General features: G+C 42.4%; 4 protein-coding genes across 4 annotated transcripts; 2 read left to right on the top strand and 2 right to left on the bottom strand.

Annotated features, from left to right (window-relative positions):
• Window positions 1-2,614: 2,614 nt before the first annotated feature.
• Window positions 2,615-20,078, bottom strand: ZNF488 (zinc finger protein 488). Its single transcript, XM_041461488.1, has 4 exons — window positions 19,980-20,078; window positions 10,062-10,284; window positions 5,926-6,154; window positions 2,615-3,956 (listed from the first exon to the last, which is right to left on the bottom strand). The coding sequence occupies exons 2-4, from the start codon at window positions 10,275-10,277 to the stop codon at window positions 2,782-2,784; spliced, it is 1,620 nt and encodes a 539-aa protein (XP_041317422.1). The 5' UTR covers window positions 10,278-10,284; window positions 19,980-20,078; the 3' UTR covers window positions 2,615-2,781.
• A 3,615-nt stretch (window positions 20,079-23,693) lies between these two features.
• Window positions 23,694-80,144, top strand: ANTXRL (ANTXR like). Its single transcript, XM_041461419.1, has 19 exons — window positions 23,694-24,373; window positions 35,681-35,752; window positions 35,882-35,953; window positions 38,047-38,128; window positions 38,230-38,263; window positions 40,270-40,349; window positions 40,476-40,544; window positions 40,743-40,823; window positions 40,927-40,987; window positions 46,833-46,931; window positions 49,236-49,305; window positions 50,400-50,496; window positions 51,165-51,182; window positions 51,652-51,674; window positions 53,883-53,982; window positions 57,072-57,170; window positions 58,182-58,349; window positions 59,475-59,555; window positions 75,056-80,144. Exons 1-19 carry the CDS (start codon window positions 24,213-24,215, stop codon window positions 75,284-75,286), a joined length of 1,698 nt encoding a protein of 565 aa, XP_041317353.1. The 5' UTR covers window positions 23,694-24,212; the 3' UTR covers window positions 75,287-80,144.
• Window positions 80,145-88,893: 8,749 nt separating this feature from the next.
• ANXA8L1 (annexin A8 like 1) lies at window positions 88,894-101,677 on the top strand. The gene is made up of 13 exons (XM_041461242.1): window positions 88,894-89,018; window positions 89,130-89,176; window positions 92,464-92,554; window positions 92,818-92,912; window positions 93,998-94,111; window positions 94,849-94,939; window positions 95,534-95,613; window positions 96,218-96,277; window positions 96,777-96,870; window positions 98,637-98,732; window positions 98,975-99,033; window positions 99,865-99,987; window positions 101,306-101,677. The coding sequence occupies exons 2-13, from the start codon at window positions 89,156-89,158 to the stop codon at window positions 101,360-101,362; spliced, it is 981 nt and encodes a 326-aa protein (XP_041317176.1). The 5' UTR covers window positions 88,894-89,018; window positions 89,130-89,155; the 3' UTR covers window positions 101,363-101,677.
• A 22,133-nt stretch (window positions 101,678-123,810) lies between these two features.
• On the bottom strand, window positions 123,811-133,454 carry NPY4R2 (neuropeptide Y receptor Y4-2). Its single transcript, XM_041461329.1, has 2 exons — window positions 133,358-133,454; window positions 123,811-127,737 (listed from the first exon to the last, which is right to left on the bottom strand). Exon 2 carries the CDS (start codon window positions 127,619-127,621, stop codon window positions 126,488-126,490), a length of 1,134 nt encoding a protein of 377 aa, XP_041317263.1. The 5' UTR covers window positions 127,622-127,737; window positions 133,358-133,454; the 3' UTR covers window positions 123,811-126,487.
• Between the last annotated feature and the right edge of the window lie 10,138 nt (window positions 133,455-143,592).

Here is a 143,592-nt window from a genome sequence, read left to right on the forward strand (position 1 = left end):
CTCTCTGCGCACAGAAGGCATTTCTACATTGCTTGGCATCACAGTATACGAACTGCTGTGGCTGAGATATGCCCACAAGGAAACTGGGTAAGAGTTCTTACCTTTTCTTTTTTTCCCAAAGAAAACAACTCCATGACATACAGGGGAGCTATTTCATTTCTCCCTGTAACCTTGCTGCCTGCTTAAGCCTCATAGCATAAGCAAAGTGAAGAAGTTGGATTGTTGGTGAGAACTCTCCGGCTGTAAGTCTAACACACTATTTGAAGAGTTTTGAGACTCAGCATCTGTTTTTCAGCGGTTGATTTTTTACACTTTGTCCAACACAAAATCAGTGAAACCACATGACCAGTAAGATTTGGTACTGTTTCACTCTGATCTAAATTACACACCAGGTGTAGTGCACTGGAAAAACAGGCATTTGGAGCAGGGCAATGTTGAAGTGATGTGCCAAAATAATACTGGGGAGCATTATACAGCTAGTCCTGTCTTTTTCCAGCAGAAATCTGAAGCTACATTTCTAATCATAAAACTGTTAAGAAAACATGGCATCTTTCAGTAAGTACAGAAAAGAACATTTTGCAGTAACGGTACCAAAAAATCTTTAGTCTTATTTATACTGGGACAGACTAATCTTAAAGTAATTAATATAAATCAGGAGTAGCAACATGGAATTATTCTGGATTTTCACTGGAATAAATGAGATCACAATCTGGCCTAAACTACTAATGGGAAATATAACCCTGACCACATATGAATGCAGTTACACCAGAGTCCTTCATTACACTTTATGGACACTGACTTCACAGTAAACTGGCTGGCACCCAGGTGGAGTGAAATTTGGCCCATTAAACTTTGCCATAAATATATTCCTTACACAGCAAATGTTATTGGACACAAAATAGAGATGGAAAGATTACAAGAAAACCACACCATCCCCTGCTCAATGCAAGGTTGTTCCCTGTGCTCCATGTTTCGAAGTCTTTGTTCACTTTGTGTTTTAATGGTTCAAGTGAAAGAGCTTCCACCACTGACCTTGAAAAGTTGTGTTACAATCCAACCAGGACTGTCTCCTGAACTCAAAGGCATAATGTAATAGTTTCAAAAATAAAGCCTGCAATAAGAAAAATGTTTATATTAATAGGAAACAGCCATGTATTAATGTTCAACAGCAATATATTGGGAAGAATACAATCTCCTGACTCACAGAAATCTCCCAAGAGGCAACAGTGAGTGGGTTATGTTGGTTCCAGCTGGCAGCCTAAGACTGTCAGTCTCTCTTTTTCATTCAGATGTATTTACTTGCTGATACTTGAATTATCAGGCTAGGCATTGTCATGGTAACTCAAAACTCTGTCCAGAAACCACTGGAGTATATCATCAGTGTGGTGGAATATATAGAACATATTGAAATGTCCTTTACCCTCAGCTGGGAAATGAATGGTTTCTGATCATTCTCTGACTGAAGGGGAATAATAGCCCTTGATGAGGCAGGTGAGGCTCAAAGGCAGGCCACAAAAACATCAGACAACCTGAAAAAATATTACACAAGAGCAGGAGAAATGATTGCTTGAAGAACATAGTGTAATAAACTATCAAGATCAAGCCCCTAAATGGATTTAAAAAGTAATGAAAGGCTAATTAGATGGGGCTGCAGTAACAATAGACAGTGTTTCCTCCCACTCTGAGCAGTATAAATTTATCTGCTGCTGAGATTCAGCAATGCTCAAAAAAAAAAGGAGACAAAAGGAAAGTGTCTCTTGGACAGGCAAGAGAAAGAATATGCCACTCTCTTTTTTAAAAAAGTTGGAATTGGCCCAATGCAGTGCAATTCATTTACACCTGTATCATTTTGTTTCTGTTCTAGCAGTTATCAGAACAGAGCCTATCATCCACAATTAAAGTGTGCACATTCTATCTATCAGTAGCTAATTGTAACTCAGATACCCTAACTTCTTCCTTTGGTATATCCAAAACCTGAAAACCACAGGCTGAACTCTACTCCCATCAGATCTGTATGCCTACTAAAGTCACACAGGTCTTAGAATCTTTGACAACAGCTCACATTTTGATACAGACCCATGTTGATTTCACTCTGTAAAAGACATTTCAAAAGCAGCAGAGCCTAGAATGGAACTTGGATATTCTGCTTTACAAGTTCCAACCACTTTGGCAGGGTGCTGGTCAGTTGTTGACAATCAGATTTCAAACAGTCTTAAATTCAGGTCCCTTTCAAAGCCAAGGAGATGGTAAGGTTTCAGTTTTTAACTTAAAAATTTGGTAAGAGACCTGATTCAGCTACTATAAAAGAGTAAGAGTCCACCAATGCTGCTAGAAATAGTAACTTATCTTCTTTTCACGCATAAGCTCTGATTTTTCTAATGCTTAAAGGTTCCTCATTCAATGAGGTGGTTGTTATTTCTGTATTTACATTGTACTGCACAGACACCAGCAAATCAAATATAAGCAAAGACAACTCTGTTTTCAAATCTATAATTTTGTCCCTACTCTGCAAATTAACACTGCATATGGATTCATTTCACTGTTTTATTTCCTCAAAAATAGGTTGACAAGGGCTAGGTTGAGTTTTCAAAACTTAAAACCCACTCAGACTCTTGTAAACATTTAATTTTTTTTTTCACAAAGCATCTATTATAAATTATTGTAAACAGTGATTTTCTGAAAGAAATTAATGTAAACTCAAAAAGAAATGGATTTAATTGACTATCATTCCCTTCTTCACCCAGCCTGCCCAGTCACTTGGTGACATCTGTCTGCATAGCTCTAATTATGAGAAGTCATGTGCCGGGATAAATGATGGCGTTCTCGGAAGTACTCGTGGCAAATGGGACACGTCAGCTTCTCCTCTCGTCTCCTCTTGCACTGGGATTCACTGGAGGAGTATTCCTTTTTGTGATGTGACCGCATGTGGAAGACTAAATCAGACGTCATGCGAAAGGACAGGTTGCATTTGGCACACCAGTTCTGGGCAGCCACTCCAAAGGATGTGAAAGTGGGGGGAAGAAGAGTCAAGGAAGAGGAGGAAGAGGAGGAGGAGGAGGAAGTGGTGGTGGTGTTTTGTAACTGTCCTCCTGCTTGCTTGAGCCACGGTTCTGAGGTATATGGGAAAACATTGCTCCGAGTGATGCTTGTCTGCAGCATCTGAGCATTACACAAATCACTGACAAAGAACTTGGAATTGAGAAGACTGCTGCAGCACATGATGTCTGCGGTGGCAATGAAGCCAGACAGCTCCCCCAGGCTCTTTGTTGACTCACTCATGGGATGAGAAGAATTTACTGCAGCTCTTTCTGTTACACACTTACTGGGCTTGCTGAAAGCACTCTTCTGTTCTCCTCGACCTCTGGCAGGCCAAACAAAGGAGAATGCACTACCAGAGGAGTTCAGCAACACTTCCTTTGACACCTGCTCTTTACCAAGCGGGACCGTGCCATCCTCCTGCTCTGGCTCCTGCAGTCTCTCATTCCTCAGCTTCTCTTTCATCCTCCTGACCTCAGTGAAAGCACTCTGCTTCTGCTCTAAAGCATCCTTCCTAGCTGACTGCCTCCCTGAAGCAAGCTTCCTGAAAGAACCAGCCAATGCATGCTCTCCCCCAACCTCTTCCTTGCCCCCAAAGTTACGTTCCTCAGTCAAATTATTGGTTTTCTCCAACAGCACTGTTTTCCTGCTCCTGTTGTTCTCAGCCTCTTCAGATTTTGCTCTCCTTTCTCCAATAAGGCCATGTGCATCATCTTTACAAGCTGACATTTTGACTTCCAGGTCCCTTGCCAGACTGTGGAAATTCGTGGTCTGCTCAGCTAGGCTGCTCTTTTCAGTTTTAGGGCTCTGGAAGTTTCTCCATAGCAGAGCGCTCTTCTCTGGGACACAGAGGAAGCGGACATGGGACAGATAGGAATGCTCACATTTAAAGACTCGGTCACACTCTTGGCATTTCAGCTCTGCAGAAACAGACAACAAGTGATGAGTTTTGCAAAGGTTGAATCATGGGTGGATGCAGATCCTGATCCTGTCATTGGCACAAAAAACCAGAAACACCTCTTGTGTCATACAAGGTTACACATGGTAAAACTAATGCCAGGGCAGAATCGGGTCCCTTCCTGCTATGCAAAATGGTTCATTCTCATTTGCTTCCATGCTTCCGTGCTACTGCAGAAATATTCCATTTAGACTCTCAAGCCTAAATTTTATTACATAAAATGTAATTATGTTACATAAAAGTACATAAAATGGCCAGTACACCATGATCTAGATAAAACCATTTAGACTTTATAATGATTTGAAGTCTAAATCTAGATTTGGGTCTACATTTCTTAACTAAGTCACTGGCATTTATTCAGGATGAAGGTTAAATACTATGTATCCAAGCAATAATGAGTTTTAGACCAGGATTCAAAGATCTTTACATGACTCTCTATTTTTAGGATACTCTGGAAGTTTAATACTGCTCAATAATTATATGACCTTAATGCCTGAAGCCCTTACTCATGCTCATTTGCAAGCTGTTATATGCCTTAAGGCACAAATGTCTATGGCACAGAAATTATGTTCAAATTGAAACAATGCCAGTGATGTTCAGGAGGAATAAGGAACACTCTTTCCTTGTGATCTTCAGACCTACTGCACCTCTGGTTCATTGGGATGATTGACTGCCCATGAACAGATGGTACAAAATTCAGCAATCAACACAAATATGGTACATCTTAACCCTTGTAAACTATATCCATGTTACGTTATTTCACCACACAGCAGTTTTACAATGCAAGTGATGCCAGCCAGCACCTGAGGCCTAGGATACATAGGAAAGTTCATAAATTGGTTGGGTAGAATTAAAAATTCCTAATTTGGGACTCAGCACAGCTTATATCACTTTACAAACTACAGAAGCTGAACTTTTTATAAGAAAATAAGGCTGCTGAAATGGATGGAAAGTCTATGAGTTAAAGTCTTGAGTCTAGATATAGTGTTTCTTGTGCAAGTAACACTTTTCCCTGGTAAATCCAAAGGGCTGGCAGTGTGTGTCTACCCAGAAACCAATGGAATACACTCAAACCAGCTGGAATGATTTAGTCGGCTCCTGTTATGAATGTGTCTGAATTAATTTAATACTGATTTACAGACAAGCACATTACCATATAAATTTGCTAACGCATATCTTTACCAACCTATACCTTTACTAACCAGTCTATATAAGCTTTATTTACCTCAACTAAAGGGAAGGTAGAAAGGGGTTTTGTTCCAGTCTAGGTAAAATTTAGAGCAAATGACAGCTGGAGTCAGACTTGGTATGCACCTGACTAAGTTGCTTGGTGTCTCTGTAATCTGGAGAGTAATCTGGAGTTTTTAGTTTTGTAACAACATCCAGGTCAGTTTCTTTTGGAGCAATGAATTTCCAGGAACATCTCAGAAACTGAAGCCTGCTCTTTTCCTCATTTCCACTGTGTCCCACACTAAATACGCAGAGTGTGCTGCATGCAATACTGTTAGGTTTGTTATTGTATTGTTATTGTATTTTTAAAGATCTGTTCATTTACAAGATTAAAGCTGAATACTAGCCTATACCTGATTTGTCAATGAGCTAAAAAAGGCCTATTTCCAACTGACACTTCAGACTTTTAGGATTCTAAGTTATCGAAGTGCATAGATTTCCATTGCATAGCTCAAAAATTTCAGCATGAATCCCTCGTGCACCATCCTCTGCTAGAAAGTACCAATGAGAATGGCATTAAGAACTGCAAATCGTTTCTTGCTCTGTGCCTCCAGCTCAAACCTCAAAGCAGATCTTTTCTCTTAGCAGACCAGCTAAGGATTTACACATGTTTTGTATTATTACAGGACAATCAGATCCTAAAGAAGATGCAGACTCCCTTCAGTCCTCAGTGACCCTGCAATCAGCAATTCAGCACTTACCATTCTGGGGCCTCTGAGCTTTTATCTCATTGAAACCCAAGAGGCTGGAAAGCTCCTCATCGTACCAGACAAGCAGCTCCTCATTTCTGCTGATTCTCCTGGTGGAGCGATAGTATAACTGACTGTTTTCTAAGTAAGCTTCCAAGTTCTGCTCCTTGCTATTGGCAGCTGCCTGTACGAGTCTCATCCACGGCAGTCCTGTGGGGCTGTGCACAGATGTAACATCCACCTGTGAGACAGGACACAAAGAAGGGAAGTTACAGGTCTTGAGGCCCAAAGCAAGATTTTCACCCAATCCAAGAACAAAGCCTGGTTTCTGCCTTGCACTGAGCCCATATGACAAAGCTGTGAGCCCAGTGTCACCAAATCTGCCAGAAATCCAAATCCAAAGGCATCACAGGGAGAAGGCTTCCCGAGTGTGGGGGCTGAGACCTCTGGAATACAGCTGTGTAGGAGGGAGGAGGAGACACCAAGGTTCATGTGTAACCTCCCATGGCAAAGCCAGGGCTGCTGTGTTGATGAGTCTTCAGCCCTGTCCTGTGCAGACCATCCCATGGCACTGTGCCAGGTGTGCATCACAGAGGTACAGGAGCTGTGATCCTCTCTTAAGAAAGGGTCTCAATCCTTGGGGTATGAAAGTGGAATATGAGTCAGGAGATGTGCCAGTGCTGTGACTTGGGCACTGAGAGATGTGCAGACCCCTGGACCAGTGCAGTGTGAAACTGGGAATGAACTTAACTCGGGACAGTTGCATGTGGAGTTTTTCACTGACACAAGAGGATATGGATCAGTGGGTGTAGGAAAAGTCACGGTTATTTGATTCAATATCCCAAGTAAACATCTGCATGGCTGTTTGGCTAGCTTACATAAAATACAGATTTTAATATATACAACTATAAGAAGCACTTATATGATCTCTTTCCTTTTTTTCAGAGATAAAATTATATTTTACCTTTGCTAGATTGATTAAATTAATTTCAAGGTATCTAAACAGATAAACCTCATCATATCAATATGTTTTGTTAAATAATTTCTGAGAGTTGCAAGGGGTTGATTTACTTTCAATTTTTGTACATGCAGATATACCAAACAAATTAAGTTTAAAAACATTTCTCAGGTTGCGCAGGACAGCACTAAAAAGTAAAAAATAATATTAAGTCTATTGCTCAAATTAAATTTCTGTTTTATGTGTATATTACAGCATAGTCCTAAACCACATATAATTTTTACTCCACAGGACTCCCGAGTCATTTAGTCACAGGTTGACAAGTAAATAATGTAAGTACAAAACATTTGGCATTGTCTTCCTCACGCAGTGTGTGACTCCAATCTTAGTTATTTTATTACATTGAATAGGGAATGATTGATTTCTTTATAGGTTTTTCCTTGGTGTTTACCACAGCAGGTCTGTGCCCTCTGCAACATTTGAAAGGGAATATTTTCATAGCTTGAAGGTTAAAACACAGGGTGATCAAAGGCAACATTTATATGCATAAAAACTAATTTTTGAAGCACTAATCATTGTTTAAAAAGGAAGAATTTTGCAAATGAAAAATGTCTAATGACAAGTATTCTAAATTTCACCCCAAGCAATGTATAGCTCTTTGTTTTCCACTAATTGCAGGGTAGCCATTCTTTCGTGTTTGGTATCAGAAACAATATTTTGGCTAATTATTTCTCTGGTTTTAACTGACTATTACCTACCATGAAAAGTTTGATCACATTAGTAGCTGGGATACAAGAATGAAACATTAAGAGACCATTAGGATGAGAGTTATTTAGTGTAAGAGAGAAAATAAATTAGCATGCCCTGAAACTAGTTCTCTCTAAATGCCATGGTAATTAACAATGATTGAGAAATACAAGTGCCTGACAGCAACACAGGAACACCCACCCACACACAGTGGCTGTAACTAATAGCTATGACAGAGGCTGTCATATTTTAGTTGCTGTGTTTCAGAAATACTGAGCAGCCACCCGGTGCTCTAAGCAAAGTCAAAGGGAGCACAGCTCCACCAGGACTCCAGGGAAAGAGCTCAGTGCGCTTCAAGTAGGTGAGGAGGAGTACCAGATGTAAGATAAGATCTGGGTGCTGCCAACTCACGAACCAGCTTTAGTTTTCCATGTGTTCAGAGACTATAAACCTGACAAATCCACCCTCTCCTGGAGGTGTCAATCCCCCAGATGGACCCTTGGCACCCACACATGAGGTAAGGCCTCCACAGCCCAGCATCTCAGTCAGAGATGGGCTGTGTAGGAATATGCCTCCCTTGGGAGATGCTGGAAGAGAAGGGAGAAAATAAGGCTTTTCCTTGAAATCCGCAAGAAGCTGTAAGGGGCAGAGGAATCAGCTGGAAAGAGCTACCTGTGCCAATGGCTGCCAATGCATCTTCTTTGCCCAAGTCTACAAACTGGGCCAAGGAGCTCAAATTAATGTCACCAAGAAAATGAGGGAAAAAAGATTATGAAGTTCTCCTTTGGTCTAAAGAAAAAAGCCCAAGATGATGAAACCCTTGTTAGAAATAACATTCCCCAAATTTCAGGAGTGCTGATGAACGATGATGAACAGAAACCTCAGTTGCAACAAATCCACCTTGCCAATTCATTTTTGTGTGTATTCTGTTTGCACTATACCCAGCAAAGCAAAACACATTTTTTCTTCAGTGCCATGATGACAACATAGCATCATGATTGAATTTTTAATTACTACACACAGTTAGGAGTCTGATGGTAGTTCCTGATTTCTGGGAGGTTTACTTTTAATTATGAGTAGTTAACAGGATATGGGACTACCAATTGCATCTGAAACAGCTACTTGCACAGAATTTCATGTATTTACTGCCAAAAGACAGAGATCTGAGCCAACTCAGGCATCCAATTTCATTGCTGCATAGCAATTACTTAGCTCAAGTGTAGGAAAACACTAAAGCCATCCCTCTAGAGGGCTCTTCCAATGTAGAAAACCTTTGAGGCTCTCTCTACAGTAATTCAAAACTCCCAGGAGAAATACAGAAATATTCAAAAATTTAAAGCCTTATTTCAGGGCAGGTCTCTCTCCAAAGAGTTTGTTGGACTCCTGGAGTACTAATAACACTGTCCAAGAAAGCAAACTTGTGCCACAGACTCAAAGCAGTCAGATAAACCCTGAAACCTCTTCTTCTCTCTCATAATTTGTTTAAAGCAGAAGTGTAGAACAGGTTATCTCTCAACATCTGTATCTTCCATATTCCACATATGCCTTGGGATTTCCCTCCTCCAGAGCTCAGGAATCTTAGGCAAACCTGGATCTTTCTCAGATCCATCCATCCCATAGAATGTGGGAAACTGGCTTTCCTCACACTGTAAAACACCTCCCTGTCTTCATCTAGACCAACAGTCTGAACAACTGAAAGGCACTCCATGACCCAGAAAGCCAGGGTAAGTGGTCAGCATGATAAACAGTGACTATGAAACAAAACAAAAAAAAATTGGGGAACTAGAGCTTGAGAGTTAACAGTCCATTACAATCCTGGGGTTTCTGCCTTCCCTACAGTGATTGAAAAGAGCAGCTGTAACACAGACATACAGACCTAAGGTGACTTTAGGAAGTCCATGTACTAACAGCAGTTAAGTTGTGGCAGCCCAAAGTGTGTGTGGAGTTGCCTGTCTGCCATTGTGGTTTCGCTTTTAAGGATAACTGAACACACTGGGGTAGCAGTTGCCTAGATCTGTAAATAAATGCTGTGAATGTACCCCTTGCATGAATCAGTGAAATGCCACAGTCTTCCCTCTCTGTTCTCACAGGACTGGCACGCCTTCTTTGGTGTGATAAACCTCCTTTGTCCTGTCAGAAGCTGAACTAGAAGTTACTAAACTATTTGTCCCTCTTCCCTCCTGTTCCAAGTCAGATCTGAAGCAGGTCATCAATCATCAGCATAAAAGTGGGACTTTGTATTCTTTCTGCAAAGGATAGAGTTTTCCTTAGGTCCTTCAAGTCTACAGTTCATAAATCAGAAATGCACTGGCCTTTTCTCTCTGAAGGAGCTGTTACTTGTGCTGAACAAAACAAAAACCTACCCCTTGCAAAGTTACCTTCTCAGGGATGGTGTAACTCTTTTTGATCGTTCTAACATTAAACATTCATATTTTTCTCATACCTTAAATACATAGTGGATGTTCCGTCTGTCAGAACACTTGAGAGCAATGAAAGCTACAGTGTCCAGCAGGGTGTTCTGGAGCATGCATGGTCCAAAAACAACTTCTTCAGGGATGTCTTGTGTGGTATGAACAGTAGCCAGTATGTCTGGAAAATGGTGATGCAGAAGCTTGTTGTCACTTGTCCAAAGGAATTTAGGCAAAGATGTAAGTTCCATTATAAATCTGTAAAAAACACAAGAAATCACATTTGGCACAGAGATAGAAGTAGAATGTGGCATCACTACTTGAAATACGAAGAATTCCAGGATCTGTAGGTGAATTGTAAGAGTATGCCAGGACATTGTTAGTTACAGAGTTTACAGCTTTATTAATATCCAGTTCAGAATGAGAAAGATTACTTTTCACTAAACCAAAATCTTAGGTTTGTAAACAAGTGAATTACTCTTCCTGGAATAGGCAGACAGTCCAAGAGTTCAACCGCTGCTCTCTACAGACAGGAATAAGAAGATTTGGGAAAAATAAGCAAAATTTTCAGTGGGTAGAACTCAGCATATTCTTAAGCATATTCTCAGATATCCTTCTTATTATTAATAGTTTGTAGAAGCGTGAAGAAAGGTAGAGAAGGAGAACAGAAACAAAATAAAGCAAGACTTTTTGAAACACATTTTGAAAAAGCTGTGCTTTTTTTGCTTGAGTGCAACATCAGTCTAATTTCTGGTTAAGCTGCTACAAAACCAGGAATAACCTAAGTCCTGAGTCTGTCCAACCAGAATGCACAAAATTTGTGGAAATTCCAGAAAATAATTTTATTCATCCTGCCTCAAAGTATATGTTGTCAGCTGTTGTTGAGAAAATCAAATCAGATTATGACTCTTTTCATAGTGATACTCCTAACACAATGTTAGTAGAGATTCCTGTCTTTAGTGGATAAATTTTCCAGCACTGAATGTAGAATAATATATTTGTCATTGCAGATGCAGCTTCTGCAATATGAGCCACAATCTGAGAACTCAGTATGCAATGAGGAGAAGACAGGCTTGAGTTATTTGTCATTCTAAGCCTCTCTAGGTTTCTAATAAAGATATTGCCATCTCCAGCTCCCAGCTGGAGGTCATGGAAAACCCCTCATTTACGCCATCAAGAGCTGGATCAGGTCCATTAGGCAGAGAAAATTAAAGAGAACAGCAACAAGCCCTGAAGAGGCCTTAGCCTAATAAATACTGAGATAGATGGGCTGAAAATCTAGTCTAATCTTTCTCACTCTCTGCCAACAGAATTGATTTGTTATTCACTGACTCATGACTTAAACTGAAGTGGTACAAAGTGCTCAGGAGAGTTGCACTGATTTAACTACATCAGTTTCTAAATCAGTGTAGTTAAATCAGTATAATTTATACCTTGTAGGCAAGGTCTAACACCATACCCTAAAAATATTAAAATACACAGTCAGACATTCAGTATGTAGTAAACATCAGAAGGATGAAGGCCTAAACCAGACAACCAAGGCAAAGAGTGGGATAACATATGCCCTCTATCCAACCTCAAGCATCCCTTGAACCCAATATGACATTAAAGTTTGCTTGTTCCTAAATTACTTGTTAACTTAATATGTGATCAGACAAAAAAAAAAAACCCCAGCCTACATGCCAAAGTCCCAAAGTGGCACTCTGGCAGCTGTGGGAGCACGGAATTTGACTCTTGCACGGAAGGGTCACTTTTGTGAAAAGCTGTGAGAAGGATGCACTGTGATTACACAGCAGATGGGACAGTGACCGTCGGCCTTGCGCCAAAGGCACTGGGAAGCTGCATCTTTTCCAAGGACGGGGCGAATGCACCATCTAGTGTCACAGCTCAGCATAACACAGCGCCCCTGAGCAAGCGAAGCAGGACATCCCCAGGCTCTGTCCGTGCATCTACGGCCTCCGGTTCTGAGCACCCTGTCAGGCAGGAATCGTTACTCTACATGTTTTTCATCTGATTATAATCTAAAGCCAAAATTTCAGCCACAGTCAAGATGCTTAGAGTTTTTTTTTTTTTTTGTTTTTTTTTTTTTTAATAAAACCTCCCTTAAGTTTTCAGGAACTTCAGACTTGAGCCTGAATGAGAATTCTACACCAAACCATGAACCCAGTACTTGAGCCCTTGTTTACTTATAAAATCTGGTTTCAATGCAAATCTCACACTTTTGCCAACAGTCTTCATAGTCAAAGGAAATTCATTAAGAACTTGCAAATGAAGTCATAATGAGAAATGGAGACGGTATACTAGAATGCCTGCCATTTTAATTTGACAGGCTGAAGTAGGTGAATCACTCACATTCTTCCCAGTGAGTGAAGAAGAGAGAAAATTCTCATAACAGAGAATGACTGCTCCCCATGACCTCACCCAACTGATTACTCTTGTCTTCATGCCATTGATCTCCTCATTTTGGCTACCTCCTTCGTTGAGCAATAAATCTGCTGTGCCTTCATTTCTTACAGATTCACTAGCTGTTGTACATATGACTTCATTCGCTCTTCTCCTAGTGTGTAGCAAAGTTTACAGAACTCTACCACAGGCTTCATTGTGAAGGTCAGATCTTCAGCTCTACATCATGCAGGCAGTGATATGCTTGTCCCAAACTGCCAGTGCCGGGAGTGCCATTGCTTCCCAGGATCCCCCTCCACAACATGATCTTGCTGTTGCCACTCAGGTTCTGCATGAGCAGCTCCTATCCCTCTGGAATCACTCACAGACATCTCTGAGAGGCTGAAATAAAATGAATATTTATAGTGCTTCAGTAGCACATTGGACTCAGATCACCTGTTAGGGGTACTCTCCATATTCTATCTGTCACAGATGTGAATTCTTCATATGGATGAGTTTAGGGACTTGCTGTTTAATGGACTCTTCATCCCCCAGACAGTATCTGATACACATATACCATGTCCCTGAGTGATGGATTTTGCATCTTGATTTCTGAGAAGTGTGACAGATCTGTCAAAGAACAAGGACCTATGGGCAGGCAACTCCCTATGGATTATGCAATTCTGGATGTTCCATTGAAAAGCACATGAAATAGATGATGCTTGCAGCAAATGTTCCCAGCCTGCTTGCCTACAGAGCAGCACACAAATTGTTAGTCAACTTTTGGTTTCCTGAGTGTTCTTCCAAGGTGGAACTCTAAAGATAGCCTTCTCCTAGTCTCTCCCCATTTCCTAGCACTTGTATAGCGTCCCATTAACTAATTAGGTTTACAACTTCTACCTTCCTGAAATATGTTTATATAGCTCCTGCACCTCGTGAGAAAAACATGTTACCAGAGAGGAAAAGAAAGGAATTTTCACATCCCTGGTTTTCTACTTCATGGCCTTCAGATGTCACTGCAAGCCCTCCTAAGAAATGTCTGAAAATTCCCAAATGTAGAAGCACTGATTTGAGCAAGGACTCCCCTGAATTCTGTTTTCAGAGGACTTGACCCCATTCTTCTTGCCACAGTAACCACATTGAACTGTGGCATCGTTTGCAGCTTCTTAGTGGCCCGAAAGGCACCCTGCTTAGAATTATGATCAGCTATGCAAGTGGGAAGAAAACAAATTACATTTGCAAGAGAGGAACCATTTCAGCCAGAACTTATTTAGCCAGTTCAGCTCTTCACAATCAAAAACAGAAGCAGGTAATAAAAACTGTTTCTCTAAAATTAATTGGATTTTCAAAATTGTCAATAACTACTTCTATTTCACCTTTACTTCTATTTTAACTGCAGATTAATTTGCATATAGTTATATCACTTTCAAAGCAATTATCCTAGCTGGAAAAAAAAAATAGCACAGAATGTAATCTCAAAAAATAATTAAAAGTATTTAATCCTGGAAAGCATCTTCCCAACCATTTTTGTATTTACTCCAGACTTTCTCCAGAGCAGAGGTTAATGTAAACACTGTAGCTCTGCATTTCCCAAATCAACAAAACTGAAAGAAAAAAATAAACAGAAATATTAAATACTGGAGCCATCATTTCCTTCACCTTTTAACTTACTCCTTTCTGCTCCAAAGTGTGATGGCATTTTCCCTGAAGCACATAACCTGTGACTGTGCCAGTGCAGTCCTGTGGCTGCTGCCAAAACTGCCTTTGATTTCACTAGCAGGTCTGTCGGTCTGAGGAATCCACGATCAGACGTGCAGTGTCATGCACAATAAACTGCAGATAATAAAGGAATTGAGCTGATGCAGACAGAGTGGTTCTGTCTGCAGCATTTACTATTTTCTGTTGTTATAAGGAACTGAGGATTCTTAACACATGAAGGAAATTTTAAGGGAATATGAAATAGAAAAGCGAGAAAATCTATTCTTGGGTTTTATACAGTTGCTTTTCTTCTAGGCCAGGTTTTCTTCTCCCTTTATTTAAGTTGTGAACTGCAAAGGAGAAAAATCAAAACTAAAACTGAAGGAAACTGGCTGGGAATCAAGTAAAAGAATTGAGAATTCTTGCTTTAAAAAATAATCCCAGAACTCAAGAAATAAATCCTGAAACTAAACCCTGTTTCCTAAATTCAATCACAAGCTGAGAAGTCCTTTAAAGCATGAAAAGTCTAAACAAGTAATTTCTTTTAGTTCACTGCTAATGTTTATGTGCTTCAGCTTGGGTGCAAGTTAGGTCTTTCTGAGCACAAAATTTTTTCTTTGCACTTTCACTGCTGAAAATCCCACACACATGAAGAAAATTGTACAGAAACACTTGGAGATACAGGGATGTGTTGCCATTCCCAGCCTTTCTGGAATGAAGAAAGCCATCTGGGGGTGGGTTTGCTACCCCTCAGACAGATATTACACCCCTAGCAGAGTATACAAAGATCTTTGATTACCTTGGAAATAATTTCTCTGGAATTTAAGAAAAACTACTCATATGTCACTCATTTCTGAGTCTCAGGTTTAGCAACCTGTCCATCTTTGAGATGGACATAAGACAATACACCCTGAATTTCTGAGCTTTGACTATGCTCTTTCATCTTCCCATTTTTACTGGTCACAAATTTGGATCCCAGCAGTGATCCTGCAGAGAAGCAAGAAGGCGGCTGACCCAGAGGCCCCTTTCCTGCCAGTGAGCCACGTCACATCTATGCATTAAGAACAGCCCAATTAGCACTGATGAGGTAAATGACAGAACAATAATTAAACCTGTGGAGACTGGAATTTTTACCTTTTTTTTTGCAGCCCAGGGCTACAGTTGAGGCATATTTTGATTACCTCTCTTCTCAGTTCCTCACAGTTCTTAATGTACTGCTCATCTAACATATCCCCTGTTCTCCTGGCATGATTGAGTCACACTTGCCTGATGTGCTTACCTGAGCTAGACATCTGGGAAGAAGTAGAAGGAAATACAACTATGCATCAAGGAGGAATTTATTGACTGCAGAGATTGACAGAATCTGAAGGAGTGGAATAAAATTGGGACTGAACTAGCCTGATGCATGGACATGGTCTTCCTTGGCATTCCAGGCTTCCCCAGCTTTCTTTCTTCACACTTCTCTGTACAGCAGCTGCACAACTCTAACCTGACAAGTACCTAAAAATAATGAGTAGAAATAGGGAAACTCACTGCCTAGATTCCTCTGGAATGATCAGGAAACAGCTTGGGGTGTGGAGTTTGGTGTCTAGTTTGAGCTTTTAGAAAGTGGGCCCTTATGAAGGTTTTATTGTGAATTAGAGACCTTTAAGTTTATGGGGTGCTCACGACTTTGTTATTGTATTATCCTGATACCTTCAGGGAGCAGTTCTTCAGTTCTTACTATTTTAAGGCTGTGTGGTCTTCAGATTGTCTTCCATCATCTGAAATCCCCAGTACATGCAATGTAAGCTGACAGCTTTTGATGAACCATCATTATATCTTGGCTGGATACCTAGCCTAGTGAATCATGAAACTGCCAAACCTTTTTATTATAAACAAACTCTCAAACTTCTGTGGGAATAATGAAGACAGAGATAAAATCCCTGCTTGGAAATTAACAAATACCTCAAGCTCTACATTTGCTTTCAACAAGTCTTGTGACACACAGGAACAATTTGGAAGCAGAAACTAAAAGAAAAGCTTACAGGTTTCTTCTTATTTTCTTAGAGAATAGGGAAGTTGAAGTGGCCTCTCTCCTGATGCATAGCAGCTCCCACACAGACATGCAGACCTCCCTCTCCAAAGCAGATGAAGATTACATCACGTCTCCAAGATCACCACAAGGATGCAATTTCCAGTCTTTACCTGATGCCCAGGAACAAAATGCCTGGGATTGAGCATCACATTTAGTTTGATGAGAAAATAACTGAGATTTGAACAAGTCCCAACAGAGTCACGTACTCTCACACCACTGGCTCTCAAATGGCAGCCCAGCACCAAACTTCCCTATGGTTTTTGAGATTTCCACACTGAACCCCTATTTCTTCTTCCACTCTCTTCTATGGCCAGAAATGTGGTAGGTAGGGAAGGAATGGGCTATCCCACACAGCTGGAAAGCCTCGTTAATACTCCCTTGTTGGGATGTGTGATGTAACAGTATCTGCACAGTTCCACATGAAGCCTCCTTGGATTTAGCTGGAGGTTTTGAATCTGGCAGAAAATGAACAACAGGGCCACTGAGGTCTCTGTTCCATCTCTTCCAGCTCTCGACTACAAGAAATGCAGTGCAGGCACTGGGAGAACTCTTGATACTTCAAACTGGACAATAAGCAAGAGTAATACCATGCTGCATCCATTGCAAAGGATGAAGTACATTTATTTTTTGCAATCCTGGTGGTTCAAACAGACTAGGTCTAGGAATTTGGCTTTATGATGCATAAAATGTCAATATTCCTTTCCAGCTGGGTTGGTCTCAAGGACAGAATGAATGCTTCTGTCTGGCACTGTGTCTGATCTAATGGACCCTGTTGGATGGTACTGGGCTGTACAAGTCACTCTTAAATCAGACAATCCACCTGTGCATAAAGAGGAGATGACTACAGCTCCGTAGTCTACTGGTTTTCAAAGACTTTATTTTTGTGTGAAGGGCTGACTCTTCACTGGCTTACAGCTGCTCTATTTAATGAAGCAGTGCATTTATCCACTACTTCACTCTTGTGGTTTCATGACCTAAGACCTAAAAAACAGGGTTTCTGTAGGATAAATGAAAAAACTGGGTTTCTGTAGGATAAAGGGAGCATGTTTTAATTTTTCAGCCAGGACTGGGGATTATCAAACTGTTATTAACTGTGAATGTTATGAATACGTAATTTCAACTGCTTATACAGCTGTACATGCCATACACGCTATGGATACATTTCAGTTCAGAGCTCACAGTATCTCATATCCAGGCCTGAATTGGGCTGGTGATCACCTCAGAGACTTGGTCTGGTTTTGCACCTGCTGCTCTGGCTTTGTTCACCACTCAGCAATTGACATAATGCTCCAAAACATCACAGGAAGTTTGAATTTTACAGGGACATCCAAAAAGAGCAGAAAGCAAATGTTATTCCATGAGAGGGGAAACAAAGAAGGCAACCATTCATCTGTCACACAGTCTAGGAAAGTTACTTGTCACACAGACGTGTGTGCCTGCTTTCAGCAAAATCCTTGATTCACACAAACAGCAGCCCTGACCACAGTAATCTGTGCTAACACATTTGTTCTCATAAAGATCTGTGCATTTGTTCCTTCACCGAGGCATCCATGCAGACAAAAACACCAGTCCCTGTATGTAGCCACAGAAAATGGAGAAACAACAGCCAACCAAACAACATGATCCAAACACAGGCTGAACCAAAATGTGTAACTTGTGAAAACAGTCATAAATATTTGTCTTCCCTCTTGATACAATTCACATTGATGTCTCTCTTCAGAAATTTTTTAAAGTTACATTATCTGATTGAATGTAAAGACATATTAAGATATGCTCCTATTTAAGAGTCCTGCTATTGATTTTGGCAGCTTAAAAAAAAAAGGAGTATGTGTTCAAATGTTTCTTTCTGACAGAAAAACATATACATGTGGTGTGTAAGCACATACATAAAGATGGAAACACATATGCACACATACATGCGTTCACAGCCAGACATACACCTGTTTATTTTTTGTGATTTTGCATGTTCATCATTTGTATCTGAAAAGAAATATTTTTAAACAAAGATCAGTTACTTCCACATGGCTGATGCTGAAGATTTCTTCCATGGTACTAAGTGGCATTAACTTACATTAATCTTACTTACATTTGTGCTAAACTTACTACAAGATGTCATCTCCAATAAGAGCAAGTGACAGGGCTGAAGGACACTATGCAAGGTGAAATTGTGGGAAGCAACATAAATAAATTATTTTTCGCTACAATTAAACCTTTTAATTGAAAGTGATTTTGTCAATTAAAATAGGTCTTACCTAAAATAGTTTGTTTTCCAAGAAAATATTTTGTTCTTTGACCTGGTGTTTATCAATAGCAATTGCAGGCAACATAAGACTGTGTTTCAGGAAAATTATATTAACAGAATCACAGCATTACAGACATGGAAATATCCATCTGTAAATACTAGGATTTAGCCAACTAATTTATTTTCCAAAATCTCTGGTGCACTCTCTAATTCTTACACATAATTTATTTTTGTACTTTCTCATCTGGTTATATTACACTGAGCTAACAGGATCTAAATATTTTGACTTTACATTAGCATTTCTATTGCTACAAAACTATTTTCTCTATAAAATGATAAATGTAGAGTTCCATAAAGCAGCTTTACTTTGCTTTGAAATGCTGAAAAATGGTTAAATACAAAAAAAGAATTGCATTTTCAAATTACAGCTTATTCTTTGGTGTAGTTTTATACATTAAAAAACATAAATTTAATCACCCTACTGCCAAAAGAAATTCCTCTAGTCTCTCTCTAGTAGCAGTTATTCTTAATACATAGTAACAAAAGCTGTCAATTGCTACATTTTGCATTTTTAAAAGCCAAAAATAAGGGAAAACTCCTGAGACATAGTTTATTATTAAATTCTGAATTTCATGCATGACTGCAACTGCTTTTTATTTGAAAGCAACTATACTAAAAATACAAAACTATTAAAAATATGATCTTCCATCAAGTTTCTATTGACATTTCTTTCAACTGGTAGCTGTCAGTTCTCAGAAAAGTCGTTAAAATGCTTCAAACATTTTCAGTGGACTGAATTCCTACAGAAACCTTTAAATGTAAAGATTCGCAAATTTAAAGATTAATGTGACATTTTAAAGTGATAGCAATAGCAGCTCCTAACTTAAGTAAGAAATTTCTACTACATGGATATCCTGATATAAGGAATACATACAAACAGAGAATAACAATGTGAGCTATTCCAAACAAAGTTCATCAATTCCATAAAAGCAATTAGACCCTACGTAAGTACCTAAAACAGCCACGATGCTCTGGTCACCTGTAGAAGTTAGAAGGACGAGGAGCGCTGTAACCAATAAAAAGAGCAACTGATGCTCGAGAGTTCCCGGCGAGAGAAGACAGCCGGGAGGGAGGAGAAGGGCGGCTGCCGGCGGGGCTGCCGAGGGGTCCCGCCTCCGCCTCCGCCTCGGCACGGCCCCCGGCAGCCGGGCTGGGCACGGCCGCTCGGGGCACTCTGCCCGGGGCCCCCGGCAGCCGCACCGAGCGGGCGGCGGCACGGCCGGGCTAGGCACAAGTCAGCAAAGGCCACCCCCGTGCCCTCACCTGCTCCCCGGCCCCGGGGCAGCCCGGCCCCCGTCCCTGTCCCCGGGCAGGCTCGGGAATCCCCGCGCAGGCCCCGGCCCGGCCCCGGCAGCGCGGCGCTCCGCGGCTCCGGGAGCGCAGCCCGGGACGGACGGGGCTGCTGCCGCCTCGCCGCGCTCCGCAGGGGCAGCGGCCGCGCCGAGACCCCCGCCCGGCCCCTCCACCCCGGCCCCTCTGCCCGGCCCCGCTCACCTGGGGGTCCCGCTGCAGGCTCCCCGCGGACGGGGGAGCTGCGGCGCCGGGGGTCCCGCCGCGCCCCGTCCCTCTCCCGGGATCCCGCTACGGACAAGTGCCCGCGGAGCCCTCACCTCAGCTCACCTCAGCTCAGCTCAGCTCACCCCACCGCCGGGGCCGCCCGGCCCCCCAAGAGCCGCGCCGCAGCCCCCCGCTGCCGCACCGCCCCAGCACGCCGGCACCCTCCTCCCCCGCCGCGGCTCCCCGCCCAGAGCAGACCCCGGGAAACGCCTACCGCAGCTCCTGCCCCCGACCCCGCCGCCAGCCAGGCGTCCCCCTCCCCCGGGAGCCGCTGCCAGCCCGCCCGCGGGGGCCCGCAGCCCTGGCCGAGCAGAAGCCATCCCGCAGCGGCTGCGGACAGCAGCGCGGGGCAGCCAGAAGGGGACGGGATTCCCCCTTGTAACGGTACCACGAACCGAGGAGTTTCTTTTAAAGTTGGGGGGGGGGGGGGGACCACACACGCACGTCGAAATAAACCAAACAAAACCATCTCCAAAGCCTCCTTCCCACTTGTCCTTTAGATCATCTGACAACGCTTTTGAATAGAAGGCTCTTCTAGGAGCTGCAGGTATTGAAAAGAGCGGCTTAAAATGAAAACTACTGCTTCATAGAAAACACTCGCAGGATAAAAATTAGGACTTTGAGGTATGAAACGATTTGTGGCACAGCTGGTATGTAAAATAAAACCATCAAACGTGTTGTCATAATCAAATATACCCTAAATCTGGACTAGCAACATTGCTTTTGAAAGATGTCGTTCCATATAAATGCCTTTAACGCCTGGTAGAAAATTTTTATGAACATGTTGACAAATGAAATAACCCGGGTTATTTGATTAGTGTCCATGTAATCTGAATATGGGCTTGTATCAGGAAAAGAAATGTCAACACTTTAATGCTTTTGAAAGGATGGATTTTCACTGCAATTGAAGAGTAATCTTATACCAATAATGAGAGTGAACCATTCTCGCTGTGTTCTGTGATACAGGGATTATAGAGGATGAACTCAAGAGTTCCTGTTCTCTTAAAATTCGGCTCGGACTGCACGAACAACATTGCTGAGGGCAGCGGGGGTTTGGTAGCTGCCCAGCCACCCTGGAAGCTCTGTATCCTACTGCCTGCCCAGGAACAGGTGTGCCGGAGGCATCTCCTAATACTGCTTAGGAAACATCGGCCGATTTGGGATGCAGGTGTAGTAAACTGGGATGGACAATTCCCGCTGCACTTCATATCATAAGAGTTTATAATTTTTGCAGCCTTTATGCAAATAGCGACAGAAGGTGTAAGAAGGGACCATTAGACGTGCCTTACAGTGCTTGAAGCACTGTGAGACGGTGTGCTGAGGTAACCTGTGTCCCAAGGAGGGTGAGATCTGCACCTTAGGGTCAGCTCTTCTGGTGCTTGGTGTGATTTTCCTTCGAGCAAGACTCGATCAAATGGCTCCAGGCACGGGGATCACCGGCCCGGCCCGCCCTGCCTGCCCGCTCCCTCCTGACCCGCACATACCGGGCTCGGGCTTGGGGACGGACAGGCCTGCCCGGGCTGTGACAGCCACAGGAGGGGCTCAGGCCGATCGGAAAACCTGTTTTGTTAGAAACAGAAGGCTCTGGCCCTCCTCGCAGGGGACAGAGGAGCAGGGAAGGGGCGCTAGCAAAGACGCAGCCTCACATTGCGCAGGGTGTTTCTGCCCAGCACTGACCGAGGCAGGACTTGCTTTTGCATACGCCCACCTAGCATTAAAACGTGCCCCCTCGCCGGGCCCTTCGGAGCAGGTAGATGAGCAGGCCATCTCTCTTTACAGAATCAGAGGATATGTTAGAGCCTAGAGAAGGGCAGTGCACGTTATCGAAAAATAGTAATTTTTTTCTCGGCAGTGCCTTACTTTGCTTTGGAGACTCCCTTGAAGTCTGCCGCGTTATTTTACCACACAATCTGATCTTCTCGAGGCACGGAGGGAATCTGACACTATCAGCATTTTTATTTCGTTTTGAAAGGCTGCGGTGTGTGCGGGGAAGGAAGGCTGCCTCGGGCAGCGGGGGCCGAGGGTCCCCAGGGACCAGGCGGGCTGCGGACACTAGTGGGCACCGGCGAGGCCGAAGCCCGGCGGCGCGGGAGGAAGCGGGGGATTCCTGCTGCTCAGCAGCCGTTTGCTCATTTTTTGTGAATGTCGCCAGGGAGGATGTGGGTTTTTTCTATTTCTCCATGATCTAAGTAATCGCTGGGTCTCAACTGGCCAGTGCTCAAAAAACCTTTCAAGTGGTGAGCTCAAGCAGTGCATTCAGCTTTTAGCTGTGCATAGCTAAACCAGGCAAAGCGGCTGAAAGCCGGTGGACCCTCTAATCTTTCCTTGATAAGTCCTCGACCGCCGCCGCGGTTGGCTGTGTCTGAACTCGGTCCAGCACAGAAACACGCAACTGAAATGGAGATGCCTTCCCCGAAGTGCAAACTTTATTTCAGACTCGCGGGCGGCAGCCTCCCCCGCACCAAGCACGCCAAGGCTGCTGGAGGGGCGCGGGGTCCCACGGCCAAGGGGCTTTGCGCCCGGGGGCAGCCGCGCCGCGCCCACGCGTGTCCTCGTCGGGCGCGGGGGAAAGGGCCCTTCGGCTGCGTGGGGCATCCCCCCGCTCCCCAGGGAGCCGCACACGCAGGGCGGAGCGGGCAGGGCTGCCGTGTGCGGTGGGGAAACAACGCTCACGGTCCCACACCCGCAGGGCAGCGCGCCGAGCCCGCCCGGGTGGGCCGTGCCCCCCGTGGGTACCACCTTTGTCGGGGACTGGAGGTGTCACTTTTTGCCGCTGGCGCGTAGAAGGGGCTCCCGGCTGGAGCGTGATGGCTCCCCGGGTGAAGAGGCCCCGGCGAAGCGCTGGGTATTCGGGGGGCTGTGCTCGGTGGGACAGCGCGCCAGCACCGCACAGGGGATGGATTCCCTCCTCCTTGGCTCGCGATGGGAGCCTCGCCCCGAGAGAGAAATGTCTAGCCCCAGCTCTGTCATGCAAAGTGACTCTGCTCGCATCCCTCCCCGTGGCTCTTTTCATTAATTAGGGGCTGCAAAGAGTGTGGGGGAGGGGGAAGCGGCTGAGAGCCACTAATTATTCAAACTTTGGAGACAGCATCCAGATGAGCTGGGCAATCTCTTTAGGGCAGCGCTTTGTAACCTGTGTGTATCAGGCGGCGAGTGATTATGCTACTGTGCAAAGCCTCCATTAAGAGATTTCATTTCATCATTACTCATCGCCTGCAGGATGTGTTCAGGCTCCAGTGTGAGTAAACCAAGATTTCCACGAAGAGAAACAATTTGCTGTGGCACGAGAGGGCCGTGAAAACCTGCCCCTACCCCCGCCCCCAAGCAATAATCTTTTTAATTGCACTCAGCTGCAAACAGGTTTTCCTTAAGTGCCCTCTCGCGTTGCGCCCCCCGCCTCTGCTTTGTCACAGATTTTTGCCACGACGCCCATCTCCTACAGCAACTTTTTCTGCTTTGGGCTCTGCCACCTCTCAGCTCTGGGTTCCAGCCGCTCCCGAGCCTGCTGGAGAGAGGCTTAGCAGGACGCGCAGCGATGCTCCGGAATGTAGCCGGGCTGCCCTGGCTCCTGTCCGGCTTCCCTGCCCGCCGGCGGCGGAGTCCGCTGCCCGCGGCCCTGCCCCGAGGGCAGTCCGAGAGGGAAGGAGGCAGGAGCGCCCGCCCTGTGCCCCCGCGGCGGCGGGCAGTGGTCCCTAACCTCGGTCCCTCGCTAGCAGCAGCCTCTGCCATATCGGTATCCCGGAACAGGAAAGTCTCAGCTCATCTTGCCCCCATAAGATCCTGTCTCCCTCCTCCCGCTCCCCTCCCTCTGCCCCTTCCTGCCTTTGGCCCGTGCGAGAGGAGCCTGTTCTCTCCTTGCGGGACGGGGCTGGAGCGCTCGGGCAGCCGCCGGGGCGGCAGGGAATGGGGACTGGGCTCTGGGGACCATCCGCCTGGGCTCAGCCCCCTGCCCGGAGCCAGCGGTCCGGCGCCCCGCGGGCAGGGCTGCCTTGAGCTCTCAGAGTTGAGCTGAGATCCTGAAGTTAGTGATTTCTATTTTGTTTGTTTTATTTTGATTTTTTTTTTCTCTCTCTCTCTGCTCTCGGTGTTTCCGAAGCGCCTGTAAGATTTGCAGAGAGAGAGAAAGAGAGAGACTGGGGGAGGAGGGGAAGAATTAAGGAAAGGGAAAAGATGGCGAGTTGCTGGAGCAGTGTGGAGAAAGCGGCATTTTTGTGCTGCTTCTTGCTGGCAATGGGGAGCCTAATCTGCTGCGCCCGGCCAGAGGAGGAGGAAGAGCAAGAAGAGCAGCGCTCCTGTCACGGTGCCTTTGATCTCTACTTCGTCCTGGACAAGTAAGTGACAGTCGCATTTAAAAACGTTTATTCACCCTTCAGTGACTCCTTGCAGCAGCACGGATGTTGTTTCTTTCCCCCGTCTTCCCGAAGGACTTTTCCTGATGCCAGACATGACGTGTGCGGTTCGTTCCTTATTTTTGCTCCCCAAAACTTGCACATTTCCCAAGTGGAGCATTTAGGGGAGCAGTGTCCTTTGTGCTGAGTTAGTTGTGCGTGCAAACCTGGGAAATCGGATTGCTTTCACGTTGTAGCATGTGAGCTGTGGACTGTGAGTGTTGGATTTGAGGGGGTGTTGGTGAGTGCCCAAATCGTTCCTGGAGTTTTGTGTCATGGCTTGGGCTGTGTGCAGAGATTTCACTTACGGGATTTAGCAGTTCTAGGATCATGCAGACCTACCTAAAGTTAAGACCAGACTGCTTGTCTGTGTTTTTACAAGTTCACTTACAAGAACAAGGTTTTATAAAACTTATTTTTGCTCAGCTTCTTCAGAGTTGTCTAAACTTGTGTTTGAGTTACATCTATTAAAATAGGTTGTCAAATACTTCTCTTTAATACTATGTCAGCTGAATTCAGATATGGGAGGGGGGTATGATTAAGCTCACATGTGTAGACATGTTTTAGCAAGCACTAGCAAAGCAAGTGGTAAACTGGGGCACCCACAGGTGTTTTTCAGAAGGTACAAATTTCTCTTTCTTCTGGTGTACTGCTCTGGCATGACAGAGGATTAAAGCCAAGGGATTAACTCAAGGAGTAAATTGTTAGTGTCCCACAGTGTGATGACTGTGTTAGCTAGTACATCCTGGGTTACCTATGTGACAGGGCATTATGAAAGATGGAAGACTTTGTGATTCTTGCCCTCCAGCCAGGTATAAAGTCTGCATTGTTCTATTTCCTAGCTGGGAGAACGGATCAATCCATAAGGCCCTTGGTACAGCCTGCAAGAGGCAAAAAGTCCCTATCACTTAAGATGTATATTTCTGTATTCAAGAAGGGACAAAGTATCATTAAATAGTGATTCTGGTTTTAGAGCAAAAGAAGCTGAAGAATCTGCCTTTCTAAAAGATACACTAATACACCATGTGGTCATTGTTTTGTTTTCTTTTTATTTTGCTTAGAACTTGTTCCTGAAGTAACCTTTGTGTCTAGAAAGGGCACTGTGGGGGGCTAGTGTTAGTGCTCAAATTCGTTTCTGTCAGGCTTCCTAGAAGTGACTGGCACTGTTGTTATGCCCAGTTCCCACGCTGAATTCCCTGTAAAAATGAATGTTGGTGATAGCAGTATGGCTCCTCTATCTTCTATAGTACAATTTCTTTGTTACAATGTCACTGAGTATCCCTAGCAATCTCCACTGTGTCCCATGCTACTTTTCATCTATATTTCAGAATATATATATATATTCATCAATATTTCATAAAGCACTTTTTTAGCTGTGCTGTTACCATTCACATTTTATTCAAGGAGATAAAAGCAGAGAAGAGAGCAATTTGCTCAGAGATACCAATCTTCAAACAGTATGAAGTTGATCATCTAAGCAAGTTCCTCTCTAGTTCTCTGGATCTGAAATAATGTATTTTCTTTTTGCAAGCCACAGGTCTTTCATTTTGTTTCAGGTGCTGTCCATTCACTACAGTGGTCCACTGGAAACTGGATCTGATCATGGTTGAAGAAAAATGTCATGCATTTGTGTTCCAGTGGGAAAATTCTCTTTAGCTTCAATTGCAAACTGAGTCCTTATGAGCTTTGAGAGTTATACCAAATAGTTTTCCTTTGGTAAAAGCTGTGTTAAGAGTTACTTGGGCTCCTGAGTGGTTTTGGAATCTATCCCTGCTCACACCAAGTCTGTAGCAATTGGGTGGCAAGGCTCCTTTTGTTCTCAGTGGGATTGCACTACAATCCATAGGGGTAATATTAAGGTGCCAGATCTTGGGAGCCATAGGTCCCGTGCTGGCTGAGGGTGTATTTATCCCAGCTGAATTCTGTGACATCTGGCATAACACAAGGAGCTTTATGGAGGCAGGGAGGACTGATTTAGTGGATACACTCTGGGTCTTGGGACAGTTCATCAGGAAGGAACTCTAAGTAGTGTTGAGAATTTATTAATGTAGAAGACAGTCAGGGTATTTCAGGTAGGGAGAAGGCAGGAAGCCAGCCAGAAGCATCTGGTAAATCTGTAAATGCAGTGAACAATTTTTTTTTTTAGAATTGGATCCATACTGACACATATCTGTGAAGAATTCTGTCTGTAATTTCAAGTGGGAGAAACCCCAGAAAACTCCAGCCATACACACCACAAAGTACCCCCCTATGGCTTGGGGATTGCCTCTCTTTGCTGGTGCCCTGCCAGTCTGGAGTTGGATGCATTCAGTCTTAGTTAGCTAACACTGGGATTGAAGGATTGGTTGTGTGAAAATACCAGGCTTTGATCCTGTGACCCTGTAGTGGGCTGAATGACAGCTCCTGTCTCTAAAATCAGCCTGGCTGAACCAAAACGACTTTAAGTCTGATCTGCTTTGCTTCCCAATAGAAGGATCTGTAGGAGGAAATCTGGAAGAAGACAACAAACCTCCTTATGCAGTGCATGTTACTGCAATGACTTTATTGGGGCATGATTTTTCCTTTTCATTCTGCCAGGCAAAGTCTGTGAGGATTTAATCCTGCAGGCAACAACCATCAGATGGAAAAGATCATCTTCTGGTGAAGTTATTGGTATAATATATGGGCTGCCAATTAGAAGAAAAGAAACTTTCTGTTTTCTTGCAGTTTTCCTCTGCCTGACTTTGACTGCAGTCCTTCATGTTAACTCCATAGGATAAGCAAGATCAGGGCAGTGCCACTAAACCTTAGATTCCCCAAAAAGCTGGCATAATGAAAGGGAAAAGCAGCATGTGTGTGGGGGAAGAGCAGCCATCATCCTCCTTAGGATTGGCTGACCGTGCCAGAGCTACATTAGGACTTCCTTGTCTCTGGGGATGCTTAAATGAGGAAATCTCTTGAAGCTGGGAGAGCAGGACATTTGCTGGCTGCAGAGGCGGCTGCCTAGAGTCTGCAATCTTGCTCTGTCTCAGTCTTGTGCTTTATGAGTTGTGCAGGCCTGAGCTTGTTCGGAGGCATAGTGGAAGACTAAAATATCATAACGAAGCAGCAAAAATTCTTTTGTATGCAACCAAGTCGCTCTCTGCATGAGGTAAGGCAGTATACATTGGAGTTGGCTCAGCCACCTCTCCCATGGCATGCAGTAAGATCAAGTCACTTGTGATAGCCAAGTTCTCAGTTTTGCCTTTAAACAATGTAAAAATCTCTTGAGCTTTTAAGCCAGACATAGTGGATTGTTGAGTAGTTCTCACTTGCTTTGGTTGCTTCATTTGCTTAGGTTGTCCCAGTGCACAAAGAACTTGTTTCTGTTCCATCCCAAACTGTGGAGGACAGGCCCTGTTAGGGATTTGATTGCTTGACCATCAAGTCTTGTAGTGACATACTTGTGCTTGAGAATGTAAATAACTCCCTTTCCTCCTGCCTTGCTGTTAACATCCAGCTGTTGTTTGTAATCATATTGAATTGCACTTGATGAGAAGAAAGGATGACTGACCTCTAGTGTTTCCTAATTATAACAATGCCTGGTAGCATCATTATGATTGTTTATAAATGCAACAAATATAAACCCCTTTAAAGTAAGGAGTTATACTTAGCATAAATATCTGCAGCTGGCAATGCTTGACAAGACAAATCTGAACTGCCGAGATATCTGTGGTATAATTTACCAAATATGAAATGATTTCTTGGTTATTTTTGACTGTGAAATAGGCAGAAGTGTTTTCTTATTTTTCCTATTTGGGATGCTTGCTAAAAGTTGTTTGGATTTTGAGGAAAAATGAGCTTTACAGACTTGGGAAAATGTTTCCTTTTTCTACAGCACAGATCACGCCAACAGTAATGTATTGGTAAAGTCTTGGCTGTTTTTCTTGGATTGTAACTGTTATGTTGGGGAGTTTGGCTTAGCTACATTTTCTTCATCTTCCCCCTGAATTTCTGTATAGTCCCTCTTTGTCTCTTTGGGCCCACAACAATATTGCCTTTCACATCAATTTTACTTTGTCTCCTGTGCTCCCAAGAGCATCTGTGTCACCAGCAACTTTGGTAGAGACATCAGTAAAATGTGCCCAGTCTCTCACTTGTAATCCATTTTGCAGCTGCCTCTCTTTCAACTTGGTAAGCCTTGCTCCAGAGGTGAATGTCACTGTTAGGGAAGAGCACAACCTCTGATTAGGTGGGAATTTGCTACCCTGTCAAATATCCTTCCTGATTTTGTTTTTTAGGTCTGTGTACCCCTTCTCAGCTTGCCATTGAAAAAGCAGTGGGTGTGGGAAGTGTCAGGAGGGAAATAGGTTGATCCTTCCTGATTTGCCAAAAGCTTTCAGAACAAAAGCATTTCAGGAGCTGCTATTTAAGGTCACTTTCTGTAATTTTAAGACAACTGGAGGGGAATTGCTGATCTCCACGTGTGCTGGTTTTTTCACAATATGCTGTATTTAATGCAAACAAATACCATTTGGTAAACACATTATTTGCCCCCCCCGCCCCCCACCAATGATTTCCTTGCCAATGATTTGAATGAATTTAGCATTCAGGAATTACAAGTACTAGTGAGAGCAAATATTTTTTGCCTTAGGGCATCATTGCAGCCCTGTGCTTTTTTTTTTTCTGCCTCATGTAGTCCCAGCCTAAGATCATTAGGATGGAGCTGGACCTGAGGGAACATCTGCAGCTTCTCTCTCCATGCTCTCTGAGTGCACTGCCATTCTGGGTGCTGGTTTTGCACAGTGCATGGGGAGGGGACGAGTGGCTAAACAACATTGTTGTGGTTGGAAAATCAGACTGCTGGCAAACAGTGAACGTGTTCTATTGCCTACCTTAACTATATCTGAAAAGTTGGTATTGGGTGACTTTTAAACCACTGCTGAACTCTGTTTCGTCTAGGTAAGAATATCTTCCTACTGCAGTGAGACTTCTGTTCATTGTAAGATGTGGAACCTGATGCAGCTCAGCTGAGAGGAATTGCTGTCTGAACAAAAGTATCAGCTTTGTTCTTTGATAGCATTGATTCTGTGTGTGCATTTAAAAGTGGTTATCTGTCTTCCTCCTTTTCTGTCTGACTTGCCTCGCTTATAACTTGACCACATTATCTACATGACACCTCTCATAATCTCCAACTGCTTGTAAGCAATATTTTTTTTATTGTTTTCAAAATGTAACCTGCGGGTATTTTGCCTTGCATCTTTCTTTGTTGTGGTTTTATTGCAGCGGTGCTATGGTTTGCTTACAACCAGGTATAAATGCTTGGAATGTTCCAAGGCAAATTTTTATTCTGTTTCAGACATACCTATGTTATTTGAACCAGGTTTTATTTGTTTGTACTTTGTCTGATATTTTTCTGCCAGCTCTGACTTCTGTCAGGAAAAAATAAATATTCAGGAAAACCAATTCTCCTTCCTTTAGTCATAAAGTTAGAAAAAAATTCTTTATGAAACACAAGGCAAAGCTAACGGGTAATGATTATTTGACATAAAACATGTACAGTTAACAGGAAGAAAAAGCCATGGCAGCTTGTCATTTGCAGTCTATTTATGCATGTAACTAAATCTGATTTATTTGGGGCTTGAGCCAAGGAAGTAAACCGTAAGATTCCCACTGACCTAGGATTTTTATTTGTGTGTTCCGTGATTGAGAATTTCATTACTTTTGTCTGGGCTTGCAGGCTAAATTCAATGTTGTAAACTGTGAATTTGTATGAGGTATAGTAGAACTGAGTCTTCTAATCTCAAATGTAGAAGTGAATTGACTCCTGTGAGCTATTAACAGCTCAAGAGTTGTATATCCCTGGTCCTGTCTATCATTTGCACTTTTTAAAATGTTGTATCATGGCTGGGATTGTGTGCCCTGCTTTGCTCCTTGTGCTGGAGAGTACCAGGATGTTCAGAGTGGGTCTTCTTGCTCAGAGCATCCCTGGAGCTTTTCAGGGAGATCTGAAGTGGTTGAATGCAGTGTGAGCATGGCTTCTGAATTTCACTTTGTCCCCTGTTGTTGGTGAGGGACTGAGCAAGAGCTATAGTATGGCACCAGGTGGATAGGATCTGTGAATGAGATGGATGACTGTAGGATCAAAGGGCACTGTTTTCTTTGAGGCATGATTTCATAGAAGTCTGTCATATTGCTGCAGACTTTATCTGTAGGACAAAAACTAGCTATGAAATTAATGAGTTTGGTCATGAAATCTTTTGGATTCAAATAGTTTAGATCCTGTACTCGGATGCTGGGCTAGGATTAAACCCATTTTGCAGCCATTTCTCTGCATCTTCCCCTCCCCATTCCAGCCCTTGTCTTGTCCATTAGTGTTACAAGTACTCTGAAGCAAGGACTGTCTCAGAATGGCTGTCTCTGCCCATGTTTCTAATTGCTTCTGGAGCAGATGATGGAAACTAGTCCTTCCTTGCCTGGATGAATCACCCAGTCAAGGTCCCTGCCCTGCATACAAGATGCATTGTTTGGGAGAGGAGGATTCTTGTCACTTTGAATGCTCTGGTGGCTCAGAAGGGAGCAGAGGGGTGGATGAACACTTGGGCATGCCTGTCTGAAACCACAACAAACTCAGTGCCCCAGGGTTTGCTTTTATTGCAGAGCCATTATTAGCCATGTGCAAGAATTCTGTTGTACAATGTGGTGTGACCACAAAGAGCCCTCCAAATAACAACAGTGTCACATTTGTGAGCCATGGACCATGTCCAGGGCCACCATTAGCTCAGGGGGTAGAGACTTAGAGGACCTACAAACTTAAGAGGTCTTGTATTCCCCTAACACTATATTCAGACTAAACCCAGCATCAGTAATAATGTTTGTTACCTGCTCCTGGATGTCTGGAATTGCTGCCTTCAGCTAATCTGTAATGGAGGCAAATGGGCATGGGAGGTGTGTGTGTGGAACAGCACAAGGGATAGCTCTGTGCTTTCAAGGGGTTTCACTCTGTCACTTTCAGCAGGCATGAAAGGCTCTGGGTCCTGCTGCCTTCTCTGTGTACATATGGTAATAAAAATATTTACCCTTTGGGTAGTGTTTGGGTTTTAACTTTCACTGCAAATCCAGGTGACTGCTGTATATTGCACTGGGTGGATCCATATGGTGGATCCTGACAGTGAATTCAGCAGTGGCTGTGGAACACATGTGCTCTAGGACAGGCACAACTGGCCCTACTGCTGTTTGCCTGCTGAAGAGGCTGGGCTGAGAGTGGCACCCTAAGCTTATGCCAGGGTTGTGCTGCTTCATTTCTCCAGGCTTCAGCTTCCCCTGCTGCTGGGAGTCTGTTAGGAAAGAAGACAAAGTTTCCAACCTATCTTGCTCTTTGTCTTCACAAACATCAGTGAAATACTTCAGATTGGGTAGTCACAATTCTAACGTGCTCAGGGTTTTTATGCTGACACAGAGCTCTGCTAAACCAGAAGGAATCACTCCAAAGTTGGCAGGAATGGAATCAAGCCTTGGAATCACATCACTTCCTTCCACCCCCAGAAATACTCACTGACCTCCTCTTTTCCCCTCCCATCCAGCAGTAGCAATATAAAACTAAGGAAAACAGCAGCAGCAGGAGCTGCAGCAGCAGCTGCTCCTCCGAGCCCAGTCCTGATGTGGCCCGGAGGACATTTTTTCCTGTGTTGTGGTTTGCTGACTTTTCTCTTTGTCTCGTGTGTAATGGGAACTGAGCTCATGGAGCAGGGAGCATGCTCAAGGCAAATGGCTTCTGTGGGGCTTTTTCTTCACTTGTGCTGAATTCTGGTCCCAGTTGCATAGGTATAGACCTGGGGAAATTTTGCTGCTTCTCTGGTCCCACTCCAGGTTGACCCCAGTGAAAGCAGCAGCAGAAACGGGCTCTGAGATGCTTTCTGGAACATTCCAGCCACCCACAGAAGCTGTTTATTGCTGTGTGCTTGCCTTCACCATGAGAATTATGTCACTTCTGAGGGCTAAAGCCCCACCATCGTGCTTGACTCCAAAAGGTGCACAAGCTGCAGGTCAGCTGTGGGTCAGTATCCACAGAGCTCCTGTGATGCCCCAGTGCTTTGCAGAGAGCATTAGAGGCTAATTGCTCTATTGCTCTTCATTAGCCTTCATGAGGAAGCATGAGGGCTTCCTCAGCAGGGAAAGTGCAGGGAGGAAGGCCAGGGCGTGGCAGGGTGGTGGCTGCCTTTGCTTGATGGGAGGGGCTGAACCAGGTAGCTGATGGCTGAAAGCAGGAAACCTCAGAGGTGTGAGCCTGCAAGATGCATCTGGCTGCAACACAGGCTTTCTTTTTTTGCAGACAGCCGCAGTGCTGTCGTAGTGGCCCAACTGGTACAAACCTCCACAACAGGATCCATAAGATTCCTTGTCTGTGTCACTTCCCCACAGCTTGTCCCATGCTGGTGAGCATGTGTCACACCCCAGTGCTTTTTGTGCACAGTTCTGGTCTTTGATGGGCTTTATTTCTTCTCCTGGTCTGGTCCAGCCACGAAGGGCAACACGTTAGTTTATGCTGATAATAGCAGTGATTCTGCAGTGTGGAAGATAAGGTTCCAAAGGCAGTGAAATGGCTCAGGATTTTCAATAGTGTGGGGCAGTTCTGTTTGTCAGTGTGGAACTCATATTTGATGACATTTGACAACTTAGTGTCTAAGTTAGCAAACATTTTATTGTCGTAATTTTTTGTTTAATCTGCCTTTAAAACAGCCATTGCTGGTGGTACAAGGTCAGGCTCTGGGGCAACAGACAAAACTATCAGTCCAAACCCACGAAGCCTCCAAAATATATATGTGTATGTATACACACACATGTATACATGTATACACACACACATGAAATGGCAAATAAAAGTCCTTTACAAATAGCTTTACAAACATGGATATTTAGAGGGAAGCTTGGGGTGAGAGGGAGGGGAAATGAGGTCCTTCTCTAACCCACTGGTGTTAATGAGGGCTTTGACATGACTGGCATTGATGACATTTTGGGAGTTTTTGCAGTGGGAGGTGACACCTGGGCTTGGAGGAGTGTGGAAAAGTGATTAAATGCTGACCACTTCACTGGTACTCCCTCTATGGGATTTTGAAACTAACATTTTTTTGCTAGTATTTTTGTCTGGCCTTGACTTTTCCCTGTTGATAAATTGGGACACTTCTGACACTTCCCAGCCAGTAAGCAACATGTGGGTGCAGAATTCCTCTTAGGGGTGAAGGACACCCACTGCTGTGCTGAAGTAACTCTTCTCTGCAGGGTTGTAACTCTGTGATGTAGGGATGGGCACCTACTGTTTTATTACAGTCAATTCTCTTGTTGGCTGTTCCCTTTCCAAGAAGAAGAGAAAAAAAAAGAAAAAACCCAAAAGAGATGGGAGGAAAAAGAAGTAATTCGGACAGTCCTAAGCAGGTACTGGAAGTGTTGGTTTGTTGCAGTTTGAAAGAAAATTTGCTGCTACTTTTTTGTGGATTGCATCAGTGCCTCTGCAGCTGGCAGTAGTAATTTGATAGTTCATATAAAATAGGTCAGTCTTTTCCAAGTAAGAAACTATGGTTATTCTGTGAGGGGAATTGACTTCATTGAAAATTTCAGGAGTTGAATTGAAGTCAGATGGCAAGCTCAGAATGAAATTGAAAGTGTCAGCTTCGGTGAGGGGGGAAAGAATTTTAAAGAAGTTTGGGAGCTGTAGATGCATCTTGGATAGATTCAAGGAAATCTTTGACTTCATCATGTTTAGAGATTTAGTGTGGGACTTCAGTAAAAATCCTGGGGAGCTATAGGTATTGATGAGGTTAATTTGGTAATAGTGCCAGCACCTTCCATTGGTGCTGTTCATAAATGATAAACATGTTGTTGTGTAGCACATAAAAACTGGGGACTACAGAAGATCCAGAGCTGTGGTTTGAGAAGTCTCCTGTGTTTCATTACCCTCCCTTGCTGCCTGGAAATTTCTTCATTCTTTGATAACCAGTTTGTTCTGTGAATGAATCACCAGTTCTCCAGAAGAGCAGTATGAAAGCACAGGGTTACAGAAGCCAATTTATTCTAGCCTGTGTACCTCAGGAGGCTCCTTTGGTCCTTGTGCCTTTATCTTTGCCCTTCTCCACTCCAGCAGCAGTGCTGCAGGGCAGGCAGTGCCATCCTGCATTGCATACGTGGGCTTCTGTGCCTGACATACGAGGGCAGGAGTGACTGGCATAAGATCACTTGGAAAGCCCATAGTAGAACTGAGAATTGTAAAGGGTGATTTTTTTTTCTCATGTTTACACAGAAAAATGCCTAACAGCAATTAGAGGAATGCTACTGCTTTATAGTAGTTGAATTTCAGAACATTTTTTTGTTCTGCATCAAAGCCCCTGTGATTTTTGTGTGTGCTATTGTTTAATTTATCTTTCTTTTTATCTGCCTGAGACACCTGAGAGATGAGTTCAGCAAGCAAGGAAAGCAAATGGGTCATTCTTTCATAAACACCTCAGGGAGGGCTTTAAAAACCATTGCCTATCATGCTTTGTAGCCATTCTAATGTTTTGAAAGTGTATAGTATAGATCAACGTCAATCTAGAATTTATTGTGGGCTTGCTGTGTGCAAGGCTCTGTTTGAGCTCTCAGTCCCATCAGACTGTGGGGGTCTCTGCTTGGATTTGGCAGAAAAAAACCAGGGAGTGCCAGTAATGTAGTTTTATATAATGGAAGTGGCAGCATGGACATGTAAGTCTTCTGCACGTAACTAAGTTATCCAAGTTTTCACAAGGAATCCATAAGGGAGCCAGGGCTTGACTGCCCAGAGCATTACTCCAGCAAATTAGGCAAGAGTACTGCTTTATTTTTTGAAACAAACAGTAATTCATGGAAACATTCTTCCGTGCATTCTGGGAGAACAGAAGATCAGTCAAGACATTGTGTGGTGCAAGGGCAGAGCTGTGCTCTAGGAAAGCAAATAATCTGATAGCAGATAATTTAAGGAAGTCAAATGAAATTAATTAAACTTGAAGAAAATATTTATATTTTATGCTATGAAAGGAACAAAAACAAATGGAAGGATTACTGAGTTTCTTTGAAAATCTTTTGGTAAACCATTTCAGACCTCTTACTGCTTGTCTTAGAGTCAGTGGGTTTTGTCATGGTTCTTATTACAGCTTTCAACACAGCTCTATGTAATTTGTGTCCCTAACCACCTCTGGAGCAGGCCAGGCTTAAAATTCAAAGTGGAACAAGGAATTTCACTGCAAAAAAAAAGCTCTAATGTAATCAGTTATGTTTTGTATGCAGATCTGGAAGCGTCAAAAATCATTGGACTGAGATTTACTCCTTTGTGGAAAGCCTAGCTGAGAAATTCATAAGGTAAAGTTTTTTTTAAATTATGCTTTAATTTCCTGTACATGATTTATTTTTTATTTAGTGCTTATTAGCAAATGAATTTCTGCTGAAGTGACAAGTGTGACGTGGATCTGGCTTGTTCCTCTCTTTCAGTCCAATGTTGCGGATGTCTTTCATTGTTTTCTCCTCACGAGGCACTACGATCATGAAACTAACAGAGAACAGGCAAGTACCTCCCACAGCACTCCTCCAGAAATTCCCTCTATCCCTTCTCTCATGCAGCACTTGGCCCCACACCCAGAGTTTGGAGGTCTGTCTTGGTCCTTGTGTGGCACCAGCTGAAATCCTCTCCTCCATTCCCAGCTGGAGGAAGGTTTAGAGGCCTTTGGGTGTCCCACTTCAATTTTCTTTTCAGCTTTGTAAGAGGAAGGCAGCGCTGGGCTGTTTGCTCTTTGCTGTGGTGTTTCAGGGAGAAATTGCATTTCCAGTTGAGGATCCAGGTACATACTTGCTATCCCCAGCTACCCACATAAGGACAGTTTTTGTGGAAGAGATCTCAGACGCTGACCTGATGAGCGGAGGAGCGTATGAGAGATCCCCAGTGCCCTTGGAAGGGACTCAAAGCCCTGACCTTTACACCAGCAGCTGGTTGTCCCCAGTGCTGGAGCAGGACCCCACCAGGCTATGGCACCTCTCTCCTGGGCTGCCTGCAAACAGCACCCATGCCAGTCTTTGTAAGAAAAAATGTGGAGCAAGATTCTGGTTGCCAGATTCACAAACAAATTTTCTTTCTTTAAAAAACAAATGAATAAAAACTCCCAAACCACCACTGAAAACAGCCTCAAGACAAAAACCCCCTCCCCCTAGAAAGTTTGTTGGTGTTTTTTTTTCTCTACATATGCAAATCCCTGTCATTGGGGTGGTTCCAAGTATTTTCTCCCATTTCAGCTTAAAGCCTTCACTTTGGCTGCTGCTGTCTGTGTGAGAGGGCCTCAGTAGTACAGGTCACCCTATAAATAATGGGGACTCTGGAGCAGGAAGAACAGCTACTCCCTCAACTTTGTACTCCAGGGACTCATCCTAAGCCAAATACCCTGCAGGGTTCTTGCATTTCTGCTGGCTCCCCTGAGTTTTGTTTCAGGTCTCCATCATGTATCTTGGTGGCAGAGCTCAAACTTGTTTACTTTTCTCTGGGTGAATTTGCTCTTTGCAAGGTAGAAAGTAGAGAGGAACCCTCTGTCAATTTGTTGAACATGGTATTAGGGTGTTCTCTGTCCTAAAATCCTGTTCTCTGTACAGATCACAGTGTGCCTTTTCAGCTCATTTTATACTTCGAAAGAGTAAAAATGTGCTTTTTGCACTAAGGACATCCCCAATCCAAGCTCCTGATTTTTACCTTCATCCCATATAGCCTCCTGTATTCCTTGTAATTTTCGTTGTGCCACCTAAAATACCCAGTTGCAAAATGGAGTTTAGAAAGGTTCTCACTATTGTCTTAAAGGCTGCCCCAGGGCATCTGGTGCTGATGTTTGAACTGCCTGTGTCTTATCTGTTGAATATTTGTGCCTTGTGTTCCATTAATATAATGAAAACCCTTGTCAAGGGTCAGGGTCTTTTGGTGGTCAGTGATCAATTAAATTATTAATGTCCCTGAACAATCTTCTTGGTTAATAGGTATTTGGGGAGTAAGAATATGCAACAGGGTTGTGACATGCAAATGCTTCTGTGTCCAGGAGTAATCTATGCCCAAGGAAGGTTGATGAGTCCTTGGTCTAGGATAGGAAATTCTCCTCATTCCCGTCCTCTTCTCCTATCTTTTGGCCTCTGTCTTTAAAATGGAAAAATCCCAATTCAGACTGTCCTGATGACTGATTCAATACAAAGTTTTAATTTGTCCCAATTTTGTGACAGGGTCATGAGCTTTTAAACTCTGTTTTGTTCTGCGGTTTGTTAAAGTTTAATATCTGGCATTGGCTTTGATTCAATCTTATCCTGGCTGAGAATATACAAGAATGAGGGAGCAGGGACAGAATTCCATCTCTAAAATATGTTACCATAACGCTGTACCCTGTGTCTGGTTTTGTGCCCCCATGGGTGTTTGGGTGATAAATTGTGGACTTCGAAAAAAAATTTTGGTTCAGCCAGTGTTCCAGCTGATGTGTATGCACTCTGCAGTTGATTGACAGGCTGCATAATCTAGCTGTGGTGCAGGAATATCTCAACAAAAGAAAAAAAAAAAACAAACTTCTAATAAAATGTTCTCCTGGGATTTTTATTTTTTTGATGTTTATTTGTGTTTGGTTTTTTTCAATCCAAAGGGAAGCCATAAGACGAGGGCTCAACATTCTTAAGGAAGAATTGCCTGGAGGAGACACGTTCATGCATGAAGGATTTAAAAGGGTACACATCACAGCACCTACTTTCTTTGTTTTACACCTAGAAACTTTGCTTGCTTCCTGCTGGTATTCTTACAGCTAACCATGTTCTACACTTCATTGCAGGCAAATGAGCAAATTTACCATGAGACCTATGGAGGTATGTGCTGTGCAGTGTCTGTGTTGATTTCTGCATTGACGAGACAGGGATTTGGGTTCTTTTTGTGACCTGCAGTAAACCCGCTGACAGAAGTACTGGAGAAGGAGGGGTGTTATGCAACACCACATTCCGTTTTGACTGCAGCCCTACTCCTAAACGGGTGATTCATGGTTTATTGAGATCAGAGAAGACCAGTATGATCCCAGATCTGACCACTGCAGAATGCAGACCAAACATAGCAGCTGGAGCTGCCCATCTTGCACCCAGCAGACAGGAATTCCCACATTTTCCTGGTCCTTTCTATCCTGATGCACTCAGACCTCTCTGCTTTGTGGTCCCACATCCTTGTTCTCACTAGTGCAGGTGTGAATGAGAGTTTTGCATCAATGTGAATGATTTGTGTTCAGATTCTGAGTTGCTAAAATGTGCATTTTCACTAAGTTTTGAGAGGAAAGTGTTTATGGTTTTTGTCTGTGCCAAAAGAAGACCTAGTTAGTTAACAAGACTTGCTTAGTTCATACCCTGGTGTGAGGTTGTTCTCATTTGTGGGCTAATGGTCTGTTAGGAAGATGGAGGAACGGGTTGGTGCCTTTTAGTTAAAATAGGCTGTGAATGTAGGAGCGGCAGCTCTGCACAGTGTTGCAGCATTTCTGCCAGTAAAATCAGGAGTCCTGAAGTGTCCAACTGAAAACAATACTACTTCCTAGCATATACCTAAGAGCTAATCAAGTATTCTGTAAATTGAATTAGGAAGAGAAAGAGTAGATGAGATCTGGATTTAGAAGCTAAACTACCAGGGAAGAAACAAGCATTGGAAAGAAAACAAAATAAGATCTCAATTTTTTTTCCCAGTGTCTTTCAAGGGTTCTGAGCACAAAAAAACCCCAAAAAACAAAAAACAAACCAAAAAAAAAAAAAAAACCCAAAAAAAAAAAAAAAACCAAAAACCAAACCAAAAACAAAAAAATAATCCAAAGCTATTTTTTTCCCCCCAAGTTGCAGGTCATTTTTTTAAGATTTATGTCTCTGTCTGACATGACATGGGAAGGACTGCATGGCATAAGAAACCTGTCAGAACTAATCAGTCTGTGATTTCAGACAGTATGGAGGAAGACACTTGAAATTGTAGCAGATTATTTTGAAAAAATAACACATACTTGCCTGAAAGTAACAGGTATGTGTATTTGTTACTTTGCTTAAGAACTATGGACTCAGAATGGTTGGTTGAACCATAGATTGCATGTTAATTTGGTTTAATTTTGTGAACAGGTTGCATTTTTCTAGGTAGCATTATATTCTATACTGCACTACATATATAAATCTCCGCAGTCTGTGCAACCTTTTCACTTAAGTTTAGATGGGATATGAAATGTTGTATCACAATACATGATTTTTTCATAATGAACCTGATCTTAAGGTTTTCACGTGCTCAGAATCCCTATGATTTTCACTGGAAGTTCTTGTTGCTGGAGAACTGTAGGACTGACCTCCCCGCAGAAGCTCATTTCATGCCACATTCAGTGGGGTTTCAGAGCCTGCTGGAGGGGAAGGTAGGATGGCAGGAAAGATCCTTTTGGGAAGTATCTCTTTCCAGTATCTCTGGACAATGTTTATGCAGAGACAAGTTGGTCAAGAGAAGAGAGGAAGCCTCTCCTTCTCTGCGAACCCATTTTGTCAGTTCTCCACGTGCAAGCTCTGTCTGTAGTCTTGGTAGCTGCTCTGTTTTATTCAGAACAGAAGAGTTGGTGTGTGGACCTTGTTAGAGCAGTGCTCCCCCTGCAGTGATGCTTGTGGTGTGAAGGTGCTCAGGTTTTGGCTCGCTGCAGGATTTGCATCTGGCCTTCAGCTGGTGCCTCACCAAGTCCATGCACACCAGCCTGAGAGTCTGGCCTTAGGGGTTTGTATTTATTTGTCAGTAAAAAGGATTGCCTCACTCCAGACGTTTTTTCCACTGCTGAATCTTGTGCCATGTGTGTGCAATCTGTTGTTCACTGTCCTCCACGTAGGAGTTCGGACCGCCAGTGTGATCATTGCCCTGACGGACGGCGAGTTGCAAGACGCTCAGTTTTATTATGCAGAACAAGAAGTAAGTCACTTTTATCTTTATCCAAACTAATTTATGTCGCCTAGAACTCCAACACCTGTACACATTTACTGCTGACTCCACTGATGATATGGCTTTGCACTTAATGGCATTTCTTGGGTTTTTTAGGCCAACAGAGCCAGAAGCTTTGGAGCTATTGTTTATTGTGTTGGAGTGAAAGATTTCAATGAAACTCAGGTAACTTGCTTGTTTTCTCTTGTTTTTTTATGTTATACTACTGCACAAGGGACAGCATCAGATGAAGGCATTTATTTAATCACTTGGGGCACAAATCATTTCGTGTCACTGTGATGTCTTTTAGCAAGTATGAAAGGGCCCAGTTTTGTTCACTGTAATTTTGTTTTCCTCATGATTTATGATTGTCTTTCTTTGCAGCTGTCAACGATTGCTGACAGCATCGATCATGTTTTTCCAGTTAAAGGAGGCTTTTATGCCCTAAGAGGAACCATTGATTCAGTAAGTTGGATATTCGGAAACACAGTAAAAGGTGCCTTTCCCTGCATTAATAAAGCACAGATGAAAATGGTTACAAAAAAATGCCCTTATCTAAATCTTTCAGATTCTGAAGAAGTCTTGCATTGAGATCCTGGCAGCTGAACCATCCAGTGTTTGTGCAGGAGGTAAGTTTCCACAAGAACAGTGTGTTAAGGCAAATGAATGACACTGATGAAATGTCAGTAACTACCTAAAGTGGTACTGGAGCTGAAGCCTGTGGATGTGTCAGGGCATCCTTTCAGGCCATGGCTAAAGCCCTACATGTTCCTTCTCGTCTTGAGAAAAACATTCTGACCATAAACATGTAGCTGCTGTGGCTGAGTACCAGCTTGGAGAGCAGACAGAGGCAACAAAACTGAACAATTGAGGATAGCATTTTTTTTAAAAATCAGAGAGAGAGAGAGAGAAAAGTAATGTAAAGCCAGACTGGCAGTGGTGTTTCAGGGTCTGAAGGCAATATCTCACAAATTTCTGGAAAGATTGCATTCCTGGCATCTGCTGGGACTTGTCAGCAGTTAGAACAAGACTTTGCAAAACGTTTACAGAAATTTAAGGTTTATTGAACCAAATATAGTTTGCTGCATAGGCCAAATTACCTCTTGTGTTTTCCAAAATGCTAATGTTTTACTTATTTGAAAGAATCATTATTCTTTGTGGCAAACATGAAGGATACCCAGAGGAGCTGTTGATAATTTCATGCCTTTAATGTCTAGTATATTTAACTTGGATTTGTTCTGGTTTATGTTAGCAATTCTCTTGTTGAGTTTTTTTCTGCTTTAGAGGCTATTGCAGCAGAGTAAGCGTGACACCATAAGTTTGCTGGAAGGTACAGTTTTTCAGCATGGTTATTTAGCTCTAGTGTTAGTGGCTTCTGTTCATTTCCTTTTACACTGCAAAAAGGAGCACATAAAAATGGCAATGATGCATGAAAGCTGACCTTGAAAACAGATAAAATATGAAACTCAGGAAAAATTTAGTATCACAGAAGAAAAATTGTTCACTCTTCATTTCCACATGTCAATCACAATATGGTCTTACCCTGAATATTTCAATTTAACTTGAAGCATCCTTGTGTCTCTTGAATTATTCCTAAGCATATTATTGTGGACTAGATGTAAAGTCTCATCTGTAGAAAATTTAAAGCAATGATTTTACTTTTAAAAATGTTGTGGAGTTGAGTAGAAAACAGTTTTAAAGCTTTGACATTTAAAGCTTTTTATTTCATGATGATGCTTTCATATTTTTGCTTAGTTATTGCAACCCTGACAATTTTTTGTGCAAAACTTATTACAAGCCGTCCTGTGCAACAAAAATGTCTTTAGCTACATAAAAATGTGAGTGTTCCAATAGGAGGGATTTTAGTACTATTCTTGAAATTGTTTGGGACAATGTTAAGAATATGGGAAAGTTGAACTGGAAACAATGTTTTTCAGATGGAATGTTGAAAATATTTGAATGGAGCATTTGAGAAATTCTCAAGAAAAAAATTCTTTCAACAAAATTAATATATTTCAGCAAAAAGAGTAAATTTCTTTTCCAAAGGATAATGTGTTCAAACCACTTCATTTTTTGCTAAGCTTGCTAGGTAAAAAGTTTGACAAATGTGATTAAAATTCCACAAGTACACTTTAAAAATAGTTTACCCTTAAAAAAAAAAACCTCAAACAATATTGTTGCTTTACTTGGATCTGTAGAATTTTTCACTGTCTTTGTGGCTTTCAAACAAGGCCAGTATAAATTGGGGAGAATCAGTTTCTGGGTGGTGCTGCTGATTCTGCAAGATATCGGCGCTTCTTTCCCTTGAGTTCTGAGGTTTGCTCTGTCCCTGCCGACCAAGCAAGGGCTGGCACATCGTGAAGCTTTGCTGCCCAATCTCCACGTGCTTGAAGGTTTGTTTGTAGTAGCAGAGAGCTTGAAAATGGGAGGAGGCTAGAGCTGCAGCTCCACATGATGTACACTGTTTGTATACCATTATATTTAAAGTATTAAAGCCTTGAGCACTAAGAATCAGGCCTGCAATAGCATTTATCATCATCCCACAAGCCACAGCTGAAATTACCTCCTGCAAGAGGTTTTACAGCATGAGGCTACAAATATTTACATTTGTGCTTCGATTTATTATCCTTTATTATCCCACTTACTTCAGCATAGCTGGAGATTCATCTGTATAGCTGTGTGCACCACTGTCTCCTGGAAGGAATCTCCTGGGAATAAACAACCTTTTTCATGGTAGTGTGATTCCAGATCCTGAGTTCAGTTCACTGGACAGCTGTAGTGCTACTCTGTGTAATGTGGTTTATTTTTTTAATGTGCTTCATTTGGACTTCATAGGCTTCACTGTTTTTTGCATTTATGTCAGAATTTTTATGCATTTTAAATTCAGGTAATTACTGATGATGTATTGTGTCAAGATCTGTAGCCACTGAAACCTACATCAAGATATATATACACTTGCATGGTAGATGTACTTGCTGGATGAAAACTAGAACATAACATTTTCTAGAAATTCACCATTCCTCCTCATTTAGGTTAGGAGTGTTTGTTTGTTTAAATGCATAATAGAAATTTTCATTTCAAAATTATGATTGAAAAATAATGGACTTTTGGAGAGAGTGCAATATATTATCACATTCTCCAGCAAAGATACTCGTCTACGTACAGCCTTGAAATGTGTGTCTGTCCACGCTTTTTGTATGAAACTTATCTGAGTGAGAAGGTGATAATTGGTTTAGCGTTTATTTGGCATTGCTAATAATTTTTACGATTTGCTATGTGATCGTGAGGGTTTTGTGTGGCTCAGTGGAAACAAGTTATGATCAGGGCTTAAAGCAGGGTCTGAGCCACTCCTTGTAAGTGTTCTCATGGTTACTACTGTGTTGGTGATTGCTGGTGATCGTGGCTTCATTTTTGACTTGCCAGAGGTTTAGTGAAATGCTAATGGAACAATTTGTATGTGTTGACAATTCCAGTTGGGATTCTGGCTTTCTGTGACGAAGCTGTCTGGCAAACCCACTTACAAATTGATCTCGTCACATGGTGACAGCTATCTGATGTTTAATGCTTTTTGACCCTGCAAATTCATTGTCCCCAATGTGGAGCAGTGTAGTTGGGTCCTTCCTGTTCCCTCTGATTTAAAGTGACCAAGACATGCAGCCTGTAAACAGGCTATCAGTGCAGAATCAGAGGTGCCTCATATCCCCTTTGACAGCATCATTGCTTTGATTATGCTTATGGTACGCAGATGTGATTGAAAGGTTTTGTTGGATGTGGCATCCTACTGGCCACATCAAGTACCAGGTGTGGATGCAAGCAGTCAGCTCCTCATCAGAGGCAGAGAAGCGGAGCCGACAGCCCAGCCAGTGCACACCAGCTCCAACCTACCATCTCGCTGCCAGCGCCGCCCGGTTGTTTCAGTGCTGACCTTTTTCCCTTCGCTGTCTTGTCAAAAGCTGCAATCCACGATCTGACAGTAACTAAGGAAGAAAAGGACGCAGCCAGAGCCAGGGCGCAAAATTAAATGGAATTAGCCATTTCAAGAGAGCATCACCCAGAACATGTTCATGCTCCAGAGCAACCAAGGGGGCAGGCTGCTGAACAGCGGCAACAAACCCAGTACCAGCTGTTCACGACTCCCTGGTATATTTTCAGCTTGTGTTGGTGGACAGGTTACTACCCAATCACTTGTTCACAACTGACTGTGCAGAGTGGCAGTCACAGTGAAAAGAACGGCAGGAGAGGTAAATTGTCCTGACAAGACTAAACTTCCAGATGTAGCTTTTACCTTGGATGTCTTGTGTTGAAATTTTCTTACTTGTGGCATCTTTTTTAAGCCACTGGAACAGCCACCAGTTAAGCTTTTTTGATTGCTGCCTTTTAAGGCCATTAATTCATGAGAAGGGGAAGAAAAATTTAAGTGCAATTTTGATTCAGCAAGCTTCTTTTGAAATTTAAAATTGAGATGGGGAAAAATTATCATCTTGGCTGGGTATCCTGTGCCACTGCGATGTGGGCTGGTTACAAGCAAGTCTGCCAGTGTGTGGTCCCAGGCAGGTGGTTCTGGTGGGTGGGCAGAGGCCCAGTTGCCCTCAGAGTTGGTCATGACTCTCAGCTCTGCTGGCAAAAAAAAGGGGATGCTCATAATTCTCAGTATAGCAGCTGGGTTAGATGTGGAATGGCTCAAGGCACGAATCTGACTAAGAGTAACTCAAGATTCTTATTGGAGTAAGAAGCAGATGAATCTGCCCTACAGTACATTTTCATTTGTTTAAAGAAATGCTCATGACCCCCAGTGAGAACCAGGATGTAAAACCCTTCCCATTAAAAAGAGGCCAAATTCTGATGCTGGATTTGTGTATTTGGCTCTTGGTGTGCTTATTGAGTTCTCAAATTTTATAATTTTTCTTTAGCAAGGTACCTAAGCACATGTTTCATTTCAAAATGCACTCCAGTAGATACTTTCTTTTTCTCCTCCCAAAATACCTTCTTTGATTCCCATGTACCTTGTGGCTTTTGTCAGTTCAGAGCCCTGCTCTAGAGCAAGTTACCACAATGAAAACCAGAGTGTGGATTTCCAGTGCATGATTGCAATTTGTAAATGCCCCAGTCCAATTCACCTGGACTTGCATTAGATCTCAGTTCAGTGGTAATGGCAATGAGTGAAAGTGTTTTTGACAAACTGTACAGAAAAGTAAAGCATTCCATGTCTCTGTGCTAGGTTGCCTTGCTTGATAAAGAAGTGCAGGCAGATGAGGCTGAATGTATTCCAGCCACCTTTGGGCCTCATGCAGTGTTATCCAATAAGGAGTCCTTCCTCCAAAGCATACAAATGGCATGGTAGTACCTTGTATGGAATGTTGCTAGAAGCCAAATCATACATCACTAAAACTCATGTACAGCTCCCCTCAATCCTACCAACATTGTTTTGTTCTCCTTTTTAGTATGTTCATCAGAGTATAAATGATGATGCATGTAGACCTGTTCGTGGTTTTACTCACTACTAATGGAGTATTATGTAATTTATTCATATTTTTCAATGTGAAGCTTGAAGACTAATTATTGCTGTGTTGTGCTGTTATACCCCTTATATTGGGCTGATCTCAAATGCTGCTCAGAGGCTGGTGTGAGAGCCCTGTGGAGGGTTTGGTTCAAGTAGGACATTCATGTGTGAAAGTGCAACTTCAGTGCTTTTCCTTGCTGTGTGCCAGCAATCTCAGCTGTCAGCTGGCTGCTTGTGTGCAGTGTCTAAGGGAGTTTCAAAAGTGTCCTGGGGACAGAACAAATTTGCAACTTGTCTCTCCACCTGCCTGCATGAAAGACCTTATCTCTATTATCAGTGTAGCAGCCACAATGGCTTTTTGTGTCCTAGAGGGAAGTTTCCCTTGCCACTTCCCTTCCTGGTGCATCTTGTGCCTAGTTTGGCATTTCAGGCTCACCCTAGCAGAAAGGGGGCTTCTACTGTGTTGGGCTTCATCTGTGCACAGTAAAAGGGAGGGAAGAATAGCAAACTGTTGTGTTGTTAGAGCTTTGAGTCACAGGAGGTTTGGGAGAAGAGCTTTTTGTCAGCATCTGCCTGAACAGAGCTCTGCTGAAAGCCTGGTGTCATCTGCCTTGAAGATTAGGAGGAGGGACTGGTAAGGGTGGTTAGCAAAGGTGTTTGTCCCAAAAGCCATGGAACCATGAGATGACATCACTCAAGTCAGCCTTAGTTTTGCTGTGGCACCTTTAAGGCATTGCAGTTGTGTGTTACACTTGTGGGAGATGACTTGAGACAAAGAGAAGACTCTGAAGCACTAATGCCTCTGTAGCACTCTTGGACATTGCTGCTGAATACAGGGAGTGGATGTTTTATTTCAGGCATAGGGCAGAGAACAGCAACTGTTATGTTTTAATTCAGGTCACTCTGAACAGAAAAGCTGTATTTGAGTTATTTCTCATAAATAAATCATAAATCTTCTATATTTTTGCTTACAGAATCCTTTCAAGTTGTGGTAAGAGGCAACGGCTTTTATCATGCAAGAAATATCGACCAGGTGCTCTGCAGCTTCAAGCTCAATGACAGCCTTACTATCAGTAAGTTTGCAGGCTGGAGGATTGCAGTGACCCCTGTGGCTGTGTCACCTCATGGGCCATGGGCCATTTCTCATCCGTGTTAAGGGGAGTCCTTGCAGCAGATGAGGGAGAGCTGGGGTAGAGGTGTGCACTTAAAAGAAGCTTGAAATTCATCCTTATTCAATGCAGTGACCTGTGGGCATTGGGTAGTGAGCACTTACTCAGGACATGCTGCTCTAGTGATCTTAGCACTGTTGTAGTGATGCACGTGGGTGCTGCATCCAGCAAGAGATGACTGGGGATCAGGTTTTCAGGTGGAAACTTAAAATTGCTTCCTATTCCCTTATATGTCAGCAGTAAAAAGAAATAATTGCCATTTTCATCTCCTGGTGGTGTTTTCACAGTTTTTAGTCACCAGTTCAGGAGACAATTGCCATAAAGCCAGGCCTCCCAGGCACTCTGCTCCTCTCTGACACCAGTTGCTGGTCCCATCACAGTGACTGTGTAACATGGAAACTCCCTGTCATTGCTGTGCTGAACAGGGTCTTTTGTTTGCTGTCTCAGCAGCTAGGCAAAGGACAGAATGGCCAAAAAAAGATGGAGTGTCCAGTTTCTCAGCAGTCCTGTCTCATTCCTGAGAAGTCGTGTGTGTTGGGCAGAGTGAAATATGGTGTGGGGAGAGGAGCTCTGCTCTGATTTCATATATGCTGCCCTTGTGGCCTGAGCACAGTAGAGGCTTTCATGTGCTGTCGTGGCCAGACTGGTGCCTTCCCAGGCAGTGAATTAACTTACAAGAGGGAACACATGAATTGCTCCTTCATTTCCCATCCCAGTTGTCTATGCTGATACTGCAGTCAGACAGCTCTGGTGGTCTTGCATTTATTCCACGTACAGATATGCTTTAACCAGGATTTGTTTTTTGTGGTTTATCAGTTAGATTTTTTGCTTTTTCTTCCCTGACCCTAATCATTAGCACCTTGACTGGGCTTCACACAGTGAGTGCTCACCTGGGCCTGGAAATACACAGGAGGAAAACTACTCTGATTCCATTCCAAATCCATGCTCTTTTCCTTGGGTTAAGTCTGCAACAGATCTTGTGATAAGATGCTGATCTGTGATGCCGTTTTTCCCCTCCCTAAAACATATCACTGATTTCCGTGTTCTTATCTCTGCCAAGGAAGGGAAATGAGTTCTGTCTTCAGGTGTGCTTGAAGTGGGTGAAGCATGAAGGAACAGCTCTTACATCTGTTGTTGCTTGAGTTAATTTTTTTCCTATGTAAAGAGTAAACAAGCCTCAAAAGTATAAATAAGGTGGCAGCCTTTATCAGCCCTTTATTCCCTTGGGTTTGACTCTTGTCGACCCCTCTTTCTCCAGGCTGGCAGCACAGTTGTTTGCTGGCCATTCAGAGCTAAGCTATAGTCACTGGAGTGGTGTGTCTGCTCTTGTGCCTCAGCTTACACACTTTTGGTGGAGCAGCAGTGCAGGATTACTGCTGGGCCTCCTGTCGGTATTCATAGGACTTGGCTTCCTGGATGTGACTTTTGAAAGTGACAGGATTAACACTGCTGAATCTTGGAGCAGTGGAATGCTTCCTCCTTAGGTGGGAAGATGTGTGCCCTTGTGTTTGACCCTGCCTGCACCAAATCCTTATAAACATGGGCTGTTTACAGATGATGCTGCCACAGAGGAGAGGTTGGGTCCAGGAGAAGCAGCTGGTGCAGAGCAGATCCTCATGATAACATCAGTCATGGCCCCTCTCTGCCTGTTTCCTGTAAATGACCAACCATCCCTTGGGTTTGGTTCCCCCAGCCCCCCCCCCCACTATTTTTCCATTTCAGCTCCACCCCATCTCTCTCCTTCTTTTTTTTTGGGGCTCAGACAGTGCAGACTTAGATTCTCTTCTGTGTATATTTGGACATGGGTAGACAAAAATTGAACCCTAAACTTTTGAGCCCTTGAGTAACTTGAGGGGTTGGACTATTCAGTGTGAGTAGAGGTTGCACATAATTTTCAGATAGAGATGAGGAATACTGCTCAAAGTATTCTGTACTGCTGAATTCCAAATGGCTGATCACTGCTGTCCGGAACAGAGATAAATATCCAAGTCTTAGCTGTGGTATCTCTAGCCTGATAGCATCATATTGGCATCAACCTGAATGGTTATTCTAGTACTTGGATTTCTAATCAGAACCATTGGGGAGTACTGGTACTTGCCAAGAGAGTTCATCTGTGGCTGTCGTTGGTGTTGGCACTTCCCAAGGGGGTGGCCTGCTTGAAACAATTTAGTTTTTTCATCCCTGAGAGTAATATTCATTTCCTTTCAGATGAAAAGCCAACTTTTGTTCATGATACATACTTACTTTGCCCTGCCCCAGTGATAGAAGATGCTGGACAGTGAGTATTGCTTTGCAGCATGTGTCGAGGGGGTGGACTTCTGGGTGAAGCTGTCATTTTGAGGATTTTGCCCAATTTGTGTGTGTCATATTGCAGCCATCTCCTTTGTGCCAAATCCTTTCCTAGTATGAGCCAACATAGCTCTATTTAATACTGGGTCTTCAGCACATTAACCAAAGGTCTTCTTGGACCATGGCCCCGTATCATAGAATCACAGAATGGTGATTCCTCCTCTCTTCCTATATCCTGTTGTTTCAGACCAAAAGATAATTAAATTCAAGACAGACTTTTAATTTTGATGGAAAGGAGATGCTTGATTTTAATTCCTTTGTTGTTATTGTATATGTTGCTTCCTGTATTTTGCTCTGCTGTGTCTTGATATTTTTCAGCCTTTTTAATCCTGTAGACTTCTGGGACAATGGCACAATGCCCAACCTTTTCCATAGGTGATCTTATGGGTGCTTAAATACTGTACTGGGGCTATAGGTGAATGCTTTTCTTGCCTTTTGTATTTGTAGGTGAAGGAAATTAATTTGGTGGGGTTTTGTCTTTTTTTTTATTATTATTACTTTATTTTTTTTTCTCCCCTGGGCCCCTTCTCTGATATTGGAGAATGGCTAGGGAAGATTCTTCTTGAATTTCACTGGCATTTCAGTGTTTTTACCCTTCTTGATCTCAGTGCAGGTGTTCTGGATTTGCTTGGATACAAAAGAACACACTCTGATTCATTGACAGAAGGGTTTCTTTAAATAAAAAAGTCTTAAAGTTTCTTGTGCTATGTACAGTAGTATTGTTATTGTCTGAGGCATTCTGTTATGACTCACTGTCCTGGTGCCCTTTGCCCCAGGTGGGATGGGGGTTTTTTAATAAAAAGCATATGTCCCAGTTCAACTAAGGTAACATAAAAAGATTGGCTCCTGGGTAAGCAGGGAGGAAAATGCAGGTAAGTGCCTGAGGCCATGAAAATGCCCTGACTCAACAGAACCCATTATCCATGCAGGCTCATAAACCAATGGTTAAAACGGAGACAGAATAAAGGTAACAATGGTTGTAAAGATGACACTAAAAATAAACATATCTGTTTTGTGCTCTAGGGTGGTTTTCCTACAAGTCAGCATGAACAACGGGCTAACGTTCATCTCCAGCTCTGTCAGCATCACCAGCACACATTGTGTAAGTAATTCCAATGGGGCTTGACAGAGGAACCATGAGACCTTGGAAAGAAATGGTTGTTCTTCAGGCAAAGCCTCCTTGAGTGAGCCTGACCTCTCTGCAGCTTCTGTGTCACTGCTGCTGACTGATCCCAGCAGCTCTTGGGAAAACAACCAGGGCTACTTAAGGTCAAACTGTTATTGATGGTGGATAGATCATAATAGATTTTCTGAGTAAAAAATTAAAATAGGAGGCACCCTGCACAATCCTACCCCAGGAGAGCCATCCTCAAAACTAGAATCTTAACAGAAGGAGACCTGAGAAAATGATCGAAGGAGCATCAGGGAGCAACACTCTGTTGAGCCTTGGGGTCCCTGAGGGGATCTGGGGTAAAAGGCACAACTGTTAGGAGTTGTATCTGGAAAGGCCACAGAGGGAATGGACAGTGATGTCTGTCCTGCATCATGGGGTCAAAAAGACCAGATGGAGTGTCAGGGACAAACAGCTGGAAGTGATCCTATATCAAAATCTGATTTTTAGAATCAAATAAACAAAATTAGGAAACGGACTAATAGATAAAGAGTTGTCTTCCTTGCCTTGGGGTAAAAATAAGCAGTGCCCATAGCTGGTGTGAACAAGTACAATAATTAAATATGTGACCTTGTGCTTGTGGTCTAAACCAAGTTGGCTGAAGTACCTGATAGCAGTTTGTATCATTGTTATTAGTGGCAAAAGGACTTTTATAGCCTATGCCAAATGCTGTCATATTGGTTTGTAATCATTGTTGGCCATTTTGACAGCTGGAGAACAGAAGGGCAGGAATGCAGATAGAGGCGACTGGAACTTGAAAGTCTAATTTTCTGATGTTTGCAGCAATGAAGATGGGAAATACCACAGCAGAATGCTGGAACACTCTGGGTTGTAGGGACGCAATACAGCAGAGATGTGTTTGTTTCTTTATGGGATTATTTCTATTTTGCTAAAACTTTCTTCCAAAATTTCCATATTGAGGACTGATATTTTCACATCTAATTCCACTCTTTTACCTCAGGTACAGTAAAACCTTTCAAGTCTGCAGTGAAACACAAGTGTTAACTGGTGCATTTAGTTACCCATATGTAATCTATTTCTGATGAAGACTGAAGTGTCAACCCTAACCAGGGCTCCTAAAGGCCAGAGCATGGATGGAGGAAGCTTTTCCTTTTGGTAGCCTTAGGATAAAAAGAGGAATCCAATCTCCACTCCTGTCAATCTGACAGTTTTTTACCAGACTCTTGCAGATTGAATGTGAAGGAGGCAGGAAGCCTGATTTGCAGCTGATAGAAAAATACTGTGATGTCCCATAAGCAGGGACGTTGGCATTTCAGTTTCCAACTTTGCCTTAATTTCATGCATTTCACTCTTCTCGTTTTAGAGACTCCTTCCATTTCCTTTTCCCTCCTGTTTCCTTTTCTGTGGGTGGCAGTCAGCTGGCCTGCTCAGCTCTCCTCCCCAGCTGGTCCTTCTGTCTTTTCTGTACAGTAAGTATCTTCACTATAATCCAAAAGCCTCTGTGTGATCCCTGTGCTTATTTCTGTTCAGCTGCATGAAGTCTGCTATTTTCTTTTCAAAGTCCAGCTTCACTATGGAGCTTTGTATCATTAAAATCACTAAAAGAAAACTATTTAGCTTCTTGCTGCCAGCAGCTCCTGAGCTACTGCTGGCAAATTTCTCAGCAATTTATATGTGCAGTTAGCACAGGAAAAGCAATGCCTGGAAACAAAGGCTACAAAACAAGGAGGTAATGTGTGTTTGGAGTAATAGTAGCAGTGGTACTGCATTGCTACTGTGCTTGGATTTGTTTTTAAGGAGTGCAGCAATATTTCTTAAAGTTTTGCTTGATTTTTACCCTTTTCTCAGCAAACTGACTTTACTAAGAATTAATTTCTCTTCGAGTATCTGCTTTCCAGTTAGTTGTACATGGGGCCATGGGAGGGACAGAGAGAGGGGCTTAGCACTGAACTGTAGCTGGGTACTGTGTCCTCTAACAGGACTTGTTTGGGCAATGAGTCTTGCACATTTTGGAGCAATTCAGCTGCTCCCTGGCCAAATGAAGGTGAGCCAAACAGCATATCCTAAAACAGGTAGGTTTGTTGCATCTTTAACAAAAAGCCACAGAGCAGCGTAGGGATGTGCAGTGACTCAGATCTGGGATCACTGGGTTACCTGTTTAAAAGCATGGAGTAGGAGCTGTGTTTGTGTTAGTCCCATATTGAATGTGTCAGTCCTGACAGCTCTAGGAATTGGCCTGAGAGAGAACTAGGTACCACCTAAGTCGGTCATTCAGGATCTCACTCAGACTTTGCAATGCTCTTACCAGCTGGTGCTTTCCACCCTCAGTCTTCTCATTGTCTGAGGGGAAAACAAATGCACCTAGAACAGTGAAGGAAATCCCTGTTGTAAGAAGGGACTAAGCATCAGTTTCTGGTGTCATGGAAATGGAGCAAGTTTCAGATATAATAAGGTGAATCTCATGGACTTTATCACATAGAAATCACTTTTGGAATTTGGCTTCTTTCCCTTTATCCTTGCACCTATCCTTTGAAAATCTCTTACAGCTTCTTCTCTAGCCAACTCCTCTTTCCTCAACCTGATTGACAGACCTTTCTTCAAGCTCTTTTCATATCTTTCTAGCCCCAGGCTTTCCTCTAGTTTCCTGCTAAGTTTTTTCTGTTCCCTGATATCTCTGTTGCTGGTGAATTGAACCTCTTCTCAAATTTTGAAATTCTACCATTCAAGAGGTTTCATTTCCCAGTGTATATTAAAAAAAAAAAAATTGGCTGAAACATCAGAGCAAAATTAATATAATTCCAGAAGCCAGTACAGTCCAAGGATAGGGCATGTCTCAGTATGCCACTGCCCATGTGAAACAAATGTTTACTTCCCAAAAGCCGTGTGCTCTGTACGTTCTGCAGGGAGCAAGCAGCATATGAAAACCTGATTCCTGTAGTCATCAGAGCAATAGAGAATTAATATCTCTTCTGAATGCACTAGCATTAAATGCTCCAAGTGCAAAAGATCCATCAAGATTTACACAGAAAAAAATGGAGCTGTGATTCTCTGATTCTCAGTTGCTCTGAAAAGCTAATTTCAAGTGTTAAGACTTGGTTTTAAAATAGTCAAAGCAGGCCTAAGAAGCATACCATGAACAAACAGCATTACTGACTGGTTTGCATGATCACCTAGGCTAAGGTTGTGTGAGTGGTCTTTAAATTATTCAGAGGAGCTGTGGATCTGAGATAATATCTGTGCACTAACTCGGTAATTATGTGGTATTTTTCATCTCATCTGGGTTCATTTTCAATGGAGCTAATGAGAGGATTGAATGGAGGGGAATGAAGCAGAGTGACTCATTTGTGACACGGGCAAGAAAGCAGGAAGAACACAGTACTGAGATGGATGAACCCTACCATTGTCTCAGATTTCTCCTTTATTTGTTTATTGCAGGTGATCAAGGAGCCACCTCCACCACCGCCTCCAGAGCCTGTAAGTGTGCTATTTTTGAGCTGTGGCACCGCCTGCAGCCACCTAGTGTGCTGTGCTGCCCAGGAATGTCAGCTCTGTAGGTGTCTTAATGACACCTTAAGGGCTGTGAGAGGAAGTGCTCTGGGTCAGGACAGTTATTTCTGCCTTCTGGCCTCTTCATATGCATAGAGGAAAACTGCTTCCATCCAGGGTGAAAACAGTTGCATAACTCAAAAATCTACAGGCCAACAGTTCCTATGGTATTTTTTTCCTTCTGCTGTGCATCAAACAGGTGTGTGAGCAAATCTCTGCTTCTCAAGCTGTGCTGACAGCTGTCCCTCCTCCAGTAAAGCTGCCATTGTTCTCAGAAGGAGTTTATCCCAGATTGGTAGTAAGGAACAGTCTGGCAGCTGGAAAAAAGGACAGCAAAGGCCACGTTCTTGTGGCTTTGCTACAGGAGGGAAGACAAAGCCTGCCTTGGCTGTGGCTCTTCTGTAGAGTGACCTTTGGAAAGACATTTAGCCTTTCTCCATTTAGGTTTTGAGCTGTTTGAGGCAGGATTGTATTTCACTCTTTTGGGGACAGTAACTCACTGACCCTGACCTCAGTTTAATTTCACCATACTAGTTTCATGAAGATAATAGTAGTAAATGAAAGCACCTCCAGAGAAAACCTATGCCTGCCTTTATTTCTTTGCTAGTCATAGACAATGAAATAATGGAAAAATACGTGCCTAACCCACAAGAGAAGCTTATAGTTTACTGTTAACTTGCTGGAACTTGGCATGAATGTAGGGAGGCAACCACAGCTGCTGTTTTGAGGTTGCTAGAGGCCACCACTAGCATGTATGTGATCCTGCTACTTGTCCTGAGCAGCAGCACTGTGACAATTTAACTTCAGAATGCACACCAGAATTCATGCTGGGGTTAATGTGATTAGTGCTATCACAAAGCCTGCAGTTGCAGCCATGCTACATTTGAAGGAGGCTTCAGAGAGCATCACAGCCCTGCAGAAGTTCCAGATGCTTTGCAATTTTAAATGCAATCAAATAGAATGAACTGATGTAAGCCTCCAGGAATAACACAGAATACAGATGTTATCCATCCCTTTTCTTTATCCAGTATGAGTTGTAATAATCATGCATTGTAATAATTGTAACTGTGTGATGAATTTAATTACATTTAGTATTAGGCTCCCTAGGTATGGTGACCTGCCCTGCAGCTGATACAGTGTGGTATTGGTACTATTAAACTGAATAGAGGTTTGTAAAACTTGTTCTAAAGCACAAGCATTAGATTTCCATGTGGTGGCTGTTAATGTTGCTTTGCTGTGTGTTCAGTGTAGGGGATATTTGGTATAAATCCTTTATCAACTGGAAAAGTACCAGCTGTTACTATTGGCTCTGTCCTGCTAGAGTCAGGCTTGCCAGCAGTAAGAGCTGTTAGACATGAACACTTGAAATCTGTGTTACATTGCATGGAAGAGGCAGAGTATCTTAAATAGTACTCATATTCACAGTGAAATCAAATATAAATGAATTAAAAATGATGAGGCACTTCACTGGGTACTGGTTTAGATTGGCATGCAATGGGATAAAATTTGTGTATTTGTTGTACTCTCAAAAGCTTACTGAAAAAACACCAAACCCAACACCAAACCACAATACCCTCATTGTATATTTATTTCCCCAATTTTGGATAAAAACAAAATAACAGGAACAAAAAAAAAAAAAAAGAAAAGGGTAAAACAAACACCAAAAAGCCAAACCATAACAATAAAAACCCCAAACTCAAACTCCCCTTACTGGTTAATGCAAATGTCAGCTCTAGTCTTGCCTGGCCATACTAAAGAATTCGTTGGAAGAACTGACCTATTGAACTGTAGCTGAGAGACCACATGTCACTGAATAACCTAAGAGGTAAATACAAACAAAAACTAAAGCATGGTTTCAAAAAGCTATTATTGTCTTTTGGGCTCTTAATTCCTTTTCCATTCCAGTAGAAACACGTAGGGCAATTTTGTGAAAATGCCATCTACTGACGTAACAATAATGTACGTCTCTCTATAATATTTGGCTTTTTAGTTAATTTTTTTTCTTTTTTAATTAAAAAATAAGTTCAGGTAGTGTTTCTAGAAGCATACTTGTACTGAGGAACAGTAGCAGAGAGCACTGTGCAGTGGTCAGTCCAAGAATAGCATGCATGTCTGCATATAAGCATGAGGTACAGTTATTTAGGAATGAAGAGAATATTGTAGGAGGCTTCTTGTGCCCTCTGCTCAGCTATGTGTGTACTTGGAGAGTGTCAGGCTGGGACTTTCAGGTGTCTTGACTTAATGTAATGATCTGGAGTCTGAGAAATCCCAGTCACATCTCTTGGCTCAAGATGATAGAGCTGGAGATGTGTTCCCAGGCTTGTTGAACCAGAACCATTTGCCAGCTTTTAGTTAGGCAAGAACAGAAAAATGAACCTCAAGTGAATTCCTGATTAAGACTCTCACATGTTCTAGAAAAGTAAACTTAATTCTTGATGATTGCTCTGGTTCTGATCTCCCTAACAATTGTGAGATGCTCCTGTCTGAATTATTTTTCAAATTGTACAATTTGAGCCAGACTTCATAAAGCATCAAATAGTGTAGAATAACTGTTTACAGCTGCCATAAGAAAAGGGTCTGATGCACATGTTAGAAAACTCAACAGTGGTCACTTTTTTTTTTCCTCTGTTAGATGACATTAAGTTCCAAAAGTGCAATTAAGAAATTATTTCTCTGGGCTAACTCATCACTGCATTTTCTGCATAGCAGTGGCAAGCCAATATATGTACAATTCATCTATACTTTGCCTGTCCTCACAAATTAGCTGAGATTTTGGAGCTCAATGCATATTTGATTAAATAAAAGCAGCCTGGACAGAGGAATAGGCAATCCTCTCTGGCTTCCCTAGTTAAAATTGCAGCTGCAGAGACAAGAGGCTTTTTTGGGTTTTGTCAGCAAATAAGCATAACACACAAAGCCAGATATCCAAGGATTGGACCATAGGATGTTCAGCTGTTTTCCACAGTTTATGCTTTTTATGTGAAAGCAGCATTAGTATCTCCCTGTGTTTCCCACAGGACTCGGATGATGAAGATGGATTGCCAAAGAAGAAGTGGCCAACCGTGGATGCATCTTATTACGGAGGTCGAGGTGTTGGTGGGATTAAGAGGATGGAGGTATTTGGCTTATTCTTTAGTGTTATAAACCCTAGCCCATTTAATTGAAAATTCCACTGTGTTTTCATGTGATTTTTGACAAGGACTGGAGACCAGAATTTAATCAGGGCCTGTGTACCAAATTCGCACCTGCTGTCCAAATAACAGGCATCAAGCTGCTGTCATTTGCATGAATAATTAAATGAATCTAGCATTAAGAGCCAGAGAAAATTTGCAGGTTAAGAAATGAGATAAGCAGCAAAAGAAGTTTTAATCTTGTGAGTCAAACCCTTTGGTGCAGTTGCAACCAGTTCTCTTGTCAGAGGAAATTCAGGCGAAGCTACGCTGGTTTTCTATTTGAGGGTGCTGTCCATGCAGTGCCTGTTTTCCATGAAAGGGGAAGCTTCTCAGCAAGTTCCTGTAAGACTGGAGATGAAGGATTGCATTTTCCTTAGAAAAATTTTATCCTTGATACTAAGAATGTATGTTGACTGTGACACTGTGGATCATACATTGTTCTTGAATGCAGAATCACTTTTCTGCTTCAGCTAAGTCAGACAACAAAATCAGATATTAAGGTAGGAGATAGTGGGAAGAATTTCTTCACTGAAAGGGTGATTAGGAGTTGGAGCAGGCTGTCTGGGGAAGTGATGGAATCACCATCCCTGGAAGTGTTGAAAATGTGTGTCAGTATGGCACTTGAGATATGGTTTACTGGTGCTGGGTTAACTCAGTCATCTTAGAGCTGTTACCAACCTTAATGATTCTCATCTGCCCCGGATCTGTGAATTCCCACGACACCTTAGATTACTGGAATGTGCAAAGGCTAGTAGTTCCACCAGTTTTTGAATGAGAATGTTTTATTCTTAAATGTATATTTCTGATTACAGTAGGAGTTTGGTGCTTTCATAAATTTGACTTAATTCTGGTAGCACTTGGACATCTGACGGGAATTAGATTAATATCTCTGGAAACCACCTGCTGGTGGGGACTGCTGAAGTGTCTCCTTACAGTGTGCTCTCCTGACATCAGGTGCGATGGGGAGACAAAGGATCAACAGAGGAAGGAGCAAAATTGGAGAAACCCAAAAATGCTATTATTAAGTTGCCAGAACAGGAGTATGAGCCATGGGAACCCAAGCCAAAGAAGCCCCATGTGAGAAAACCACCTTCCCAGCGAAAATGGTACACTCCAATCAAGGTAATGTGTCTGACCCTCAATTTCAGCAAGTCTCTCATGTCACCTAAGATACTGTATCCCACTTTCTTAAAGCACAGCCTTCCTTTCAGCAGAGCTGAGACAGTCTATTTAGAAAAGTGGCCATTAATCCTCACCTTAGCCTGGTTTTGGAATGTATATTTCACTTGGCACTGTGTTGCCATAATTTTTTGAGAAGAGTAGAGGGCACAAGCAGAGGTCTTCCTTTCCTCAACTCACACTGTCTTTTCAGGTTCTCTTGGCTGGGGTGCAACAGCAGATCCCTTGAACCTTAGAGAGGGCAGATGCTCTTTTCTGCCATCTCAAGGCAGCATAGAAGAGGATCAGACAAAGGGCACTGTCCTTACTTTGCATTGTGGCTAAGGGCTTGGGCTGGGATCCAGATCTGTTTCCCCTTAGTTCAACCACAAGACAGTAGTGTTTGGTTTTTGGGCAAGTCACTCAGTCTCCCCATATTTTCACCCTGAATTCTCCCATGTCATTATAATATCTGGTGTTTCAATGTCTCTTAATGTATGTATCCTCACACAACTCTAAAGGCAGGGAAGAGCTGCTATCTCTGCTTGCAGAGAAGGAATCTGGAGGGCTAGCACAGTCAAGGCTGCAGCATACCCTGCTCATCCCAGGAATCTATGTCCCAGAGCAGTGCTTTGTGGGATGAGTTCCCCCATCCCCTGCTTACTCACAGATCAGTTAAACAGTGCTTGAATGTTTCTGGAAAGCATCTGTGAATTTTAAAGCCTGCCTAGGCAGGTATTCTTCTGGCTGTTTATCCATGCTTCAGTTCTCTTCCTGTCTGTACTGTACTTTTGTTCTGCCTTTTGTAATACCTAAAGTAAGATCAGTGCTTTAAAGTAACACCTGTCTAATTGTGCCTCTTAAGGGAGTTGTTCACATTAATCTACTCTCATCCTCACTGCAGATTTGGTATTGCCCCACTGGGGTTCTTCTGGTTGTCCAGATAAAGTGTACAGAGGCCATGGTACAGGTCCAGAGTGCAGACAGCCTAATGCAGAAAAACTGTACCAACCCACCTGTTGTTTAATCTCATGCTATTTTTACCACATTTCTTGGTAATATCTTGTATCTTTTTTTTTTTAATTGCAGGGTAAACTTGATGCACTGTGGGCTTTGGTTCGACGAGGCTATGACCAAGTCTCTCTTATGAGGCCTCAGCCAGGGGATAAGGTAAGGCATCCCAAATGCACTGACACCACTCCTCTGGTAGTAGCAGCAATGCTCTTCCCTCACAATCAGCCCATCTTTTTTATTTTTATACGCATGTCTCTTTCCATATTGCCATAAAGCTAAAAACTAAACATTTTCAATGTTTCTTGGATTTAGTAATTGAGTTCAATGATTATTGAGAAATTATGAACTGTACAGATGATGAAAAAACAAATCATAGCAAGGTTAATGGAGAACAAGTTGGAGTTGAATAGTATGCAGACACATTTCTCAGTCATCTCCTACACATAGGCAAGGAGTATGTCCTGCCTTGGTGAAGTCTGTTGGCCAAAAGCAGGTCAGGAGTAGACTCCTCCTGGGAGGCAGCAGGGATTTTGTGCTTTTCAGAGCCACAAAGATGTCTGTGTACTGTCACTGGCAATAGCTTAGTTCAGAGCTCTCACAGTTTATGTGAGCCTGGCACTGTTCTGGTTGTCTCTGTTTTGTTATTCTGAGGGAACGACTCCCTAAGAATTGAGTGCTGCTGCTTTGAGCTGTTTCACCATCAAGGTTTTGCTTTCTGCAGTGGTTTTTGTAACATGAGAACTAAGCAGACACAACAGCATCTCTCTTTCCCCTGTGGGCAGAGTCCATATATTTCATCACCTTGGCTCTCGGGTGAGGGGATTATAGAGTTACAGCAATAGGGTCCCTAAAGTGCTTTTTTGGGGATAGGACTGGTGCAGCTGCCCAGGCTTGTTTGCCTGGGTAGCTTTCACACCTAATGACAGACTTTAAAAGTAGCTCTAATTTGCATCAGCTAGAGCAGTAAGTTGCATGTCTCTTGCTTTTGGCAAAATATTATGCCATTTGTCTAGTCATTAACCAAACGTGCTGCATCAGTATTTAAAGGTTAATCTCTTCCATTTTTATTTTGGCACATAAGGAGACCAAGAGAACAAACCTAGCTTCTTATACTACTTTGTAAAATGGTCTTAAATGTTTCACTAAGCTGCATTTTCAAGGCAGCTGTGCTTGAGACACCTTATTTAATTTTTAAGCATGATCTAGAGCTTCTGAATAGGCTCTTTAGGTCCAGCTGTATTTTGATAGCACTAACATTGTATAATATGAATCTATCCTCTGCCTTTCACTCCCTTGGCTGGGACATTTCTATCAGTGCAGAGCACAACAGAGCCTCTGTTAGCCAGCGTGGTCAAGAAACATGCAGGGGGCTGGCTCAGAACAGGGATCCTCAGTTCCTTGCCTCCCAGCTCTGCTGTGGGGAGAACAAGGGGCTGAAAAGAGGCAATGTAAAACATCAAGCTGAAGGATTATTGTATCAGGGGTAACATAAGAAAAATCAAATGTACATCTGGGAAATAGGGTGGAAAGAATCCTATTGAGCCAGATCCAGTGGAATCATAGAATCATCTCTGTTCCCTGGCCTGTGAAATTAACTAAGGCTGAAGAATATTGAAAGTGAAACAAGAATATAACTAGTCAGCCTTCTGCTGTTTAAAAAAAAAAAAAAAAAATCACAGGCCTGTATTTCATGGAGAGAACTAGCACAGAAAGGAGCAAGTTTATTATTCATTCTTTGAGTAACGTCTCTAGTAGCAGTTTCCCAGTGGATAATTGACTCCTTGTAAGCTGGGTTTTTGCTGGGGGGTGTGTATAAATCCACCTGTGTGTGCAGGTCGGTAAATGTGAGCACACACACACGTGCACACTCGTCATGGTGGCTGAAGAACTGGGAGATCAGGTCAGTGCTGGGAGGGAGCGGCAGCACGGAGCTCTGGCAGCCCCAGGAGCAAGGGCACAGCTCTGCCCCAGCCCAGGCAGGATGAGGTCACTCCTTGGCCAGCTGTGCTGGCAGCAGGCAGAGCATTCAGCGTGGGGCTGGGGAGATGGTGTTCTTCCAGGCTCTGCCATCCACAGGCCAGAGACTGTGCGGTGATCCTGGAGTGAGAGTTTGCTTTGGTTTGTGTGGTTTTGAGGGACTGGGGGGAGGGAACAGGGAAAAGAGTTCTTGGTGGGGTCCAGGTGCACCTTTTTTATAATTTTAAGGTCATTTCATAGCTGTCCATCCATCTAGTTTTCTTTCTTTATCATGGTCGTGTTGCCATTCCCCATCCTGCTCTTTTCTTTACCTGTGCCCTGCTTGGTCTCCTGCCCTAGACATTACCTTCCATTTCCTTCTGTGGTTTCTTCCTCATTTTCTCTCTCAGTTCATGTTTGCGTGCCCTTCCCCTTGATGGGACAGACTGATTCCCTGCAGTCCTGTCTTTGGGAGCAGTAGGTTGGTACCCAGCCTCCTTAGCCTGTTCTTCTCATGCTGCAGGACCTGAGCTGCTGGTAGCATCATGCTCTGTGCTGTGGCCTTGCTGCAGAGCTGGCTGAAGCTCTGAGAGTTCCCCTGCCCTGGCTCATGTCTTCCATGAACTTATCAGGAAATGGATCTCAGGATGGATGATTCCTCAGTATTAGGCAGGATTGTATTAATACGTCTGTATTAATCCTTGTGAAAATCACAGGAGCTTTTTGGAACTGCCTATTTAAAGAAAACCATGCAGGCATGAGCTCTGGTGCTCCTTCTCCTGTGTGCCCACAGTATTTTGCTTGGCTCTTACAGACAGCTCCTCCTCTTGGTCTCCATTCAAGGTCATATAGCACCACCACTGAAATTTTTTAGTTTGGCAAGTACCTCAGTAAAGGGTCACAGGATCCCGCTCGCTTGACTTCCTCAGGTCACCTCTAGCAGGAATTTCTGTTGCACCAGGATGGGGCAACAAGGGATAAACACACTTAGCTCTACCCCATCATTAGCAGCTAGGCTGTTATTTGTGGCATGGAGTTTTGCTGAGCTCTCAGACAGCATCAGCAGAGGAGTGAAGTGATAAAAAGGAACTTGTGGCTCTGTGGTGGGTTGCTGGGCCTTCTGCCTTGCTGGAATGCACAAAGGTGAAGCCTTCATAGGCGTTTGTGCTACTGCTGCAGTGGTGGATCCCTTAGAGCTAGGCTTTCTTCCCACCCTTGCTCAGAAATCTGTCTTAGAGGACCAGCAGTCACTCTTCTGGCCCAAGAAAGGGACTGACAGCTCTTCTCATCCAGCCACAGGAGTATGTCAGTGTCCACATGGCCTGATTGGGCTCTCTGTTGATCAAGGGATTTCCTTGAAGACTTTCCCACCACTGTGTTGGCATGCCCCTGATCTTGGTTCTGAGCTTGCAGCAGCTGCTGTGAAGGTTGGAGTTTGGGAAATATTAGTGTCTGGCTGTCTTGAAATATTTCATATGAACAAAGGTTGTCAGTAGCCTCTGCAAGAGGTAAGTTTCAAGCTCTTCCCGTGGCCTCATGGTTCAGAAGTGGGCTGTTACCAATGGCAGCAGGTAAACACTGAAAGCCCCAGTGGATGCAGAAAGGAAGGGGAGGTGCTTTCCAATGGTCTGTTAGTTGCTGCTTTCAGCAATTCCATTCCTTTTTGCCTCTCAGCACGTACTGATTGATGCAGGAAATTCTTAGAGGCTCGGTTTACCAAAGTCCTTGACTAAAAAACCAACATTTTTCCCCTCAGGCAGAATTGATCATTTACTTTAAAGACTTTAAATGTGATCTCATTATTTTCACTGAAAATTTTGGAGCTGCAACACGGAGTGTAGATTGGATTTTGCTGTCACCATCCCCTTGTACACCCTTGGGACTTTACTTAGAAAAAAACAGTAATGCCTTAGTAGTATTACCCTGTGGTTTATACATGTAAAGCCCTTTCCTGGGGAACAAGAATAGAAGCAGGCTAATGTACAAAATTCTGAGAGCCTTTTTGCATTTTTCTCTTCCATAAAACTGAGATGAAAAATGTCACAAACTATGAGCTGCTGGTCATTTTAGAAGCCAGATCTGGATCCTTTCAAGTTCTCCCCCTTGAATTACAGTGTGACTTGGAATGAGGCAGAGAAGCTGGAATTTTAAACAGCAGCCTTTGAAATGAGGAGTATGTGGGTTCCTTATTCTGTGCCTCCCTTTCAGAGTGATCACTCTTAGTCTGATAGGTTTGTTAAAGCTCAGAAGGTCTGATTACCCACAAATTTTGTGTGATTACTTGTAGTGCTGTGACATCTATGTGCCTTAGTTTTCCTAACAACAAAATAGCATGAGAACACAGTATTTACCATCCTTACAGCTGTGAGGTTTAGTGTTCTGCCAGGCATTTGGGACTCCTTAGATGAATCATGGGACACCAAGCTTATGGATTATTAATGACTAATAATTACTCTCTAGCTGCTGCTTGCAGGTGGTCAGCAGCTTGAATGCAGCCCACAGTGATGGCAGCACCCACCTGTCACGCCACGGTGGCTGCCCACACACTGGTGCTATTTGGAGCTCATTCTAATTACTTCTCTTCAAGACCCAGTAATGGCTTTTAATAGGCTTCCCTGCCTCTTGCTTGGAGAGGTGTTGTAATCACCCGTGTAACAACTGGTAGAGCTACAGGGGGAGCTGGAAAAGCAGCACTGAGCTCCTGCAGACTGTAGTCATCAGGAAAAAAAAAGCCTGATCCTGGGGCTTTTGTCCCTTTGCTTTTCACCTTCATGAGCTGCTGAAAAATTAGAGATGAGGATATTGCCTGCCACAATAGGTGATCTCACTTTGTCACTTTCAATGAAGATGTGACACGTTTAGCTCCCATTTTGCTAATTTTTCTCCTTTTTTTGAAGGACATGGGTATCGCTAAGATTTATTCCTGCTTTAGCAGACATGGCATGGGGGGAAAAGCTCCTTTTCCATGGTGTGAGACCAGTGTCCTGATGCACAGTTCCCAGGACATGTTGAGAGCTGCAGCTGGAAACATGTAATCAGTGACTAATGAATTTCCTGTCCTACAAGAAGCCCATATACTGCATTACCCCTCCTTTGTGCCAGGATTGTGTTATTTCTGTTGTGGAAGAGGAATTCACAGACTTTGGGGATGGATGCTGCCTGTCTGCACCCAGGTCAAACCAGCAGTCTGTTCGTGTCTTTGGCAGCCAGAGGCATGCTCAGGAACAAGAGGCTCTTGTGAAGGATGAGTGTAAGTCCCAGGGCTGGTGTTACTTGGCACACAACAGGGTGAAGAAGGATTGGCCTCCTGGCTAAGACACTGGGTGTAGCTTACACAAGTTACTTCACTTCTGTTTACTGCAGTTGTACAGTGAATAAGTGAGGTGAAGAGTAAATTCTAGGATGCTGAGACCATGTTCCTACCAGTACTTTCAGCACTTAATAGACTCTGTTAGGTAGAGAGGGGACTCTTCTGCTAGTCTTAGAACATATGTGCCACTTTTCTATTTTTCTGATATTTATGATAAAGGAATAGCTTCATCAGGTCTGATTCTCAGGGCTTTTTTATAGGGAACATGTCTTTGGGATAAGGCCTGGTTACTTAATGCCCCATTAACTGCAACTCTGATGTGTCTGCATGGGGGGAACAGGCTCTTGTGTTATCACAGTTTTCCAGGCATCACTTCATTGATGCTCCACAATCCTACAGCATGTCCAAGGGTCTCACTTGAAGCCTGGAGGCTGTCTTGGGCCTTAGCAGTACTGCCACAGGGCAGTACTAATGGCACACCTCTTTTGAGAGGAAAAGTGCCCAAATGCACACATGGTTTCTTACTAGGACTGCGTGTACAGATCCACAGTTTGCACATGGACAGGTGTGTTGCTGCCAATCTGTTTGTTTCCCAGCAGCATCCTTGGATCAATGCTGAACATCATCTGACTGTTTCAGTTGATTTTCTGGGAGCTGTGCATCCTTCATTGTCTTTGAGTTGGGTAACACTGCAGAAAGTAACCTCCCCAGCCTTCCTTGGCTCTCTGCTTGCATTGCATACTTCTAGTAATTATGCAGAATGTGTAATGCTGTGACCTTCTGACGGTGTTTGAGCTACAGAAATAAAAAATATTGTGTAAGAGGATGTATTCATACTATTATTCACACTAAAATTATTGTACAAAACGATAACTAAAATTCAAAATGTATAACCTTACTACTTTCCTCAGAGGAGCTGTAGTTCCAGGTGTCTCTGTTCTGTAGAAACTATTATGATTTGTGTTGTGGTACCAGAAAAAACCCCAAATCACAGTCTCCCATTATCCAAGTAAGAAAAAGTCACTAGACAGCAAGAAGAGCTTATGTTGGGTCTTGAGATAAACCTAATCTTGCTTTGAACATTACAGCTTTATATGCCAGTTTTAGTCTCAGATAGGAGCAACAGGACTGCAAATGTGCTTTCTGTGGCAACACTGGAGTTTCTACACCATTTAAAAATCATTCAGGTTGGTTGTTTTGGTTTTGGGTTTTTTTTGGCCTGTGAATAAATCCCTACTTTCCTCCTCCTTTACAGGTTTCTTCTACGGAATTTAATTGCCCAAGCAGACAGCTCAGTCTTCACTGGCTTATTAAGGAGTGGGATATACAGAAACTTTGAAGTGGGGCCTAACAAGAGCAGTGTCCCTTCTTGCAATGCTGGTGGCCAAAAAAAATGACAGAAAGTGTATTTGGGGTTTTTTCTACTGCTGGGGGACAGGCCACTGACTCTGCTGAGGTGAGAGCAGGGTATATAATAGAGTTCCTAGGAGAGAGCTGGCAATGGGGTGCTCATGGAAAAGAGCAAGATGCACGGGTGGTACTTGATAGCTGCACAGGGAAAACATGGAAGGGATTTATTTGCACAGTGTTAGGTCTCTAGCATACCTGAAATGGGACAGAGTTTCCTGTCAGGACTTTGGTACTTGAGTTGCTTTTCTAGTGTGTTCATTCTTAGAGTGAGATACTTGTGTCCCAAGACAATCTGCCATTCAGTTGAACACAGGATCTTTTGCAGGAGAAGAGGTTTTCTGTGCTTTTTCAACATCCAGCACTGATAATGAACTGTATGAGTCCCATCCCAGAAGAAGAAAATCCATGTGAGATAAGCACAGGGAAAGCTGAGAACTGTGGATTTACCATCTACTTGCTCTAGGTAGCAGTAGAGCCATTTAAGGACCTAGAGAAGCATTGGTGATAGCTGTATCTGTTTCCAGACTCTACACAAAGAGGCAGCCTGTCTGAGTGGTGGCCCAGGATCTTACAGTTTTTGCTAAGGCAAGGAAAAATAATAACCATTTCCACCAGGAATCTCTGAGTTTCCATCATTATTCTGTGCCCTAGTCAGGTGAATAACATCATGTACACAATAATCCCAGCTTGCTCTTGAGAGACAGTCAAATAATTCACTCAGGAAGGCATGATGACACTTAATTGCAGTTTGAGCAAGATCAGTTATGGTCCTTTGTGCCCTAATTTGCTACTCCCAGCAAGCCACCAATACCTCAAGGCTGAGCCTGTTGCACCCAGCAAATGTTTGTTGCCTTTGTTGCTGTGCTCCAAAGCCCTCCCCATTCTAGGAGATGGACAAATGCAAAAACCTCTTCCCTGGAAACACCAAAGGAAAGAGGAAAATCTTCTGCAAACCAACTACTGTTGTGTTTGTTTTTTTTTTCTTGAACCACATTTTAGTCTGGTCAGCATTCAAGTGTGGAAATGTGTGGTGCTGTGGTTAAAACAAGGGATGTGAGTCACAAATCCTCAACTTGTAAACACCATTTTTTTCTCCTGCATAACCTTGAGTAGATGACATGACCTGATGGTGGCTATCCTCGCTTCCTCTACTCTGGGACCCTCATCCATAAAATCTGTCAGGAAAGAGGAAGGGAGTAAACCATATGTGAGTGCAGGTTTAGGTTAAGATATTTTTCTGAGGTTTGGATGGGTTTTGGTCTGGTCATACTTTAAGATTCATACTAAATGTAAGGTGTACCTGATAGACCTTAAGTTTGGTTATGTCCAGTGTTACCCTTCTGTTCCCTTTGTCACTTTTGCTTTTTTAGGGCTCAGAATCAACAGACTTTGTTATGGATCTGCACTGTGCATTAGCTCAGCCACAGCCTCAGCAAGGTCCAAGACATGTGATGTTTTGTGCATTCCTGCAAGATATCTTGTGACTCTGGCCATTCTTTCAGGAGATGTCTGTAGCCCATGGCTGCATTTCCTTGCTCAGGCACAGCTGGAAGCAGATTGCAATTTCCTGCTGAATGGAGTGTGATGCATATTATTTGAATAGCCCTGTCTTCAGTATTGGGGTGGGCTCTTCACATTGCTTTCCTTGTGTGCCTAAGCTGAAAAAGTGGTATCAGGCATGAGAGAGCTGGATGCTGGGCTTGTGTTCAGCAAAGTTTATTTTGCTGAAGGGTACTGGTCCTAGCCTAAAAGTCTGATTTCCCTGGCTGAGCTATTCCTCCCTCAGACTCCTCATTATTGTCCACTTTCTCCAGTGGCAAATTGGAAGCAGCCCCTTGTCTTCAGTGTTCAGCCCCTGCTGAACAGACTGCTCCCAGCAGACTCATCCCTTGTTTCAAGCAGTGCTGTGCACAGCTGGGACTGTGAACTGGGGAATAGTGTCTGCAGATGTGTGTCTGGGAAAACTGTCAGTACTTGATTGTATTGAACTCTCAGTATTCTGATAAAAGAAACTACAGTAGGCTGGGATAGTGCAGCTATTAATCTAAGTGCAAAACAGCTCCTGTTTTAATTGCCTGGTAGAATTGAACACAGTTATTCCTATTACTGTCTTTATTTTGATTTAAATCAAAATCAGATGGTCTGTAAATGTTTTTTCATGTTAGTAGAATTAGCTGAAGTTGAAAATATACCCTTGAAAAAGTTGCAATTTCAGACACCTTTTCTATCTGAAACTCAAAGATGATTTGAAATGAACAACACATGTCTCAAGCCTGAATTAAACTTATTTTGACATACTTGTTTTACCTGAAAAATTAAGACTTTTGGTTGCTGCTGACTTTTCCTTAGTCCAGCAAGTGAACTGAAAGATGACTTTTATTGCTGCTGTTATGTGCAATGCATGCCATGGGTCTGTTTGTGAGTTTGCCCTGGCAACCTACCTCCCTTGGTCCCTGGGGGATCCCTGGATGGGATTATCACACATTTAGTGTCAAAAGAAGAGCTCCTGTGCTCTCTCATCCCTTCTCCACCCCATAAATCCTATTTTTTCAGCTATTTGGTCCCCACAGCCAGGGTGTCTGAGGGCATACTGGACTTTGAAGGGTTTTTTTTTCTCCCAGCTTATTTACAAACAAGGCTGGTCCCACTTGGCCTCTATGAGAGCTTTTTGGGCAGCAGCTCGGCCATGCCTTGGCCAAGGCAATAGGTTTTATCCTGAATATGTCAGCAGCCTAAGGAATTGCTTAGCTGTGTGTCACTGTCACCATGTGCCCAGCTCCTGGCCCATGTGCAGGATCTCGTTGTTTGGGACTTGGGAGTCAGAGTCCGTGAGGCAGGGATTAACTTCCTGTGCTGTGTCTCCATGGTGCTGCTCCAGTGAGCCAGGGTTTGTGGGTGGTTTAGTTTGGTTGCTAAAAGGAGAAAAATCAGATACGAGAGTTTTTGTGGACTTTGTGAAGGATTCACATGTACCTCAGCTGCTTTTAAATACCACTATATCACTGCCCCTTCCTGGGTCAGGATATGTATCCTGTTTAAAGTTGGATTACCTCCCACATCTTAAAGCTCAGCCTAATTCCTTTTGCAATGAGCAGCACTTTGGGTGAGCCCAGTAGGTTACACCTCTTGGTAGCATCACCTTGCTCATGCTGTGCTGTAAAGAGTTTGCTGCTGCTGCTAGGATCATCCTTGTGCATTTGCATTTTGTAATTTTCTATTTGAATTTATCTGATGTGCCTAAGGGCATTACAGGGTCCTCACTGTTACAGTGAGTGATTCACAGCCCACAGTGCAGTGATTTCCTTCCTCTCCAATAACTCCATCATAGAAGGGAGGGAGCAAAAGTGATAGGAGTTTAACTTAGGAAGAGGCCAGGTAATGCACTGGGAAAAGAATGGGCTGAACTTATTTTCCTTTTTAAAAGCAACACAAAAGGAAATAATTACATTCTTATTGCTGGACACTGCTACTTTACTGGACCTTACTTTCAAAACCCTCTTCTCTTCAGTCAACCCCATTTTCTCTTATCTCTTCATGGTTTTGGATTACCATCATTATAGGTGTCAGTCCTGATCTGCCAAATAGCTTCCCAGAATATTGTTATGTATAAGTGAGGACATATTAAACTGGAAGATACGTATGAGAGTCAGATTATCATGGAAACATTTTAACTTGATGATATTTAATGTTTTGATTTGAGCCCTGATAACCTAAAGTGGCTTCATATAAAAATTAAAGACAATTTTATAAAATAATTGTTAATGGTTAATGAAATAACCACCATATAATTAATTTTGATGATTATAATTTAATAATTAAATAATATAATTGGAAAATAATTATAAATTACATATTTATTAAATTGAAAGCGTGACCAGTCACCTAAGTGGTGATATGGGAATATCTGGCATTTCCAATACTTTATTTTTCAATACAAAAACAATATCTGAGTCCCAAATGTAAGAGCCGGAGTTAGTAAAAGTTACTTGTATGTGCCTGAAAACCAGGCAGCCTTGGGTTTTACGTGACAAACTGTTTCAGCAGCTCACTAATTTCTAGCCTGTCTGCTGCAGGGTAATCAGTGCAATTCCCAGGAAATCCATGAAGGTTTTAATGAGCCATGACATGTTGAGTGCACAGTCAGCGTGAAGCAGTGCAGTGTGAGGAAGCTTTTGGCAAAGGCTGATGCTCACAGGTCCTGGCTCCTGAGGAGCCAGCAGCTAATCCTGACACTTGCCCAGGGAACTCAAATATTGGGAACTCTGTACCACCTTGCTTCATCTCTTTCACTGTACAGGTGTTGTATCCATAATCTACCTCTGATAAATAGATTTGCCAAATGAGTTTCCCATACTGGCTGATTTAGGATATTCTGTTTAGGTGTTTCTGCTAGAACACTCTGGTTCTTTATTAGAAGACAGGGTAGTCCCTAATTTTGCCAAAGTTCAATTTTTCCAAAAGTCACTGATCTTTAAGGGTGTCTGTCTCATTGTTTTCTGGGTCTGTGGATCAAAGCCTTCACTTAGCTGAAGTGATCATGACTTTTTGTATATGCTCCCTCTTGTGGTTTTGTAAGTAGCATAAAATCTGAATCTGTTCTTCTGAGATTTAGAGCTACATTTTTATACTAAATTATTGAGAGATATTTAGGAAGTGAAGCTACATGCTGATGCCCCAGGTCCATAGCAAGCTGGCAGACTCATCCCATAGATAAACATAGATAACAAAATTGGAGAGAGAGCCCAAGGAAATTACATTCATTTTGGATTTCAGCATCCTAAATAACACTAACAATAAATAATTATTTAATAATTAAAATTTAAATAATATTATAGAACTATGAAAATTATTATAAAATAAGAAATAATAATTTAGTACTTCCTTACTGGGAGCAACTTCATTTTTAATTTGGTAGTCTAGTGTTTTGAATGGCCATGCTCAAACTTTAAAGAACTTACTTTAATCCATTCTAAAATGCAAGTATCATATTCTTAAAAGATCAAAGACAAGAAAATTTAGTGAACTAAATTAAGCTAACTCTTTTTCAGTCACACACCTCTTCAAATCCAAATTGCAGCACTCCGTAAGCCAAAATAAGAGGGAATGGAAAATCAAGCAAAATTTATAACAGGAAGGATGTCTTTTATTAGGTCAACTAATGTAGCTGAAAATAAGAAACAGGCATACTTTTGTGTACACGAATACTGACATGCACAGAGATGAAACTGGAATTGATTTTTGCTAAACACCAATGCATGTATTAAAATGAAGAGAGAAGAGACTGCTACTGCCAGATGGCCTGGATTTTTAAAATTCTTTTTCTGAAGTGCTGCTAGTATCATGGGTGAACAAGACTTCCCCATGGCACTCTTTGAATTGCCTGGATTCTTTTAACAGTCATTTCTGTGAATTGAAAGCTTGCTGAGTAGTAACTAAAGATTTTGGGGAAATGGGTGCTGGGGAATGATATAGTGAGCACTGTGATGAAGATAGCCCAGCAACATGATGCGGTGGCTTTCAGGAGGCTCCTCCCTTCCTCCCCCCCTTAAACCACACACAATAACACATCCTAGGTGGTCGAAGAGACTTTGCCTAGAAGTACAAAGTGCCTGAATTGTACATGTGATTGTTACACTGGAATAAAAGCTGGAGCTGGAACAAGGGCAGATCCCACTGCTTCAGTATTTGTACTTTTTGAAAAGCCAATTTGGCAAGCAGCATAACAAGAGCCTAACAAGTGGATGGACATATGGGGAGACAAAATAATTGTGCATTAGGAAGGGGGTGCAGATGTGATCTGCAGCAAGGGCGTAGCTCCATATGGCTCGTTGCTGACCTTCGGTTGGTGCCTGAATGGCCGTACGCGGTGCAGGTCGCGCCGTCGGAGCGGGGCCCAGCCAGCCAGGGCTGGATTCACACACATCATCTGCCTCCTGGAGCACAATAACGCAGCTACCGACAGCTGTGGTGCCTGAGATCATCCTGGTACTGCTGCACCTTGCAGCTCTGACACCTTCCCTGAAACACTCCGTGAGTTCCATGCTTCTGGAAAAATGTATATCATTACCACTACTAAAGTGGTGGTGGTTAATCCCTGTTAATCCTCTGTGCAGAAAGAGCAGTGATAAGTGTGCAGGATACTTAATTTCTGTCTGTGTTTCCAGGGTTTAAAAGCCCTTATATGCCTTTGGAAAGGAAATGACTTAATTCTTTCAAGCAGAAAATATTAAAAATCCTGTGGTTAGCATGTTTATTGGAGAAACATCATGGATTTTTTTTTTATTTTAATAAACTAACCCCAGAGGGATGTGCATGTTAGGTAGAATAACAGTGGCACTCTGTTATAAGGAGACTGTGATGTGTGGAGGGCTTAATTCTTCAACCTAGAAATCCTTTGACAAAATACACTTGATAAGTCCAAACTATCACTTATGATTTATTATCATTTGTTCTTCCCTTTCCCTTTTCAGCTGTTAATCCTGACACTGACTTAGGGTTTGGCCCCATTTTATCAATGGCTGCTTGAAGTGCTCAGGAGGATTTGCTCCAGTATTCACCAGAAGTCTTTGATATATGAGATTGTAGGCTAACACTGATAATCTTTTGTGAGGAAGTGTCACAATACATACATCGATCATCCAAGCCTCTATCTGTCAGACTCTCCCAACTCAACCGTATTTTTCATGACACAATGCAGCGCATGGCCTTTAAATTACCCATCTGTCTGACAAATCAGTGAGTGTGGCAGAAACTGGCAGCAGTTTGACGTCGCCTATCACTTTAACTGAAGTGAAAGTAATGCAAACAGATTTATGGGATCCCCTTTGATTATAGACTATGAATATATTTGGAATTGATGTTTGTGAGAGAGACACAGAGGGGCAGGAAAGGCTTGTAGGCAAAAGCACTAGTGTTGGGTTTGCAGCTTTGCATTTACTATGAGGGAGATTGTTCTGTCCTAAATTTTTCCCTGCCCATATGGTGCATCTCATCTGAGCACCTCTGACCTTTTTCCTTTTTCATTTTTTTTTCTTTCATCCTGAGTGATTATTTAGCTGCTCTAAATTCATAACTTTATAAATATCAAGGCTGAGTTTCTCAAATGAATTTGATGTACAGCTGTTAAATGTATCTGTAACGTTCATTGCATGTCAGTTAATATGCTGAATTTCCAAGTGGGCTCTGAATACAGTAGAGCACAGCAGAAGACAAATACCTGGCAAGGATGGCTGCTTGCTGCAGTGCTGGTGAGGGCTTGAGTTCTGTGATAGAGTAGAGCAAAGCATTGACTTGGCTTTTTTGATCCAATGGTTTATCTTTGCAGAAGTAACCAAGACCTTGGCTTTTGCCTTTTGCCTCCATGCAAAGGCTCTGGCCCCAGTATAGTATTGCCATGAACCTGGTTCATAACCAAAGTCTGGCATAGCAAGCCTGGATTTTTAGGAAGAGAATTGTATCCTACTCATTGACACTGTTGTTTAAGTGTAGTGGTGAATTTTGATGCTGGAAGCTGTGACAGAACTACTGAGTGTGTCTCGTGTGTAGGCAACAACGTGCCCATTCAAACAACTCGTGTCTGCAGCTGAGCTCTGGAAGCCCAGAGCCATTCAGTCCAAGTAAGTGGTAGGGTGGTACCCTTTGGGTTTTAGGACATTTGCAAAATCATTTTCTGAGCTCTGGAGCTTACATAAGCTTCTTTTGAAATGCTGCTTGCCTTTCTTCAGAGAAGCTGTAGACTTAAGTGATTCCCCTCTCTTTAAAGAAATAGTTTTCATGAACAAAGGTGCAGGCATTGGAAGTCACTCAACAAAACAGTTGAAATTCTGCTGTGATGGCTTTTGCCTAGTTTCCTGAGTAAATTGTGATTTGTGAGTTTGCCACGGAAACTCAGCCCATTTTCTAAACACCTTCAGAGTTTTCTCGTGCCAGACAGCACTGAGCCAAGAGAATCAGTGACTGATGTGGGTTTTTGTATTCCTGCTGCCACAGCTATTGGTAGATAAGTTTTCTATATTTGGAATCCTTCTCCTAAATTTGCTCCGGGGATGTTGTCGTAACCTCGAGCTGAATTTAGTTCGTTGATTCTAGCGTGCAGCCTATCTGAGGTGCCTCACTGAGGTTGCCATGTAGCTTTTGCATTACCTAGGAGACTCTGGCTGCTTCCCACACGAGAGGCTAGGTGGTCTTTGGGGTCTGTCTCTCTCTCTCTCTTCCTGTCTGGAGCTTGGTTAGTGGGAACCTATGCAAAGCTTTATTTTGGCTAAAGGAAACCCTGATGTATGTGCATTTAGCCCCTAGTTGACTGGGACATCCCCAGTGCTTGCTTTTTTTTCAAATCCAAGCTACTCCTGTTTTAAAATTTCCACACACAGTGCTTCCATCAGGTCTGCCTGTCTGCATCCTGCATCCATCCTGAAAACACACTCATTGGAGAGCCCTCTGTGCAAGTCCCACACCTTGTTGGTGTTTCTGAGGGGGGCCACATCTACACTGGAGCACAGAAGACACATGTACTATCCCAGTGTAATGTTCAAAGCACAGACATCAGCCAGGCTAGGATCTCTTTGAAAATGAGAGCTATGGATTGTCTTTGCCAAATTTGTTGCTCTGGTATAATCCTGTATGAGTTTTTTTCAAGCACAGCTTTGCAGTTGGGGATCCCTCCAAGGCAGGCATGACTTGGGTGGAGCTGTTGTTTTAGGCATGCTCTGCTCTAGTAGCACAGCAGAGAGCACATGTGAGCACAGTCCCAATGTGGTCCTTTTTGGTTTAAGCCAGTCCTAGGCTGTTCTCTACAGGCAGTAGCTCTGAAATTCAAGGAAAGTACAAGCTTTAATACATGATAGTTTGAATGTAATTTCTAGGACCCAGTCAATGATACTGCATGAAATGTAGCCTGACCTCTCTGCTTATAGTACCTTTGACTAGCTACGGAGTAAAAATACCTGCTTTTTAATAATTAACTTTTCTTCACCTCTAGGGAAGATGCATAAACTTCACCCGTGTGAAGTCAGATGGGACCTCTGCCCCTTACAGCCCACCACCGAAGCTGCCATTGCGCGACAACGCTCCCCTCAACAATGCTCCAAGGAATCCTTCCTCTCCTGTGTCTCTGCAACCTCCTTCCAGGCAGCCACCTCCTGGACCACCTCCATCCCGAGCCCCTCCTGGACCTCCTCCTTCACGCCCACCCCCACAGCCCATGGCTTAGAGTGCAGCAAAACCTGATCGACACATGTCTCTTTGCTGAACACAGCATATTTATTGAGTATTGGTTTACAGTCAAAGATATCTGAATTTGTTGCTGGTCAGCAAAAAGAAAAAAAAAAAAAGGAAAAAAAATATTGCCAAGTGTCAATTTTAGTGTATGAATATATTTATACCACACGTGCTGAGTAAACATTCAGTGGAAAGATTCAGAGCTATGGGGTATAGAAACAAACCAAAATTATCATCTAGATACAGTAGCAGCTTTTGTGTGTATACTTCTGGAGATCTATTTAGATAGGACAGTTGTCTGACTTGGTGTGTCAGATCATTCATTAATAACTGTAGCCGGTACTCGTGCATCAGTGGCTTTGATAGCTGCCGCCTACAAGTTGGTTCAACATAGTTCTTTGAGGAATTTGCTTTTTTTTTTCCCAACAGTACTGCATCCAGATGTTAATATGGATCAACAATTGCAAAGATAACTTTCTGCCTTTGGTTCTGCAAGTGGAATTTCCATGGAAGTTTTAAGAGGCCTATAACAGTAATGAGGTAACATAAGACTATGTGCCAATAATCTATCATAGAAGGGGGATATTTTTTCCCCCTGGAAAACCAGTTTTGAGCCTGCCATCTCTGCATATGTTTAGACATGGTTGCATAGGATAACCACTGAAGGTGAGATACTCTGTCTAAAAATCCAGATTTTGTACAAGACTTGAGTCCATATTTGTCCCAAGTTCAGAGGAATTTTGTGGAAAAATTTTGGTTTGGTGTTTAGTTTTTTATTTACAGAAAGAATAGCCCAAAAGGAAGCAAACATACATGGAATTTGAATGTAGATGCTGTAGTAAGCAAACAGAATGTGTTATTTATATCAGCAGCATTGAGGGACTGATTCTATTGCTATTTGATTGGATAAATTTCCTTTTGATGTTACTGCCAAGAAGAATTCGATCCTTTTGTGATTAAAACATAAATTCCTCTTTGAGCAGCTCTTTCTTTAGACAGTTCAGATCCCACTAATATGTAACCCTGCAGTCCACCTGTGGCTGAGAGGCATGGTGTGAAGAGTGAGTATGAGCTTCTATCCCTGTTTGACATGCTTGGCTGCTCTCCCATGCCCTCGATTCTGGGTGTCATCAGAAGCCGATGTGAGCGCCCACACAGAGGTGGAAATTTATGACGCGGGACTGGGCCAGCCCATTATTAGTGTTCACTGAGCAATACCTGAGTGGGTTGTGCCCAGAGCATTCCCTAGTGAATCAAAATAACACCTGAGCTTGCTTTTTCTCCACCACTGCCTATTGTATTGGAGAGGGAACCTATGCCAGTCTGCTTTGGCACTGGCTGTGTTTTTAGGATAGTTGTAGAAATAATGATACGTTGCATTATGACACAGCATATACCTATTTCTCCATCTGTGTGTGGGTGTGTAACACATCACAGTAGTTATTGGCACATAAGTCTAAGATAAAACACTAACTGTATTGTGCAGTTGCTTCAGATTTAAGACCTTTTCATGCAGTTGTTGCAGGCATATAAAGTTGTACTGGTACCAACAGAAATCAAGCTTAATGTTTCCAGTGGGAGGCCCACTTGCAGAACAGCACCAAGCTCTCATCAGTCTATGCTGATCACTGTGACATGCCGTGTGTATACAGCTGAGGCTGTCAAACATGACTCAGAAGAACCACAGAGCCTCTTTCTCCTCTTGCGCTGCTCTGCTCTCTTGAGCTTAGCTCTTACCTCATGTACATTGGTGCAGGTAGTGGAATCATGGTTGTGAGTGCCAGCTGGCCTTGGAGCTGTTCCTAATTTAGGCCAGAGCCAGCAAAGCACTTCTGCATGTGTTAAAATGTCCTGCAGGTCAAGAGAAACTTCCTTATGCCCAAGTGCTTTGCAGACCTGTGACTTCATTGTGATCAGAAAGGAGAATTGGGATGCACTCAACCCTATCCTCATTCTTTTTAGACACTTGAATAGGGTCTGCATAATTTGGTTCATGAGAATGGATTTCTGTTTGGAGGGGAAAGAAGAGTATGTGTGTGTGTGTGTGCCTGTGCTTGTGTCTGGGAACTGCAGGGTTTTGTTTGGTTTCTCTTGCTTTACAAAAATTGCTTGAGAGTTGCACTCCTGTGAATAGAAAGGCCTTTTGCAGCCAGTGTGACACAGAGCCATTGCCTATCTCTGTTTCTTTTCAGCTGAAAGGTGACACTAAAACAAGTCCTACTTTCCACTGCAGTTCTGGTGAAACTGTTTTTACCCCAATGAAAGGAACTGGATGACTGCAGTGAGAGGGCAGGAGGAAGGGCGGGGGAAGATGCTTTACAAGCAGAGATCATTGATGGGCTGGTAATATGGAAACCCTGAAATAATCTTGCTGGGTCTAAGACCATTTGTAGTGTGTATGTACAGTAAATCTAACAGCTTCTCACGTTGGTTGTGTGAGGATAATTAGCCAGCAAATGCTAACTAAAAATTGAAATGGCAGAGAACAATAAAACTTTTACCCATGCCAGGACAAAACAGGGCATTAGAGCTTTAACTTCTTGTGGGGCTGCAACAGACCACTGCTCTGTAGATGCTGTCTCTTATCAGCAGGCAGCAGTGAGATTGAAGCAGTGACTTCTTGGGTCAAGAGTTAACCTGAGCTAATGAAAAAGCCTGGGAGCCAGATTTTGTCTTGTCTTGCACCTGTAGAGGTCTTGGGAGAGGTGAGTAGAGGTGGCGATTTGCCCTCACGTTCATGTTGGTGGAATTTGACTCCCTACCAGTGACAGCAGAGGTGTTGGCTTAGGCAGGGCTTGTCACAGTCATGCATCCAACATGCCTGTTGTTTGCAGTTGAGGAGAATATTGGTCTTTGCTGGAATAGTCAGTCTTGCAAAGATAACACATACTAACAGTTCTGTACAACTTGCAAGTGGAGCAGGAATAGGAACATCTTAGGCTTTACCAAATCCCAGGTGAATGGATTCATGTATGATAAAGCAGGGACCACCATGGATTTGAGAATTAGATTTGGCATAAGTGGAGTTTCCTGCTTTCTCACTCTAAAAAAATTAGGCATTTGGTGTGTAACTCAAGTTTTGGCTGCAGCCTCTGTGACAGGAGCACTGCAGGTTTAATTTGCTGGTAAAGCAGGAAGGGAAAGTGAACTTTTTTGCCTTAAACTGAATTTTCTTTGCAAAGGTGGGAGCAGTGAATATGCTGCACTGGCTACAGAAAGGCCTTTTGGTTGTATAGAAATGTACCCATTTGCAGTGATTTAAGGCACTGTAGCAGCACAGTAGGAGAAAGTAGTTGTTATTTTATCGTCTGTTGAGCTTGATCCTTACCTGGTATAAATCAAAACAGACCAACTGAAATCAAGGCAGTAATAATTGGTGTCCATCAGCTGAGAAATGTCTGAAAATAAAGGGACAAAATCCCTCTAACAGGCCTGTTGTTTCAGTGTTTGCTTTGGCATTCTTGTATATGCCAATTGTGATTACAGTAATTACACTGCTAAGAAATGTTCTCATGTGGGAATGATTCCCATGTATTTTCCAGTGTATAGCACCATTTGACACTTGCAAGAAGTGAATATCTAATGCTTCCCCAAATCCTAGAGGAGTATGTGGATTCAGGAGACTTTGGTCTCACACTTAGTACAGATGTGAAATGACACAAGGTGCAGAGCAGCGAGGAGGGAAATTCAGTGTGTTTAAACCTGATGCAGAGCCACATTGATCAAAGCATATTTATGGCCATTTTTCAAGTTCAGTGCATGTGTTGCCATCTGTGGGAGTAGCCTACAGAGCAGACGGTCCTAAATAGAAAAAAGGGAAAAAAAAAAAAAAAGGAAAAGAATCGGCTTCTCATGTGAAAGAGCAAGCATAACAATGAATGACATTATTTTGTGAACTGTACCAGTTCAAATGCATGTGCACCTGGTGCTCCTAATGCTTTTTGGTCCTGTTGGTCTTCAGACAACATGATCAGTAATATGCTTTCTCTCTTTAATCATTTGCTGTTTTTATTGTTTTTACTTTGGGTTTTTTGTGGTTTGTTTGGGTTTTTTTAAGAAACATTTCACTGAGAAAACAGCCCTACTTCTGTAAATATAGAGTTTAATTTGGAGGAGACAGCACACTTCTGGATGTTACTGCTGGACAGTTATTTATTAACAGGGGCTCAAGGTGAATAAATAGAGGTGGCTCAGGATACATGCATGCAAGTGTGATAATGCAGTATAGCATTTTCAGTTCTCTGTAGTTTTGGGGCAAGGGGAATTTTTGGGTCATCCTAGTTTTTTAGAAGTTTGTTACAGATATACCTTTGAATAATGCAATAGAGATTCCTAGCATATAACAGTGCTTGAACAAATGTGTAGATTACGATAGATTTTTTTTATTTGGGAGATGAGGAGAAGGGTTGTGAGGGAGAAATGTTTTAGGAAATGTTTTAGTTTTTATGGGGGCAAAATGTAGTGTATTCAATTTTTTAAATTTTTGTTTGTTTAGAAAGATGTAGTGTTTTCAGAAACAGTGGGGATGTGGGCTGATCCACAGCTGGGGCATGGAGATGTGGAACAGAGGAAGCAATAAGATTTTTGAGGGATAGAGAAGCTTTACATGGGGGTGTGGGTTTGTTACTGGTACATGTGGTACAAATTTCTGTAACTGACATGCTGCTTCCATGTTATAATCATGTAACTTCATGCATTTTAGGCACATGCTCCATTTTTTCTGAGAAAACCTTGCAAATGTAATGCCTGCATGCAAATGTGGGAGATGTAGCCAAAATCTTGTAATCCAACATAATGTAGTCTTAATGGCTTCAGAATCAACAATAAAAGTGCTTACTGGTTAAACACTATAAAGAATTTTATTGCAGGGTCATTTTAAGAGGTGATAAGCTTCTCTGTATCTTCTTTCTAATCAGCTCAGCCACCTAATGGTCAGGAGAACAGTGTGGAGTTGTGCTGTCAGAATTACCATCCTTGACTTGCTGCTAACTTAATTAGAGACAAGAGTATGTTCTGTGCCTCAGTTTCATGTTTCTAGGCTGGGAATTTCGATCTTTGTCTAATTCAAAGGTAAGCCATTGTATGAAACCAAGTAGAAATGCTGAGTAAATTGAACTGGACTCGGGGTTCAGACATTCATTAACCCATGGGGCAGAGCCTGAAATAATTGCTGCTATCTTAAAGAGGAGTCATAGAGCGCAGAGACATTAAGTAAAATCCATGCAAGATAAAATGCTAGAGCGCAAGACTTTAACAAAGAGAAATTCCATGGGAAATCCTACACTTCTGAAAACACTGGAGTCACCAGGCTTCAGACAGAACTACAGATTTTCAGTCCCTCCCTGCTTCTGATGTTTCCTCTGTATCTGTTCCAGCCCCATTGAGGAGTGGGGGTGGAGGGCTGGTGGACATAAGGCAGGCAAGAAAGTCAGCAGAGGTAGGCCACAAAAATCTCCAACACAAGCAGGCTGCAATTATGGGTAGTCAAGGCTGCTGCAAAGCTGCTGAGCTGTGGTGTGCACTCAGTGTGCCCAGCACGGCAGCCACAGCCCTGTGTGCAAGGGAAAAGGAAGCCGGTCTTTGCACACACATAATCCCCTGAGCACATGTGAGCTTCATCTGCAAAAAAAAAAACAGTGGGCGCCGAATTTTGGGGCTCTGGTAGCCACGTGAACTCATTGCAGCAAAGCAGGTGGGAGCTGCGTGGTGCCCTCTGGGCAGCTCCAACTGGCTGAGCTGCTAATGGGAATTGAAACCCTCAGCCTGGAGCTGTGCTGTTCCCTCATGGAGGCAGGGGCTCTGACAAAAAGCCTGGCTTGCTCTCACTCTGCACCCCAAGCTGGCAAGACAATAGTCACCCAGTATGGTTTTGTGGCCTTCGCTCTTTTTTGTTCTTCCATCTGCTTCTTACTCCAAAAGCAGGCTTGGGCTTTTGGAAGAGATCAGATAAACAAAAGTGGTCCTGCAGCCAAGGCTCTAGGCATTTTTATGCTGCATTAACAAAAACCCTACATTGGCTGCAGCTGTGGCTGCTTAGGTTTACACATGCCTGAGACAACAAAATTCAGACTTGACCTGAACTTTCCCAGAGACTGGGAATGTGCAGATCCAGGTCTTTGGTTATAGAATTTTCTACAAATAGCCTCTAGTGCTGATTTAGAATCTTTCATCAAATGTATTTCACAGTCTCAGGAGTGGCATTTATATGTTCACATATACCAACCTCTACCCTGTCTGCGTGGAAGTCAACAACAAGAATTTTTTTGGCTTCAGCAACCTGAGCCAGGAATGGAAAAAATGCTCTTTTCCCCTCTCTTCTCATTCCTTGAGAAACCACAGGCAGAGCATGTTGCCCATGCTGGAAGTTATCTGGCCTTTGCTGTGTGAATGTGCTTTGCTCTTTGGGATAGGACTCATCTGAAGTTTCATCTGTTTCTATGACAAATTTCCCCTTTTCCTGCACATCAGAGTACCTTCCTTTTTACTGCACAGGACGCTGCACTGGAGTTTCCTGGCCAGGTAACATCACTGATTTCTGACTGCAGCTCGAACTGTGAGGTTATGTATGATATGAAAAAGTTCTCCAAAAGAAAGCTTTCCTGCTGAAAACTTTTGCCTGTGACATAGATTGAGAAATCTTTCCTTTTAAGCTTTCAGAAATGCATGATTGCATGGGTCAATACTTCACTGAAGGTCCTTAGATAAGCCCATCTGTGTCTCAGCCACAGATGGTGAGTGAGAGGTGACTGAAGTGAGCTCTCCTCACACCAGCCTATCCCTGCCATAGATCAGCAGCCTTGCCCTTCATCCACACTGACATCCTGGATCTTGCTGAGCCTTTGGGTCATGATTCTGGAGCTCAGACTCTTTCTTCAGGGTAGAAACAGGTGCCCTGCAGAACCATCCTAGGTCCTGTGACCCAGAACACCTCACACTTAAAAGTGTACACTTTCCCCTCTAATGGCAGAGGGAAAAGATTAAGAGCGTGAGTTTTCCCAGTGAACACAGGAGCACAGCTGTCAAGCCATAGTCATGCAATAAACACCCATGTGTTTGCCACAGGGTACCAAATACAGCAACTCTTGCCTTACTCATCATGCCTCATGCATTGTGAGGGTAAAATACTTAGTGCCCTCAAATTTTTGTAGTCTCTGTTTTTTTCAGTACATAGAAAGATGTTTTGAGGAGGAAACAGGAGTCTCAAGATTCGCCTTCATCATCGAAGACATAGCTGGCCAATCAAAACCAAAGGAAAAATATGTCAAGCATATGTGGCAGCTCAGTCTCTTCAAAAACACAACTGTTCCTGCTTTGTGCCTCTTTCCTTTTGAATCAAGAATATCTTAGCTCTCAGTGAATGTGCGTGGGGGTAGAGGTTGGTCCTAGTTCAGCTTTTTTTGTTGTTATTTTTGTTTTGGTTTGTTTTTTTGGTTTTTTTTTTCCTGGATTTCTGTTGCACCTCTGTAAGGTTTGTTTGGATCACCAGTGATAAAGGGATTTCAACATATCAGTGAGGCTGTTGTTTCCAACTGGGAAATGCTGCAATGTCCTCAGCAGCCAGTGCCTTCAGAGGTAGTTAAAAACCCTTGAAAGCCATCAGCACAATGGTAGACTTGGCTCTGCTATAGCTCACCAGGAAACTCCAGCTCCAGGAATGCAAACAGCCTGTACCTGAGGCATCAGGAGTGACAGTGTCCTATCTACCAGGACAGTGAGAGAGACTCTGGTGACGTCTGTCTCTTCCCAGGCTAGCAGGTATGGTCAGGGACTACTTGTGCCTTGAAGCACTTACTCTTCTCTATGGAAAAAAGTGGGCAGGGAGAAACTCTAACTCTGCAGGCTCTGGAATTTCCCAGCTCTCTCTCTCTGTTTCTGCCAATATTAATCATTTGTATTGCCGAAGTAACTCACAAATGAAAATGTGAAATATCTCAGTTCCCTCCAGGCCATACACAGGAGCAAAGGAGCAGCCCTGCCTCTAACCCAGGCCCGCTGGACCCAGCATCACTCTGGGAAGAGAAGGCAGGATGCTCCCAGGTGTTCTCAGGAAGTGTCTCTGCCATGGTCTCCTGGAAGTTCTGTCTGGAGGCTGAGGTTTTGCATCCCTCATGGATCCTATTCTCCTTTTCCTGAGCCATGCAGGGGTGGTGCTTCTCTGCTACCCAGGGGTCGGAGCTGCAGCCTGCTGCTGCCAACAGGGGCTCTGAGGGGTTGATGGAGCACCTTGGGGCTCACAAACTCTGCACAGTTGTTTCTGTGGAGTGTCTTTCCTTCCCTCCTGTGAGGTTGGTGCAGGCCAATCAAGTTATGGCTGTTTCTCTGCCCTCCATTTGTGCCTCAGTTTCCCTTCCTGCAAGGACAGAGCCCAGCTCTGGCTGTTGGAACACTACAGCTCAGCCCTCCTGGCCAGGCAGTTTCAGCAATTGTAGCTATGGTGACTGCTCTCAGACTTAGCAGCTGACAGCTTTCCTCTCTGGGTACCTTTGCAGCAACCCCCAGGGCAGAGGCAAGAGACTGGAGAGGCTCCTGGCCAAGGAGCCTCTTATGTTTGGCATTCCAGTATTTTTGGTAGTTCAGGAGCAGCCCTAACTTAACAGCAGGAAATAAGAGTAAAACTATCCTGTCAGTGTGTCTACAGCCAAGCAAAGTGCATGATGCCTCTCCGCCAGGGCTGGCCTCAGCAGTCGTGGCCCCAGGGCAGGGAAGCAATACTTCATGTCTCTTTGCTTTTGTTTTCCTTTGGCAAGATTTTAAGATGCCTTTTCTACATCCTTCAAGAGAGATCTGGATACCCATTGCAGTGTTACCTGTGTGACTGGCACGAGCACACTGACTTGAGTGGGGTGCTGCAATTCTGCAGCACTGGGAAGAGAACCAAAATCAACCAAAAGGTCATGGATGTTGCTCAGCTCTGACATAAATAACTTCACTGCCAGCAGTGAAGTGTATGTCACTGCCTTGCTACAAACAGCTGGACTCAGACACATCCAGGAATGTGAGCAATTTTTTCTTTTTTGCTTTTCTCTTATGTTGCTCTGTGTGAGTCTGCCTCCATCACAGGGTCATTTCAAACAGCAGGACTGCATTTAATTGTGTACAAACACCTGTACTTTTTCCATCAAGAAGCACACAAAAACCGATTCCCATACAGACAGCTAGGTAGATGCACAAAATACTTCACAGCCAAGCATTCAAAGACTTGCTGAATGCTGCCTACCACCCTCTGCTGGCATGTGAGCTCCTGGCATCTGTCATGTCCTCATCAGACCCAAGAGAGCTGACCATTTTTATTCAGAGGGTGCTTACTTTGTTGGCCTTTGGGGTTAAACAAGTACAGCAATTGCCTGCTTTGTGTGGGGAACGGTTGTTAGAGCAACTGGGAGGAATTCCTTGGCACCAGCACTAGCTAAGAAAGGAATGAGAAGAAAAATGCTCAGCCAGAGTCAGTGCCAGAGCAGAGGCAGGGCAAGTGTTGGTGCCTTGCCCTGACTCTCCCACCTGCAGCAGAATGTCCTTGGGCAGCAAAGCTGCTGGGAAAAGCCAAGTCCACACCCTTCACTAACCTCTGGGCAGAGACTCCACAGCACAGGCACCACTGACACTGAGGTGCTGAGGAGAATCTAGCCCTGAGTTTTTACCCTTTTGTTCCTTTTGTAATTGAACACGCCCCACAACATGCAATATGAAATTTCTTTTATGCTTGGCTCATAGCTGCTTACAGTGCATCTTCAAAAATTAAATTGTGACAATGATTTTCAAATGGACATAAACCTATTTTGGGGTCATTTTCACTGTGAAGTATGGTTCAAAGGCACCAGAAGAAATGGCAGGGTGAGTAGTGACCTGACAAATAGTACAGTTTTGGCAGGACTCTAAGAACTTTATTTTTGCATTACAGATGCTCTCCTTGCTCTAAACTGCTGCCTTCCCCATCTGACCCCTTTCCCCACCCAGCTGACACCTCATTCATAAACAGACAATAACTTTGTTTGGATATGCTTGCTGGCAAATTTACACAGCTCTCCATTTAGAGATCTGATTTCAGGTGAGGTCATTAAGAGTGCTAACAGGAAGAAACGGAGGCAGGGGGGTGGTAGGGGTAGGGAAGTGGAGCAGCAGAAGGTAATGCTTGGTGTCTGCTCTTGTTTACACAATGGCTTAAAACCTGAAGGATGAAACTCCCATGGTTTCACAGTGAGAGTGTGAGCCTGTCTGCAGGCATGGCAGCTGCTGCAGCAAGGGGCTGGGCTATGACCCTGGAAGGTAAGGCCAGGTGCTGTTAGTAATGGGTATAAAGCTAAAAGACTTGCGTAAGGGTAATGTTCAGATCTGGAAAGCACAATACTATGTGAGTTTGGTCTTTTATACATTAAAAAAAACTCAATTCTGACATTTGCTGAACTGGGTCCTCGTCAGAGCTCCAGTTCTACATGGCTCTGCTTACTGGGTTGGAGAAAGGTATCCATTTTGTAGCCTTGTAGCAGAATACCCCCCTCCTGTTTGGTCTAAAGGCTATGCTCCTCTTCAAATTTAAGTACTTATGTGGTTATAGTATTATTGCTTTGCCCAACAGTATATCTCTGTGTTTGGTCTGCCTTTTCCTCAACGATTCCAATTGATTTCCAGGTTCCTGGCTGAAAAAAAATCAAACAAATGCATACTTTGGGATGAAATTCCCAATGGACTGTGCTGTTGTGTTAGTCTTGAAAAGATTTTATTAGAAGTGAAAGCCATGAAAGGAAATTGCTGAGAATTTGAGAACCTGGTTTCCACAGGCTTTCATGTTCCAAAGAAATCAACTCTTGGTCTGAAACTTTCCAGGCATAGGGCCAGACTTCACAAACTTCTAGATGGAAAAGGGGGCTGCCTCTATACCCTAGAAGACTTTAGTCATCCTCAGTCTAAATTAAAGCATCCTCTATACCACTGTCATTCAACCTACAACAAACCTGCCTGAGATTAATGGTAGCAAAAGCTTCTTAAATTGATGTCAGTCATGCATCTTTCTAAGGCTATTGATACCTTTTTGTTAAAAATCCTGATCATGATATCTATTCCCTTTTTGCTGGCTGAGTACATATCGGGGCAACTCCAATGTCAGTGATTCAAGCTTGGAAAGTCCCAGGGTGGAGTCAAGAAAAGCTAAGTGTACCGGTCCCTGCTGCATTTTGTCTAGCTGAAAATTTATTTAAACTAAATAGGTTAAAAATGCAAACCCAAAGCAAATTATGGTGTAAGATGCTGTTCTTCTGGAGATTGCTGCCCACTCTTACTGGCTGACAGCTGTGCTGGGTGTGTCAGCAGGTGTAGGGATTCTGAAAGCCTGGAGGAGGCCTGTGGATGAGACCTGAGAAAGAGCCACTGTACTGACACACTGTGGGTGTCTGCAGCCATGGCGTGACTGACCCACAGCCCAGGCATTCCTCCTGCAGACAGATCAGAGACGGGCTGCATTTTGTGGGGTACCAAAGTACACTGCAGTACAAGCACACACAATCACTGTCTGAGACAAATTCTAACCACCTTAATATTATGTTGAGCAGACTTTCTCGACAGTCTGGTTTGTGCATTTGGGGTTCACCTTCCAAAAACACAGTAGTACCTGAAATGCAGGTATGGCCCCTGGGCTGGGGGGCAGTGTCAGGTTGAGAAAGCTGAGCTTGAGAGAGTCCATGCCTCACCTTCTGCGCCTTTTCTAAAAAGCTGCATGTTTCTGAGGGTAATCACTGAGCTATGTGTGAGGTTGTGCCTTGCTCTGCTTACTGGTGCTGTAACAGCTGTTGTGTCTCTGGTACACAGTAGTAAAGTCCATGAACCACAGATAAGCTCTCTCACACAGCACAAGTGCTAAGGGGGGGACAAGAACTGCAATGAAGACAAATCTGTTCATGTTTACAGCTGCTCAGGTTAACTATGTTTGCACAAGCAAAAGGGGTACTGGAGTGCCTTCTGCTCCACTAGCCTGCAAGTGCCGACTGCTCTCCTTTAAATTAAGCCTGTGCAGCATTGCTCTGAGTCTTGCAGCGTGTTTCAGGCCTTTCCTCGCCTGTCCATATTGATTAAAACCTGGCTAGTGTTTCTATGCGTTAAAATCCCCTGGTTTGTCCCTTCACAGCCTTTTTATTTTATGATGGCAAGAATGACCCCTCAGACATTTTCCCATTTGCTGTCTGATTTGGTCTCTGCTGCCCTCTGTGCCCTATGGCTGTTTGCTGTAACTCTGTGATTTTCTGCCTAGAAGGGCTTCTTTGTCCTTGGAGTCCTCAAGAAAACTTATCTCCATGGCAAGCTGACCAATTCTATGCCAATAGAGGGAAATGTGTATGTAGGCAGCAGATATTGGGATCTGGAAAAAGCAGAGGAGGCCTGAAGGACCACTCATGAGTTCTCCTTGCAGTGTGCTGTTGGTCAGCCTGCCTCTCACATGTGAGTGGGAACAAAGCCAGTGCAGACCCAGCAGCATGTTTGTTATACCAAGGGCAATGCCATTCCTCCTTCCCAATTTGCCCTTGCCATATGATGGATGTGTTAGAGGCAAGGGCAGCTGGCCCAGCTCATTCTCTTGGGAATAGCCAGGGCAACTTCCCAGGCCATCAGGGGCCTTGCTGAGTTAAGTGAAATAGCAGTCTGTGGGAGAGAAATAAGAGAGGCCCATAGTTTGGTGTTTACCCAGCATCCCACGTGGGCATGTAAATGTGGAGGGCACAAAGCTCCTATATAGCAAGTGTGAAGATACAGCTCGTGGGAATGTTTCCATCAGGGCAGCTTTCCACTGCAAATAAATAAATAAATGCTGGCATGGGTAGATTCTGACAAAAGTCTAGACAGGAAAATATTGCTACAACCATAAGGTATTTCAGATGATTTCACAGAAACATTTCACCAAATTAAAGTATGAGAAACTGTTCAACTCAGTTATATTTCTTTTGAAAAAAGAGAAGTTTTGCACTCACTGCTGTCACAGCAGCTACTGCAAGCCCTATGACACTCAGCTGGGGTTGTCATTACTCAAACTTGTTAGCCTTAGATGTGTTGGCTCTACGTTACCCTAGAGAACATTTGTGACTCATGCTGTGGAAATGTAGGATGGGGGGACCTCCTAAGTCTCTGTACAATCTGATGCTTTATGGAGCTCCACTGTAAGGTGTAGGACATGGATGATGTGGGGTTTGGCTGGGTATGCGGTTTGTTTGGTTTGGAAATGTTTTGGTTGTTTTGGAGTTGAGGTTTTTTAAATAAGTTTTTGAAGGGAGGTAGAGGAAGGTATGTTATGTTTCTGGAGTCCTGTCTGGCAGTGTTCCAGATTAGCAGAGATAGAAAGAGTTGGTAATAGTGAATGGCTTATTCAGTTATAGCTGAATTCATCTAGTCTCTTTCATGCTGAGAAATTACCTGCTTGTAATTTGTACATTGTATCTGTGCCAGAGGCCAAAATGTTAGCAGGGAAGGGCGTGTATTGGGAGAAGCAGTGGAAAAATTACAATGAGTCAACAAGGTTGAATTTAGGTCTCCTCACAAGGGAAGCCTCGTTTATTAAGCAACTCGATCTCTCCCTGTGAGATCATATGTGAAAAACAGGTTGAGCCATGTGGGAGGGTGTTGCCCTGTGGAATTTGTAGATAAGGATGCTTTATACCTGCGTGTGCCTGAGAGGCCAGTTACATTCTGCGGCTTCCAGAGGGAACAAGCCTCCAGAGGAGTACAGTTATTCCATTTTTCTTGTGGTAAGTTTATTGAAAAGAACTTTTGTTTCTTCCTCTCCTCCCCATGACTCCCTTCAAATCTCAGATTCCCAAACTTTGAGGTGTGATATGTGTGGTTTTCTTCACCAACAGACCCAGGAAACGCTACTGAGACCGCAATGGCATGGTGGAAGGCCTGGGTAAGTAGAGGATATACTGACACTCTGAGGTTTTTTAGCTCTATAATAAGGTAACTTATAAGTTGTATCAGGCACTGTGTGGGAATGAACAGTTTCCTTTAAATATGAGCAAGACCTTAGACCTTCTTACTGTTTTTCTGGCTGTAAAATAGCATTCAGCACTTCAAAAACATTGATGAAGGAGGGTGTTGATATGATTGCTGGCTATAGAAGGAGGAGCAGATCCTAACTGTGTCCTTAGTTGAGAGAGGTGCAGGGGATGTTTATCTCCCTGTATTCATGGGGAGATGGTACCATGCAACAGCAAAGTTACACAGCTAAAGTCTGCAAGCTGTGAGCTCCTTGTCTGCTCCCTTGTCCTGGGGCAGTGAGTTCAGGGCACTGGCCTGTCCCCATTTTTGGTCCCCTGTTGTGCTGGCAGGCTGTGGTCACAGAGAAAGACATGGTCAAGCCACAATTTCTGTCTTCGGTGGGTTTTTAATATTGCAATAATAATGTGTCTTGAACAGCCTGTCTCTTTGCCAGGAGCCAGAAACGTTGTGTATGTTCTCTTGTAAATGCTTGTGGCTTTGAGAGGAATGTGGCAGGATGGGGAGAAGCTCATGGGTGTGCTGAGGCAGCACCTGGGGTCTGGCTCAGACCAGGCAGCAGGTAGCCCTGGTGATGTGCCAGCCATTGCAGCTGCCCCATCAGCCTCTGTGGGAGGCCAGGTTTACTCCCAGGTCTCAAAATTTATTTTTTTTTTTCACCAGAAAGATTCAAATTGTAATCTTCCTTCTGAGTTTTCTCTGCTTCCCTATTTCCTTTGGAAGTTGGTATAACAATATGGATGTTTTTCCTGAGCTTGGAGTAGCTCTCACTTATTTTTTTTCCTTTTGGATTACCTGTTCTCTTCTACCTCCAAACTGGAAATAATTTGTAAATTAGAGCAAGAAAGAAGGTACAGTGATCTTGTACCAGTTGGTGTTGTAGGGGGTGGAGGCATGAGAAGAAAATGAGAGGTCCAAAGAAGGATGGGGAAAAATTTTGGTTTTCTAAACCCTTAATTAAAAAATACAGTTCAAAAGCAAAAAGAATGAAAAAATGTGTAACTTTTTCAGAAAATATTGACTGAACAAATTGCAAACAGTAACTCAACCTGTCCCCAGATTCCAGCTTTAAAAAAAAAGGCTATCATTTAGGTTTGAAAATATTTTGGTAGTAAAACTTTTATTCCTTCTTCCTTTCATTTATAGGTAAAACTTTTCACAGCATCAGCTGCAAGGTTCACTGCTTCTGCTGCTTTCATGCCAATTATTTCTATTTACATGAGTACAAACGCCTTGAGTAGTTTCAGTTAGGGAGTTGTAGGATTAATTCAGCTAGGAAGCAAGACCAAAGTGAACAGGGGTTCTCTGAAAAGCTGGTGCAATTGTACTTGTGCTGCAACACAGAGAATGTGCACAGAGAATGAGGTGCATGAGTGAGTCACAAATGTGCTACTCGAGCCAGGAAGGGCTGTAACTATTTATCGGAATTAGTACCAAAAAAGATCATTGTTTAATTTGTTTCCACTGCCTCCAAATGAAAGCTCAGCTTTGTACTCCCTCTTTCACTGAGTCACCAGGCATGGGTCCAGGATGTTTGGGGGTTTCTTCACAGGGCCCTTGCATGCAGCTGGAGAGGATTGACCATCCTTTTTAAAGCAAACTCAGATGGATAAGTCTAACACGGCTGCCCAGGGAAGCTGTGATGGTGCTGGCCATCTTGGCAGAGGGCTAGAAAAGGAATACTTGAAATGGTCCCCCCAGTTCAGCTAAATTCTTCTAGGCCAATAACAAACTGTTGGAGGTGGCAATGCCACCTGCTCTGTCACTTTTTTTCTGCAGTGACAACTTCCCCTCAGCCTTAAACTCGCTGCTCAGTGACCATTTGGATTCAGAGCTGCATCTCCTGTGAAGTTTCCTGTTGACACCATTTGCTTCACAGCTGCTCTTTCTGCTGGGAGCAAGGTGTGGTAGTGCAGGGGTGTCTCTGTGCTGGCTGTAAAGCAAACTTTTCCAAGTCTTGCTGACTGCTGAACATGCTGCCTCTCTCAATACTCCTCATTGTCAGTGCTCCATGCAACCCTGCCAGCTGTATCCACTGGTTCTCTTTCACATGGGAAGTAAGAACAGAAGGGATTTGCATCATAGCAGGAAGCTGATGGGCAGCACTTGGTGGTCCATGTTATGTAAGTCAGGTGGGACAACCCTAATGCTTCCTTCTGATTTTTATCTCACTGTGAATTTATCCCCATTAAAATATTCATCAGGTCATACTGATACCATTAGTTTAATATTAACCCTGCCTCTAAAGGCAAATTTATGAGAATATAGTCGTTTCCAGCTTAAATATCCTTGCTTCTGGGAAGAAGAAAATTGTGTCTATTATTGTAATAAAGTGATGATGATTCTTCATGCCTACCCACCCAAATACTCCCCTATTGACAGGACCAGCTTGTGATAGATGTGACAATACGTTCAAGCCAGTTCCTTGACTACCAGCTTTGGTAAATTATGCCTGGATTCTGGTTGATGGCCCTACTACCTTGTGGTGACTAAAATAAGTCTCAGTGTGTCTTTTATGCCCTGGGACTGATACTGTCAGCACCTCAGGGATTTGTTAGGAGGATTATTGTGTAGTTGTATCTGATTCTCAGTACAGGGAAGAATATCAAACCTGCACACTTCCAGATGGATTTCTTTCTTCAAAGTAGTCTTTTGGCCCAACTCCTTCCAGTGGTGATGCTCCCTTCTTGAAACCAGCTGTGCAAAAGTGCAGCAGCAGTAGCTGCTGAAAAAAATGGTCTGTGAGAGCAAGACAATTTCACAAATTCAAAAAGCTGTCTAAAAACTACCCTGCACCAACCCCCTGAGAAATGTAGTATGGTACAATAGTGTCCATGCTATGAAGGTCTGTAATTAAGGGGTGAATAGGAAAGTCCAGTCTATTACAGTCTGTGCTTTTTCTGCCAGACTGCCTGACCCCACAATGCTTGCAGCACTGTCAGCCATGCTTTGCACTTCATGTTCCTGCCAGCAGCAAAGGCTGGTACAGGCAGGTGGGAACAGGAAACTTGTGTTCTATTTGCAGAGAAACTTGTGTTCTCTTTTTGCTCTGCTGAGAAACTTCTGGCCAGTCTCTCCTATTTTCTGTGACTTCACCATGTGGAGGATATAAATATCATTAATGTACTTTTCAAATACTTTTTCTCCAGCTGGTGAAAATCAGTGGTGAAAAGTCATGTATTTTTCTTCTTCTTTCAGAGTGAAGCAGAGGGCAGGTCCGTGGCAGGTGCTTTAAATTTTAATGCTGCACCTGATGCTCAGACTCTGTACAAGGCCATGAAAGGGCTGGGTGAGTTGACTCCAACCATATATGTAAATTCTATGGTCTTACAATTGCTAAGTTGAAATCAATTCCTTAGGAAATTTGCTTCCAGAGATATCACTTCTTTTTTACTGTGAAAGGCTAATATTAAAGTTTCCTTAGTATGTACTTAAACTTCTGCACAAAGGCAATGAACCAGAGAAGGTTGTCTGAATATTCAGATTGGGATTTTGGACCAGTCTCAGCTTATTCTGTGCACTGTATTTATGATTTATTGTTGCTTTCTACAGGGACTGATGAACAAGCTATAATTGATGTCCTAACCAAGAGGAGCAATCTGCAGCGTCAAGAGATTGCCAAATCCTTCAAAGCACAGTTTGGAAAGGTTCTCCCAAAACAAAGCCATATTCAATCACTGGTTTACTGCATGCAGGATGTAATAAATGGGCATACAGTTCATCCTGAAAGCATGATGCAAACTATATGCAGGCCTTCTGCAAATAAGTAGACTAATATTTATTTATAAGGCCTGTGATGAATGTGTAAAATTAATGTTTGACCAGGAAAAAATGGTTTTCTCCTAAAGATTCAATTTTTTTAAAATGCATTTTGACCAGAAATACTTTTTTAAAATCAGTCTTAATTTGAAGTGAAGCTTCTTATTGATTTGGAGCTGTAACAAAAATTGATACTTGTCTAAGTGACATGTTGAGTAAAATATTGGTTTGTTTCAGGCCTTTTTAAATGTCAAAAAAGTTCAATTTAAAGACTTACTTAATTACACTTGTTTGGAAGTTCCATGCTTATTGACAACTATGTTTTCCTTTGTCTCTCTTTGTTTTTTTGACAAAATCTTACTTTTATCGGGAAAGTCTTTTCACCAGCAGACTGTATACCCTCAGCCCTACTGTGAGCCTTCCAGGAAAGGGGACTGCCATGCAAAAGCCTAAGAAAGGGAAGCAAATATGGGGGTGGTGGGTATGGAATAATGGATAAATAGAGTGCTTGCATCCCACTAAAACAGAGAGAGTCATACTCTAGGAAAACCTGCATTATAGTGAAAGGGAAGTTTGAAGTGTATCTTCAAGCAGACTGCAGTCCTGATTCTGCAAATGTCCTGGGTGCAAGTCTATATGCAGGCTTTGCGAATCTCTCTGAAGCTACACCCCTGCTCAGTGCAAGGCCTTCAGCTACCTGGTTCTGCTCAGTGAGTTAAGCAGGGCGGAGGAAGATTTGCTGCAGGATTAATTATTGAGAAAACTCGAATATCAAGAAAACAGGGAATGTGTAAGCACCTAGACAAACCCCATTTTGGAGTTAGGTGCCTTTTTCAGTCTCAGGACCTTTTTTAATGAACTATCAACAATGCTATCATTCAGCTTCATTACTTGGGCCATGGGGATGGAAGCGGCATGTACAATGATCCTGTGGGTCTGTTTATGTAACCATGTGATGATGCACATTTGACAGGATCTGATTGAAAGCCTGAAGTCTGAATTGAGTGGCAACTTTGAGAGGCTCATTGTAGCTCTCATGTACCCCCGATTCAAGTATGATGCTAAGGAGCTGTATGATGCCATGAAGGTAAGCAAATTGCATGCTGATATTTAAGTAGTAGCACGAATACAGTGCTAATTTCCTGTAATTGTGCAAGTGTTAATAACTGGACTGTTACATGGTTAAGTTTGTTATTAGCAGTAGCCTTTGAGAAATACTTAATTGTACTATTAATATTCTGGGGGAAAATACTGCTTAAATATTTATGGCTGTAAGAAAGTTTCTGTGCATATGTGACTCATAGAGCCTAGGAAGGCAACAACAAAACTAAATTCACACCCAAACCTGCTGCCCTGATGCCCCAGCTGAGCCATGAAACCTTTAAGGAATCAAGGAGTGGTGGTGCAAGGGCCAGGCTGGGGTCGGCTGGGATCCTACCTATTGATAATCTGTCTTTACAAGTTTCAGATGCAGAGTGGCCTGTTAATATGGTATAAAGACGGACTGAGTAGCCAAGCACTACCCTGCATTCCTTTAATGCTGTCTGTTGTCAAAGATCTGACTCCAGAAAAGCATTGAGGAAATGCAGGGTTACATAAAATCATCCTTTACAAATTAGGCACCTTGGTAAAAGAAACCATGTTCAACCCTAATGTGTTTTGTGTCTCCAGCTTTCATCACGATGGTTTCTTACATCTCAGCACACAGCCTGACTTTGCTGCCATCCAGCTCCTCCCTTCACCATACTTCTCTAACAGTAAATCACCCTCCATGACTAGATGCCTTTCTCCACCTTTATTTCTCCACTGTGTTTTCTATTATAGGGCGTGGGAACGAGGGAAAGTGTTATCATAGAGATCCTGGCATCTCGGACAAAAGCACAGATCAGGGAGATAATCAAGGCGTACAAAGAAGGTAAGTGCCTGAGGCTCAGAATTCTGTGATCAGAGCACAACAGGAACAGCGCGCTGTCAGCAAGAAAATGGCTTTTCTAAAAGCATTTAACTCTTAAAGCAATAAGCTCTGCTTTCAGCTGGCAAACAGAACATGGCTATGCTGAGATAATTTGAAAATCCCTTTCTAGGTCTTCATCCAGCTGCAGCCAAGGGTCAGCAAATTACAAATTTGGTTCAGTTCGGGTACAGAGTATTGACAGAACATAGGCAAAACTGTAGCTGTGCACTTGGCTTTTCTCCCCATTAAATAGATGGGAATTTATCAAATATGTATTTGTAAATATTTTATCTTGTTCATCCCTTCAGCTATACCTCTAAAATCAGCTCTGGGTTTATTTCTTGGGCATCAGGGGAGCTAGTGACTCAGCTGGATGCAAATGCTGACCTGGGCATCACAGAGAGTGTGAGCTGCTCTCAGCTCTGCTTTTTTCTTTAATGACCCTCTTGCCCAGTGTCAGGCTATTGTGTGGGCTTGGGTTACTGGTAATATCTTGACTGTATCAACTAAATAAATAACAAATCCTTCTCTTATCCTTCTCTTTCCCTTGGGCAGAATACGGTTCTGATCTGGAACAAGACATAAAATCGGAAACAAGTGGCTACTTAGAGCAGATTCTGGTTTGCCTTCTTCAGGTAATGCTTGAGAAGAGAAATGAGGGTATAAAGGTCTTCACATTTTTCCCACCTTTTTTTGAGAAACATGCAATAGGAGAGTCAGTACAGTCATGATCACCAGATAAAGTGCAGAGACAACCATGTCACTTGGACTGGACCTGTTTCAGCTTCGATGTGACTGAAGCAGGGAAACCTCTCTCCCTCAGCAGCAGTAAGAGAGCTGGGAACTTACAGCCAGCTCTCCCACAGAGAGACACCTCACTTTCACATGTGTGTAAAGCCACTGTACTCTACAAGGGTCTTAAAAAACACTAGGATTCACCACTTTTCCAGGGTCTGTGCCCTCAATGCTGAGTGCATTTACCCTACCACATTTTTGGAATTTTCCTGCCTGGTAGCAGAATAACCAAACAATTTTTTACTCTGCTTCATATGACTGATTTCAGCACCTTTCAGTGAAGGAGTTAGCACTTGTGCTGTCTGAAATATTAGTGCTTGAGTACTCCACAGAAATAGATAGCTGAGAGGATAATTGATCTTTGATCAGAATGAATGCTCTCATCCTTATTTATGGAAGAATCTTCATGAGATATAATTGTTACCCTTCTTTTTCTGCTCATAGGGTGAGAGGGACAATGCCACCCTCTATGTGGACACAGCCCTGGCTCTTCAGGATGCAGAGGTACTCTCAAATACCTGAGATCACTGATATGTCTGCATTCCCACTTTCTTGAACTTCGGAGTGCTTCAGTGTCAGCAGAGGGTTGGAGTCACAATAATTTGGGGTGGGGTTGTCTTTAAGTAACTTGGGGTTCTTCAATTTTGCCTGCACTGTTGAGCTCTGCCTTTCCAAAGAGGAGGGATGAGGCCTGGGCTTTGGCTGATCTGCTTTTGATATGGGTATGGTGGAGTGGAAGAGCAGAGAAAAGGGAGGAAACCTCAAGTATATTGTTGGCTGTTCCAGCTGCTGCAGGAGGAGTAGAAAGGACGGAGATAGTGGATGTTCCACTTGTCTAGAAGACAGAAAGGCTTTCATAACCAGCTGTTCTAGGAGACTGGTTCACACGGTGGTTTCAGTTACTCCAAACCCCTTTACTCCAGCCATGCCTTCAGCCAAACTCTGTTCCTTTACCAGCTGCACACACAGAACAGCTCGCTAACAACTGTGTGCTAAATTACAGGCTCTCTATGCTGCTGGAGAGAAGATACGGGGCACTGATGAGATACAGTTCATCACCATCTTGTGCAAAAGGAGTGCCACTCACTTAATGAAAGGTATGGAGCAGAGCCCACATTACCATCACTACACTCCCAAGCCTCCAAAATCAGAAATTACCCTAGCCAAGAAGAAGAGGTGGGGCTATAGATGAGAGACATGGTAGTCAGAAATAAGTACCTGAGCCTGTTTTCTAATTCCTGGTGACCCAGTAACCAAAAGGTGCCAGCAGGTTTTGTGAAAGATTATGAAGATTTAGTTCTGCTGAAAATCAAGTGGCTTTTCCAGGAGTCCCTATACAGTGGTGATAACTGGGTAGCTGTTTTTATAAACCCAGGGAGTGACTAAGTACCATTCTAACTAGGAGCATGTGGTGAAAATACACGTCCCCTTGGATGTTGGTTCCTCTGGGGAAAAAAGAAAAAAGTCACTACAAAAACAGCTGGTTATTTGGTGCTGGAGAATCACAGGGTGCAGCCTGCATTTCTGCCCCAGGTCCTTTTGAGGGCATCAGAGGCTGCTGGGAGGGATGACACAAGTCCTGCTCCAGCTGAGACCTCAGCTCCCCACTGTCCATGCAGCAGAGACCAAACCTTGTCATCTCAATGCTTTTGAGGCATAACAGATTTTGTTATGCTGGCTGAATCTAAGCATATCAAGAACTGTGTGAATCAGGTGGACCTGAACTGATACATTTAGTCAGAGATAAATTAGATATGCCTGAGCATTTTCTAAGCTGAGGTCCTCTGCTGTTTCTATGCCCTGAAAGTCAGCTCCCCCTTGTGTTTCAAATTCAATCTCCCAAGGTCACTTAAAAAATAAACAAGACAAACAATAGGTGGTCTCTATAGTATTTGTCTGTATCTGTCTTTAAGAATTGAATTTCATCTTGTTGTGATAATGCAACCAGTCTTTTGAACCTACTGTGGCACTGAGCAATTTCTTCTGTGATACAGCTGCCTGTACCTATTTGTCTTTGAGATATGAGTGTAATTATTGCAGCTTTTAAAATTTGTTTTTAATAGAAAGAGAAGTTTGAGTTTCTGATGGATACAAAGAAGTTTGTATCCATCTGTCTATTCTGTATTCTATTTCCCCAAAGTGTCTTGAGTGTTAATGATCTTGGATGTTGGGCAAAGTTTCTTAAGATGTCTATTGCATTACATAGCAGTTTTCCTTCTTTGTTAGTCCTAGAAAGCTAGGAATAAAAACAGATATCTGTGTTTCTGAGCCTTGGAGTATCCAAAGTGTATAAGGCAAGCAATGGCCCTGTTGCTGAGCTTTTGTTACTGTGGGAACTCAAATCTTGGAATCTGCACCTCTATTTTGCTCATCTTTTCTCAGTTGTTTTTATTTTAAATTGCGGTTGAAATAATAAGTTTCCCCAAATGGTATCATCATTTTAAAGTCCACGGGCTGTGAACTGGATAGTCCTACATTTAAGTTGATTTTATCTTGGCTCCTGAAGCTAATGACATCAACAACCAAAAACCAAAGGTGTGCCTAACTTTGTTGTCTGCTTTATTTCTTGGTTAAAGACAGCTATAAAGGGTCAGATTTCCACAAAAACTTGAGTGACAGAAATTACCTGAAGTCAGGGAATTAAGAACCATGAATGGTTTGGCTTTTTGTAAATGTTAATATCCATCTTTGTAGTTGATTTCTGATGTTGCCTAAAGCCTCCTGAAGCTGGTGCAAATGTGTCTATTGCTTTTGCAGGATCTGTGTGTTCATATTGCCACACAAGTAATGCCTGTAAATATTGCGCACAAAATGCCTCGAGGGTTACTTGGTAAAAGATATAAGTTCTTTGTGTTTCAAACAGTGTTCGAAGAATACCAGAAACTGGCTGGTAAGAGCATAGAAGACTCTATCAAGAGTGAAACTCGTGGCTCACTTGAGGATGCCATGCTGGCTATTGGTAAGTAGTGACCTTTCCCTTTGCTTTGTCAGAGTCTGCTGTGTTTTCTTCTGCAGTAGTTGACTTATATTAGATGGATCTGCTTTATAAAGGTGTCTGGTATGAAGTAAGGGGTACTTCCTGGATAAGAAACTCATATTCCAGGAGTACACTGAATTAATGGAAAGCATGAAGGATCTCAGTCACCTCCTCCCCCAGGCTAGAATTACCATTGATTCTTACTGATTTTTTTGTATGCCTAGTGAAATGCACCAGGAACATCCATTGCTACTTTGCAGAGAGGCTGTACAATGCTTTAAAGGTAAGACTCTTCATTGCAACACACTGGTTTTCATACAGACTTAACTTGTAACCCAGCTGCCACTAATTCAAACCAGAAGAGCCGAGGTTTGGTAAAATTCAGCAGGTTTAGTGCAATTGTTGCAAGTAATAGCAGAATCCTTTCTAACACCTTGAGTAGAAAAGTACCCTTTAAACTCAAGATAAGAAGGAACTCTGGCTTTTCTGGCTTAAGAGTCTGCAAGGAGCCCAGTCCCACTTTCAGGAACAGACAAAAGAGGCTTTTCTAGGAGGTTGTTTATGGTGAAGACTTGCCTTCCATTTAAACAGACTGGAACACAGTATTTTCTTTTTAGGAAGCAATTCTCTCAATGGCAGTATAAAATGAGTTTCAAATGGGGACACATAAAGTGTTTGCAGATTGTGCCCCTGTAATACTTAATTGGTATGTACAAGATGTCAGCTCTCCAAACCTTTTGGAAAGCTGAGATAACAGTTTTGTTATCAGTGTGATCTTAATTTTCCTGTGAGTGATTAAACAATATTGGTTGAAGCCAAACACTACCTGGAAGATTCTGCAGAGGGACACTGTATTCAGTGCCAGCTCCCATCTCTTTAGCATATTTGCTTTTGCATTTGACATATGCAAAACAAGTCCACGGTGGGCTTGTGGTGTTGGCAGTGGCCCCTGGGAGGGGTGTGAGGATGGGCCCTCCAGAAAGAGATGCAGATGTTCCAAAGAAGAAGTGCCAAGTGGTGTTTGAAGGCTGACTCCTCTTGCCCTGGGCTAGTTTGCACAACTTATCCTTTGAACACCCAGTACCATCACAGACTGCTGTATCTGTTGTTCCAGGGGGCTGGCACTGATGATGGGACTCTGATAAGGGTGCTGGTTTCTCGAAGTGAAGTTGACCTAAATCTTATAAAGCCTGAATTCAAGCGTATTGCAGGAAAGACTCTCTCCAGTATGATTTTGGTAAGAAGAATCTTGATATGATGTTCTCAGCCATTGCATATATTCCTAATCTTTCTAGTACTGTGGGATGCTTCCATGGTTGTTGGCAGTAACAATTTCATTTCTCCTATGATCATGGCTCTCCTTCACTAGGCCTGTTACCAGCCATGTCCTTGAGAGACACATATGTCTGAAAGGTGAGCATATGCTCTCTGTACGTGACTTGGACAAAGCAAACCTAAGGAGACACTGCACTAGGATTTTCATGGACCAGTCTCTGTATCCATGCACTGCATGCTGTTCTAGATGAATCTAAATTAAATGAATCATTCCTTTTATACCTATCCCACACTGCTGTGCCATATTCTCCTCTCTCTCTCTGCCATCCTTAACTACCTCAAGCCAATGCCATCCACATGTGTCAAAATAATGCTGGGGTATTTTGTTCCTTTTCCTGTTGTTTGAGGTTTTTTTGCTGGCTCATCCCAGGTGAAAGCTTGGTCTACCCAGCGATGAGATAGGTTCAGAAACTGAATCTTGTCAAGGCTTATTGTAGCATTTGAGTTTCAGTTCCAGATGAATGTGCCTCCCCTGTTAGTGCTGAAATGCTGTTTTTTACCGTTTGTCCCCAGGACTTTGGGACATTCCTCTACCCCTTTGTAAATGGCACAAAAGCCCTGTCCTTAGCCGTCCCTATGGGAAGTCTGGTTCTGTAATGAAGGGCCCTTCTTATAATTGACACTGTCAGTGTCTGTCATGTTGATTAATGATCAGTCTTCAAGGGTCTGTACAGAATATTAATTCCTTCTGAGAAGTGGAACTAGCTTTACACCTGTCACCACAAAACATTCAAAGGGAGGAAACTTTCTTTACTTAGTGGATATTTTGTGTAGTGCTTCTAGACCAAAATGATCACATTTGTGGCTTTTTTTAAAATGCCATGTGCCAGGGCTAGCTATAGTGCCTTTTCCCTTCCTGTAGGGAAGAGGTGATACATAAATACCCAGGGACAAAACATCTGAACACAACAGGTTTGCTTGCTGTCATTTGTGCTGACTTTGTGCTGCTCTGTGGGACAGAACCTTGATCAATTGCTCACCTGCATTCCAAAGGAAAAAACTGGACTTGATGAATGTTATTTCAGGTGGTAGCTACAAGCCTCGTTTCTCTGTTCGCTTTTGATGGTGTGTCAGCTGGCAGCAACTCTGCTGAAGTCTGACTTGCTCTTTCCAAAGTCCTTTTCCTGTGTGGGCATATTCCACAGACTGACAACGTCAGCACTTGGAGCGTGCAGAGGAACTTCCATACTCACCTATTTTTTACTATTTTCTCCTGTCAGGAGGATACCAGCGGCGATTACAAGACAGCCTTGATGAATCTCTGTGGCAGTGACTGACAGACTCTAGGAGGAAGATGTTGAAAAGGATACAGAGAGAAGATTAACAGTGAACAAGGGTCTGAAAATGTACTTGTAGAAAATCTTTCCATTGATCCAAGGGTGGGGGAAAGAAGATCAAATTAATGGCTGAGATATCCAAAGCTCTCTGAAGGAGGTGGATGTCCATTACATATTGAATGCTATCTACTTCCTAAGCAGTTTTTCAACAGCAAGGGGGAATGTTAATTTCTTGTTTCCATTTTGTTCTTTGAAATTTTCCTTCTATTTTAACCCATGGTGAAGGATGGCACTTTGACATGGAATTAAAGGTTCTTTTAAACCCTCTAGACCTGTTTCACAAGTCTGAACAACCCTACAAAGTTTGGGCTGCCCTGAAGCCATGCTGATTTCACCAGGACCAGCTGGTAGAGCGGCACCGTTTGATGCTTGAAGGATGGGTCTGGAAGGAGTCCCAGATATTAATGAGGATTTAGGACATGGGTCAGAACAGAGAACTTAGTGCCAGAGGCAGTAGTTAGCAGCCTTATCTAGATAACTTCACAGGGAGCTCCCAAAGGAGCAGTGAATGGCAGAGCCAAGCTGGCTGCAAGCATGTGAAAGTTGAAGGCTGTGTGCCTAATTTCCTTCTTGCTTGTCTGTTGGGGAAGAGCAGCAAGTTCAGGTCCCCACGTCAATGTCAGACCATGGGAAAATTAAAACTGGCATGGATGATTTTGTTTCGGTGAACACAGGATACCCTGCCCATGAGAGCAGACCTGTTTCTGCTTCTGGTGTGACAGTAACTTCTCAGCAGTCAGTGGACGCCCTCCAAAATTGCCTCCAACCCCCATGAATGCACCACCAGGAGGCTGAGTGAAGTCCCAAAGGTGGACAGTGACACAGAAAGAACAGTCTGAGAAGTTTGAGAAGTTCAGCTCTGCTTGACCACTGGTTCTCCATGATTAAATCAATCCTTTAAATGTAGTTACAAAAGGCTTTCAGTAAATATGTTCAGTAAAGGAGCTTTTCTGATCAAGTGGGTGAACTTTTTGGCTGAGGGATGCTCCCTTCCTTGCACTGCAGAGATTAGCAGGAGTCAATGCCATGAGAGTGGCAAGTTCAAAAGGTCTTGGTGAGTCTAGAACACAAACAAGGTTCCTGGGGTCAGGGCATCAGGGTATCAAGGGTGTCACACACCCCAAGTGAACACGAAGAGGAGGTTTCAGTCCCTCCCCCCCCCCCATTTAAGTGCTTGTCTTTTCAGTGATATCCCTGTTTTTCGCCTGGTCTCTGGCTGAGCATCAAGGTGGGGGATTCTTCTCTCAGTTTTTGAGGGACATGGGCCAGCTGTGGGCACCAAAAAGGACGGGGACTCGCATGTCCTTTCTGCTGGTCCCTCTAGCTTTTTCACAGTCACTTGTTCTAATTGACACCGATGATCAGGCTTCCCCGTTTCGTTTGGGTTTGGGTTTTTTGAGTCTGTTGGGGCCTGCGAGCGCGGTGCGGGGCTTGCGGCCGCGGCGAAAGCCGTGCTTACACTCCCCTCTGCTGGGAGACGGGCTGCGCGCAGCCGGCCGCGGCACCGGCACCCGGGCATCCCGGGACAGCCCGAGCACCCCGGGGCAGCCCGGGCATAGCCTCCGCGGGAGCCAAGAGGAACGGGCGGGATTTTCCCCCTTGCCCCGCTCGCGCTCTGTCCCAGCCGCCGCAGAGCCTGGCACGGAGGGCCGCGTTCCCTGTCCCTTGAGGAGCCAGCTCCGGGGCTCTCAGCCCACAGCCCTCGGCACGGCTACGGGCTCTGCAGCGAGGCACTCCTCCGGCCAGAGTCGTGTGAGGAGGTTTTACTGAAGGTATGACCCATTCTGGTGTGTTTGGAAATAATGGGAATCTGTGTCTGCCTGAGCAGGAAACGGGAGTGATTTACACTGCTGTACCCACAACACCTCTGTTTCCTGGAGCTGGACAGGCAGCAAGTGAAAAGCAATCCCAGCTTTGAGGGACATAAAGTCTTACTAGAAAAGCCTAATGAAAGCTCAGCTCTTCAAGTATATTTTAGTTCAGAGTAGTGTGAGGATTTATATCGCTTCAGAGCATTGTTGTTATTGTTATCACATTACTCAGATCAGACGTTGACTTTTCTTGTTGGCCTGTGCTTAACACAGTGGGTGTGGGTTAGAGCTGTTTCACTGTGATTGTGATCCCAGTTTATTAATAACAGCTGGGGAGATGTAAAGTGAGTTGCCAGAATGCTCACAGGAGATCAGTAGTAAAGCTGGAAAGAGGAATAACCAGGGGAAGCTGATTCTATCGCTGTAATTGCTGGGAAACAAAACAATTGTAAAACATCAATGAAGATTTAATTACATATTGATTGCTGCTAAAATGTTCCCTGGGTGAACAGGTGCTTTAATAAATCAGGATCAATTCCTAAGCTGTTCTAACCAGTCTTTTCTAAGTGCAAATATTGACTTAGGGCCTTTCTATTCATTCACAGTTTTATTAACATGATTTTATTGCACAAAAATCATGATAAAAGCTTGGCAAGGAAAAAGTAACAGGGGCAATGTAAAAAATGCTCAGGACTGATGCAGGCCTCCTGCTGCCTATTTTCAGCCTTTTTCTTCCTCCTGTGCTCCAGAAAAACCCATGTGCAGGGAGTCTCCAGGGACAGCACTAATGCCACCTTGCTGTGTTCCTTGGGTGGCTGCTCTGTGTCCTCAGACAGAGCACACACAGCAGAAGCTGTGCTACAGCCCCGGGGGTGTGGGTACCTCAGCTCTGCTCAGCTCACACCCAGGTGTACCTAGGAACAGCTGTCTCCAACTGTTAGCTCTGTTCCTGAGACCTGGAAAACTAACAGAAGTCTGTTCCAGATAGGATGCTGATGCACATACTTCATGTTTAACCCCTGAGAGTTTCTGTTCCAGAGAAAGCTGACCTCATTTAGTCTTGCTTAATTCTCGCAGACACACAGAGCAGATGTGACCTGGAGCCCTGGAGGCCAGCCACAGGCAAGCAAAGACCCTACTTCTTAAGAGGCGTGTCATCACTGTGACTTCTGGAGAGAAGAAGAAAAGATTGGGTTGGTTTGGCTTCACTTGTATTTCTATTTTGCAACAGTTTAGAGTATTTTTTGGATAAAATATGTTTAAGTGTTCAAACTGAGGTTTAAAAAAACATTGTTCCTGTCAGGAAGTGGAAGAAGAGAATAGCAGATATCTTAGTCCGGCAAAGTGGGAGATCTCTTTACCATCTCCTCATGGTAAGGAAAGTGTTTCAAGGGCAGGAAATAATCCCTGAGAAAGATGTTCAGTCTTCCTGTTTCCCTGCGGTTTCCTCAGCAGCACTCAGAGGGAACCCTGGCTGCTGTACTGTTGAGCGGGGCTGGGGTGGGGCCCGGCCAGGGCCTTGCCTGAGGCACGGGCGCTGGCACTGGGGCATCTCTGAGGCTGCCTTCTCTGAGAGCTGAGGGTGGGCTTGCCAAAGCACAGAACAGCACAGTGTGTGGCCCGGGGAAGGGAAGGTGGGCTGTGCTACCATGGATGGCTCCACTGTTTGTTCTGGGCTGGGCTGAAGGGAGGCTCAAGGGCAGAGCACCCTCAGTGCTGGGCAGATGGGAGCCCTCCTGAATGGAAATGGCTGATTATTTTTTATTCTTAAATTAATAAATTAATGGTAAATTAGTGTTGATGTATTAATGTAAAATGCAGTTTTTAGATACTGCTTGCCACGGATATCCAGATGGGGTAATGAAGTCTCCTAGTGTTAGTGTTATGGTTTATTGGCTGGCTATCTTGAAGCAGCCTGTTTTTCTGGCAAGGTGGCCATCTGATAATAAAATATACACCTTTCTTGGGAATTACTGTGTGGAATCTCCTTTGCTGGGAAGATAGCAGCAATCTATAAGATGCTAAGATGGGAGTATGCCAAAGACCTGTCAGTCTTTCCTTCAACTTCTGCCTTGAACCCAAATGCCTGAGCTGAGTCCAAAGGCTCTTCTCTTCTTTAGTGTCTGGGGTCAATAACTGCAGAACATCCCTAGCCCAAGATGCTGCAGCACCAAGAGATGCACAGCACAGCAAGCACTTCTCCTCAGACCACATGCAAACAAGGTCACTCCAATTCCCCATCTCTCCCCTCACTGCAAACATTACTGGCCTTGTAAGTAATTATTGTTCAGTCTCCTGGTGTCATACATTTGAACCAAAAGAACTCATCCCTGAGGTTCCAAGAAATTGCCAGTAGTTTTTGTTTTCACTAAGAACTTTGTTAGGCTGCAGAAAAGAATTAATCATTTGGGGTTTGCATATGACTGTCCTTTGAGAAGAGAGAAACAGCCAATCCTGAGGACCTGGGCTCCTGTCTGTTTGGAAGGAAGTATTATTTGTTCAAGCTGAGTTTCTGTTTCCCCAACATTCCTTCCTGTTACAAATCTCAGTTAGCCATGGTGTGTCAGTTTCATGCCTTGGACTTTTTAGAGGCTTAGGGTTGGCATTTCTGACTGAAAGGTTGTGCCCAACACTTAAGAGTGTCACTGTATGGGAGTTCAAAGTTCACAGGAACTTCATCCCCTAATACTTTGCATTCTTCCAGTTGCAAAGGAATACTTATGGTGATATTTTTCTATGATATAGAAGTCGTATGATAAATCCAAGTATAGTCCTGAGAAAGCTTTTCTGCATTTCTGGCTAGACAAAAGTACTTATTACAAAAGAAACACAGGTGTCTGTAGGTTCTGTACATGCAGGAGCCTAACATTTGGAGAAATAAATAGCTCTGGATCACACAGAGGAACCAGTACTGTTCTTTCTGTGGTAATGAAGAACAGGATATGTTGTAGGCACAATATTATTAATAAATAGTGAGCAATGCAATATGAATCTGTAATTCAATTTAGGATTTCAGCTGAAATTGCTCTTTGGAATTACAGATGGCAGTGAGCTCTGAAATTGAATTACAGTCCAAACAGGAACTGAGTCATGTGTAGCAATGGTCTAGGGAAGCATAGAATCACAATCAGCACTGGGCAAGATATTATTGGCAGTACTATATTCACAGAAAAGAAAGGCATTTGGTGGACATAAATTAAATTTAACTGATCTTATAAATCAATGTGAGGTAGAAAAACGGAGGAACATTTACATCTATTGATTTTAAAATGGCAACTTTATTTTTAAAGCTGATTCAAGCTGAAAAACAATTATTGAAAGGTTTCATTAATCTGAAGCTTAAACATGGCATTTTGGAGGGGAAAATTTTAATATTCAGTTTACCTGAGAACATAATTTTTATACTTTCTGAAATATCTCCTGAATTTCTATTTTAGTTGAAGCCAGAGAACCACAGTTTTCCCCTCATTTCCTCAGTTTAGCCACTAAGCCGAAAGGTCCCTTGTTATTTTAGCCAGAATAAAGGCTGATGTTTTTCAAAAAGGAGGGGAGAGTCAGTGCTTTAAATGTCACTAGCAATCTTCTCTAACAGAAGAGGTCAGTGTTGGGGCCCTAATTTCTGAGTTTAAACAAATCACCAAAGGTGCAAACAAGAAATAGGACAAATACAGCTAGAGCTGATGTCCATTTCTAGCCTTGCCAGAACAGAAACAGCAGCCCAGGTTGCCCAGAGAGGTCTTGGATGTCCCATCCCTGGGAACATTCAGGTTGGATGGGGCTCTGAGCAGCCTGATCTGGTACAAGATGTCCCTGCTCATTGCAAGGGGGCTGGACTGGATGGCCTTTAAAGGTCCCTTCCAAATCAAATTCTGTGATTCTGTAGTGAGTTCACTTGTTCCTCACTGCTTGTCCCCTTCTGGGATTGAAAGAAAACCCCTGCACAAGACAGTTTTCTGAATTTCTAAGCCACAGCTGTGTTACCCTGAGTAATGTGCTAAGTGTAAAAGCCACATAGAGATAAATCTTTACTTCATGGTACTGTCTGTAATGAGGCTAAATTGATTAATTTCAGGAAAATATTTAAAATCCATTATGGAAGCTGTTAAATAAATAGACTTTTCAAGCAGTAAAGCATAAGATTATGTTCTTCTGAAGCACCAGGTATTGTCTATGGTTAAATTGGTGAGCCAATATGATGTACTTTTTAAGCACCACAGTAAGTCTATAGATTCTCTCTTTCATCTAAATCATGCTGTAAGAAATCCACAAGCATACTGCTTGTCTCCTTTCCTGCCGGTCTGGAAAGACTAGTCAGAGAAGGCAGGATGCTGAAAACCAGGCTACCTTCAGAGAAGAACTTGACAAGGTCATCTGTCTTTACATATGTAATATATTTTCTAGCGTCTGGCTCCCAAATAAAATTATATCAGACAAAAACTTAGAACTGTGGCTTTGGGTTTTGGTGGAAGATAGAGTGAGTAGACTCTTTTTATATCAACCACTAGGCATTGCAACTTTTTTCTGGCTTCCTGGTGAACTTTTTGCATGGTTCTAATGATAGGTCATAACTACTTTGAATGTTTCAGTGACGGTAAACACAGAAAAAAATTATTGTCTAGAATACATTGTTCCTTAAAGCTCTCTCACTAGTTTAGGAAAACTGTGGCTAAAAACTGTGGCATTTGGATGACCTTCCTTTTGCTGTTCTCCAGCTAATACTAACACTCAAATCTAGTATAAATAAAGGCAAACATTAGTGATAATAAACTCTCAAATTCAGTCACTGGTTTGTTTATAGCTAGGTTGGTACTTGAGGGATCCAGTGCAATTTAAAAGGCAATAAATTGAAACAAACTCACTTGTTTTGGAGGCTGTTTATGAACCCTTTTAATTTGGTGTCATATTCATTTGGGGAGAATTAGATTATCCTATTCATTAGATGCTGTGGCCAGTGATGAATGGAACAACATTCCACATCAATGGCATTAATTGAATCCTTGCAAGCACAGATAATACCCCTGCAGGAAACAGGAGAAGATGGAAAAGTTCTCCAAAGTAGGTCTGCAAATACTGCAGGGATGAGGGAGCACTACTGGACAGCCAAGATAATTGGCAGCAGTTGAATGCTTTTCATTTTTTGGTGAGACTCCTTAAAGAGTCATTACACTCTTTGGGCATACAGTTAAAACTGATCTTCGTGGTGCTGTGGACACCACATCTCTGACACAGAACCAAGGAGGGAGTACATGTCTCCTAAGCTGCAGGATTGTGCCATAGCTAAAGATTTTGCCTCAGGGGAAATTTATTTCAGAGGGAAACATAATCAAAAAGACTGGCAGGCCTTTCAGCAAAACTGATTTAAAGCTCGGGTTTGTAAAAATACCCAGATGATTTTCTCCTAGCTCATCAATAATACATGCTTGGATCTGTTGAGGATTTTTCAGAAATGTGTCGTCCTTCCAGGGAGCATGTCCTATTGATAGAGCCATAAGCCACTGCCAATTAATAACTGCCAATGCACTGTTCAGGAATGAGCATGAGCTTTTCATGCCAGTCCTCTTTGATTCATGCCTCCGCTATGATTCATGCCAGTCCTCTTCCAGATGAGCAGCTGTTTTTTATGAGCAAATTACTTTATTGCCCATGAAAGGTGAAAACAAGCCTGAGACATTGATGGGCTTTGGTGCAAAGAGAGTAGAAACTTCATAAAAATCTCAGACTTTGCTCCCTCACATCTCAGTGGCACAAAGCAGTGAACAATGGCAAACTAGGTTGAGGCAACAGTGCCCTGAATGTATGGGATCCTCCCAAGACCCCTGATATGACCTGTGAAGTCCCTGTATTACTGCCAGATTCTTCTCATCACTGATGTGCTTCCAGTCAACAGGCAAAGAACAGGTGTCCTCAGCAGTGTGTGCACTTGAACAATTCTCCAGGGAAATTCAGGAACAGTAGTTGGAGGGATTTTTCTGAAGGTTCTGATCACATGCCCCAAAAAATCTTGCTGGTAAAACAAGAGCAGGAGGGCAGCACATGTCAGGAATGGCGATTACTCATGCTTAAAAAAGGAGGTACCAGAACTGTCCACTGGGAATAGTGGTGACTCTGAGCTCTCCCACAGCCTGTCCTCTGCCGCAGGCAGTAAGTAGTACCTCATTTTACTGAAGCAGAAACACTGGGGAGTGACCAGTTCAGGGTCAGCAGTGGAACAGCAGGGATTAGGATGCAGCTCATCAGAGCCCCAGACAAATCACCCACCTGACAACTCCACGTCTTCTCACTGCTTGTGCTGGGCTATATCTTTTTTCTGACCTGCATTCTCAATATTGCAGTCCTAGGAAAGTGCTCTCAGCCAAGGTCTCAAAGAGGTTAAAGCAGTAATATCCAGAGAGGGAGTAACAGGGGCATCTATAAAACTAACCATTTCAGAGCACTAATTTCATCAGCAAGCTAATTGCAAATATTGTATCCAAGAACATTTCCAGCCATCTGCAGGAAGGGAATGTCACAGTGCTTGAAAGGCATCTTGTATTTATGATTGTGTCTTGCTGATACATAAATCTGGCGCAGTGAATTTTGGATGTCATTATGATAATCATGCAGAAGAAACATACCTTGCTTGGGAGATATTTACACACCACCTTTATTGTGTTATCTGAATAATTCCTTGTGTGTGTAAAATCCTGCTACATTTCACCTCTGGTTTTGAGTATAGAACTGAGTGAATACAGAGACTGTTGCTAATCCCTATGGCAGGACTTGACTGTCCCTGTTGTCACACAGTAAAACTGTGATCCTGCAAGGAACAAAATTACTGGGTCCAAGGCTGATACTCTGCTAAATGTTTTTCCCTCTTATTGTGGATCCATATAAATATTTATAGTCTCAAACCACTTTTATCAGGCCACTTCAGTGGCCTGAAGTGACATTAGGGTCAAAGGGACCAAGAAAAGGTGTGTATCTGTGCCCCATTCTGAGTAAGAGCAGCAGCAATGCCAGGAAGGTGGAAGTTTGAGCTGTCCCTATGCTCTCTGTATTCTTTATAAGTTGAAATTCTCCCTTCCTAGAGCTGGAGAATGTGACAGGCACCAAATATACTCTGCTGGAAGGTAAATAATGTTTATAAAATATACTGGGCAAGATTCACTATGTGGTACAGTTTAGTTTGGTTTTTGATGCTCTCTGAAAGCAGCAATGATGTTTGAGCTCTAAAGGAACCCACCACCCCACTGGATAAAGAATTTGCCTTTCAGTCTACTTGGAACCACCAGCTCTTGATGCTTGTTGCTCCCTGGGAACCGAGTTTTGATGTTTTGACTGTCTCACATAACTCTAAACCATCTGTATTTGTAACCAATGCTTTTCAGGGATGTGCATATAGTGTGTAAATAAATTTAGTTGTGCTTACCTTTTTCCTCCTGTGCAGAGGTGACTTGTAAGGACCTGACATATGAAGATACCTGATGAGGTGGGAATGTAACAAGTAACCTTTAAGCTTTCCTTTCCACTTACCTGTTAAATAGTTATATGTCTGCATACAGACTGGAGATTTTTTGAGTTGCAAGCCAAGGAACTTGGAATTTGACACCAGCACTTTGCTGGTCCTACTTTGCAACAGCCAGCAGCCTTTTAAAGAGCAGCCAAAATTATTTTTAAAAATACTTCTTTGTGAGTCAGTTTAATGAAGGACATTGTCCCACTAATCCTTGTTATAACACTTGTTATGGCACTTCCCTCACCTGATGATCAGTGGAGACATTGTATTGTGAAGTTTTTACAAATTTGTGCCAAGACGAACATCTTTCCAAGCATAACATTTCTGTCTTGAAGATAGGGCAAAGCTATTACATCCAGGCTTAAGGCTAAATAATCCCAGGGGTCAGACTGAACTTGCAATGTAGTTCTTAAAATATTACCCATTTGCTTCTAGAATAAACCAGTTGAAGAAAACACACTTCTGTTTCTTGATAATTTTAGCATGCAGCTATCAGTGAGACCTTGATGTCATGTGTGAAGGGAACAGAAACCTTACCCCAGAAACAGCTCACTTTAGAAGCATTTATTAACATACCAGTCTGGACTCCAATCCTGGTAGACGATTTGTGTAGATAGATTCAATGCTAGGACTGAGCACCATGGATTTTATCACAATTCTCTTGGATTTCTGGTGTACAGATAACGTGTTCTTCAGATCACAACCTAGGGTTGGAGCAGCTACACAAAATATTCATTATCCACTGACTTTAATAAGATATGTAGAAGCTAAGCAATAAATGAATAAATGTACATGTATCAAGTGCTTGTCAAAGTAAATAGACAGAAGTAGATGCTGAATAACAGCATTTAGAAGTGACAGAGTTGGATATCTCATTGCAAACCCTGGCAGATCACTGGGTTCCGCTTTTCTTATAGTGTGTGATTTCCCTCAGCTGGCTCCACGGAAAAAGCTGTGAAGGAAGGCATGTTGTGGCAGTTTTGTGTTCCCCTTGGGATGCCATTTGCAGCTGCAGTGTGCCTGGAGCCCTGGGCTTTGTGGTTTTCAAAACTCTAACCCTACTATGCGCAACCCAAGATCTGTACTGTGAAAATCCAGAAGAATTTTCATGTGAATGTGAGGACACAGTCCTAGAAGTGTTTTTCCACTGTCTTGACCATGCTCTGAGAGCTGAGCCTCTCTCATTGTTTAGGGCATAGGCTGGATGGTTGTGCAGTGTGAGGTCTGCTTCTCCTGCTCTGCACTGCTGTGACACAGGCTATGTGATCAGAAGATGTTGTTGTTACCTGGGGACACCAGAAGTGTTTTTTAACACTGGTGTAGTAGTTAAGGGTGTCCTAGACCTGCAATTGTGAGATTGGTGACATACAGACTGGGACTAGATCATAAACTCTGTATGTCTCTATGTACTCCTGTATGTACTCTGTATGTGCTCCTCCCAGCAGAAATGCTTCACAGAGATAACCCAAGAGGTGAAACTGGTTGAAGACATTTAAAATAAGCAGCATACAGTCACTCAGTCTCCATGGGCAGAAAATCTGAACCCAGCTCTCTGAAGAAGGAATAGAAAGCCCAGTTCATGCAGGCTGAGGTCCCAATACAGACATAAAGTTTCTTCTAGTCTTGCATGCCCCTTCCCAAGACAGCCACTGCAATAATAACATTCTGTCACAGTAGCAGGAGGAATAGGGTCCAATTTTCCAAAGGTGTATGAAGCAGGAAGGAAAATTTGCCTCAAATTATGAAGCTCTAACAATTTCACAGAAGGCCTGTTAAAGAAAACAGGCATTACGTTTTCTAGCGTAATAATGAAAATGTTAGCTTTTGTCTGTCCTACAAGAGTGCTATTGATAGGACAATACTTTGACCTCTATACTGTGAGACAAACACTCTTTGGAGAAAAAAACAGCAGATTCGCCTGATTAGTGGACAGCATTCTTAAGGTTAATTCCAAATTATGAGGTTCCTTTGAAAATGAGATCCTGAGTTAAGGACAACATTCTCAGTAGTCATGGAAGCACTTAGCAGTTAAAATCCAAGCAGAACAGTAAGTGGAAAAGGACCACAATTTTGACAGAACAAGGGTAATTTGTAACACAGATGCACTTGTTGTTTGTAGAAAAAACAACCTGCTTGTTCATGCCTGAGCTCACAGTTCAGAATGCCACAGTGAAATGAAGAATTAAATAACCTGCTAAGTGGACTTCAGGATGGTTCAAAATTGCTGATACCTGGATGGGGATGGAGCTTTGGCCCAGCTTCCTATATGATAATGTATTGGCAGAGTTTGCACAAGGGAACACTGTTTCATTGACTCTGATGGTGCTCTGCTACTTTAGAGCAGCTAAACATCTGCTTTTAATTTAAGCAGATGTTAATTCCCTTAGGCTGGGCAAGTCCTTGCTGCCTGGAAATAGGCTTTTTTACATAAAACATTCTTCCAGCCTCCCCTGCTGGGGTAGCTCCACTTCATCTGTCATAACCTTCTCCCTACTCTCAGGATTGTTACAAGGTTTTATTACTGCTTGCAAAATATTGCCCCACGTTTCACCGAAAGTAGCTTTTCAAGAACACTGATTGCAGTTTATTGTGGACACCTGGGTATAAAATCACCACCTGAGGCATCAGGCCATGCAATAATGTAACTTTGTGTGATTCTATCTTAGGTAATGATTTAGGGGTGGTAGGGAGGGTCCCAGATGACTTGTCCTTTGTTTTTTCTTATTTAAGGAACTGGATATGAGGCTAACAGGTTAGTTGTTTGGGAAGATTAGTCTGAAAAGAAACAGGGATAACTGCCACATAGAAACTAGTTTAGCCTTTGCTACTGAAGTGCATTTCCCCATGGTGCTGTTAGTGTTGGAGATCTAACTAGAAGTTCTTTAATGTGTTGTTAATGCTCTTTTGATTTGGGTTTAGGATTTTTTTGTTGTTGTTTTTTGGGTTTTTGTTTGGTTTTTTGGGGGGGGGGGCGGGTTTGTTTTTTGGTTTTTTGGGGGGGGGGGCGGGTTTGTTTTTTGGTTTTTTGGGGGGGGGGGCGGGTTTGTTTTTTGGTTTTTTGGGGGGGGGGGCGGGTTTGTTTTTTGGTTTTTTGGGGGTTTTTTTTGTTTTTTGTTGGGTTTTTTTTTGTTTGTTTGTTTGTTTAGGTTGGTTTGGGGGCTTTTTAGTACCCTATACTGAGACATTTGTTACTTATAGAATTATTTGTCTTGTGATCTGGAAACAGCAAGGTGTATTTCTACTCTAAAATAAAAATTTTCTGCTTTTACCTGAAGGGAACAGAAAGCAACTGTTGTGAGCTGCTTGAAGACATGTTAGTTCCTTAGCCTAGGATAGAGATATCCTAGGGAATCTTGCCTGCAGGTAGCTTCTGCAAATGTGTTCTTTTTGTCTTTGTAATATGTCATTGAAGGACATATCAAGGCATGGAGAGTTAGCGACTTGGAGGCTAAAATAAAGGAAGGAGACTTCAATCAAGGCTAGAATTGAGATTGCAGCAGTCAGTCAGATATCACAACTACCTGGCAGCAGAGCAAAGGACTTAGAGGGGTGGTCTATATCTGTCATCTGCTACAGAACCAGGTAAGTTTGTTTACTGGCTAAACAGGCTTTTATTCTGAAAGGTTAACATGGTTAGAAGGTACCTCAATGAAAGCCTTTCAGTTTCTAGTCCAGACTTAGCTTGTTTTTTTTGTCTTAACATTGCCCTTTTACCTCAACTGCTTTTTCTTTCTAATTTAATTTGCCTGATGCAGGTACAAATGTCAATTGCATCTTGAACAGTGAAGCTCTTTTAATCATTTTTGGTATATAGATTGGCTATTTCTCTGATCCTAGTAATCTTACTTTGCAGCCTGTGCTGGTTTCTGTGCTATTTCCTCAGTGTGGGTCTCTGTGTTCTGCCTTACATCCTTGTATAGAGTCACTCTTGGCAGTAATTGCAATTATTTTGCTCTACAACACATGCTCAGGTTGCATTTGCACTTCTGAGGACAGACTTGTGTTGGGAGCTCACAACTGAGAGGATAACATTGTCATCATCCTCCAGCAGTGACAGCAACCCTTGGCTTCTTCAAAGGGCACTATTGTGTTTTAAAATGGTACCTCAGAAGTATCGTAGATGGGCATCTCTCCTGGTATTGTGGTGAGCAGTACCTCTGTGCAGCTTGTGCACTTACATTATACATACTCCTGAGTTTATGCAAGGGTCAGATTCTGCTCCTCAACGTTATGGTGTCTAGCTTAAAAACTCTAAATCCACACAGTATTGAACTGATATTGAATTATTAATAATGTAATAATCTCTATAGCCCTCAAATGCTCAGACACAACAACAGCAGGACAATAAGGAAAGAAATAGGGAGTTGTTTTATGTACTCTCTGGAATAATGGTTTGTGGTGGACTTCACAAATTTTCCTGTTCAGTGACAATTTACCTTATGCTGATGACTGCTAACATTTATATTCATTCAGTTATTGTCAGCTGACGCTTAGGGGTATGAGTTTCATGTTAATTCCTTGCTTCTGCTCTTTTGTCAGTAGGAGGCTGAAAAAAGGTAATTTTAATAAGTAAATATATATACCTTATATTTGTTTATTCAGCTCTTATTACTTACTGAGAATTACTCAACATCTTTTCTACAGTACTCTGTAGGACAAACTAAAAATAATGAGGTTGTCCTACTCCAGTGTGATCAAGAGAGGAACTAAGCCAGACGAATACAATTAGGCAAGCTGGAGCATGAACAGCATCCAAAACACACAACTGGAATTCCCTCTGGCACAGTAGTCCTCAAGAAACATGCCATACATTCACAATAACTACACAGGGTCAGAAGCTCAGCTTTACAGCTCGTTGGAGAAAACTGACTTTTCACACTAGTACTTCTACCAGACTCTATCTGGCTTCTTGTTCTGCACTCTCCTTGGTATTTTAAGTTGATAAAAATTCCATTGTGATTCCATAAGATCTGATTCCATAAGAATCAGATTTTTTTTTTCCAGAACTTAGAAGGCAAAAGTTCGGTGTGGGGTACTTTTCCTCCATTTAGTATGGAGCTTAAATATTTGTTAGAAGCTTCTATAAAATACCCTTTTTGGTGAACTTGTGATAATGGGAAGCAATTGTAAATACTGCAGCAATTCTGCTGAGATCAGTCAAAATACTTCATCCAAATTACATGCTAAGTACCTTCTGCTTTATCATAACATTGTCTGCATTGTCAGTATGGGGCAGAATTTTTCATTTTCCTGCTCTGAAAGCATGTCTAGTTCTACTTCACATGGTTAAGCAGATGTTGCATTTCACCCAAGAGCTGGTTGCGTTTCAATACTGGATAAAGTGGTTCCTGTAAATAAGGCTTGCAAAATGCTTTCTGTCTGAGCAGAGCTATGGGCCAGTTTTTATTACATGCTATTATTATAATTATAGGATCTTTTGCTTAATCAGGATGTGCTTAATTAGGATAGCCATTTAATTGGGACATCTCCCAAGGAACCAATTTAGCTTAATGTTATTAGTACTATCTAAACAGGGCAGCTTAGGAAAAAAATTTGCTTTTAAAAAAATAGGACCCCATCAAAAGGAGAGACAACCTGGTGTTTTGCTGGTCTAATGTGTCCAGTCCATTTCTCAAGGAGCTGCAGGGATGATCTCCTCAAAGTAACACAAGACAAGCACAATCCTTCTGTTGTGAAAGTATCAGACATGACCTTCACTCCCTCTATTGGCTGCCACCTCCTTATACCAGAATACTCCAGCAAATGTGACCCAGGAACTTCATATTGTACCCAACAGAAAAAAAATCTGCCAGATATAAATGGCAGAATGGAAAATGCTGCCAGATGTTAATCTTGAAAATGTTTTCAAGGATATGAAATAAAGCAACAATTTACAGGTTTTGAAAGGAGAGTTGCTTAGACATTCCTTATAAAGCTGTTGGTCATTGAGATGTTTTATTCATATTTTAGTAAAAAAAAATCTATTTGTCTATCTTAGGTTTTGGAGTTAGTATCATTGTGGTTATACATTCAGCACTGTCCAATGAGATACCTCCACCAAACAAAATCTACTGTTTTAAGGAAACAAAGTCATGCAAGTTAGGTCTAAATTTCAAGAAGTTCAAAGGCAGTATATTGGTAATAAAATTTAAAACTCCACAGCTGTCAGCAAGCTAGTGTGATCCTGGATGGGTAGTATGAGCCAGCAGCTGAACTAGGGCTGAATTTTCAATATCAAATACTAGTGAGAAACTTGGACTGAAAGAAAGCTAAGTAGAGGACAGATTTCCAGTAGGTAAACCAGTCACATCCCATTGCAATTTCTGCAGACATGTAATTGCTGCTGGTTTTCATGTGCTGAAGGTTTTAGCTGAAGACAGTGAGATGAAGCAGCAATGCAATTTGCCTGGGCACAATGGCAGCACTGGAACAAGGTTGGCCAAGGCAGTGATGGAATTTCCATCCACTGAGATATCAAAAACCCCATCCAAACATAGTCCTGAGTGTCTTGCTTGTGGCAATCCTGCTTGGGGGGTGGGGGGGGCGGTTGGACAAGGTAGCATCAAGAGTCCCTTCCCTCTTCAGCTGCTCTGTGTTTCTGTGAAGTTTCTGATAGCAGTCCCCTCAGTACAGGTAAAGTGCACATCCAGACACTGTGGGTTTAGTTAGGCAGAATGTTGACTTTGGTGGTAAAGCTCATCTAAGAAATCCCAGTCCCCAACGTTCCCCCCTGCATTTTTTTCATCTGTGTTTTTTTCCACTGTCCCTTTATTTGTGATGATGAAATTCTTTGTAAGGTCACTGCATTAACTGGATCAATGATAAGACAAAGTTAAAAATAACAAACCAGAGTTTTAAAATATTTTTTTTAAGTCTTATTTCTAAATGCGTGTCCCTTCAGCTATGCAATTTCCATCTTGTATAATTGCACACTGACTTATGCTGTCTCTTGCAGAAAGCCAGACTATATGTTATCTAATGTTAACTAACTGAAAAAATCATACCTCTGTCTTCAGGTCACTGTACATATTGGGTGCTCTTCTTATGGAGCTAGAGCATACAGAGCCTTTACTTTCTTTAGGTGCAGCTGAGGAGGTCTAATGGTTAACCAAATAAGAATTAAAATTGCATGAAAGCATATCTATCAAGTTCTGCACAGGTAGGTGTTCCTCAGGGGCTGGGTGGTTCATTAGTACTACTGAGCCTGCAAGAAATAAACTCATTCAAACTAAGTTAATTATAAAATCAAGTGACTCCACAAGAAGGGGAATCATTTTAATTGTTTCAGTTGTGTGACTGCCCATACTTATTCAGGTCACCTTGTACATCCCTATCTCCTTTCCAGTGCTCTTACCCCTGAGTCTGTTCTGGATTGAACATGCTGGAGCTGCAGTTTTCAGAGATTTAGGTATGGTTAAGGTGGAAGTGGATTATTGATTAGTGTGCTGGTGTAGGACTCGGTTCAACAGCTGCTCAGGTACAAGCTCCCTGTGTGACTTTAGCATGTCACCTTGGAGCTGAATTTAATATTAGATTTAGATGGAGCTTGGGCATCTACACTCCAAAAAAGGATCCTCAAAGCTCTGCCTATCCTTAGACCTCTGCTTTGTGTCATTTCCCTGGTCCCTCTGAAACCCTGCTCTGACCATGTGGGAATACTCTTGGTTTTGTCACCACTGATGAGCCATTCACCTTCCCAGTCTCTGCTGCTGCCTGGAGAATGGGAGCTGCCCAGCCTGTGCCTCCCAAAACCCTGCTGCATCAGATGTGCATCAGCAGCTTGGGCAAGGCCATGCCCTTCCCTGACAGGACTGCTGAGCAGCTGATGTATGGGCAGTGTGTTTAAGGCCTCTACTCACTTCCCTGCACAGCTTCTGCAGCAGCAGAAAGCTGTATTTGTAGCACACAGAGGTGAACAAAATTATCAGCCTGTGTCTTCAGGGCTCTGAAAAGAGGAAGGTAAGGTGTGCACCTACTTAATTTGTTAGTGTATTCTGTTCTCAGAAGTTAGTTATCTGCACATCCCTACTGTGTGGTGTGGCAAAGAGCAGGTCTGTGGCTGGCTGCACTGTGAGTGTGTGTGAATATCCATGCATGTCCTTGTGGCATGTAGGAAAACATCCAGTGGTGTCCAAACTCATGTGCTCCTGTAGGTGGAAATTAAGAGTAGTTGCCTACACTTAATTTCTGTGTATCCTCATGGCACTGGGAGGCCTGGAGTTTATTGTAGGAGATAACTGCTGTTGGCAGTTATTTACAATTGAAGCATATTAACAGAGGATGCAACACAGACATTCTTTCCTAACAAAGCAGTGATTTGTAAACCTCTATTAAAAGAGTTGACAGTGTTTTCCTGAATAGATATTATAAATGCTATTAAAAAAAATTTTTGATAAAGAATGGATGTTCCTGGAAGCTGGTACCACTTATTGACCCCATACCTCTTAGTAATTTGTATTTAGTTATAAAAGGATATATTAAACTGTGTTTGCTCATAGTATAAAATAGGAGATTGCTGCTGATAAGTATGCTTAAAATAAGCACCAGAGTGGTTCTTTTCATTCCCTACCTTTAATAACAGACTATACAGACAAAAGTGAATGCAGCCAGTCAAGCTAATGGCTGAATCATAGCAACAGCATCAATTGATTTGTTTCCAAGTCTAAAAAAAAACTAATAAAGACTTTGCATGATCTCCTAGATACAAGAGGATTATGGTTAATGTCTTAAGCCTGTCCTTTAAGCTCAAATACTCTTTCTGTGCTCAGATGCTGCCTACTATCTCTTTCAGGTGAATTCTATTTATAAAAATTGATACTGAGTTAAGCTGGTTGAAACAAAGGCACATTCCTCTTATTAAACTAAAGAGAAGCTATCAGCATTTCAGAACTGCCACAAGCCATACCTTTTACCAGTCAACAGCAGTGCACTCATGCGTGCTTTGCAGTGTTTATCACTACTGTTCCTTTTTGTTCTTTCTAGCGAAACTAATGTGTTGACCTAGGAAGTACTGTGCGCTAGAAAATCTACCACCAAACCACTCTTATTTCTCACATAATTTGAAGTAAACAATTTTTTAATTGCATTCAACCTGTTTGCAGAATGAGGGACTGGTTTTTTGTTCTTGTTAGTTGTTGTTTGAAATTTTTCAAAATAAAAAATCTATTTTCTTGAGTATCTATTTTTAAAATGCACTGTGTACATTTGTTCCAAATCCCAGATCCTGAGAAACTGTGTGTTTATCATAGGTCTTATGTATATTTTAATCCTGGAATGCTGTGCATACTGTAGTTCTAACCAATTGTGGTTTGTGGAAAACTGATCAGTGAAAATGTCATGAAGCATAAAACCTCAAATTGTCCTCACGTAAACCCTTAACCTTTGCAAATCTGTAATGAAATAAATTCATTTTGTAGTGCAAATAATTGAGCTTGGATCAGGGGTTTGTTTGCAAATACTTTACCTGTTGCTCTGAATACAGGTAGAACACTTTCTTTTGTTCCAGCTAAGTAATTCCTTGCTTCCTTCCCACAAACAATATATAACAATAAGATACTCCCTTATTTAGGAGTGTCTGTAAGCAACTCACCCAGATGCTGAATGCCACTACAATGCCACGAAGCTTTTCCTTGCTGTGCATGGAATACATATTCATCCTCCCCAGAACCACCTTTCACAGACCATTTCTGAGGCAGAGGAACTGTATTAGCAGTTTGTAGGTTTAACAGAAGGCCTTTTTGTCTGCTCAAGGATATGAGTTTGCCTGGTGGGAGGCTGTGCATGCCTGTGTGTTGTGTCATATGCCGTGAGGGGCTTGTGGAAATGTGGGTTATTATGAAAGGACATTGCGCAATGTGGGACCGAGTGGCCGCATGGATTTCAGCACACGCTGAATCTTAAATGGGACCTGTGGTATTAGTTCATTTCACCAGCTTTAAAAACCTTTACCACAGTGCTAGCCAGCTTCTGCTATTTTTATAGCCTGGGAGCCTTCCCAAAACATAGCCCTGGGGGTACATGTGCGTTATGCTCCTGGAGCAGTCTGTGTATTTGTGAGTTTAAACAAAAGTCTTTGCTTGACTGTGTAAATTCCTTCAAGTTTAACATCCATGTTGACCATAACTTTCCTGTGTTTTTCAGCTCTCTGCTGTGAGTGCAGGGTCTTTTAGAAAGTGGTTATATTGGTCTTTAGGACGTCAGGAACTTTTCTACAATCTTTAATATAAAGAAATATATGGTGCATGTAATTAATTTTAGTAATTAAGTCAGCCTATCAAGCAGATGAATCAATGCTCATTAGCTTACTAAAGGCATGGCATCGGACAAGTGCATTTTCCATGCAATCACCTTGTAGAAATGAAATCAAGACAAATACTTATGAATGATGAAGTAGCATTTGCCCACTAGCTCCCAACAGGGAGGATTCATATTCCCGTAGACTGGATAAGGAACACAGTATACTATTCTATGGGAATATGAATTCAAAGGACAGAATTTTTTATATGTGAATTTAAGAACAAAACCTAGTCCTAATTTAAAGAGTTACAGTGCAAGTTCCATGTTCTCTGTTAGCATACCTTTTAATTAAAAATCTATCTTTCTGCTGTCAGTTTGCATCTTGTGATATTCCTCTAAAAGTTCTTATTCATATTATTATGCCATCATTTTATGTGTATCATGGCTACTTTTTTTAGTATTATATCTGGTAATGTGTTGCAATTTCTATTGAGCATAATACTTCCTATTATATGTGACGAATACTATAGCACTATTTAACTGAGTATTGTTTTACAAAGGAGTGGTGGGTGTCATTAACTAAAGTTCTTTAAAGAAAAAACAAAAGGTAGACATCTCTGAAATTAAATTTCAACACAGGTTTCCATCATAAATCTCTGTGCTGCTACTGGGCTTTATATAGGCTTTTATTGGAAGGACAACAAAACAATTCTGACTAAGGCCTAATGAGCATTGTCTGGCAGGAAAGGCATAGTACAGATGTATAAATCTCAGACTTATTCTACTTACGACTTCCTGAGTTCAAATAAGTGACTTTATAGAGCAAACTGAGAAAGGGAGGGAACATCATAAAAGCTCTGTGGATTTTGATGCTCATACAATGTAAGTCCAGATTACACATTGTACTAAGCATCAACAATTTACATTGAAATCAATACTGGTATGTAAATCAGAGCAGTGTTTGATTGATAAGAAACTCGAAGAGAATGGTCTGCAAAATGAAATGCCAGGTGATCTTGTGAGAAGACACTTGGGTCAAAGCAAAAGGATCTCTGAAGGGGTCCTCAGGTTATGACATCTTATTTCACAGTAATCTCTCACTGAGTGTCAGTCCTCAGATGTGTGTGCATTCTGTGTTTGCACACAGCAAACCCACACTGCAGATGTGACTGATGGCTGTCACAGCATTGCTGCCAACCCCTGTGGCAGCTCATGCCACACGCCACCATCCGAGCAGGCAGACACTGCTGTTGCACTCTTCCCTTGTGTGTGCAAGTGTAATAAACCAAACCTGCTTATAGCACAATCTGCAGTAATTTCTGGTACCTTGGTTTACTTTCTGTCAAGCCAAGTAACCCAGTCAGAGAAATTTACTAATACTTTTAACCCAGTCAAAGCATTTTATGAAGTTCAGTAAAATTCTGTTAAATATCCCACATTGGTTTTCATCCCAGCAGTGTCTGTTTCTTTCTGGCTGTGGTTCTGGTTGGGGTTCAGGACACTGTGCCATACAGGACCCAGCTTCTTGTGCAATCTGAAAAGTCTGTGAAGACGATTTGAGTTCTGGCATCAGAATATTCCAGTGTTCCATGTTTAATTTTTGGTACTTGCCTGTCCTCCATTGTTGGCCACACTGCACCATTGTCCTTTGGAATGTGTCAGATGGTTAATCCTTCACACATCAGTGGCTCTTATTACACCATACACTTGTTTTCTCTTAATAAACACTAGTTGAGGACTAAACCTTATGTATTTTATACTATGAAGAGTAATACATGATTTTACAGAAGCAGACACAGAGAAGTGACACAGACAATATTACTTTATTTGTTATTATAAGATTCCCTGTAGTGTGCTATTTATATCACAGAATAAGTTGTTCTCTTGCTCTGAAAACCTTACTGTCTTCTTAAAATGTATCACAAGAGGCAAGATTATGAAAAAGTTTTTTTAAAAAGGCAGTGTAAGGTCTTAAAATTGTAGGAACTCATGATTTGCACAACTCCTACCTATTTCTCCATCACTGCTTTTGTGACTTAGTAGCAGAATTTATAAAGAGTATACCCAAAACCATCACTGTATACAAGGAACACAAAAATGCTCAATGCTTCTTACACATTAACAGTATCTGTTATTTACAGATGGATAAGAGGTATGTAAGCTATTTCTGTTATGTTACCTTCTGCTGGGACCAAAGAAACCTAGTCTCCCTTGGCTGCATAAAGCCTCAAATTGACAAATAAAATGGCTCTTTCAACTATGCAGGCATAGTTTCACCCAGCCTTGTGGCTTTGCCTTCAGAGAGAACAGGGAACAGTTGCTACAGAAGTTCTTAAAAAAACTAACAGGGTATTATCCTCTACTGCATTTGTGCACAGCAGCATAAGCCTTGGTGTATGCACAGAATGAAGGATTGGTACAGGCACCTTTCCTGTTACATGTTCAGTCCTTTGGTATCTAGATATATTTATTTTTCTGTGTTTTCTTTAAAGTTTATTTAGTTACTTAGGAAATTTTAGAGGCTGAAAAACATGTATCTCAGGATAGTAAGTAGATGGATAGATTGCAGCTGGTTGGGAGTTCTGAGGATCTGCATTTTTGCAGTTAGATGTATGGGTGCAGTTTGGTGGCTTTTAGTGTTTAAATCCTGTCGTTTATCCAGTCCAAAGTCAGTTAGCAATAAACAGTAGTTGACTCCAAACTTGACACTTTGCTTAATCATGAGAGGAAAATAACATCCGTTTGTGTTTGTCTGTGTTATTGTAAAGTTGGATCTGCTTGCTTTATGTATCCACTTGTGTTCATGGAAAAAAATGGCCACGTGAATTACAGTTAAACAGTGTCAGATCTCGCTCATATTTCTACCCTCTGCAGGAAGAACTCGGGTCTGATGCACAATGCCAGTGCAGAGCTCTAGTGGCAGGTCTCTGCTACACTGTAAGCACTTTACCAAAAGTTTCACTAGAACTAGTGACAAAGACAGGTTCATAGAAGTGCAAATGTTAAAGGTAATTTTGTTTCCATTCAGACACTGGTGCTTGAAAAGTTATATACTTAAGACCATGTATCAGCTAATTTTCTGTGTTTGTGTTTAGCAGAGTATTCTTACAACAGCTTTACAGACAGCTAGCTAAATGCTGGAATTCTAACGAGTGCAAAAAACAGGCAGAATTACTCAATTACTTAAATTGACTCTAACTGCAAAACAATGACAAAGTTGAAACAGTAATTAAACCCTGAAGTAATACAGCACAGTTTTGATATAACTCACACTGATTAGGAGGAGCTGCTGTGTTTTGTGCTACTCAGCGTCCCATGGTGGTTTTGGCTACAGTAGCAAATTTCAAGATGCAGCTAATATAAGAGTCCTCTTGTTCTGTGTTTTTAGTAGACTCAGTGTCCAGTCTAGAAATCACATTGCATGCAAACTAATCAAGAGAAACAACTTCTCAGCGTAGCAAGTAACAAAGAAAATAAAAGAAAGCTGGTATCCATTTGAAAAAAAAGCAAAAATGTCTTGCCAAATAGTTGAGGAAGATACAAAAGGTAATCATACACCAAGCCTCTCACTAAGATATACAGGTTCTGGCCAGAATTACAGGGGTGGCTGCATCAAAAAAGCTTCTGCCTTAAGATTCTGCACACAAGAATTCAAGGCCGAACATCAAGTTTTACTGCTGAAATCTGTGCACCCAGCTCATGGCAAGGGGTTAACTTTTATTTCTGCCAGGGAATATGATAGCTCTTGCTGCCTTATAGGGCTTAGCTCTTGTCCTCAGATACTCTGCTCAGCATCCATATTCCTGTCAGTTCATGGCACGGGAAGAAGTCCTTTTCCTCACCTAGCTTTATACCAATTTGTCTGATCAGAGATCTGCCAGCTAAGGAATTACTAGTTACTTGCATAACTATACACTGGATATCTTCAGCTCCATGCAAACCTATTGACTGCAACAAGTAATGACCGCTTATCAAAGCGCAATTCATGTTGGAAATTATCTCAGCTGACCACCTAGTCTGGTCTGCTGCTAAAGTTAGTTTAGCAAATCAGGCCAGGATATGCTTCGGTATTTTGTTAGCATTAAAGTGGTTGGTCTCCTTTTTGCACTTGCTACCAGTTTTTTGGGGTTTTTTAAAATCTGTACCTCAGTATGGCCTTCTTGGGCATGCCTTGGTTTCTCAGTAGTCACTGAGCAATTTCTCTGGCTCCAGAAGTTAAAAAAAGTTTATAGTTTGTAGGTCTCATGAACAAAGGCTACAAATAACACAGTTTTGAAAAAAATATGACCTTCATTTTACTAGAGCAATTGACAGTACTACCTGTGTGGCTTGGCTTCAGCCTGACCTGGATTCCACCTGTGTATTTTCATTGACCTTCTATTGATTTGTTGAAATTCAGCTTCACCTGTGTTGCTGATGCCAGTGAGTGGGACTGGTATCTGATGTGGGGTTTTATTTTTTAAGAAAACTCAAAGTCTCCATGCATATGCTTATTTCTTTGGAAGTATAGCCATTCTGGAAACACATTATTTCCACAGACAGGTTTTCATGCTCAGTCTGACCTTCTGAATTAGATACTTTGCAATTAAAGTACCAAGAAGGTGCTGAAGCAGAACGTCATGTTGCTACCAGGTCCTGGAACAACTCCTGTAATCTGGCCATCTTGTACCATCATAGCATGAAGCTGTAGCATTGCTGAGCTTTGTGACTGACAGCAGCCAGAACTGACTCATTTCCATGTAGATCTACAGCTGTTTTTCGTGTGCTTAAAAACAGTTCTCAGTATCATCTCAATGCATTCTGAGTTTAATCCATTGAATAACATTTTCATTTGCTGCCATCCTTCATAAGTGACTGTCCTCTTTACATACCAGGGTCATTGTTCCTTGTCTCTACTTGCAAAGGCAATGACTTTTCTCAAGCTTATGGCAGAGAGTGAAGTTTCATATAAACAGGCAGTTGTTTTATGTGAAGATCTGAAATATTACTGTTACTTAATGGGCTGTGAGAGGTGGTAAAAAAATTGATACTTACATAATTGATCTTCACAAATATTTACAAAACTTGATATTCACACTCTGTTCCACTGGTGTGTCAGCTGTGCATAAAAATCTTACTAATACTGGAAAACTGAGAGTCTTCTCCAACACAACTTTTGGCAGCCTGCAGTGATGAAACTGGAAATCTGGTTTTCTACTGCAGCCATGGTAGAGAAAAAAGTTTTGCTGATGAACCCATGTCAGCCTCTGTGCACCCACAGCTTAGTCACTGATCTTAGAGCAGCTGCTTTACATCAGCCTGGTCTTCTCAGTGTCCGTACCACCTCAGTGACATGAAAAGCTTGTGCACCACAGCAGCAACTGTGAACATTTAAGACATTACTTTCCTTGTTCTTCCAAAAATCAGGTAGCGATGGCTTCCTGTTCACAACCCAGCTGTGGCATCACCAGTTGCTTTATTATTACCCACAGGTAATAATTGATGTGTGATGTCAATGCACCCTTCTGAAATGTTTTCTGCTCGTTAGATAGAATTGTGCCTGCAGTTCAACATCAGTGACCCCTTGGAAATTTCAGTCTGCATGGTGGATAAAGGCAAATGATCATATTCTTCCATTGAGGCAGTTACTGAATTATGCTGGCAGCTCAGAATCAGTGACTTCACTTCTTTTTTGAAATTGCTGTTTAGGAAACCATAGATAACAGGGTTGACACAGGTAGAAGCCATAGCTACCAGGTGGCACAATGAGAAGATCAGGTTGTGGTGGCAAGGCGAAATGATTTTGTAATTCCAGTCCACGATGGTGTTGAAAACATGTAGTGGTAGCCAGCAAACAGCAAAAGCAGCAACCATGGATGCTAGCAAGATGTTTATCCTTCTCAGCTGGACTGCTCGGTTGCTGTACTCACTCTTCTCAAACATGTCCTTTCTCTTCTGCAGGCGTAAGTAGATACGCAGGTAGCAAAGGATAATGAAGAACAGAGGGATGCAGTATTGCAGGAGCAGTAAAGTGGTAGTGTAGATAAGTTTGTGCTGCTCAGAAGGCCAAGAGTTGATACATATTGCCTTATCAGTAGAAAAATTCATGAAGTGTGAGAGCTGCTCATACAACTCATTAGACAAGACGGATGTGGTCAAAAAGGGTAGGGACATGAGACATGCTAAAGTCCAAATCACTCCAATTCCTACGTAGGCTTGGGAGGTATTTGGCCTCCAGCCAGTTGGGTTTATGATGAGCTGGTGTCTTTCCAGAGCAATAAGGACAAGGGAAAGGATTGACACTGTCACAGTTGTGCACTGAGTGAAAGAGGTCATTTTGCACATGACTTCCCCAAATATCCAGTAGTCCATCATGGTGTAAACAACAGTGAAAGGCAGGCAGACAAGACACATAAACAAGTCTGAAATTATTAAGTTGAAAATTAGGATATTGGTGACATTTGCCTTTTCCTTCTGCCTGGCAATGACAGCAATCAGACAGATGTTTCCCACAATGCCCAGAACAGTCTCCAAGCTGTAAGAGGTGGCCAGAAAGACAGTAAGGTCGGTGATGTTCATGCACTGATTGGAAATGTTCATAGGAAAGCTTCTGCTTGAGCTCCAGTTCTTGTTGATCAGGAAATGAAAAACATCATTAACAGCCCTTGTCTTATTCATCTTGAATCCTGAAATATTTATCCAAAAGGGTGGTAGTCAAACACAGTCTGAATCTTCTGGAGCCAGCCTAAAAGCGTTATATCTGTTCTGTCTGGCTGTGGAAGGTTTGGGTATGTCTGCAAAGGAAAGGAAAAGAAAAAATATGTTTAGTTATGCTGCAAGAAATTAGTCAAAAGGGTAAGGAGGGAAACAGGGAAGCAAATGCCAGGGATTTTGTGTATATTCTGCAGCTCCCTCTTACACAGTTTATTAGATCATAAAATGGAGCCCTTTGCTACACTGTGGTATGAAAGTCTGTGCAACTCTATTGAATTATGACTATGTTTATTCATTGTGAGGTTGTCCCATGGATTTAAGAACATCTTAACTTCATTATTTCTCTCAGTGCAGTATCATGAACATCACTAATGCAGTAGAGTGGTGATACAAGAAAACCAGATCAAAACCCACTCAGGGTAAAATTGTGTGCAATTCTGGTTTTGCAAGGTTCTGATCCAAAACTGGGAGGAGGACATTGTGAAGCTGCATTTACCTTTAGCTGTGCTAAATATCAATGTGCAAAGCATGGTATTTTAGGTGCACAAAGCCAACATTAAAATACCTTCTGTGAAATGCATTTGTAATTGCAGCCAGAACTCACATTTGTGCAAGACAATCACCATGCAAAAATGCAGGCTCATTCTCTGGAGGGATATCATGGGAAAATTTGTAAAAAGTCTAAAATAATTCAAAATCATTTCAACATTTTCCAGCTTCTACACAGCTGTGATAGGTCATGGGAACTGCAGTCCAAATTTCTTCCTTCCTCATTCCAGATGAACTCCAGTGCCCACGAAGCATTGATATCTCCCCTAATTGTGACCATGACAGGGTTTATCAGAAATACAGTTCAGTTCCCTGATTTTGGCTTTAAGAGTGAGTGATTTTGATAGTGTCTTTTAATTCCTTCTGGGAAGATTTTAATTGATTCTTCCTCAGCATAATTTTGCCTGGTTTTTTTTTTTGTTTTTTTTTTTTTTAACAAATCTGTTGTAAAAGCATGTTCTATCTGCTAGATAGTGTTCTTGCACAGACAGATAGGTCTGCTTCAAACTCACTGCTGCCAGCCATGAGCTGGGGCTTTCAGTGGGATTCAGGAAGCCAAACCCATGGAGTTAATCGGTGCTGTTTACTTTTGGAAATCTCAGTCACAGGACTGCCTCAACTCTCTCAGATGACTCCTGTGAGCCATAGCAAAAGCTACTTTATAATCCTGACCCTCGAGTCCAAATCCTCTGTGTCCAGGAATCAAAGAAAAAAAAAAATCTGACTCTGCTGGGAATTCTCATCAGGCCAGAGGCAGTTCCGTGCTGTTCAAGCGACTGTAGTATGAAAAGTAAACAAATACTCGTGGAATGACACTATTTAACCACTGCATGACACTTTCCTCAATGATTACATGTCACTCAAGTTTGTAGGATGGTGAAAAATGTCTGAGATTCAGAAAAAAAAACCAGCTGATCATGGAATGAAGACATAAGTAACATGGTATGGTGAGCTTATCACTTCAGTGAGTAGCATTTATTGCTGAACAACTGCATGCCTAGAGATAACCAGTACTGTACAAAAAGCTATCCTATCATTTTATTTGCCTTGTCTTTCCCATTATGAATTTTATTGTTTTCTGGAGATGTTGCCTCTGAGGAACTAAAGAAAGCAATAGTGTGCAGTAAATAAAATGATCCTTTGGGATCATTGTTCTGATTGATCAGCAAAAATAAACGAGTACAGTAAATTCTTTTGTATTTTGCTAGACCTGTTGATTTATCTAACTCTCTCTCTCTTTATCTTTCTGTCATCTATCTGTATCCATCTGAGGCAGTCAAGACAGTCACACAAACAAAACATAGTAGCTCTTTTTTTCTCCGTCTTTCATTTCCTCAGTAGTTTAAATCTTAACTAAAGAGAGGCAAAGAAAATTCTCTAAATTGAGGATATGGGCATGACTCCTTGTGTCCACTCATTTTTGTGTTGTTGCTTAGTCCATGTGAACAGATTGATACACTTTCTGGAAGAAAAAGAAGCAGCAATGGTGGTGTATGGATTCCATGTTGACATATGGGGAGGGTATGGTGGTCTGTTTCAGTGCAAAAATGGATATAGAATGAAAAACCTTCAACCAGCCCCATCGTTTTTAATGATTGCTGGCCAGTGGAGATGCTTCAAGCAAAACAGGATAGGCAGCCTGCAATATTACTTTGTGCCAGTCAGAAGAGATAAGTCCTGGCATTTGGACAGGACAACCAGATTTTGCTGTAAACAAAACATGTGAGCTTTTCACTATGGTCCCAGCCTCATGTCCTTAGCTACAGTATCCTCAACAACAAACACATGGTTCTCTTTTGTTGCTTAAAAAATATGAAAATGTGAGTAGTTATTACAAACATCTGTGTCCACAGAGTAAGCCCTCTCAAGGGTCCCAGACACTTTTGAACATGCTGAAACAACAATGAGAACCAATAATGCTGAAGGGAAAAAAAAAAAGAAAGTGGTGGAGCCACCTGAAAAGCAGAAGCCAGATCCCACAGGTTCATGGAGCACATTTCCAAGAGAAATAGCCAAGACTGAGTGTGGCTGTGTGTTGGTCACTGATGGTAAGTGTGGTGGGGATGAAGAGCATCTCTGAAGGCTCTGCAATGTGTGCTGTTGGGTTAGGAGCTCCCTCTCTTTTGACACCTTGCATTCTGTGGTATCCCCCATCAGATGAATGGCAGACACTTCCTGGGTATTCAGTCTTATGGTGCTGCCCAGAGGTAAATAAGGAATTATCACCCTCTTATCACAGATAAGGGGACTGTGAGAGGGAGATGGGACATGAGTTGTGCAGTGTCTCAAGAGAACCTGTGATGCATTATGAGGTGCTTTAAACCACCTGCCAACCTGATGTCTTGGGAAAAATCAATGCATAGATCACCTATGTCTGTAGTGTTCTTTAACTCTTCCAGCAACCTTAATGTAAAAAGCAGTCCCAGGAAAATAGAAAAATAATTATTGCAGTGATACACTGCAATATACATGATGCATATACACTTAGGCATCCTATTATGGTATCCTTGGGTGGTTCCTCAGGGGTAATCACTCCCAAGTGATGTGTTTGGCTTTCAAGGTGTTTGGTTGCCATTCTTTTAGTTTATTCTAAACCAAGAGCCAGTAAAAAGCAGTGTGTGCATATTCTGTTTAGACATTTGAAACAAAGGTGAGCTAATATAGTGAATCACCAGTGCAGTGGGAACAGGGGTGTTAGTTAGTCCCCTCATTGTATTGAAGGTTTGTTTATTACCCCAGAAAACATACCAATGAGATTATGATCTAAGAAAAAAACAGCTTTTTTCCCCAGAAAGTGAAGCAATATTTACTTGGCTTGTAGGAGTAACAAGTATATCTCCTAAATCTGTTTGTTGAGAGAGAGAGATTTTTTGCTTGTTTTTTGCTCATTTGTCTTTAACAAAGAAAGAGGAATCCTGTTCAGTACTCTTAATGAATATTGGGAAAGAGTTCAGTAACAAAAACTAAGATGTTCATGAGAGTTTCTTCTCTAGTTAATGCAGCATGAGACAGCTTCTCTAAAAAGCAAGCGTCACAAAAGTCTGCAGTAAATTAACAGAATACAGAAGAAAGAAGAGAATAAGCTTTCAGAATTAATCTAAGTTCAGTTCCCTACATACATCTTTTGTAGACATTTATTACTCTTCTATTTGTGTTGGAAGCAAGGAAGAAGAGCAGGCAAAGTTTGAAAGGTTTGTCTTGGTGAATAGCGCAACCTTCTAAAGTAACAAATGTCACTCAGCTTGTCTCAAAAAAAAATAAACCAAATTATCACTTGTCAGCTTAAAAGTCTTGCCCCAGGGCATTATCCTGTATTTCCCAGAAAAATTCCTCAAAGAAAAGGGAATTCTGCCGAAATGAGTCAGGGAAGAAAACAAAACCCTCAGTGGGTTTCAAGGAGACTGCTAGACCATAAGTGGCTTCAGGCAGTTAATGCATGTGTGCTCTTTTGAGAGACCTCTGGACTCAAAGACATCCTATGAAAACCCCTATAAAAGCTTTTCCTGGAGGCAGGATAAAGCAGGGGACTGCTATAGTTGCTGGGCTCTATGTGCCCACTGGAAAAGGGTGGGTCATTTTCACAAAGCTGATCATGATCACCCACTGCCTGTAATCAAATAACAGTCCCAATAGTTGTGATGGACAGTGGAAGCCAATTTCCACATCAGACATTAGTCAAAGAAAAAACCATGTTTGCAGTGTCTGGATTCATTATCTGGTACTTAGAAGCACTTGCTTATCTGCCCCAGAGCCTTACTAGTTGTTCAGACAACTGGCTGTCAGTCCATAAGACTGACATTCTGAGAGAAGCAATTCCTAAAGACATGAAGTGATTGTATCACTTATTTAAAGAGTTACAGCAGTTACTGGGAGTAAAGCTGCCTGTTGTCTGTTAGGAAAAAATAAAAAAGGAGCAATGGAAAGGTTCAACAGAATGCCAGAATTTATATTACAGATATTAATTGAGGTAGTGGGGACTGACTGACAGTGGTATCCCCTTTTGGCTGCCAATAACATCATCCCAGTAAAGCAGATTTGGCCTGTTTAGCCTTACATACTAAAGAAAAGTTAAAAATCACTTTACAGCTTCCCAGGAAAGCAACACTTAACTAGAAGAGAAAACATGTCACTGAGTTTGCACAGACCTCCCACAACAGTGTTTAATCCATAAGGGATCCAGTACAGTGAAAGTTAATGATGGACTCTTCACCTCTTTTTTAGCTTTGTATTGCAAAAATATTGGGAGAAACTATCTTAGGTCATTGAAAAAGCTATATAGGATAAAAATTTCTAGAACCTGCATAATTAGGGTATAGAAAAACTTGTGTATATTAACATGTTACAAGTCTGTAACATAAGGGGTGGCATAAATATCAAAGAAAGGGAATTCTTTCTCTCCCTCTCACATCTGCATGTTTTCTGAGGGAAACCTTTTGGAGCTTATTAAATTCTGCTATGAGTTTATCTTCTCTGATCCTGTAGAAAGCAGGGAAATTTTACAAAAGCATTTAGCCCAACTTTTTATTTTCTGGTTAAATTCATAACAACCTTACCAAAGATATGGAGCCAGCTCACAAAGGTAAAATGTGAATAGTAAATCAGCAGACTGGAGAATGGTAGTTAGTCCCTGGTTTCTTAAGATTAATGGCCTTTGTGACATGTTTGCTACCCAAGAGAAAAAAAAATACATTTTTGCAAAAGTGATCTTTACCAAAGGAAATGGTGAATCTGTAAAACTTTGCAATGGGCACCTTAGCAGACAGTCAGTCAGGATATCTGGAGAGTGATGCGTTGTATCCCGTCTGAAGCTGCATTGATTGTGTGAGGACCAAGAAATCTCAGGGACTAGGAGATAAGAAGTGTTTTCCAGCGACCAGAGGCACCCAGGAAGGTTCTTTCTGTCACACCACAGGGTGGCAAGGAGCACACTGAACTGCAAAAGCCCCCAAGAAGCTGCCATCTCCCTCTTGCACCCCAAAAGGTTGCAAAGCTTTGCTCAGTAGATACAAGAGTTGGGCCTTTCATGACAAGTCAAACAGTCTTCATTAATCAAACACAGTCACCTGGTTTTTTAACAATAACAGATGATAACTTTAATAAAGAGATGTGAGCTCTTGACAATCTGAAATAGATAATTTAGAAAATTCTTACCAGTTACTGATGGAGAGACTCGCTGCTGTTGGTGGCATCTCTGTTCTGGAAGAAAGCAGAAATGTTGTAGAGTGAAGTAAGACCTTTTGTGTCCTTGCAATCCGGGAGAGAAGCTGTGCTGGTTGTTTCTGTAGGTAATTTGGATGGCATCTCTCTCCCTCTCCCCCTCTCTATCCCGCCCTCTTTCCTTCCCTCCCTTCAACTTAGCCAATGAATTCTGCCTTATGATTATGGTCTGACTTTGAAGTTCTGGCTCCCTCTGCTGTTGTATAAATATACAAATTCTAGGGATACTTGGGAGGAATAACAACTTCAGAAAAGAGCTGTGAAGTATCTGAAGCACAGCATGCCCCCATGCTGCATGAGTGTGATATCAAGAGAAAACAGGGAGACAAAATACAGACATAGAACCTAATCCTGTTCTCCTTGCTGAGGCAAGATTTCTATTGGGCTTCAAAGAGAATTTTGCCTCATACTTAGGAGGCCAGTACCAGTTTTCTCAGATTTTCCATTCCATCACAGACAGATGTTGAAATATTATTTTAGAAGGGTGCACGCTAAAGTCCTTAGATTGTGAATGGGGATAAGACACACTGTTACACAGGAAAAAAACTCAGAAATAAAAGAGCACTGAGAAAGGTGGAAATAAAGTGGGGAAAGGGGTTTGCAGAAGTGCCAGATTTCTGTGATTTTTTTCTCCAGGTCTTTCTCATCAAAAACCAAGGTAGAAATCAGAGTTGCAAAATTTTCTCTTGCACTGGGAAAATGCACAAACAGAATGTTTCCAACAACTATACCAGAATAACCTAATTTTGGTCTTTATATAAAAATGGTTTTAAGCTATGATCAGCTACATAATCAGTCCAGTCCATAATGCTGTCCTGGAGCCTTTCTTAAGTTGTGATAAGCAGTGGTAGCAAAAAGGTATTTTTATTTGCAGACATGTAGTATGTTAACAAAAATAAAGTGTTTCAATATCAAAATAAGTGCAAGCTCATGTGAACTAAACTAAAAGTGAAAACAGTTTTTCATTTATACTGTACTTTTTCTTTCATTTTTTCTGGTAACTGCTATTACAGATGTGATTATCTACTTCAAAAGCTTAGCAGACAGCATTCATCATTAGAGAAATAAGCAAAGCAGAAGTAGGGATATAGGGCATTTTGGCATTTCTCATGTCTTATGGTGCAGAGAAGCATAGAACTGGAATATACATAATGAACGGTGTAAGCTGGACAGTTTTCCACAGTTAATGATTTTTAAATTAGGGGTTGCTTGAGCTGCTTCTTATTTTGTGTTACTTTTTTTTTTTTTTTCCAGCCTCCTTTTCAGAGGCTTTATTTACCAACTGGTTTGAACCAGCACCCCATATCCCAACATTTCCCCTTCACCCAGGCACCCAGAAGGAGACGAGCTTTCTGATCTGGTGATGGAAAAGGACATGCAGGCTATGCTCGGCATGAGAAAGCACCAGCCCACACAGATCTTGAGCTTCTGGCCAGCTTTGCAGGAAGTAGAAGATTCTTCCTATTTTACTGGAGACAGAGAAGCTGAAATTATTTATTTGGCTGGCTTGTACCCTTCTGTTTCTTTCTTAATTTATTTATCGTATGTTTATTTGTACTGCTGTTCAAAGCATTAAAGAAAGGGGAGGAAAACCATTAGGAAACAGACAGGCGTTTTCCTGAGGGATATTTGGATTTGTGAAGCAGTTCTTCTGTTCCCCTCAGCTGCAGCATTCCTTAGCCAGCCTTGCCTCCACACCTTCCAAACATTTAAAGATATATTGCACCACTTTTATTCTCTCAATTCAGAGAGAATATTGGGCAGAGCTTGCAAGCTAGCAAATAAACATCTGATCTCTTCTTAAAGTCAGTAGAGAACGGCTGTATCACAGTTCCTGAAACACTGCTCAGGGCTCTGCTGCTCAGGGCTCTGCTGCCCAGGGATCAGGAAATGACTTAGCCACCAGTACCTTGCTATGTCATCTGGGACCTAACAGATTTTTGGGATGAACTTCTCTAGCCAGGACCTGGCCATTTTGGTGAGGTGAATGGGGCTGCACTAGTGTCCTGTTACACACATGTTCTTTCCACATTGTATCCAAACTGCAGGATGAAAATGCTCACTATTTGTAAGCTGATGTGGAATCAGCACTTGGGTCATTCCAACCCTGCAGACATTCGTGGATCTGGGACTTACATGCATCAGCAGCCACTGAGCGCAAGCCAAGAGGTGCAGAGGGGCTGGAGCTGCCAAGCAGCAGCTGTCCAGACTGCAGCATAGAGGGGACAATACTGCAGTTTCCCTGGAGTGAGAATAGCAGCAGCAAGACAAAGATGCCAGTGCAAATATCCTCAGTGGGTCTGGGTTCAGCACCTTGCTAAAAGGGTTCTGGTACTTGAGCTGGCTGGTTTGTGTCTGGTCCTGGTTCACTTCCCAGTGGGAACTACTGAACAATAGTCTGGACAGAGTCTCTGTGAGGATCCCAGAGACTTGAGAAATGAACAAGAATATTTGTATGAGGGTGCATAATAATGGAAATTCCACATTGAGAAGCAGTGTGGAAGTACTGTAGTCCCAACTATTGCTAGTTAAGTGCTGTCAATGGACCAGTCCCATTTGTTTTTGATAGGGGATGGGGTAAAGAAACTATAGCTGGCATGGCATAGGGCTGCTCTAGTTCCCAGAGAGCAATAAGAAGCCTTGTTCCCATTCTCCACCCACAGCACGTGCTCCTGTTGTGAGAAGGCACTGGAGAATTGTCCTGCTTGCTCTGCAGCTGGTTACAAAAACAGCTGGACTCCATGTAGACAACACCTTTCAAGGGGCTACAGGTGCATGAAGAAATAGTCCTCTCTTCTCTGGCCAAATAACTCCTTCCTGCAAGTGGTTGTGGTGACAGCAAGGCCTCTACCAACCAACACTGGGTGTAATTGAGCATTTCCCTGCAGTGACAGGATTGCCACAGCAGTGGGATTAGAGCTGCACTCTGGATGCTTTGAGGGTCTCCTCAGCATTCCTGTGTCAGATCTCCAGCCATATCAGCCTTCCTTGATGGAGCCCTGATACTCTGTCTCCTTCTTTCCTCTGAGCATGAAATTTCAGAGGCCAATTCTGCTACAGTACATTTAGCAAATCTAATTGTGTTCTAGCATCTGGAGTCCTGCTCTCTCTGGCACTGCTAAACAGTGAGCAAACAATATCCATAAAGAATAGTACTAGGCACTTGATGACAAAAGCATGTGGAGAAAATGTACCGTGGAACAGTCCAGGTGTCCAGGTGTATGCTAAATTTATCAGGGCTACATGGCATCTTTGTAGATATTTCACAGAAGTTTGGTTTGGCTTCATTTTGTGAGAATCTCTACCTCTTTCTGAAGCAGAATTGCTATTTAAACCATTATCAGCCATCCTCAATTTATTAACAACCTTCATTTCATGGGGGGAGCTATGAATCTGATCTATCTTCACAGGAATTTTTCTGAACTGCTTAAATAATGTTCAGAAAAGTAGGCCTGTTACTCAGGGGTCCCTAGACAGGCCCTTATAAATGAATCTGGCATTTAGGAAGCAGATAGCATAACCTCTTTAACCTCTTGTATCCACACCTACCTCTATAAGCATAGATACACACACACACACACACACACACATATATATATATATATATACCTCTTGTATATATATCTGTATCCACACCTACCTCCATAAGCATAGATACACACACACACACACACACACATATATATATATATATATAACTGAATTAATCCTCTGATTCATCCTCCTCAAGTAGAGAAGTGAGGGCCCCTCTGATGTCTGTTCCTCCCAGACTGGTCATAGCTCATAGCCAGGTGCAGGGATATCCATGGCATTGGTCCCAAGAAGACACAGGGGAATATCATCATGCTTCTTGTTTTAACTTACCCTGAACCCCCAAAAATTCCAGAAGATAAATTTTGTTTCTCATTTTATCTGCTTTCTGGAATCTCCTTATTGATAGGGTTTTTCTGATAGCTGGTAAACTGTTTTCCTTATTATGTGCAGGTTTTCTGCTTGTATGTTCTCAGCACCACACTTTAAATAGACCATGTTATTGTGGTTTTTTACAGCAGATATTGAAAGAAGTTGTTGTTTGCATCAGATGAAATATTTAATTGTAATACACTTCAGGAAGGTAGAGGAAAGGCAGATGAGTAAAAGCACTATGACGTCAGTGTTGAATAAACTGAACACACTCAAATTATTTGTCTGGCCCTTTTAAGCTGTACAGCACTCTTTTTATAATTGCTCTTAATATTGTATAAATAGATTTTATAGGATATTTCTCATATTAACTACTTTTATGGACTTTGCACTAGGCACAGTGTAGTGCCTGAAGTCTACAGGCTAAACATGATTTATAGTCTAGGTTTCCTATAAAAACAGCTTTCATGCAGTTGTTTGTCAGTGGACTTTGATCGAAACAAGATTATTGCAGGAAATTCTACCCTGGTATGGAAGGCTACAGAGCTATTTATATGGCACTTCTTTGCAGTATGTTGGACTCTCGGGCATGGGATTGCCATTTTTGTAATGTACCAGTCATCTCCTGGAGAATATGTTCCTTGTGCATCTGCATTAATGGATTGACCTACACAAGGCACCAAGGGGAGGGGAGGCTTTCAAGGGGCTGTTTTTCTGGTTTGTTTCATCCCATTCTTCTAGTACACATGTCACTGGGGGAATGTCAATAAGTGTAATAGCATAATGAGTCTGTGTGTCTGGCAATAACTTATATAATACCTGTTACTTTAAAAGCCAGATGATTTCCAAATCCATAATTAGATTTACAAACATTTATAGACACCATGAATTCTTCTGTTTTCAAGGAGACCACTCAGTGACTACAGTGATTTGATGTATGTGAAAATGTATTTAATTCTGGATCCCAACAGGAAAAAAGCCTGTGATAAAATTTGGTTACAAATGTGTGTAAGACAAACCACCTAGTCAGAAATGAGATAGATATGGCACAATTAGAGCTGTGAAAGACACGAAGCAAACTCATTTCTCTTGAAGCCATGCTGCTTGCTGCTTTCCTCTAAAGGAGAGATCCAGAGTGTATTCAGCTTCTGGGGTAGGTGTGAAAGAGGAGAAATACATCCTGTGGTCTTATCCAACTCCGTTGTAGACTTTGCAACTTATCTCAGGATTAGTCTTCTTCACCACTCGGATGGAACAGCTCTTCTTGTGGAACAGGCCAACACAGTTCACCCTATCATACTTCTTGGGGATTACAACCCTGTCATTGAGAAAGGCAAAGAGAAAATCAGCAGCTGAGGCTCGTTTTGAGAAGGATACTCAACTGAGCTACAGCCATCCTGAAGCAGCCATGGATTGACTTGGCCTGTGGATATACATAACAAGTACTGTGGGTTACGACAGGAGGAATACAGAGCCCATATTGTGGCTGTTAACAGATGAAGTGAATTCCCAACTTTTCTCTTGTTTAAATGCAGTTCTCACTGGTCATTCTGTTAGGGATTAGTATAAATTCCCACACAAAGGCAAAGTACGGATTAATTCTGTCTTCCCCATTCAAACTAAAACTTTCGTGATAATAAAAACAATTTACAGAGTGCTGAATCATCTCAGCATGAATGACTCCCAGCTGGACCTCTTCTCAGCACAGGCCAACTCCCTCCCACTTATGGCTGAGAAAAGCTGGGAATATTTCCCTCTAAAAGTTCCTTGGATTGTAATCTTCCTCACTTTTATGGGATTCTTTCCCCCTCCCCTTAAAAGAAGGATTTTTCTAGTCTTCTGGCAAGATAATAATTTCATATCACTATTCAGGAAGACACAGCTCTCCTTGATGAGTCACTACCATCCATAGGCAGAAACACACAAGAAAGCAAATTATCAGCATGTGTGTCCTGTTTGGATAAGGAGGAAATGTGGGCTCTTGACAGAATGGCAAGTATGTTAGAATATCTGAGTAGATGCTTGAAGGCAGGTCAGTAGTTTGGTGCAGAGCTACAGAAGCTCAAAGGTTCATGTGTTGTGGGGTGTTTAGGTATCTGGAGACAAGCTGGTGAATAGAAGGAGCAAGAAAACAGAGGCTAAAGGGAACCACACACCTAGTTACTGTCTGAATCAAAAGAAGGACTGGGTGATGAGCAAGAGCTGTGTGCTGGGAACACCCTGTGTTTCATTATATTTCTTCCCCAAAAAGTCTGTGTGATTGACCAATTATTCTGCTGGTCATGATTAGAGCTAACTGGGAAACAGGAAAAGGAGTTTTGCTCTCATGAGTGCATTTCAGTACATGCTTTCAATGAGGTTTTTTTAAGTCTGAATATTTCAATCAGTTTCTGAATAAACAAACAATAATTTGGGTAAACTTACAAGCTGCAGCAAGTCATTGCACCCATCCTACACCTGCACTGGAAACAATCTTCATTCTTCCACACCGCACCAAAAACATAGAGGTTTCTGTCTGAAAGGCACCCTGAACGTACACACCAGAAAATAATAGTCAGTAAATCAACAGATGTAGGCCACGCTCTCATGTTTGTGGAAATCGAAGCACTGGTTTCTGTAGAATCACACCAGGGAAGAGCCTAACCCTGTGCTTTGCCCACAAGTTACCCTGTCTTTGCTCCTGCGGTGTGCATGAGTGTACGACAAGGCATGATCAAATGTTGCAACAACATACGGATGCATATTATTCTGCTGTAGCAATGGATCTGAAAAACACCTTAGCTTATGGCTACAGGAGGATATTTCTGCCCTTTCATATATTCAACACACAGGTTTTGATTTTATTTTCTCATTCCGTCCTCCTCCCCAGTTCTTACAATATTTCAACTTGCACTACTAAACACAATTTAAACAACAGCTGTCTTGTCTTTGCTTTGATTTTAGTGTCAGGTGCCCCCTTCAGATTAATCAATGCTTCTTAAAAGTACATGGGTTTTTGCCACATAGGCAAGTACCTCAGTTATACATCAGCCCAGAGTGTAATTATTGAATCTCTCAATCCAGAGATACCTCTGGGTGGGTTGATTCCTGAGTAAGCAGTTTGGATCATTCCTCAGCAAAGAGCATGTTATGCTATTCCAGCACTTCTAAGAAAAAAAAAAAAACCTTTGAATCTCTGAATTTATGTTTCAGGGATGTCTAATATATTTGCCATTCTTACCATATTTTCTGGCTGGTCTAAGATAACAGCGAGCAGGAACACACAGAGTTCTTGAGAAGAGAAGGATCAAGCCAAAAAAAAGCAAGAATTTCTAGAAAGAAAACAAGAAAATTTTTTTATAATTAAGGGGGGGTTTTTTTCAAAGATCTAGCATAGAGTTATGGATCAGTCCTACTATTCCAAATAAAATCAAATATAAAAATACTTCCAGTGTAAAAATATTACATACATGCACACACACAAAGCTGATAACTTACCATACTTGCATGGGCTGCTCACATATAATAATGAGGAGTAGTGTCTATTTATATACAGTGAGGAAACAATGTTCAGTGCAAAGGCAGGTGATGTAAATGTGCTCCCAATGGGCACTCTAACCTGTTCCGATCATCCATCAGAAGGTGGCACCTCAAAAAGTCTTGCAAAGGCTTATTTTGTGCACTAACATACTTTGGCATCTTGAACTCCATTGTGCTGGTGTAAATCTGAAGAAACTCCAGCAGATACACTGGCTGCTCTGCATCAGCACTGGTGTCAGTGGAGAAATCTGACCACCAGAAAGCAGTGCCTCCAGAGCTGGCAGGCCATCAAGGACCAGGACACTATTGTTCAACTGACCTGCTGTGAGGAGGTACAGGACAGGTCATTCATACAGTGCAGTAGCGTGGAAAGTCCACTGTTCTCAGCCTGATTTATTATATTTTCAATTATTTTAAATGAGACACATTATGTCCATATTTAGCAGGAACTAGCTGTAGTTATGTATCTCTCAGCTGTTGAAGCAAAGCCAGGCTTGGGCACCAGAGGCAGATCAGCATGACCAGGTAGCACCTTTTTGGCAGCAAAAATGAGATGAGATGTGTATTGTCTCATCCAGAAGCCATGCTAAGGACTGAGGAAGGCAAAGAAAGAAAAAGTTCCAGTTTTATTTCACTGTATGCATGTCCTGCCTCAAACACAGCTGGAATCAGACACCAAAGGCAGTGTTGCTTCTGCAGCAGTAAAATGAAGAAGTTTCTTCAATACATATCTTAGCATGGGTGTCCAGGTCTTTGTGACATTAGACTGTTAAAACACACAGTATATGAGGTTGCCTCTCAGAAGCAGCCAGAAAAATTAGCATGTATCACTGTGGCTACATTAGGGCTGCAGGGATTCAAAGCTTTCTGAATTGGAGCATAGGCATAACAAGTTTCAAAAGTTGCCAGAGCATTCCCAGCCTAATGAGTTGCATTAATTCCATTAGCGTGGCTCTTTTAGCACACCTGGCTTTAATTAGGCCCTTGATTGGTATGCCTGAACTCGTTAGCTTCCACTGATTGACAAACAGCAAGAGGAAACAAAGCTGCACTGAAAGTGGTTTTGGGACAGAAGGGGAAATGGTAGAACAAGTGTGGTCTCCTCAGGAATTTGGAGTCAGGTAACAGTTGTAGGAGGTGGCCACTGTTTGTTGTGACAGAAGATCTGAATGATTCTTTATTTGTTTGCATGAACTTACCAAGAGACTTTAGAGCTTCTGTTGTACTTTGCTTTTAGTTTTGCAGTACAGCTGTCAAGTTTTGTTACCCTTATGATTTTGGTAGATCGTGCTCTCTGTGTGCAGTTCTGCAGCAGAAAACAGTTGTGGTGTCTAATGATGTGCTTTGAGGAAATACTCTTTTTCTAGTAGTCTTTAAATAAATTAATTTCTCTTTCACAGGAATTATCTGCTCAAAGTAACTTGTTAGCAAAGGCAACAAGGTGAAAACATAACAAAGCTCTTATACTACTGTGAATATGGTTTTATTTTAATTGAAACCAATTGATTAGGGTCTAATATAGCAAGAGGCCAGACCCACTTCTTCTCTGTCCCTGCGATAATTCTTGACAAATCTTGTGCTGTGTCTTGAAGAAAAATAAGTGTTGCAGTGGAGAATATCTCCAATAAGAATATAGTTGCAGGAAAATGTAATAAGCAATTCTGACTTGAAGAGCATGGTGGATTCCAAATTATTCTCTTACTTAAAATTATTTTTAATTAGTTATCCTTCTCTCCTTGAAGAGAAATAACTGTATTAATAACTTTCATATAATTTTTGCTCTTTCTCAGATAGGCAAATACATGTATATGTGTAAAATATACACATAAAATAGGACACTAAAGTGTGACTGAGGCTATTGCTTCCAGAGGTGCCTGTTAGCTCTACATCCTGAAACTGAAGTGTATATTAAAGTGTTCTGTGTGCACTGTGTCAAAAAAAAAAAAAAAAAAAAAAAAAAGGCAGCTTAAAGCATCTTGGATTAATTGAGAATAAAAAACCCCAAATGCTCATGGAAGCCTGAAACATTGAGTGAATTGTCTGTGGGATCTGGAGCAGAGAAGAGGCTGAACCTGACTCTGTTCATCTTCTTGCTGACCTGCCTGGACATTTCCTCTTGAGACAAACAAGGTTTTCTATGTCAAAAGATTAAAACAAGGAGGAGAGAGGATTGTCTGTTGTGTAGTTGTAAATGAAGTTGTCTTCTGGGGCTGGAATGTTAAGCACAGATCCTCTCTTAAGGGAAGGATGAGTTCCCTCAGCCTAGGTGATGGCTGGGAACGCTGAGACACGGTGCCTATGTCGGTTTGCTGCTTTCCCTCTGTATCTTCTCCCTTGGGCTCTGTTGTGCTGGAAGTGCTCAAAGCCCAGTTCTATCCACACTGACTTAGGTCAATCAACTTCCTTTCCTGGCTTGTGGGGGAACAGCAACAGTTAATGTGCCTCCCCTGCTTGAGTTCCATGAAGCAATGAGAGGAACATCCAGCACCTCCTTTCCCTGTTTGCCTCACTCCTACGTCTGTCAGGGCAGTTTCCAGAGTAAACTGGTCCAATCATGTAGTGGTTTGGCTAAAACAGGGACTCAGAGCCCAGCCAAAGAGGCAATTCTGCCCTGGGAAGATTTTGACAATTAGAAGGATCCTGTGTTTTCTGAGGAGAGGGCTGGAGCTGGAGGGACTGGGCTCTGTGATTCCCCCATGAATCAGAAGGGTGGTGAGATGGTGGCTCCAAGTCACCAAGGCTCTGAC

This window comes from Pyrgilauda ruficollis, unplaced genomic scaffold, assembly GCF_017590135.1.
Source record: "Pyrgilauda ruficollis isolate IOZ18807 unplaced genomic scaffold, ASM1759013v1 scaffold15, whole genome shotgun sequence".
Classification (NCBI taxonomy): domain Eukaryota; kingdom Metazoa; phylum Chordata; class Aves; order Passeriformes; family Passeridae; genus Pyrgilauda; species Pyrgilauda ruficollis.

Bases quoted from the DNA above. Each gene is read 5' to 3' on its own strand.
- ZNF488 (XM_041461488.1), bottom strand. From the start codon at position 10,277: ATGGAACTTACATCTTTGCCTAAATTCCTTTGGACAAGTGACAACAAG. The intron at 6,155-10,061 runs GTATGAGAAAAA...CCTGTCTCACAG, and splicing joins ACATCCACTATGTATTTAAG to GTGGATGTTACATCTGTGCA. The intron at 3,957-5,925 runs GTAAGTGCTGAA...CTGTTTCTGCAG, and splicing joins AGCTCAGAGGCCCCAGAATG to AGCTGAAATGCCAAGAGTGT.
- ANTXRL (XM_041461419.1), top strand. From the start codon at position 24,213: ATGGCGAGTTGCTGGAGCAGTGTGGAGAAAGCGGCATTTTTGTGCTGC. The intron at 38,264-40,269 runs GTATGTGCTGTG...TCCTCCACGTAG, and splicing joins TTACCATGAGACCTATGGAG to GAGTTCGGACCGCCAGTGTG. The intron at 40,350-40,475 runs GTAAGTCACTTT...TGGGTTTTTTAG, and splicing joins TTTATTATGCAGAACAAGAA to GCCAACAGAGCCAGAAGCTT.
- ANXA8L1 (XM_041461242.1), top strand. From the start codon at position 89,156: ATGGCATGGTGGAAGGCCTGG. The intron at 92,913-93,997 runs GTTCTCCCAAAA...CACATTTGACAG, and splicing joins TCAAAGCACAGTTTGGAAAG to GATCTGATTGAAAGCCTGAA. The intron at 99,988-101,305 runs GTAAGAAGAATC...TTCTCCTGTCAG, and splicing joins CTCTCTCCAGTATGATTTTG to GAGGATACCAGCGGCGATTA.
- NPY4R2 (XM_041461329.1), bottom strand. From the start codon at position 127,621: ATGAATAAGACAAGGGCTGTTAATGATGTTTTTCATTTCCTGATCAAC.